The following is a 144,179-nucleotide window of genomic DNA, read 5'->3' as shown; positions in this document are numbered from 1 at the left end:
TTTCAGAGCTCTGAGGCCTGGAGGGGTTCTATCTTCCAGATATGGGATGAAACATTTTCCTCCATCTCAAAGCAAAAGGCAAAGCTGCACTATTTGGCCATAGAAATGCCATCTTTGGCACACTTCTGATAGGCCCACATTAGCTACACTGAAGCCTCTCAAGATGAAAGGGGGCAAAGCTTTTTTTCAGTTTTCAGAAACCCAAAAATATGGCAGTTCTTGAAAAAACAGCCTCCACAAGTAATTTTGTGGAGTTGGTTTTTGTTGGATTAATGCATTAATTTAATCCTTGTGGTAAACACTGGTATTTTGTCACAGGCAAGTGGTCTCCACAAGCAGGTTTCTAGATCTGCGCTTAGTCCTAGGTCCTCAAAGCTACACAGTGCCTTAGCCGCCAAGGGAAGGCAGGCCTGCCTGCAACTGAGGGAGCGAGGGGCTGGGCTCTGCTCAGAACCCCTCTGCTCCCCAGAGTCTCTGTCTGCAACCGGCACGGGCAGCTCCTGCTCTGCTCCCAACACATCTTCACCAGACCGCGCACGATCCCCTCACTTCACACGTCCCCGGCGGGCGTCTCAGCCCTGCTCCGCTGAGCTCGTACTTTCCGGCTGCCGCCGCCACCTCGGCCCGCCGCCGGGCGCCACCCGCCTTTTCAGGCGCCCAGCACCCACTGGCGCCGCTAGGGGGCGCGGTGCCCTGCGGGACGGGGCTTGCTGCCAGGCAGCCCGAGACTCGCACCTCTGATTGGTTGAAGGCGGCAGGTGCGTGAAGGAGGAGGCGCGAACGTGGTTTACCGTTGCCGTAGGGTACCGCGAAGGCTGTCGGGAAGCGCCGGGAGCCGTTGCCCGGCAATGGGGGGACTCGGTTGTGGCCGAGGCGCCTGTGCCGCAGTGCGGGAGCAAAGCGGCCCAAGGGGGTCGCCCAACGAACAAAGTTAAAAGTTTATCAGGAAGTTTCGGTTGGGGCATGGTTAGGGCATCCAGGAACATACCTAACCTTGAATAGGATATGGCACGAAACAATGTGTCTCATGTGTTCTTTTGCAGTTGCAGACTTAGAAGATAGCAAAATAGAACTTCTTACACATGAGCTTAGATACGGACGTATAGTTAGGAGCGGTGAATGAATCATTATTGACCAATCAGGTGTATTTTATTGTTATAAATACTGGGCAGTTTGAAACGGGAGGTGTCCTGGCTGTTGGTAAATGCCTGGCACCCAATTCTGCGGACCTGAAATAAAGATGAATGTCTCAGCTCAGTGTGCTGGTTGGTTTTTGCACACAGGGTGAAGAACCCTTATTTAGGGACAACACGGGGACCTCCCGCCCCAGGACCCCCCTCCCACCCACACCTCAGGCCCCAGGCCTGGCCGCTGCAGAAAGGAGATGGCCAGTGTTGCTGTCGTGAGAGACCCCCACCGATATCCTCAGGGGAGTGCCCCCTGGAACTGTAGGCCTCCTTCTCCTGTACATGTAACCAGGGGGCTCAGCTCCTGCTCTGCTCCCAACACATCTTCACCAGACCGCGCACGATCCCCTCACTTCACACGTCCCCGGCGGGCGTCTCAGCCCTGCTCCGCTGAGCTCGTACTTTCCGGCTGCCGCCGCCACCTCGGCCCGCCGCCGGGCGCCACCCGCCTTTTCAGGCGCCCAGCACCCACTGGCGCCGCTAGGGGGCGCGGTGCCCTGCGGGACGGGGCTTGCTGCCAGGCAGCCCGAGACTCGCACCTCTGATTGGTTGAAGGCGGCAGGTGCGTGAAGGAGGAGGCGCGAACGTGGTTTACCGTTGCCGTAGGGTACCGCGAAGGCTGTCGGGAAGCGCCGGGAGCCGTTGCCCGGCAATGGGGGGACTCGGTTGTGGCCGAGGCGCCTGTGCCGCAGTGCGGGAGCAAAGCGGCCCAAGGGGGTCGCCCAACGAACAAAGTTAAAAGTTTATCAGGAAGTTTCGGTTGGGGCATGGTTAGGGCATCCAGGAACATACCTAACCTTGAATAGGATATGGCACGAAACAATGTGTCTCATGTGTTCTTTTGCAGTTGCAGACTTAGAAGATAGCAAAATAGAACTTCTTACACATGAGCTTAGATACGGACGTATAGTTAGGAGCGGTGAATGAATCATTATTGACCAATCAGGTGTATTTTATTGTTATAAATACTGGGCAGTTTGAAACGGGAGGTGTCCTGGCTGTTGGTAAATGCCTGGCACCCAATTCTGCGGACCTGAAATAAAGATGAATGTCTCAGCTCAGTGTGCTGGTTGGTTTTTGCACACAGGGTGAAGAACCCTTATTTAGGGACAACACGGGGACCTCCCGCCCCAGGACCCCCCTCCCACCCACACCTCAGGCCCCAGGCCTGGCCGCTGCAGAAAGGAGATGGCCAGTGTTGCTGTCGTGAGAGACCCCCACCGATATCCTCAGGGGAGTGCCCCCTGGAACTGTAGGCCTCCTTCTCCTGTACATGTAACCAGGGGGCTCAGCCTCACCTCCCCCAGCAGAGGCAGGTGGGACACCCACACCTTGGTTACAGACACGAACAAGGGGGTGAAGGTGATTACCTTGGTGCTTTCATCTCCTGTGCCTTGCGTATGGAGGCAGCTAGGCTCTCCACCCCCACCCCCAAACCCCCCTGCCCCAGCTCTGTGGTTCTCCAATTTTGTCTAACTTTCAAGAACTACCTGTTGAATATTTTGATTCATATCACCCACCGAAAGAGGTCCTTAACAGGGTAAAATCCTGGGGATTTCTCACTAGTTTATCCTCTTAGACACTTTTGTAATCTCCCATGTGAGGGCAGTGTCATAGTTTTGCCATTACTTTGTGCATCCTGTAATTTATTAAATTAATCCTGTGATAATTCTGTCATATCTGATATATTTCAACATTGCTGAAATCCTGAATCTTTCTATCATTCAGTTTTTAACAGTGCCAGGATTGTGTTATGTCTGTTTGTGACTGTACAAGTTGTGTAACGTGCTCTGTCTTATGCTACCACTATAGGTATTAGTAATTAGGTTAGTGTAACATTTTTAATAAAAAAAAATTAGAAAGTCATTCAAAGCTCAGGAAGGATAGGTTATTTGGCATCTATTTAATATAATGATGATGCTATGTCTTTGGTACAGGAAGTCCAAAGGACTGGGAGGATATCACAGAAGAATAAAAGCAACTTTCCTTCAGTTTTTTTCTGTATCCATGAGTGCTTAGTGGCAGAGATAATATCCAAAAAGGGATGTTCATCTTAGCAAAGTACTGGGTTGGTTATATGCTTACCATTTACATCTGGATAGTGGCTAATGGGAGAACCAGGGAACTTTTTATGCCCTAGTGGAAAATTCAGACACCGGGAGATTTCGAAGACCTTTGCCTGCCTACACATTTTCTTCAAAGCACATTTAGCAGTCCAGTCTGGAGGTCCTTTATGGACATGTTATATATTAAAACTGCCATCATCTACTTTTGAGAATGAAATTAATTTATCTGATTTTGGAGATGCTCAGAGTGATCCCAATGTGTTATGAAGGACTTAACTCTTGTCTTGTCCCTGCTGGGCTTCAAAGGCTACATATTTTTCTGTCTGTTTCTGTTAGCAGTACCCATTTGGATGATTCAGAGAGTGCCTGAGAGATTTTCTCTCTCATGGAAGGGGGGAGAAGGAAATGAAACTCTCTATCCCATTTTTACTGTATATTTAAGTCTTCCAGTGTATGGTGGATTCTTGAAAACATCATTGAATGACAGTGAGGGTCCATTACAGATTCAATTTCTTCTTCATTTGGAGGGTTTCAAGCACCCATTAATGGGAAAGAGACAAAAGTGTGACTGCTCAGCTGAATAGTTAGAGGATTTTCCTATGAATAGTGGGGACCTACAGGGATGAGAATCTGTTGACCAAAATAGGACACAGCTCTTCAGTGCAGTTTCACAAATAGCTTGTAAGTCCGGGTTGGGGCCCAAATGAGTGAGTATCCTGCTTATAACTGCTGTGTCCTATTATTTACCTTATAGACCTGTGGCACCAAGTAGACCAGGCCAGAGGCATGGATGGATATTGTGATTAATCACAGAGGCTAAAATAGAAATTCATAGTAGACATTAATTTAACCTCAACCAAGAAGCGTAATTGTCTCTTTTTATAGTAAGACATAGAAAATGAAGTGTTCCAAAGCTGAATGAAAAGATGTGATGAGCTTGATGTTCAAATGACATTTTTCGGGGGGTTATAGAGCCTTTTTGAACAGAGAGAATGGGCATATATGTGAAAGAAATTTGCAAGACAGGTAACTGAATGTGTTTAAACGCCTTTATGGATGCCATTATTTCTGGAATCCTTAGATTCTAGATCCTTACTGTGTCCCTACTGAAGCTAAAGTCCCTTTAGTATAGAACAATAATAGTTCACTGTGTCAACATTTGAATGAGTGTTTCAAGATTCATCCCATTAGAAATATAATAACTTTCTACCACCTGCTGACATTATAGTGTGGAACACTGAAGAAAAAAATAGATATTTAGGGCGCAAAAAGGTAGTTTAATTTCTGTGGAATTGAAGATCAAAGTTTTGAAATAGAGCATTTAAATTTAGTCACCTAGTTCTAGAACAAGACATCTTGAAGAGAACATAACTTTCAAAAGTGCTGAATCTCACCAGAAGTGTACATATCACCAAAACTAGTCTAGTCTAGACAAGTTAGATAGACACATCCATCTCTTCACCCTGACAGTTTCAAAAATTAATATGAAGGTTAATCTTTGGTAAGAAAATTTACATCACTGAAACTTGCTAAGAACTATGCTGTATTGATTAAGATTCTTGTAGGGAAAAATTTTGCTAGTGTGGGTGCTGAAATATTACTGTTATGAGCTATTGTTCATTTCAATGAGTATTTCCTCTAGTGCTGACATTAAACCAAATGAAGAAAGTTAGCCTATGTACAAAAAAGGCTGGAGATTCAGTTAATTCATATTTGAAATCTTACTTTCTCTCCCCATCATGCTGCCACATCTGAAGGCAATATGTGCTAAATAGAGATTTGCTAAAAAAGGTGTGCTTAAGCTCCTAGAATGGGAACATTTCCCATGTTCCTGTACTGAAATGTCATTTTCCCCAAGAAGTTTCTCTCCTAAATATTTTGCTTTGTGCTCTGTCAAACAGTTTTTTCTGGACAACCTTTGGTATGGGACCAAGGAGAAAAAAAGACTCGCTTGTACTCATTTGTGAGAAACAAGTCTCTGGATGGCAGCAAAGCATAGGAAAATTGCTGCTGTGTCATTGGAAGAGTCTCCTGAAGCTGATTTTGAGCTGATTTAGCACACTAGTAAACATATGTAATTCTTTTGGCCTCAGTGAAGCTGCTCTTATTTCTTCCTCTTTAACCAACATCTGATGCGCATCTCCTAAAGTTTGTCCACAGAAACAAACTTAGAAACAGGTGGAAGTTTTGCTGCTGACTTCTGTGGGATTGCACCATCAGCATTTTGCTTGCACTAGGCTTTTATTCCTTCATCTACACTTTAAAAATATGCTCAAAATTTTATACAGAAAGTGATTTCTTTTTTAGAGAATTAACAAAATATTTATCATTTAATATCTTCCCTTTTTGGATCTTACAGCCGTTTTTCAAGTGTAACTTTTACTTCCCACTTTGGGGCCTGCAGACAACTGCTTCCTAGTCTGCAGCCGAGGGATCCACATAAGCACTGTTGAGGAGCTATTACTTACAATGTGGTAGATGTGCTTCCTTGAGATGTGTCATCTTAACAGATCCCATGATCTGCTCTTCTTCCCTGATATCAGAGTTTGAGAAGGCTGTGGCGGCCTGTGGGGGCAGTTATCCTCTTAACCCGCTTGAAGGGGAAGAAATAATGCTCGCAGGAGCTCAGCTCAGGTATGTTCCCCTGGTGAACACACCTGGCTGGAAAGCAGCAGCAGAGTATTAGAATAACTCACAAAATACCATCACTGGGGAGCTGGTGAGAGATTTCCACTCACAATAATAATTTCTTGGACTTGGGGGCTTGTACTTTCAGTAACAATCTTTTTGAATTAATAATGGTTTTGTGTTGTGGGGTTTTTTTCTGTATACCTATAAGAAATTTCAAGACTACACAAGCTAGCAGACTTTCCTTCTATCAGCCTTCTCATATTGAGAGGATGTTAGGAGATGATTGTGTGCATTGATAAGAAGAAATCAGCTTAATTAGCAAAAGGAAATGTTAGAATACTAAGAAAAAAGTCTTCTTTATGGAGAAGGTGATGAAATTACACCCAGAAAACTGTGGAATTTTTCTTCCCCTATGTTTTTTGATATTTTTGTTGATTTTATTGTTATTAATTATTAATAATAATAATGTTGAATAATAGAATCATAGAATGGTTAGAGTTGGAAGGGACCTTAAAAATCATCAAGTTCCAACCCCCCTGCCATGGGCAGGGACACCTCCACTAGAGCAGGTTGCTCATCCAGCCTGGCCTTAAACACTTCCAGGGATGGGGCATCCACAACTTCCCTGGGCAACCTGTTCCAGTGCTTCACCACCCTCACAGTAAAGAATTTCCTCCTAATATCTAATCTAAATCTCCCCTCTTCCAATTTAAAACCATTACCCCTTGTCCTGTCACTACATTTCCTGACAAAGAGTCCCTCTCTGGAGTCATTCCTATGAATAAAATTAATTAATAAGAATAATAACATATTAGACAAATGCCTGTTTGGAAGGTCTAGATTTTCTTAGCTTTCTTCAGAGCATGTTTTAGTTGGGTGATTTCTCTAGCCCTGTGTTTCTGTTTCTAACTACACAGGAAGTGTATGTTAGAAGATTTTCCTGCCTGTGCATGAGCTCAGATTCTCCAGGTACATGAAGTTTCTGGAGAATTTTAACATAAATCCTGTGCCAGTGCTGAGTGATTGTGAAGTAATACAAATCCCTGCCTGTATAAAGAAATGGCCAGATGTCATCTATCTGGACTTCTGTAAGCCCTTTGATACAGTCGCCCACAACATCCTTCTCTCTAAATTGGAGAGTTATGGGTTTGGTGGCTGGACTCTTCGATGGATAAAGCGTTGGTTGGATGGTCACATCCAGAGGGTAGTGGTCAACGTCCAGATGGAGAATGGTGACAAGTGGTGTCCCTATAGTACTGGTCTGTATCGGGACCAGTACTGTTCAGTATTTTCATCAATGACATAGATAGTGGGATTGAATGAACCCTCAGCAAGTTTGCCCATGACACCAAGCTGAGTGGTGTGGTTGACACATCTGAGGGGCCTGGTCAAGCTTGAGAAGTGGGCCCATGTGAACCTCACGAGGTTCAACAAGGTCAAATGCAAAGTCCTGCAGCTGGGTTGGGGCAACCCTCCTATCAATACTGTCTGGGGGATGAAGGAATTGAGAGCAGCCTTGCAGAGAAGGACGTGGGGGTACCGGTGGGTGAAAAGCTGGACATAAGCCGACAATGTGCACTCACAGCCCAGAAGGCCAAGTGAGTCCTGGGGTAGTTCAAAAGAAGCATGGCCAGCAGGTTGAGGGAGGTGATTCTGCCTCTCTGCTTTTGTGAGACCTCCTGTGAAGGGGGAGCCCTCAGCTCCAAAGTGTCCAGCTTTGGAGCCCTCAGCACAGGAAAGACATGAATCTGTTGGAGTGGGTCCAGAGGAGGGCCACAAAAATGATCAGAGGGCTGGAAGACCTCTCCTATGAAGACAGGTTGAGAGAGCTGGGATTGTTCAACCAGGAGAAGAGAAGACTCCGGAGAAACCTTATTGTGGTCTTTCAGTACTTAAAGGGGGCTTATAAGAAAGACAGGAACAAAATTTTTAGCAGGGACTGTTGTGATAGGACAAGGGGTTATGGTTTTAAATTAAAAGAGGGTAGATTTAGACTAGATATAAGGACGAAATTTTTTACAATGAGAGTGGTGAAACATTGCAACAGGTTGGCCAGAGAGGTGGTAGATGCCCCATCACATGTGACCGGTCAGCAACTGGATTTAATTCCATTCACAACTCTTTGCACCCAGCCATCCAGCCAATTTTTTTGTGCAGCAAGGAGTATGCCCATCCAAGCCAAGAGTAGCCAGTTTCTCCAGGAGAATGCTGTCGGAAATGGTGTCAAAGGCTTTACTAAGGTCCAGGTAAACAACATCCACAGCCTTCCCCTCATCCACTAAGCAGGTCACCTTGTCATAGAAGAGGATCAGGTTAGTCAAGCAGGACCTGCCTTTCATAAAGCCATGCTGACTGGACCTGATCACCTGGTTGTCCTGTATGTGCTGTGTGATGGTACTCAAGATGATCTGCTTCATACCCTTCCTCAGCACCAAGGTCAGACTGACAGGTCTATATAATAACATAGTGCTATGCCTCAAAGCAAGGGTAGAAAAGATGTAAAAACAGTAAAATTGAAAACAGAAAATTGAATGTTTGAGATAATGTGTATTTTTAAATATTCTGACATACAAGGACTTCTAAGAAGTTTTTTGGGGTTTTTTGTGGAGAATTAATTGTGGAGAGCAGAGAACTTGCCATTTTGTCACATTTTGAAAGCCAATTTTTTTCTGATTTTACTCCAAAATGTGAAAAAACACAGACCCAGATGCACCTACCCATAACAAAAAAAAACAAACCCAAGCACAAAAAGACTGCCAACAACACACACCTTGCTCATTTTTCCCCAAACTCACAATCTTTTAGAATTAGAACTATTCCTTTTAAAGGGTCTATGTTTTCTAGGTGGTCAATGCTGTAAGAAAAGCTATATTATATCTGTTGTTTTAATTTTTCAGTTGCCAGTTATTGCAGATATGAGAAAGCACTTTTCAGAAACCAAGACACTCTGCAGTTTTGGACAAACAGTTCATGCTGCTTTGACTGATATGAAAAGATTCGCTATCCTTAGCTTGACTTGTCAAGCTCAATACTTTCAAATTTGCTTAGTAAATTCAGGATGTTTCTGGGTAAGTGTGTGGCAAATCTTCTCTGGAGTCAGTTCTCAAAAAGGTACTTTTAGCAGAGACATCTTTGGTTTTTTCAGAGTTGTGGATCATCAAATATTAATACTACATCGATATTGTGGTTATTGTAGCTGAATGGATAGAAAGCAAAAAAACACTTTCTGTTATTGCACACGAAGGTGTTATGAGGGAAATCTACAGAAGCCAGCTTTAATTTATAGTTGCACAGTGTTACTCTAATCAACAGTTACTAATTAGAGCAATTTTTCTACTTTCTGCAATTGCTAGAGCAACAAAACACCTATTAATACCTCTAAGTCACAGCTGTGTTTTGGACTGGGAAGTTCCTATGGAAATTGACAGTGTTGCAAGTGAACAAAAGCAAGACGCATATATTTCTTTGCCTTGCAAAATAATGTGGTCCTTAGTTAAAGAGAACAAAAGTAGCTGTAATTTTCCAATGTGTGTTGTGACAAAATAAAATGGAAAAAATAGCAATCTTTTCTAGTATCAGTTGAGATAAAAAGGGGGTGTTTCAGTCATCAAAAATTTTTGTCACTTTTATATAATTTCTAAAACCTAAACATTTCAAGATTATGACTTGGTTTAGAGATGCTATAATTTTCTCAATTAGGTGGAAGATTCTCTTGGAAAACAACTGAATTTATTGTTCATCTTCACCATTCTGTATGTAAATACTTTTCAGTAAAAATTTCATTCAGACTAGGACAGATGAAAACAATTGCAGTAATTATAAGCAGGTAACATAATCCAGTAACAACATATGTTAGCAAAATTTTTCTTTTATGAAAAACGTCACACACAAAATTTAAATGCACGGGATTCCTCATAACCATATATTGACAAGATATTTTCTGAAGGCAAAGCTTATTTTCATAGTTGTCCAAGTGTTTCATTAACAGTTACAGTCATTATCACAATATGACATTTTTCTCAGTCGAACAGAAGCACAGTGACTAGCATGGAACGTTTGCACTAAGAGAAAGAAGCATCAGTTTGCTGGCTGAGAGCCCTGCCTGAAAAACCTGAGTTCGGTCCTGTGCAGACTGACCCTGACACAGGCCACCTGAAGGCACTTCCTTCCATCTGGGCAGAGTCATTCAAAGACACTGAAGTCAATCTGCTGTTTCTCCTTCTTCTTGATTCCTGATAAAGGTTGAGGATCTTGAAATGAAACTGAGAATCGTTTACTGGTTCTGTAGGATTACTCTTGATGACAGCACTGTTAAAATAGCAACTCTAGCCTCCTCATGTTATATGGGTCCTCTTGAAGCATATGTAGGTGAATGGTAGAAACAACTCTTCTTATTTTTCAATTACTGGTGAGTAGCAAATTACCAAGAAAAGAAAAGTGAAATGGTTTGTGCTGCTGGGTTCATCTTAGTTCATAAAACAGCTGGATTGAGATGGCTGAAAAGAGAGTACTCTGTCTTCTTTGATATGGTTTTACAGCTAGACTCTAAGTCATAAGAGACCCATTCATACGAGCAAAGTAAATGATCATTTAAAGCATATCATTGGCTTTATATGAAATAATGATGGGATTATTTATGGTTAAATTTTACCTCAAGAAGGTAAGATAAGCTTCCTCACCTGGCAAGCAAATGGCTTTAGAAACTCATCATATCCACTGATTGTAGAGGCATGGAAATATTGTGCAGTTGTTTTTTCAGATGCTGAAATTTACAGGTGGGTTTGCCTGCTTAGTTAGATACAGTATGTAAGTATTTGAAGTATGCAGTGTCATAGTGCACAAATTGTTGAGATTTGGATTGCATGAAATACCTGATGTTATGAAGACCTAAATATTTCATGGTACAGATGCTTCTGAAAAGCAGGATTCTGGGAAAGTAAGTGGTTTGCATGCATGACATTCATAGGAGATTGGTGAAGTGAGACATCTGGAGGTAGAAAAATATTCTTCGCTGCAAGAAAATTCCTCAAACGGGATAGCATACAAAGACCTTGTGTTCAGAAGAATAAAACAATTTTGTGAATCTGAATTTTGCAACACCCTTTGCTGCAATGGGAATTACAGTGACAGAATAAATATTGAAAAGGATAATAACTTTTCTAATGTAGGAAAGTACAAATAATTATTTTTAAACTATAAACTCTCTCATAAGTGTTAGTTATCTAGCTGTCATAAATATTGAACAGAAATTATGCTTAATAGTAGAAATCCAAAATCAGGATCTGTTTTCAGTTATCATCTTTATAAGACTGAAACCTTCTCTTTTTTTATCCTTCTTTAGGAAGAGTGGTAGAGATGTCAGAAAATTTTACTGTACTTAGAAAGTATTTTTAATGCTCCTGATATTCAAAGACGTATTTCTGGCAAGACAATGTTATTCCATATGGATAAGTCTTGGAAGGAATTGATGACAACAGTTAATTATCTACCAAAGGCTCTCCATGCTGATATTGGGCTTGGTAAAAATAATAACATGACATATCAATAGATGCATTAAGTAGTGTAGGCTGTGTTTATCTTTACTAAAATCATACAAGCTTTCAGACTGAGCCAATCAGAGATGATAAATCCACAGAGCATTTTCTTTGTGACAGTTCTTTTTCAAACAGGTAATAGGAGTTGTATTCTGTTCATTGTTTCTTGTGTTTGGTTACTATGCATTTTCCATCATATTTTTCGTTAACTTTGTTTTTAAACTTCACCCATCTCGTGATACAGTTCCTTTTCCTAATGGTATATATTTTTTCCCTCTTCTTTCCAATTGCTACTGCCTACCACAAGCATATTCAGACCTCCTCTCTTCTTTGCCTTGTACCATTCGTATCACTTTTTCTTTCTACATTATGTATTTTTGACATCCTTCCTGTGCTTCCAGTGCACCTTCGGATTATAGTGAGTTGATGTATGGTATCAGGAATGTGAAACTGAGTTTCCCTTGCACTTTACAGAATCACAGAATCACAGAATATTTTTGGTTGGATGGGACCTTTGAGATCATCGAGTCCAACCAACAAAAAAACCCACCACCAACAACAAAAACCAAAAAACACCACACCCAAAAAATCCCAGAACACCAACACCAAAACCAAACCAAACCAAACACCCACAACCACACACCACCCACAAACAGACACAAACCAACAATCTCTCCTTCACTGCCTGCAAGTGCTCCTGCAGGAGAGGAGACAACAGGGTCATCAAGCAGGGCATGGGGGAAGTGGGAAAGAAGGGGACGGCACTCCTGTGAGACCTCTGCCTGGGAGAAGGTCCTCGCATTTCGCCTCATGCAACCTTTTGGGCATTGCCCTCACACTTGGGTCCCCTCTCCCAGGAGGGGATCCCTTGAGCACAAGGGGACTCCTTACCTTCAGCTGTAGCTATGTCAGTAGCTCCTTGAGCCTCCAGAGCTCCTGGTGCCTGCTGTGGTACTGCTGGGCCAGGAGGGCTCTGGGCTCTGGGCTCTGGGAGGAGGAGCCAGAGGCAGGGGTGAGCTCCAGTCACTGCCCCGGCTGTTGCACATGGGCTGAGGAGGGGACATCGGCCTCCCAGCTGAGCTCTGCTGTGGTGCGCTGTACCTCTTGCTTTTCTCCCTCCTATGTGGGTAATGTGTCAGAGCCTCAGCCCCTGGGGACACTGCTCATCTGCCTGACACTCCTTGCTTTTATTGCGCAGCTTTGCTCCATGGAGCATGCAGAGCTCAGGCAGCAGCTCCATCTCCACCTCAGCCATCCACTGGGGCCTCAGCTGCCTGCAGGAATGGGGAGCCATGAGATCCCCAGTTCATGCAGACTGTCCTGCCACCATCTGCCTCCCTTTGCACTAGCACTGGGGCCCACCATTGCCCACTTCCCCAGCCTCCCCTCTCCTAGAACTCAGCAGCATTGGGATCAGCCCAGCTGGCTCCCAGCTCCACCAGCCAGGCATTCGCATCCTGCAGTGCCTTCCTGTCCTCCTCCAGCACCACCAGCCTCACCAGCAAGGCTACTCAGCCTGTACATGTGTGCCCTGCTGTGTCAGAAGGATCTCAGTACAGCCCTGCCATCCACTTTCCTTGAAGAGGAGCTGAACCCAATGAGTAGACTTCGTAGCTTGATGTGCATGGGAAAACCCTAGCAACATCACTGATGACCAATGCACTGCAGAACACATCCACACCAGCACCTTCACTAGACTTCCCAAAAACCACTCATAACACACCCAAACCACTCCTGGGGAAAAACAGCTTTATGAAAATCAAAGGTTCTCCTGGAGATTCAAGACATTCCTATGCCTTCTCCAGGGTATCAAAGCAGAGGGACTTGTGCTTCTGCTCTTCCTTGGAGCTTGCAGTATCTAGCAAAAGCCAGCAGCTGCAATTTGCAGTGCTGCCTTCAGTACAAGTGCTTTCTTTGTCCTCCTTGCTCCTTACTTAGCAGTTAAGTGTGACTGTGGCTGACAGTCCTTTATCTGTGTTGACTCCCAGCCTCAGGTGCTGGAGTTCAACTTGGAAGTGAAGCCAATGCTGGAAGGGCTGACTGGAGAGACTCAGCAACAAGCTTTGGGAGAGGTGGTGGAAGAAGCAGAGCACATCTGTCTGTAGAGGAAGTTTGCTGAGATACAGTGCTGTGACCAGCAGGAGAAGCAACCCCAAGAAGAGGAGGAACAAGACATATAACTTCATGATGTCAGAGCATAGTTTGAACCTGTAGGTAGAGCTTTGATATGGACCTTCCCTACAAGCCCCAGTCTGTAGTGATTTATCACAGTTTTTCACAGAGAGAAACAGCAGCAAAAGAAAATGTTTGCCTCGCAGCTCTTTGTTGGAAACCCTTGGTTTCTATATTCATTTCATCTGCTTCTATAGCAGAGGGAGGCTGAGCAATAAACCCAGCCAGAGCTGAGGGACAGATATGCATCCTTCCTGTGAGATCTCAGCCAGAAGAGCCTGCTTTTGTCAGCTCTTGGAAAGCCTTTTGCAGTGACAGCACACAGTTCAGATGAACAGGAGAGAGGAGGAGCAACGCAGACTTGCACAATGAGCTTGCTCTCACTGTTTCCTTCCTTGTCAGCAACCCATGAGCAGGAAATTGTGCCTCCAGGCCCCGGCAGTGATGACCAAGCCCATGTGAGCAATGAACTCAACAAGGAGCCAGGCTCCAGCTTGGGAGTGCAGTAAATTACATGCCCTGCCTTGTAGTGCTGGTGCCTTCTCATGATTTTCAAAGGAGGAAAGTTGCTTGTGGTTTATCCTCAGTCCCCACCTGCCTGGCCTGCCAGGATCCCTGTGCTGAAGCTGGCCATCGCTGTTCACAGCCTGACTCAGTGGCACCAGGACTGCCCCCAAGCTTCCTTCTCCCCAAACGTGTGTCATGGTTTAACCCCCGCCGGCTGCTAGGGCCACACAGCTGCTCCCACAATTCTCCCCCTTCCCAAAGAAGGGCAGGGAGAAAAGGAGGGGAAAGGGAAAGGAAAAAAACCTCGTGGGCTGAGATAAAGACAGTTTAATAGAAAAATAACAGAAAAGGAAAATAACAGTAACGATAACAATAACAACAACGACACAAGTCGCTCTCACCAGCCAGTGAATTGGTACCTTCATGAGCTGTGATCGCCGATCCTGCCCTCCCCCCACCCCTCCTGGCTAACCCCTGTTTATATACTGAGTAAGACATCTATAGTGTGGAATATTCCATTGGCCATTCCATTGTTCTGTGTGGGAAGCTGGAAGCTTGGAAGCTGGAAGCTGGAAGCCATGGGAAGCCGGAAAGAGTCCTTGAGAAGTATAAACATCACCTAGCAACAACTAAAACAATATGCATTATTGACATTCTTTTCACAGCAATCAGTAGAAAGGAAATTAACTCTTTGTCAGCTGAAACCAGGAAACATCCCCGAGCCTCCATGAGAGAGAATGTGCTGCAGATTTACTCCATCCACAGCATTCAGAAACTTAAAGGTCAATGATGAGGTTGGGAAGAAAGAGCTTTGGCCTTGTCCAAAGCTGTACTAGAAGTCAAATACACTTCAGGAGTCTTGGCTGGATGAATGGAGCTGGTTGTCTCTCTTGGAGCAGCACAAATCTGTTTTCTTCCTGCTCCATTAATAGACTTGGGGAAACTGAAACAGAAAGTTTGCTTTCAGGTCACCATTTATCCCTAATGAGCTGAACTTCACAGCTTTAGGAAATCTCCCCTTTGTGCCGCCAGTTGTAGGAAACCACCTCAGGGTGTCCTCTAAGCACAGAAGCAAGTCACACATACACGTGGTCACAGCAAAACAGACATATTTTCCTGTTTTGCTGTGCCAATCTGGCTCAGGGCTGCCCAGCATCTTCTGTGATTAGCCTCACCTGCATGATTTGCTTGTCCTTATAGCCCCCTTTTCCCCTCTTTGTTATGTTCTTCTTTTGAACATCTTCATCCCCTTCCAAATGAGCAGTCCACCATGCTGACTCATTCCTCAGTGGTCCTGGGTTTGCTGTACCTTTACTTGATACTGCGATGTGGTTGTCTTCATAACACCCATCACTGGTCAGCAGCTTCTTTAAACTAGTACTCTCCCTTTTGGTGTTTCTCATTTCTACCATTTTTCCATGTTCCTGTCTTGTTAGTGTAAGTCAGAGCTGGCTATCTGCATGCAGAGATATATTGGTATGTCACATACACAGACCTTCCCGCACCTTATACTTGCACTCTTCTCCCCGAACCTTGCTCTTCAGCAGAACAATGTCCTTCATGTTGCACCAATGGCTGAGTTATCCTGCACAGAGGTCCGTGGGTGTGGCTATGCCTCCTTGCAGGAGCTCCACACAGCCTATTCATAGGTTGTTACACTGGGGGAAGGAGAAGAATGAGGAATTAAAACATGTAAAACTCTAGTGTTCAGGCTGTAGTAGCTCAGGAGGTAGTGCCAATGCCACCTACAAAGAAGGGTGGAAGCATTTCAGAGAACGTCAGTCCTGAAATGTAAGGGGCAATGGCTTTGAACTATAAAAGGATAGGTTTAGAAATAAGGAAGATTTTTTTTATTATGAGGGTGGAGACACACTGGAACAGGTTGCCAGAGAATTTGTGGATGCCTCATGTCCCTGGACCTCTTTAAAGGTCACTTCCAACCCAAACCATTGTATGGTTCTGTGATTCTATGAACTGGAGAGCCTGCTACATGTTGTAACTTGGTTTTAAATAGTCTTACGAACAAGCAAGGTTGCCCATCTGGTGCATTTGCTTGCAGGCAGAGCATATGTCCTCCTCTGTCCTAACTCTTGCACTTCATCAGCATTTTGAGTTTGGCTGCTGCTTAATATACATAGAAGTAGTGACTAAAACTAAGCAGGGGTTGTAAAAGCAAGTACCTCAGCTTTAAAGGAGGAGATTAAACTGTAGGAATCAGTCAAGGTACAATTTCCTATTTATGACTTTTTGAAATGTTCGCATGGAGAACCAACAGGCTTTCAGCTGCTCCATCAGCCCTTCATTTGGCCTCACCTTGCAACTTACAGGTCATCCAGTTATAACTGCTTAGAACTGAGAAGTGAGCCACATTACAGTGTCTTGCAGAGTAAAAGCCCAAGAAAAAGAAAATAAGAGGATGTCTCTGAACAAGACTCAGTGAAGAAAAGGAAGCAAGTTTCTCAAGCTGGTTTAGAATCAACAATAGTCCTCACTGTGTTCACATCAAAAATATGCAAAGGAAGTAGAACGCAAACCTACAATAGGTTAAAAAGCCTAGGGCTAAGCCAGCAGGAAGCAATTAATGCTTCCCAGTTTTAGTGATGTGACTTTTTGGATTTACTTTACAATGTAAGCTGAGAAAATCAACAGTGATCTTAAGGTCAATGAGTATTGCTTTCGACTTTGGTTTGTGTTTTTATGGCAACTTCCTGTGTGGTTTACCAAACTGGTGATACTGTAATTAACCTACTGGCTAAAACTAGATCAAACTTAATACATTGCATTTATTTTGAGAAATACGCATTACCCATGTCTTTGTGCCAAGGTCTTCCTTTTCTAGGAAAGTTGAATAATAAGGAAGCATGTGATTCCCTGGAAATACATCTCTCTTGTCACTCCTTCACCAAGAGTTGGAAAGGCCCTGCACGGGGTCGTCACTGACAGCTGCTCTTGAGATGTAGCTGCGAAGAGTCTCAGCTTGTGCCAGTGCCACTGAGTGTTTATTGCTGTACAAAGCTGCGCCCAGAGCAAATACAACTTACAGTACACCAGTATCTACAGTTCTTCAGTGCCGAATGCTTGTTCAGTAATCCCTTTACAGAACTGGTCCTATATCACTATCCCTGCACCCTGCTCAGCACTGAATGTCAAGCAAGTGTTGGAGAACACAGCCCAGGGCAGCAGAATGCTCTGCCTATAGAAGAGACTACATTCACTGTCTCCTCGTTACTAGCTCAGCCTGCACTAGAGAGCAAGGAACAGCCCCTGTGATGAAGGCAAAGCAGATAAGATGTTGCTAACGAAGAAAAGACCTTGGACAATCAAAGAAAACAAATGTGTTGTATCAGCCTGCAGACAGCAAAAAGACAGAAGGAACATAACTGGGGAAAACTGAGGCATTCCCTTAAAACTGCAAGGTTGCTGGTTGTTACAAAGTGTTGAAAATAAAAAGTATATGTCCTTTAGGTGAACTTAGCTCATTATAATGTGAAAACCACACCTCCAAATCTTAATCTATATGCCTCCTAGATGAGACCCCTACTCACTGAGTATGCGTAGTAATTTAGAAATGTACTATGCCTTCAATTTGAAACAAGAATACAAGTAGCCAATAGGAGCTTATTGTGAAATCATGAGCTGCCAATGATAAGTATAGTGTGCTAATTAGCCAATTTTTGTAAAATATAAAAGCTTATAAAGTATAAGACAGATTGTGCTAGCTTTGTGGGTGAACCACCCAGCACCCATCTCTGTGCAGAAATGAAATAAACAAGTATCTCGACTCTGTGTGTGGATCAGCTCTTTGCGCACCAGGTAAAGAACCAAGATTTGGGACAGCACCTGCCCATGCACAGCTGCCAGTACACCATTGCAGTCCTGGCTCTGAGCATATAGTGAAAACCTCTAAAAAGGTTTTGCTACAAAGTCTTTTTTAAAGCAGTATGTTTGAGGGGAAGGCGGAGATGGCTTTCCCAGGCTGGGGGTCTGGGGGTGTCACATGGAGCAATAGCAATGAATAGAACAGAACACTATGGAGCACCATGGGGCCTGGCCCACTGCTCATATAGAGCCTCTTTGCCCTGATTTGGGCATGATGGCCTTGCAGGAGCCCTTTCCTGTGTGCAGGCTGCCATGGTACCTGGCCCACTGCTCCTGCAGGCCCCTTTTGCCCTGATCTGATTGCAATGGTGACAAGCCTTCTGGTGCTGTTGGCCTCCTCCATGGCAGGCCCTCTTTGCCCCACCTTGGCTTCCATGGCACTTGGCAAGGCACTCAAAGCAGGGACAAAGAGGCCATGGACGACCCAGGCTGGCTCATGGTGCTCAGCTGTAGGAAAAAGGCACTGAGAGAGCAGAGGGCCAGGCATTGTGGGGCCCAGCTCTGGGCAAAGAGGCCTTGCACGAGGTGAGAAGGGTGAACATGCACCTGCTCTCAGACACAGAGTTTCTTTCTACTCTTCCAGCTCCAGCCTTGGCACTGGCATTCTTCTCCCTGACCTGGAAAGGATCCCTCTTCAGTGATGGGCACTGTCACTTCCCCAGCATCCCTCAGCATCACCACTACCCCCTTGCCATTGGACACTCTCTGCAGGACTTTCCCCATCACAGCTCCTCTCTGCTGCGAGTGAACCCTTCAGAAATGGCAGTGCATTTTCTCCATGCTCTCCTGGGCCCCTCGCCCTCCTCTCACACACCACTCCATGACCCCTTCTGCAGCCAAGCTGGCCACAGAAGATGAGGGGAGAGACAGAAGATGACTACTGGGTTTGGCACCAAGAGCTTCTGCCAGGCTCCAAATCAAGACCCGGGTCCCAATGCCAGGCCCATGGCTGATCCTGCATGCCTCAGGCATGCAGCAGGAACCTGGGGAGAAGCGGAGTGGGGTGAGGCTCTGTGGGTGGGCAGGCAGAAAGCAGTGAGAGCAGGCCAGACCCCACTGCTCGACGGCTGCACTAAATGTCAGAGGTTTGTCCTGGGAGGAGAACTCAGATGCAAGACATGGACACTCTCTGGAGACCACACGATGATGCATGAGAGCAGCCACCTTCAAGGGGTCTCATGGGGTCTTTCCACACTACTCAGCCTCAGGAAAAATTCATATTTGCTGTCATGCAATCTGCTACAGCAGTCTGAGACAAATCAAAGACTTCTTTTTGAAGGGTTTTTCTCCCCCTTTATTTCCACCTGGGTGGTTTTTTTCAGTGTCCGTACCCCTTTGCCCTCTCAGTTTCCTTCTCAGTTTTGTGGCAAAGATCAAGATAACCCTAGTCAACTACCAAATGATGGCAGATTTCAACCTGAATTGCTTTTGTGACTTCTACAACTTTTCCTCTCTCAAATCTAGGTAGTCCGCCAAACATATTTTTTGGCTGCCAAAATTTTAGAAAAAACAACAGAACAATCAAGTAGTCAACCACACCACATCTCCCCTCCATCCTAAATTTGAAAGATTCTCTGGAAAGCTGTTGAACCAAATGAAAAAATGTGGTTTTCTGAATTGCAGTATCTAGAAGTTGTTGCACATTTGGAAAACTTTCCTACATTTCCCACTGACAGTGCTTTCTCTTCCTGGACTCCACAGGGCACCCCTTCACAGGGTTGTGAGAGTAGTGGTCTGAGTTATGCCTACTCAGGTCTTCAGGACCTCCAGGGTTTCAGGGGATCCCATTGCCTTTTTGGGCAACCCAGTGCACAACTTGATGGTCCTCACAGTGATTTCCCCGCCCCTTATCTCCACCCTGAACATCTCTAGATTCAGCTGATGTCACTGGCTCTCACCTTTCAGCCAGGCGCTGCTGGGAAGACTCTGTCCCCATCCTCTTGGTTTCTTCCCCACGGGCACCAGGGCATGCTTTTAGGTGCCCTTAAGCCTTTTCTGCTCCATGCTGAAGCATTTTCCCCTCCTCAAAGGACAAGTGCTCCAGCCCCACCATCTCAGTGGCCTCCCCTGACCTCCTCTGGTTTACTGATGTCTCTCCTGTGCGAGACTCCAAAGAGCACATAGGGCCTAGATGAGGCCTGATGGGTGCTAAGCAGATGGGATCACCCCTGCCTGCGCTGGCTAGGGGAGAAAGATAGGAGAAAGCCCCAAGAACAAGCCAAATGCTGTCTTTGACCCCCCATGGGAGATCATACCAATGAGCAGAGTAGAATAGAATAGAATAGTTCAGTTGGAAAAGACTGACAACGTTGGAAACAACATTGTCCAAGTGTCTCTTAAACACTGACAGGCGTGGGGCATTGACCACGTCCCTAGGAAGCCTTTTTCAGTATTTTTCCAGCCTCTCGGTGAAGTGTTTCCTAATGTCAAGTCTGAACCTCCCCTAGTGCAGTTTTGAACCATCCTGTGGCTGGATCCCAGGATGGTTCCAGCGATCCTGTCGCTGGATCTCAGGGAGAAGAGATCAGCAGCCCCCTCTCCACTTCCCCTCCTCAGGAAGCTGGAGAGAGCAATGAGGTTGACCCTCAGACTCCTTTTCTCCAAACTAGACAAGGCAAACATGTCTAGTTGCTCCTCACAGGACATGCCATCGCTTTCACCAGCTTTGCTGCCTTCCTCTGGACACATTTAAGTACCTTAACATCCTTCTTAAATTGTGGGGCCCAGAACTGCATACAGTATTCAAGGTGAGGCCACACCAATGCTAAATACAGCGGGATAGTCACCTCTTTTGACTGGCTGGTTATGCTGTGTTTGATGCACCCCAGGATGTGGTTTGCCCTTTTGGCTGCCAGGGCACTGCTGGCTCATATTGAGCCTCCTGTTGACCTGCTCCCCTAGATCCCTTTCTGCAGAGCTTCTCTCCAGCTACTCCTCTCTCAATTTATACTTCTGTCCAGTGTTCCTCTGTCCCAGGTGCAGAACCTGGCGTTTGAACTTGTTAAATTTCATCCCGTTAATTATTGCCTAGTGCTCCAATCCAGATCCCTCTGCAAGGCATCTTGTCCCTCAAGAGAGTCAACTGCACCTCCCAGTTTAGTGTCATCAGGAAACTTGCTAATGGTGCATTCAACTCCTGCCTCCAAATCATTGATAAAAATATTGAACAGGACTGGCCCTAGAACTGAGCCCTGAGGAGCACCACTGGTCACTGGTCACCAGCCAGATGTAACCTCTTTCACTACTGCTCTTTGAGCCCTGCTGTTCAGCCAGTTTTTCACCCAGCACATCATGTATCTGCTCATCTCACAGGTGGACAACTTGTCTGGAAGGATGCTGTGAGGGACAGTAGCAAAAACCTTATTGAAGTAAAAAAACCCTACATCCGTTGCCTTCCCTTCATCCCCTCGGTGGGTGACGTTATTGTAGAAGGATATCAAATTAACTAAACAGGACTTTCCCTTCGTGAACCCATGTTGACTGTGCCTGACAATTGCACTGTCATTGAAATGCCTTTCAACAGCACCCAGTATGATCTTTTCCATAATTTTTCCAGGAAATGAAGTTACACTACCAGCTCTGTAGTTTCTTGGCTCTTCCCTTATTCTCCTCTTGTAAATTGGAATAACATAGGCTAGCTTCCAGTCAGCAGAGACCTCGCCGGACTCCCAAGACATTTGGTAGATGATTGAAAGGGGTCCTGCTGTAACATCCACCAGCTCCTTCTGTACTCCCTGATGAGTCCCATCTGGCCCCATGGATTTATGAACATTCAATGGATACATTTGGTCCCTTACAATTTCAGTGTCCACAAATAGAAAGTCACTGTTCCCACAGTCATGGTCCTCCAACTCAGAGAACTGGGCAGTCCAAGGTCTATCAGTATTATTATTATTATCAGTGTTCACCCCATCACCCTGCAGACTCCTACTGGGGGATGCTGGGCCCCATCCAGCCCCACATCTGAGCTGGGGCCCAAGCACTATGTCAGCCCTGGCCCAAGGGGCGGCAGGAACTGAACACAAAAACCCATCTGGTGCTCACTGCGTCCTGTGGTGTCTCCACGGGGAGGTGAGGGATGCAACCACCTTCAGCAAATAGACACCCAGAGCTTGGGGCTGGAGGCATTGGTTTGATGGCTCTACAAGTAGAAGTAAATCCCTGAAAGCAAGCCAAGTGCTGCCTTTGATCTCCCATGGGAGGAATCAGGGGAGCCCATAGGGCTCGCCAGCAGCTCTGGGATGTGGGAAGAGCCTGTGGGACTTTGTCCCGCAGCCCCCAAGGGAGGCACGAGGTGTTATCGAGTGAACCTTATTGTTGCATGTGACTGGAGACATCTTCTACATCCAGAATGACCTGACAGGGCCCTGGGAAGACAAGGCTGAGGTCTTGGTGGCATGAAGCACCAATGCTGAGCACAAAACAAATGATGGGAGGATGGAAGGGGCAGTAGTGTTGTGGTAACTTCAGGCCTGCATGTTGGGGCTGCAGCACTGCCAGGGGGAGGCAGCAGGCAAGCTTGGCCCATTGTGATGTCTCTGCACAATGGACAGTGATGTCACCAAGTGATGGGTTTTGATGTCACCAAGGGATGGACTGTGACAACTTCAAGCAATGGACTGTGATGTCCCAGAATGATGGATTGTGACCACACACTCCTCGCTACTTATCCGTGTGCTGAGTCTCACCCAGCTGTCTTGTGCCTGCACTCCAGCTGAGTGGGTATGTGAGGTTTGGAGTCTAGTGTGATGCTGTTGGTGCTGAAGTCGTGCCCGGGGAGTTGTTGAGTGCAGCTCTCAGTGCTTGACCCCAGAGCCATTGGAGCATTTTCCCTGGCCCTGCCTGGTTCAGGCAGCCGGGGCAACCAGGAGGCGTGCTCACAGCAGCAGAGTTGAGCTGGGAGGGGAAGCCTCACCCTGGGGAGCTGGGAGGGTTTCCTTCTTGAGTGACCTGGGCATTTCTTCCACGCCACCCCAGGGCCAGTCAACAACTGTGGCCTCTCTTCCTTTTCTAGAGCAACACCCAGAGCTGCAGCAGCAGTGAGAGGGAGCAGCTCAATGTCCCCAGCTCCCCTGAGCCCACCTCAGCACATGGAAAGCATGGCCACAGAGCTGGAGAACCGCTGTCCAGTATGCCTGGGCAGCTGGGAGGAGGCCAGTTACGTGGTGCCATGCCTCCACCAGTTCTGTTACACCTGCATCCTGTGGTGGGCTGAGAGCAAGCCCGAGTGCCCCCTCTGCGAAAGGAGGGTGAGGACCACCTTGCACTCGGTGCAGGTGGAGGATGACTTTGAGGAGCATGTCATCCCACTACCTGCAGCACCATCAGTTGTCATCCACCTGACAGAGGGAGCTTCTGGACACCCAGCTGTCTACAGCCTTTATCACCCTGCAGCACCCAGCCTGCAGCTGCAGGCCTACTGGCCTGGGCTCCAGAGGGGGGCTTCCATGCCTACGTCTGGGCATCCCTCTTCTGCATCTACCCTGCCTTCTTCCAGCCCCTGCTGCCCTGGCTGCAGCAGGAGCTAGGGCAGCTCTTTGAGGAGGCCCAGGAACCAGCAGCAGTGAAAAGCCTCGTCAAATCCAGCCTGTGATACTTTGACCTGGGTGAGGAGGCTCTGATCCAGTGGCTGCAGACCTCCCTGGGCAGGCACGTGAGCTTTGTCCACCAGCTGATTGTCACCATCGTGTGCCAGTGCACCAGGGACCCCTGACATCGGATGGGCCTGGGGGACATCCATGCTGCCAGGGAGTGGGTGGACAGCCCTGTGACTGCCCCTGGCCCTGCTGCTTCACAAGGGGGAGTCTCCTGCCTCCATCCCAGCCCTTTGTGGGGGTTCTGGCAGCCATTCCTCTTCCTGCATTCCCACTTGAGTGGAGCAAGAAGTGGCCCAGGAGGACACAGAGGATGCTGTACTAAGGCACTCCACGGGTGACTGGGGCAACGAACACTCACCACCTGGAGGGCCCTGACAAGCCCCAAAGAGGGGGGCCAGCAGCCCCAAGGATCCTTCCTAGTCCCTCAGGAAGCCACCTCATCATCAGTGACACTGGCAGGGCACCTCAGGGGCCAGCTAAACTAGTGCCAGGCCACAGCTGGGGCACACACCAGCCCCTTGTGGTCCTGCCCCTTCCTCCCCTCTCCCCGCCCCCCCCCCATCTGTTTAGCATTTAATAAAAGAAAATGAAAGCATGAAAACTGCAGAAAAAGTCTCAGTATTACTAACAATGTCAGTGGCATTGCTGCTTCCACCTGTGCTGCTTCCCCCCCGCCCTTTTCCTGGTGCCACCACCACTATTTCCTCCCATGTCTGCTGAGCCCTAGAGCCATCAGCCTGATGGGAGAGGGGGTGCAGCAATGCAGCCCCTGGCTAGGAGGGATGGGATTTTGATGTTGACAGGTTCTTCTACATGTAACAGGTACTATTTCATTGTTCCCCCTGCAGGCAAGTGCTGCCCAGCTCCAGGTCTGCATCTCTGCAACTGGTCCTGAGGCAGATGTTTCAGCTGGGAGCCCTCCAGGGCCAGCCTGTGCCCTGTCACTCATCACTGCAGGCCTCTCCTCCTCCTCCCCGCACCCTCTGCCCCTACGTCCCAGGGCTCTGCTCTCCTACCAGCCTGCACTGCCTGGTGCAGCCTCGCTACCAAAGCACCCAAATCCCTCCTGCACAGTCACAACTTGGTGCTGCTCTCTGCATCACCCCAGGGTCATACCCTGCCAAGGCAGGAGCTCCAAGAAGTTCAACACGAGGAAGCGCAAAGTCCCACACCTGTTTTCAGTGAAAGAGAAGTGGTTGAGTGTGCAGAACAGGCAAAAGAGTAAAAAAAGACCCAAATGATGAATGTAATGCAAAGTATTCAAGCCTTTGCTTTGCTGTGCCTTTGCCTGGCTGGTGAATAAAACAGAGAGGGGAGGTAGAGGAGCTGTCCCAGGAGCGCCAGGCTCTGTAAAATTCCACGGTGGGGAGCCAGCAGCAGTGGGCAGCTGGGGAAGACGGCACTCAGGGCAGTTCTCTGCCTCTGGTGGAAGTGATTCCAGGAACGAGTGCATCAAAAAGGAGAGGAGACTAGCTAGTTTCACCTTCCCTGGCTTCTGCACTATTGAATCTGCCCAGCCACCTCTGCTGGGAGAAAGGGCAGGTGTATGGCAGAGGGACCGTGCCACAGGTGCTTGCTGCAAGTTGCACTGGCAGCTGAGAGAGAGCAGAGAGGGACACAAACTCCTTTTGCTGGGAAACAGCTCTAGAGGCACTCGAGTGCAAGCACTGGAAGTGCTGCAGACGTGCTGTCTCGAGGTAGGTACAATCTGTGTGGATGTGGAAAGCATCTCCCAGGCAGCATGCTCCCCCTCCTTGCTGTACGCACACAGCTGTATGTTGGCATTGCTAGCATTTGCTGCTGACCAAGAAAAGGCTCAGAGTGCCTGGGAATCTGAGTCCCAAGGAAAGTAACCAGCCCCTTTGTTTTTGGATTTACTGACCCAGCACTGAGCTGATTTGGCTCCTGGGGACTGGAGAAGCACATGAGCAAATGAACTTCTCTCTCCTGGTGGGAAGCTGGTTTGATGCCTTATTACTGTAACTGCCAAATCCATCAGTCATTGCAGGCTGTCTCCAAGACTTCATCCTCTTTCACCCTCTGCTCAGGAAGCCAGATAGCCAGCCTATTTTGACAATGCTCACAGAAAAGTACTTGGGATTTGTTTATTCTGGACTATGTCTCTGGGCATACTTGTTCCTGTCTTTCTTTAAAGGTAAGCTCATCTGTGTTTGTCCAGTTGTTTGTTTGTTTGTTTTTCTTTAATTTTTTCCTACCCCAACTGTATTTTTAGAAGGACTTGTATCTGTTTGTACCTTAAACTTTGTTAGAGTCCACTGCTGGTCCCAATGAGTTTTGTAATCAGTTTGAATAAGTTTATGGATTTTACAGTGCTGGATGCCTTCTTTTAAGAAAGGAAAAGGTGTGTGGGTTTTTTTTGTTTTTAATGAGTCATTTTCACTTTCAGAAATGAATTGACAAGTTTGTGTTTAAGAAAGGAATATGTTCTTGCTCTCTTTTAAAAATTTAACCTATCCATGGTTTTTTGGTAAATGGGAAGTTATTAGTCCAGGCTGGACAGGATGGCTGTGAGAACCCTGTAGGTGTGAGGGTGAAATGGTGGTGTTCTACAGAGAAAAATGACGAGAACAAAATTCTTAACTGTTTACTTTCTATGCATCATATATATATATTTATAGCTGCATAAATGCATAAATTTACTATTTCTTGTTTGTTTTCCTCTTCTAACTTTTAGTATGTTTAATAAAGAGCCTTCCAGACTGTGATGGGTATAAGTTGGAAACATTAATAAAAATAATAACGGGCTTCTGAAGTCTAGAGTGTCACCTCTGACCAAGCTATCTTCTGAAGTTTCAGCATGCTATGAACAAAAGCAGGAACTGAGTGATTCTTCTAAAACATGGAGGATTGCAAGGCTAACAAAACCTATCTAAATGAGAAGAGAGGTTGAAATAGCCACAGTCCTGGAAGATGTTCAGGATTCTACACAAAATGTGCTTTTATTTCTCCCTAAAAGCTGAAACATACATTCCCGCAGCAAGTGTAAAACTGAGTATTGCAGGTGTGAGGGACCATGTCATGTTACTCATGATTTATGCACAGAGAAGAAGGATTGTCTTTTTAAAGCTGAGAAAGTGTTCAGCATATTTCAGAAGCACAGGGGCATGGGAAACCTATGTATATGCAATGTTGCACTGGACTATTCATGCCACACAGATAATTCCTCATTAGTTTATCGGAATCTGCAAAATATCCATGAATTTCATTACTATAGCTCCACATTTCAGCTGCCTAATGTAGCAATGGTATTGCAGTTGAGTATTAGGTTTCCTCACCTTGCTAAATTAAGAACCTTGATATCTTTGTTTGTAAGACATTTCTGTGCGACTTCAGGAGCTGAACTAACAGGCAGGTGATGTCAGCTAGTTATGATATAACTCACTTCGTGTGCGTCCCATTTTGAGCAGTTGTGTATCATGTAAATACTGCCTTTTAAATACTGAGTAATCACTGATTCATCAAGGGGGATGCTTAGTTTTTCTGATTAGCCCATGAAGACACAAACTGCTTTTATAAATAATTTGGAGGATTTTTTGTTAGGTGCTTTTACCAGCAGTTTACAAGTATGCACTTTTACAGACAACTGCTAAAGCAGAATAAAATTAATCTTTGATTAAGGTGGTCTGTATTTCATCTCTGCTTTTTGGATATTTTTTTTCTTTTTAAAGAAAATGAGGGGGGGAAAAAAGAAAATAAAAGCCCCAGGAATTGTGCAGTCGTGGCAGAAAAGAAAAGAAGTCAAGATGATCTTAGCATATTATTACTAGCAGAGTGTTTCAACAGTAAGCTCCAAATGAACTCTCCCAGGATTCCTCAGTGCACCCACATGGAAGTCACTGCAAGTCCATCATAGCTAACATTACTGTCACATAGTGCTGAGTTGTTTCAACAGAATTCGTAACGATTTCTCAACCACTGAAAAACTCCTGCAGGGCTGTTTGACAGGAAAGTTGTGACAAGGACTAAGTAAAAACCAAAACAAAACATGAGGAATTCGGTCATTTTTTTCGCTCCTTTCCACAACTTTTTGATTCAACTTAAGTCTACGTGCACTACTGCTAGGAGCCCTGGTAGACATGTCATTCGTGTTAGGTCATTGCAGCCTCCTTTCTTAAGAGCCTGGAGTTAGTGATGTGTTCTTGGGACATGGGCCCTAGGGAGAATCAGGAAACTAGTTCTCAGCCTCCCTGGATCCCAGATGAAATCTCTCAGAGATTCAGAGATCCCTTCCAGGCCAGGTGCAATCCTTGAAGGAGCACTCAGAGGCTGGAAGGACCTTGTGAGTCCCAGCAGCTACACAACAACTTCAGGTGGCGGGACTTGAAAACCCTGCTCCAGGGTAGGAAGAGAGGGATCAGACACACTCCTTTCTCTGAACCTGACAGAGACTGAGAGCCAGGGTGCAGGTGACCCTGCAAGGGAGTTCTCCTCCTAAGTAGCCTAGCCTCTCTGAGGAGCATTACCTTCTTCAGCTCAGTGCGCAGGCACCCGCTTGGACATCCAAGGGAATTTAAACATGCACTTTGCTAGCCAACCTGTGCGTTCTAATTACTGTGGTTTTATGTCATTTTTTTTCTAAAGTGAGGTCACTGAAGTGCCACACATGCCGCACAGAGCAGAGTCAGGCCTCTTAGTTTTGTTTTCTCTGTGCAGCCTGGCATCACAATCATACTCTGGCCGTGTGGCTTTGAAAAGCCCCACAAAGGAAAAAGCAAGCTGAGGACAGAGCCCCTCCTCTGTGCTCTGGTGAGAATGCTAAGTGCTCAGCAGTATGGGACAAATCCTATGGCAGGGGATGCTGCAAGCGAGCTAACCAGCTAAAAGATGTAAATTACAAAGCTGTAACTCAGCCTTTGCAGGTTTTCTTTGGCTGACTTACAATACAGAGTTTAATTCCCACACTACACTCATTTCATGCTTTCTCACAGCTTTGCTGATTTAGAGTGATCACATCAGAACACAACTGGTGATCTCTAGGAGAAAATCCTCACAAAGATACTGTTCTTGGTTCACTTCCATGCAAGCAGGTGCTGTTTTTGCAGCAGCAGTAACATTGGTGAAACAGTCTCAAAAGGCCAAATTCTCCTGCCAAGCTACAATTGCTCTAATATGAGCTAGTTAGACTGAAGTGACATGAGATCCTTGTAGCAGAAAGAACAAAGGCTGGTACTTAATTCAGACGTCAGCTGAGTAGGACTGATGGAACCGCAGTGAGCTGTGTTAATCAAACTGGTTAACTCCAAAGAGACATCGTTGAATAGATGTGACAAGTCCTGTACCTTGATAGGGTACAATGTAATGTAACTGATAATTTAGGTAGTTGGTGAAGGAGCACCACCTTTAGATCTCATAAATGTTACTAGACTAGAACTAGGTGTTGAAGTCAGATCGTTTAGAATTTTTCATACTTCTAATTTGAGGCCTGAAAGTCGTGTTCAACTTAGGTCCCCACGTTCTCTATGATGATGCTCTGTATTGTAACACCCCATTGAGTGATACACAATTTCAGCGATAACAGTGCAGCTGATGCAAGTTTAAAATAGAAAAGATACGAGGAAGACCTTTGCTTCTAAGTCTTTTCTTAGAAGAAAGAAGTCTTCTTCTAAGTCTTCTTCTCTTGGCTAAAAAGATGCTGCACGTGGATCTTGCAGAGATGGGAAATTACTACCAGATACGTACCATTACTGTAGTATCTGGTGGCGCAGACATCAGAGTCTGGTCACTCTAGGTGTTGAGCACATACTAAGGCATCGCACATGCATGGAATCAGACAGGATTGAATGTACTTGTCATAGCACATGTCTGTTTATGCATGTCACTCTGCTCTGTGATCAAGAGCATTAGTGCAGAAACGTGTCAACACATTTAAGACAGGCAGGCAGAGTCCTAGGCAAATCTGAGATTATTTCCTGTGAGTTACTGTGTGCTACAGTAACATGCTTGCCTCTTGAGATTGACTTTTCAGTTCAATGAACTTCATGTGCGTCACTAATCTTCTATGCGCTTTCACTGGCACAGCTCTAAGGCTGCTCTGTATTATCATAGGCACAGCTGCCACTGTGGAGCTGGCCCAAACTTGTGAGATGCCAGACTACAGGAAAGCTGGAGGTATTTCCACGTGCATTTGCTGATAGTGATCTCAGCTAAATCTTCCTATATTAACTCCCCTCAAATCTCACTAGAAAAAGTCAGAAGGTCCAAAAAAAGCCCCTGGGGTCTGACGTCACTAGCACCTATTGTTATATGCACCTATTGGGATAGCGCTCTACATGTCGGGAGGGATCCAGAAGCAGACACAGTGCACAAGAAAATAGCATCCATCTGGTGTTTGGGATGATGCTAGATGGTGCCTTGGGAGCCTTCAGCCTTGCTCCAGTGCAGGGGGACTTCTGATGGTATCAGAGCAGAAGTTCCCATTCCAGGCACAGGATACACGTCCTTAAGACAGCTCCCGATTTTTTTTCTCCCCCTCTGGTTTATTCTCCTAAGACATGTGGAGGAGAACAGTGAGAACAGTGAACAGCAACATCCCTGCTCACACCTGTATGATGAAGTAACTCAGAGTCTAAGAATGGGTTACATCAGTCACAAAACAGGAAATATTTCCATCTGAACACAATGGCTGTGATTTTCAAATGAATGTATGTATACCCAAATACCATTCAATTTCACTGTACAATCTGAACAAACGATTAGTGGAGAATTTTATTTATATGTCACAAGCAGGGACGGAGATATAAAGTCTCTCCAGCTCTATGTTGGGATTAAAGTAGATCAAAACCCTTTGCATCATTGCTGACATGGTTGTTCAAGAACACCTACTGCCTAGAGATCCTGCATAATTGAATTAAGGAAGAGAGCAAATCTGCCTGAGATAGGTAGGGCTAGCACTCTCAATCAGTAGCATCCGTGGGAGTGAAAAAGACAGGAGTTTATTGCTGTTTGGGGACATGCCCCTGAGCAAATATGGCTTGAAGAAAGAGTTTTGCTGGTCAAATACTTTCTGCATTGAGCAAAGCAGCTGTTAACAAGGCTGAGAACAAAACTAGATGATGTGTTTGGAAATAATAGTCTTCCCACCTGGGGCGTGCAATTAAGTCAGTAAATTGCAATGGGAAGAGAACTTGTAGTCAGTATGAGTACTTATGCCTGTCAACAGAGAGGTGCAGGTGACTATGTCCTGCCTTGCTATCAATTGGCTTTGCTCAGTCGGAGAAACTGTGGCTACCAGAGTGCTGAAATGGCTGTCTGTCATTCTTATGATCTTCCAGAAACTGATGCCTTCAGTACTTACTGCCTTCCAGAACACTGCAGAGAAAATCACAGTCCTCATTTCTGTCCTTAATGCAACATAGATTTGAACAGGAAAAGGATTTACAGGGAAGGGGTAGGCTTGAGGAGATCTCATTTTGCATTGAGGACTCAAACAGCCTAAAGCCAGTTTGCAGATTGGGCTGACAAGACTGTTCACTGTGTTCCCTGAAGCTCAGCAGTGGCTATATGGAAAAGAATCTCTGGCCACTTAGATCTTCACCATGCCAAGAGAGAAATTTAAGTTATAAATAAGAAAACATGTCTGTGGCAGCTGAGGTGAGAGAGGATCTGATCTATACAGATTCATAGACTGATAGAACAACTTGGCTGGAAAGGACCTCCAGAGGTTGCTCAGTGCAACCCCTCTTCTCAGAGCAGGAACAGCTCTATTAAGTTGCTTCTTGGGCAGTCAAGCTGGGAAGATCACCAAGGATGGTGGTCTCCCCTATGATGAGTACCCTTCAGAGAAAAAAAGGCTCCCCTGATACTCTGGCAATGCCACATGATGCAACTTCTATCTGGTTAGTGCTGTCCCTGTGCACCTCCCAGAAGAGTCTGGCTCTTCATCATAGAGTCTTTCCTCATGGCAGCTGAAGGCAGCCAAAAGAGCTCCCCCTTGTTTTCTCATCCCCAGGCTGATCAAAGGAATCATCATCATCAGACATGCTGTGCTCCAGCAGCCCATTGTCTCAGTGGCCTCCACTCTACTCCAAAGGGTCAGTGTATGTCTTGTGCTGCCCTGGGGAGGCTTTATTAGCACAGAGTGTCATGCAGCGGGTCTAACTGATGTTGAATATAGGCTGGCTGTAGAGGACGGTGCTGCTTAATGTTTTTGTCACCTCTAAGTCAGTAGGTTTGAGGAAAAAACAAAAGTAGGACATCGTATAATGATGTGGAAAATGCTTTCAGTAGCTTGTTCTCCTTTTGAAGAACTTTCTCAACTTGAGTCTGCAAAGTGGCAGAGCAGGTCATGACAGAGTACATTCCCTTGAATATTGTGTCATTTTACAAAAGCCATCAGCAAACTACTATCTAGCTTGAGCAGTTGTAACAGCAGGAAGAGGAGATAAAAAATGAAATAAGCAGTTGTTAGATGGTTTGTAGTTGTCACTGTTTCAAGTGGGCAGTGACTTTGAATTGGATCTATTCTTGTTCAGGCTTCACACACAGTTCATAAAAGATAATTGGACAGGCAATCAAGAGCTCTAAGCAAAAAACCATGCCTTTCTAATAGAGCTAAACAGCTATCCTGCAGCATACTCTCTGCAGCAGTGTATCCTTCAGGGTCTAAGCCTTCTAATGTAGCCTCCAAAGATGTTAGCGTCCCTCATTTCCATTTACTTTATAATTCAAATTTGTTGGATTGGTGTCTCAGCCCAAGCCCATGAGCACTCCTGCCATCATCAGATCTAGTTACCTGTTGCCTGACAATGACAAAGAGAGGGCAGGATGATAGAGAAAGGATAGATTGAATGGGAAAAGGTCTGTGGGTAAGGAAAGGAGACATCTTTCTCCAGAGGAGGCCTCTTCCCTAGTGGGCAAATAATTTTCCCTTTGGGTCAAACTGCTCTAGCAGACTCAGGAAGTCTGTATGCTGGGGAATAGGAGAGGGCAGGCCAGACAGCACAAGGTCACTTTCTGTTTTTCAGGCTAGTTTTAGTCTCTCTCAGAGACCAAGCATCCTGCATCTGCAGGCATTGCTACTATAATGCAAGATGATGGTCATACTCCACCTGGACACACGGGGCACACATCTTGTTTTAATTTTGTTTTGTTTGCACTGATATAATTCAGGAGCATTAGATTCAAGTTACCAAAGCTTTAAATCAGGCTCCGCAGATCAGTCGGGATCAGTGACTCAGCCAGTGCAGGTTTGGCTAGCAGAGTGCACCAAGGAGAGCCACCTATTTCATATCCCCACCAATCGCAACAAAACCAGGACTCAAGTCCTGGAAAAGGCAACATCCAGCATTCTGAAAACAACCAGATAAAGGCTAAACAATGCTCAGTTGTCACTGTTGCCTTGTAACATTCAGAGTCTTGGGAAAAAACAGCTGTAAACTTTATTGTACAGACCATGATTGGCCACTTTATATGCACATAAGCGAATTTGGGCTGAATCCGCCAAAACAAAGCACTTAAAATTTCAAGTGTTCTAGGTCAGATCTCCACAGACTTTGTTTGATTGGTCGCAAGTCTAATTTGCTCAGTCAGTCATTTACCTCATCAAGACAGTATTAGAAACAGCTTTTGTCTTCAATGAGAAATAAATTCAGACTCCCTGCTGAGAATTTTCATGCCTCTTTTTACAGCTGCCTTTGTGTTTGAAGGCCTGGACCACCAAAGCCTCAGACTTCTTTCCCTTAGAAAAAAATCAGTCCATAGCAGCCAATTCTGCTGCCAAAACCTCCTATCCCTTCATACCAGCCAATTCTGCTGCCAAAACCTCCAAACTATTACCAGCCAGCTAGCAGCACAGAATCTTTCTGACAGGCTCTAAGTTTAGCCTGGTCTAGTGAAAGCTCACTAGTGCTGCTTAAAACAGGGATGAGTCTGATCTATAGCTGTTCTCTGTAAGTTTTGCTTCCCAAGAGGCAAACTATTTCAGATTTGGGAAAATGTATCTTCATGTTTCCCAGTTCAGGTACTAAACACTGAAAAGGAGGACAAATAAGCAGATATTCAAGATGCAGTCAAAATTTCCATTCCAATAGCTCACATCCCTTCAACAGGGCTCTAATACCATGTGTCACATCATCTAGCATTTGAGTTTCTAATACTGGAAAGACCCTGCATTCCCAGATCCATGTTCACTTTGGACATTTGTGCCTTGCCTGTGCCTCACAGCCAATGCAGCTCTCACTTTGCTCACAGGCAACATGTTGCTGAGGCTTGAGCGATGTGGGAAGGCAGGAGGAGCAATTACTAGCCTTACCTATTGCATCCTTGGTACCTTTGCTGCTTACCATTGCTATGCAACTACAGCTGGCAAGGCAAAAGTTCATTACTCAGGAAACTAGTGATCTCTGGGATCATAACCATTGCCACTGACCAGCACTGCAGAAGAAGGAAAAAAGAATCACTGCAATATCTTTAGCCACATTGGGTGATTTGTTTCCACAATATTGCCATCTGTAACACTCTTACTCCAACCTAGTCTCTGCATTTCCCAGCGAATTTAAACAATATCACTACTGCTTCAGTAACAACACACTGAGGCAATGGTTTTGAGGAAAGATCCCTACCTCTCCTCTGGACTATGAAAAAAAGGAACAAGTTTTCTCTGCCTAGTAAAGGCATGTCTGTGACTAAGCAATAACACTTGGGGGAACTACATTTGGTTTTTTACCTTTGCTCTCTTCATGTCTTGGGGACAAATGACTTCTCTTTCTCTTCCTGGGAGGTTAATTTATCTTCCTCCTCTTCTAGGGTCCTGCTGACCCTGATGTGGGCTTCTTTGTAATTAGTTTGTGATGTTTTCAGGGTGGGAAGCGGAGCCAGAAGCACTGTGTTGCACAGGAAGCTGAAGATTTGATTGCAGCCTCTATCACTGCAATTATCTGCATTGGGTTTAAGAAAATAAAATTCTTCCTGCCTATCATCTTCTCAGCCCTAGCCAGACATGCCAGTTTCCACTGAACTCATTATTACACCTGTCCGTTCACGTATGGCTTTCCCAGGTCTGAGCTCCCCACATTTGCCTGGCTTGGTGTTGAGTGGGCTTTCAATGGGGAGGTGCAGATTCCCTATGACCCTTTTCAGAGCCATCTGTGAATGCTGTGCAGATTGCCGTGGCTACTTCATTGACATTATTTGGTTAGTGAAGTTCATAGTGCTTTCACCAAGAAGGGCTTTCCCTTGGTTTACTGGTTTTAATGCTGAAACATGTAGAGGGGAAAGAATGTGACAAGCTGGTCTGCAAGCCAGTGGGAGCAGGGAGTCTGGGAGCTAACTCCAGTACACTGATGACCATATCGCTATTATCTCACTGTTGTCATATCATTTTGTTTCTTTCCATTGGCTTCCATTACTGCTCGTCCCCACAAATCCCAGGATTGCTGGCAGGAGTCACCTCCAGACAGCCACAGCTCTCTAACATCTAGCACGGGGAATCCCACTCTTCACCAGTGCTCCAACTCCCTCCTCCCATGCTTCCTTCACATCTAGAATTGTAGGAATTAGAGTTATATTGCATGGAGCTAATGTAAACTAGCATTACAGTAGAAACACAGGGTTTTTCCCTTTCTGCCTGTAGCCAGTTATGTTTCTGACCTGGAGCAATTAAGCAGTTTAGATAACTATCATACATTTGAGAGGTATCCCACTGTTAACATCTTAATGTGTCTTCACCTTACACGCATATTTCAGCCTTTGAAACATCTACACCAAGCCAGCAGGAACAAAAACATAATCCCATCCTTTCATTATATAATGGCCTATATTCTCTTTTTAGCATGTTGACATGTGCCATAAGTCTTTGAGATGAAATATTTCCTTTAATACCCATCTCTGTCAGGAGCTCTTTATCTGCTATAAAAAACCAGAAATGACCAATATCAGGAAGATTAGGCCCTTTTTGCAGAGGAAAACATGGCATTTCTCACATTCCTGTGGGTATCTAATGAGTTTTGTGTGTAAGATGCAGAAAAAATCCTCATAGTGAGAGCCAAAGATTAGAGTCAAAGATTACCCAGAAGGGAAGTAGATTAAAAAGAGGTTTTAGATGAGAGAGGTATTCAAATACACAACATGCAATCACACACAGAGAGACACACACAGGGATGAGGTGGCTGATGTGATTCCATTGTTTATTACGTGAGTACTCTTCCCTGAAGGTGTGACGGCATGCATTTAAAATCAAAGGACATTGAAAGAAATAATGCATTTGCAGCCACAGATAAAAGCAACAATGCTGCACGTAAGAACAAAAGCAGATGGGACACATCTGTGTCCCTGAGGATTAAGTGACATATGGCAGTGACATGCTATACATTCTTAGAAATCTGTGTAATATACAAAATAAGGTGGATGTTTTTTCATAGATACCAAAGCATTAGAACATGCCACATTTGGTAAGTGCTGTTGCCATTCCAATTCTTTGTGCCGAGGAAGCCTTGTAGCTCAGGAAGCAAAAAGCAGAGCAGGAGGATTGACCAGTCAAAACCAGACATGACAGCACAGCTCCTAGTAAAGGAGGCAGCATCTGGTCTTGCTGGGAATAGCATATGGGTAGTCTGGCCACAGCTAGACTTGCATGGCTGCAGTTTTGACAGCCATTCCTACCAGACAACTTTGAACACCTTCCAGCCCCAACAAACAACTCCCCAGATCTGAACCCAAACCAACAGAAGAAACAAGGAGTATTACAGTGGCACAGTGGGGATGATGGGATGACACTCAGGAATGGAAGAGGCAATCTATGCCCAGAGGACCCCACCTGGACAGAGAAGGTGGAAAAGGTTTGTTGTCAGCCTGCAGCTCTATGCCTATGTCTCCTCAAGAGGTCAAGTAAAATTGTAAAGGAACAAATCATTGCAACCAGTGAAACCATATACAGCTTTGTTTTTTTCATTTTTTCCTTCTTTTTCTTTTTCTTTTTCTTTTTCTTTTTCTTTTTCTTTTTCTTTTTCTTTTTCTTTTTCTTTTTCTTTTTCTTTTTCTTTTTCTTTTTCTTTTTCTTTTTCTTTTTCTTTTTCTTTTTCTTTTTCTTTTTCTTTTTCTTTTTCTTTTTCTTTTTCTTTTTCTTTTTCTTTTTCTTCTTCTTCTTCTTTTTCTTTTTCTTCTTCTTTTTCTTTTTCTTTTTCATTTCTTTATTTTTCTCTTTCCTTTTTTTGTTCCTACCCAGAGATTTGGGGTATTTGTTTTATTTTTAGCTTTCCAGCCAGAGCATATATCTGAGTTAAACCTAGATCAGCATCTCTTATACCACCATAAAAACATGCAGGCCAATTGAGGCAGCTCTCCTTGCATCACTGTCAATAGGACATGAGGAGTTCACGCTGAGCTTGAACTTAGGTATGCAGAACTACTGAACTGGAGATGACATCAGCCAGTAGCAGTTCAATCTAATTTAATTGCAGTGTCTCAGAGAATTCAAACCCCTTTATAGATACCATGAAGGCTCACAGTCAGCATGAGACACCATCTGGGAAAGCCTCATCAGAGGTGCCTCTCTCCCCCTAGCTATGAATCCACTCTTTGCCCAAGTTATTGACTTGTTTCTAGGCTTGCTCTGAGGAGTTCTCTGCAAATTTTTTTTTACTATACAATTGTCCCATGTTTGAGTCCTAACCTGTCTGTGACATCACAACATGTCTGCATTTAATAAAGAGGATGGTGTCTTACATGCAGACCATGTGTGTGGAAGGAAAGACTCAGAAGCTCAGACTGTAAGCTAACAGCAAGATGACTTGCTTTATTTCCTGTTGAAATAATTCAAGACAAGCATGTTGTAGTAGAACAAAGGAGATAAAGGACACAGTTGTAGATATGTTTCAGAAACAAGCCCACAAGGAAGCTGCCATCTTCTGTTTTGTTGCTGTAGGTTCTTCCTTCACATGACAGGACTCCCTGATCCGGGACAGAGGATACCATGCTGCACCACCCTACCTGGGGATTTCCCTGGTTGCACAGTAATGCATTTGGAGGAACCCACATTTTCTTTTATCTCCTGTTAGAGCAGGTGGTAGCATTCTGCAATAGAGAAATAGCTCCTACGTGGGTTACCTTGCTGTGAATTCTCACCAATTCCATCCTACAAAGAATGGCGAAATTCAAATATAGCATGTATTCCCAAGAGATTGGTAGCAGTTTATAGCTCATGTTGATCAATCAGTGGACTCTTGCAGACTTCTTTGCACATGCAGAAGCATGGGAGGAGTTTCAGAGAGGTATTTAAGAGTTGACTGTAGTCCATGAATATCATGAAAAGTCCACAGAGCTCTTCAAAAAACCATCAGAGGATTGGTTGCCCAGTACCTCCCAATTGCCTGCAAACTTCAGGATCAGTTTAGGGAACCATTTCAGATTATTCAGAGTAAAGCTTGAGGGCCAATCTAGTCCTTTGTCTAGTAACTCCATGTCTCCTTTGTACTGAGGAGCCCAGAACTGGACCCAGCAGTCCCGATGTGTCTCATCAGTGCTGAGTAGAGCAGAAGGATCACCTTTCTTGACTCCATGGTGAGGCTCTGCCTGATGCAGCTCAAGATTTTGGTGGCCTTTGCTGCAAGGCTGCATTGCTGGCTTATGGTCAACTTGATATCTATAAAGACCCCAGGGCTTTTCTGCCAACCTGGTCTCCAGCCAGTAGGCCCCCAGCATATCCTGTTGCCTGGGGTTGCTTCTCCTCAGGTGCAGGACTTAGCACTTCCTTTCATTGAACTTCATTAGGTTCCTATTAGCCATTTCTTCAGTTTTCCATGGTCGTTCTGAATGGCAGCAAAATCACATGCTGTATCAGTCACTGAAAACCATCTGAACACTTGCTGAGGGTGCACTCTGTTCCATCATTCATAACGATGTTAAAAGCATTGGCACCAGTATCCACACCTGGAGTACTCCACCAGTGGCTGCTTCAGCTGGACTTTGTGCTGCTGACTACAAACCTCTGAGCTTCACAGTTCAGCCACTCTGCAATCCACCTCACCGTTCACTTTTCTAATCTGTAAGGCATAGACAAATATCTATGAGGATGTTCTTGGAGATGGTGTCAAAAGTATTTCTGAACTTGAGCTAAACATCATACATGTGTCTTCCCTCAAATTTTAATGAGATTGTATGATTTCCTACTGCTTCAAATATAATTCAGAAATTAAGGGGACACTGTCTGAGGCAGTGGGATATAAAAGGCTCTCTGTTTGTCGAAATCCTTTATCTAGAAAGCTTCATGACCTTGGCCAGTTACTCGTACTTTCCTGTAACACACATAGACAAGTAAGTCTGGCATTGCTTTTGGGAGACTGACCTGACAACCTTAAATATTGACATCCAGTTTCCAGCCTAGTTTAAAAGATGAAATAGTGCCACTGCTTTTGGTTAGGTTTCTGTGACTGAGGGGTAGGCAGTGGTAAATCTTAGTCTACCACTGCTCCTGAGAGATGCAGACTTCCCCATCACCAGCAAACACTCCATTTAGCACAGAGAGATGTAATGTCACAATGCATTAGCAAAGCATCAGAGAGGAAAAAAGCACAAATCTCTTCGGAGTACGAAACATTAAGTATTTGAAGATAACGATTTAAAGGGGAAGTCTATGAAAATACAAGTCTGACTTGTCACCCACCTCAGTTCCTTCTCCAAAGTAGCGGTAGCATGGAGATGTCAGTGTGATTAGACTGCCCAGGTCTTTGTGGTAACAACAGCTGCCATGGCCATTTGCCAGGAGACCCCAAAGGCTCCACTGCTTCTGGTTCTATGTAATTTTGTAAACAAAACCATGCAGCACCAAATGTGTTGTCACCAATGCCAACTCACCAGGGTAAGAATATATCAGCTAAGGCTATGTTAACAGTTTCAGAGACAAGAGGTCCCAAAATAATAGGATCACATTACAGACGGGAGAATCGAACAAGGGATGGAAAGCCAGGTGCAAAGTTGCAGTACTGGGCTACTTCAGCTCATTAAGTTTAACAGGAAAAGGGGCCTGGCTTCAGCATGGTTGGAACATATACTGCAAAGACAGCAAAGGAGCAAAGACAGCTTCCTGAAGCACACAGCAAAGGGTTATGCTCAGATCTCACCAAGTCAGATCTCCCTTGGGGCAGGGAGGGGGGAAGCTGCTTTAATGCACCACGACAGCAGTGGTACCAGGGCACTGTAGCAGCCCAGCCAACTTCCAGAGACTGGTGAAGGGCACTTTTCCTTTGTAAAAGCTGAGGCAGACAGTTTAAAAGGAAGGTTAAAGGCAAATATTACATAAGTACTCAAGATAAGAGCAATAGAGCAGGCAGTCATTTCTTCCCTAGAACACAGGAGCATGAGGGGGGCGGGGGAATGTGAGTGAAAGGACAGCAAATTTGCTCAAAACACAAAGCGTCTTTCCATAGAACAAAGTATAGTGTTTTTCAGTGGTTTCCTTTCCACATAAGGATCTTACAAGGGAGTCAGGGTCTGCAGAGGCACTGGAAAGCAAGGACTAAGTCTGTAACAGACAGCCTAAATCACTACCTTGCAGGGAAGTTTATTTAAGCAGGTGAAGGAGAGAAACTGTGGCCAGAGCTTGTCTTTGCTGATGGTGAAAACATAGCATCCAATACTGACATGTCAGCAAGGTCTATTGGAGCAGTGCTTACAGAATCTGCTCCTCTGGATCTCTTTGATCATGTAATATATTACACAAGAGCAGAGAGGGCCCATGAAGATTAATTGTTGGTGTAACTTACCAAAATAAACAAAAATACTCTTCCTCCTTGTTTACTAGGCACTGCCATACTGGAAAGCTGCAAAGCTCCCTTAAGTATCAGGAAAACTGAAGACAACACTAATTAAACAGTCTTATAAACTGTCTATAAACTAAATTTATTATTAGCTTTAGAAGGCATGGCTGCGGTGTTGGAGAGCAGCTTATTCCAGGATTGCAAGGTTTGCTGAGCACAGTAAGAGTGTGGGGAATGGGGAACTGGTTTTTATGGGGTTTTTTTGCACTGTTAAAAAGATATTAATCATAACCACTGTGAGAGAAGTCCTGATCTTCGTGTGCAGAGCTCTGTTCAAGAGTTAAAAAAACTTACACATAGAAACAGAGAGCTGCAGTGGATAAAAAATACTTCAGTCCAAAGTAATAATAATTTAGAGTGCAGATTCCCTGCCAGGGACTGGATTTCTACAGTTCAGGGAATATGCATTCATGCTGACAGGACTGGTTTGCCCTCAGAGAACCTGCAGCCCATGACCCTCTGTTAGATGCAGCTCTTAGGTAGAACTCAGGCTGCCACTGACCAGGACACCAACACTGTTTTGGAGGACACAAGTACCTGGGCAGTGCATTCCATCAACGTACTCACCTTCCCGTGGGAAAACACCCTCCCGTGGGAAAACACCCAAGCCATCATTGCTACTGTGCCTCATCCACGGTTGCTGTGGCAAGGAAACCTGGTCACGCAAGTTAGATGAAGGCTCTACACACCCTACCCAAAGCAGGGGAACTGGGGAATCTTTTAATTTAAGCACAGACTGAAATTCTGCTAGTCTTTAACATGCTCATGTGTTTGCATGACAGTTTCTGTGTTGAGGCTGTTCCCAGTGGAATCTGAGTTAAGCATATAATACCAAAAATTCAGTATCATTTTACATACCTGTCAAGTACTCTAGCCTTTGTACCAGCACCTCATTAGATGTTAACAAAGTGTGCTGCCATCGGAAGGAAAAAAGGCAAGGGAAATAACCTGAAACCCAGAAAGACTGCCACAAAAAACTGAAGAGGGTATGAAGAAGGCTTGTTACTGTTTCCCCTGAGCACAGAAAAGGACCTGATACATCAGCTCCAAGAAATAAGAATATCTGTTAATTACACTGGGTAAACACACACTATATGCAAGTAATGCCAGTGCTGGCTACAGCAGCCAGTCTCTAGGAAATAAGAACAAGCAAATAAAAGCAGTCTGACTGCATTCCAGGAAGCTCTCTAGTGGTTTTGCAACTAAATCTCCACTGACCATCAACAGGAGGGGCACCAAGGCAGGGGAATATTTACTCAGAGCCCCAAAGGCTGTTCAGCAGTTTCTGATGGTTAGTAGTTCATTTTTTTTAAGATTAGGTCATCAATCATGTATGCATATATGTGTCACACCCATGTGCAGAGTTTTGGGGATTATTTTGGGAACTGCTTTCAAATTCCAAAGCTAATTAAGAGGGGGTTTTCAAAAAAACATACAAACAATGGGGACAGTGTGACCAGCCCAAATAACAGATGCCTTCTTTTTTTTCTCCTAGTCTCTCAGCAGGGTGAAAGCCAGAGACGCTTGTACAGAGAACTGCTGAGAAACTACAATCGTCTTGAGCGACCAGTAATGAATGACTCCCAACCCCTTGTAGTTGAGCTCCAGCTTTCTTTGCTGCAGATAATTGACGTGGTAAGTTACTTGCTATTCTGTTCTCTATGGCACCCATTCAGCATAACAAATCTGATGTCCTGTGTAGGGACCATACTTTTCCTCTTAATCAGGCTATTAGAGATGAAAGCAGACTATCTTTGGCTAAGCATCCTCCCTAAATGCTGGAGTACATGCTTTGACACTTTGGAGGAGCAAATATCCTCCTAAAAGCACATCCATCTCTGATACAACATGAGCTGCAAGGAGATTAATTATGTAGTTCTAATTTATAGAAGCCATGTGTTACTACAAATTATTAATGATACGTTCTGCTTAGGGTGGGATGCAATAACTGAAGACCATGTGCAGTGTTCAAAACAACCATCACTACACTTACACTTTTTCATTAGACATTATAATGGCATTGGCCTTGTCTCCTGTCATGCCTTTACCATGCACTGCAGTTGAAGGACCTTGCCCTGAGATGAAGTTATAAATATGTAAAAGCAAAACCTGGAGGCACAGCCCTCTAATTCTCTTGAGTGCAACGTGCTTTTTCGGAATTGGAGATTTGACCCATGGAAAATTTTAACATACTAATCCAAATCCCTTTTTTCATCATGAAGAGGATCCTGTGTGATAAACCGTGATATACAGAGGGAATTTCTTTCATCTACATGGAATAAACAAGCCAGAAGAACAATTTTGACTACCTTCACCCTGTTAACACAGCAAACAGCCGAACACATTAGTGCTCCTTTCCTCATCCTACTCTTTCCATAGTCGGTATTATGGGCTGGTTTCCAATACCGTATCACTGTGGGGGGAACAAGAACTAGAGAGAGAGAGAGAGGTGCAAACCTTTGTGCAGTTGCAAACCAATTAGACAGAGGCCTCAGATATTTAAACTTTTTAAAGCTCTCACAATCTTTCTGAAAATGCATAGTGCACCAGGTGCTCTCCCTTGAGCAGGACCCTGAAAATCTAGCCCCCCAGCATCATGCTGTACCAGTGGCAGGTCCAGCCAGTTGTGGTGCACCTGGAGGCAGGCAGCAGCCTGCTCCAGCCCTTCTTTTTGAAATGGTATTTTCTTGCAATAATTTGAAGGCTGTGGGTTGTGAAGGGGACTTTTTAGCCTTAGGGCTGTGGCTGTACATTTTCAAAGTCAGTTAGTCATGACGAGTTACATAAAACCTTTTTTCAGTTGGGTTTCACGTTCATGTGTGAAACCAATCCTTTCAGGAGATCAGTTTTTCTTCAAACATTTTATCTATCTTATGTCAATGTCCATTACAACACATTTAATTCCAGTCTTCCCTTTTGATTGTCCACAATAGGAATTATAGAATTATAGAATGGTCTAGGTTGAAAGGAAGCTCAAAAATCATTGAGTTCCAACTCCCCTGCCATGGGAAGGACCCTTCCATTAGACCAGGTTACTCAAAGCTGCATCAAAGCTGGTCTTGAACACTTTCAGGGATGGGGCATCCATAGCTTCTCTGGGAAACCTGTTCCAGTGTTTCACCATCCTCACAGTAAAGAATTTCATCCTTATACCTAATCTAAATTTGTCTAACCTAATCCTCTTTCAGTCTGAAGCCATTACACTTCATCCTATCACTACACGCCCTTGTAAAAAGTCCTTCTCCAGCTTTCTTGTAGGCCCTCTTTTAGGTACTGGAAAGCTGATGTAAGGTCTCCCTGGAGCCTACTCTTCTCCAGGATGAAAAACTCCACTCTCTCAGCCTGTCTTCACAGGAGAGGTGCTCCAGCCCTCTGATCATCTTCATGTCCCTTCTCTGGACTCGCTCCAACGGATCCATGTTCTTCTTATGTTGGGAGCTTCAGAGCTGGATGCAGTACTCCAGGTGGGGTCTCGCCAGACCTGAGTATAGGGCTAGAATCACCTCCCACAACCTGCTGGCCACACTTATTTTATTACAGCCCAGGATACAGTTGGCTTTCTGGGCTGTGAGTGCACCTTGCTGGCTCATGTTGAGCTTCTCACACAGCAACACACCCAAGTCCTTCTCTGCAGAGCTGCTCACAATCTATTCTGTGCCCAACCTGTATTTCTGCTTGGCATTGCTGGGACCCACATGCAGGACCTTGCAGTTGGACGTTTTGAACTTCATGAGGTTTGCACCTCTCAAGCCTGTCCAGGTCCTTCTGGATGGCATTTCTTCCCTCCAGCATGATGACCTCACCACACAGCTTGATGTCTTGGGCAAACTTGCTGAAAGTGCATTCAATCCTGCTGGTCTATGTCGCCGACAAAGATGTTGCACCAATCCTTGAGGAACACCACTCACCACTGGTCGCCACTTGGACATGGAGCCACTGACTGCAACTTTGTGACTGTGGCCATCCAGCCAATTCTTTATCCACCAAGTGGTCCATCCATCAAATCCATGCCTCTCCAATTTAGAGGCAAGGATGTCGCGTGGGACAGTATCAAATGCTTTGGCCAAGTCCAGGTAGATCATGTCAGTTGCTCTTCCTTTATCTACCAATGCTGTAACCCCTTAGTAGAAGGCCACCAAATTTGTCAGACATGATTTGCCTTCAGTGAAGCCATGTTGGCTGTCACCAATGACTTCTTTATTTTCCACGTGCCTTAGTATAATTTCCAGGAGGATCTTGTCCATGATCTTGACAGGCACAGAGGTGAGACTGGCTTGTAGTTGCCCAGGTCTTCCCTTTTTTCCCCTCTTTAAAAATGAGGGTTATATTTCCCCTTTTCCAATCAGCGGGAACTTCACCGGACTGTCACAACTTCTCAAATATAATGGATAATTGCTTGACAACTTCATCTGCCAGTTTCCTTAGGACCCGCGAATGCATCTCATCAGGTCCCAGGTTCCTCAGATGGTCTTGAACCCGATCTTCTCCTACAGTGGGCAGTACCTCATTCTCCCAGTCCCTGCTTTTGCCTTCTGCGACTTGGGTGGTGTGGTTAGAGCCCTTGCCAATGAAGACTGAGGCAAAAAAGTCATTGAGTACCTCAGCCTTCTTCATATCACAGGTGACCAGGCCTCTGGTTTCCTTCCAGAGAGGGCTCATGTTTTCCCTAGTCTTCCATTTATCAATGACGTACCTGTAGAATCTTTTCTTGTTACCTTTGACATCCCTGGTGAGATTTAACTCTATCTGGTCTTTAGCTTACCTAACCTGGTCCCTGGCTGCTCAGACAATTTCTCTGTATTCATCCCAGGCTACCCGTCCTTGCTTCAACCATCTGTAGGCTACCATTTTTTCTCTGAGTTTGTCCAAGAGCTCCTTGCTCTTCCATGCAGGCCTCCTGGCATTTTTGCTTGACTGCAAAATCTTTTTTTTGGGATGCATCGCTCCTGAGCTTGGAGGAGGTGGTCCTTGAATATTAACCTGCTTTCTTGAGCCCCTCTTCCCTCTAGGGCTTTAGGCCATGGTACTCTGCCAAGCAGATCCCTGAAGAGACTAAAGTCTGCTCTCCTGAAGTCCAGGATAGTGAGCTATTTCCATATGTCCTCCTTGTTGCCTTAAGGATCTTGAACTCTACCATTTCATGGCCACTGTAGCCAAGGCTATCCTTGAGCATGACATTCCCCATCAGTTCCTCCTTGCTGGTGAGAACAAGGTCCAGCATAACATCTCTCCTTTTTGGCTCCTCTATCACTTGGAGAAGGAAGTTACCACAATGTATTGCAGGAACCTCCTGGGTTGCTTATGCCCTGCTGTGTTATCCCTCCAACAGCTGTCAGGGTGGTTGAAGTCCTCCATGAGGACCAAGGCCTGTGAATGTGAGGCTGATCCTATCTGTCTGTAGAGGGCCGTATCCACTCAGTCTTCCTGGTCAGGTGGCCTGTAAAAGATCCCCACTGTAACATCACTTCTACCTGCCCTCCCTTTAATCCTGACCCATCAGCTCTTGTTCAGCTTCTCATCCAAGCAGAGCTCCATGCACTCCAGCTGGTCTTTGACATAGAGGATGACACCCCCTCCTTGTTTTCCCTGGCTGTCCTTCCTTAAAAGCCTGTATCCTGTCCTGGGAGCCATCCCACCATGTTTCTGTGATTCCAGTGAGACTGTAGCCCTGCAGGCATGCACACACCTCTAACTCCTCTTTTTTGTTCCCCATGCTACATGCTTTTGCAAGTTGGGTCCCTGCTGAAGCTGACTTACTGGCTGGAGTGGCTGGAATTTCTTTGTGCTGCACTCCAGGTGCTCTCCTGCTGACTTGTGATCCTTCTCTAAGCTCTGGGCATCTATTATTAGCACTGGTATCATATTCATATGAGTGGGATGCTCTTCTCATTCTCTGAGAGATGGATTCCATCAGGCCACAGTAGACCTTGTTTCTCAAAGCAAGTCCCATGGTCTAAGTAGCAGAATCCCTGACTGTGACACCAGTACTGTAACCATGCCTTGATTCACCAGATTTGACCCTTGTCAACCCCTTCCCCTTGACTGGGAGAGTTGATGAAAAAACTACCGGTGCTCCACAGTCCTTTACCACTGCTCCTAGGGCTCTGTAATCCTTCTTAATGCTCCTCAGACTGCTCCTGGTGGTACCACTGGTGCTCACGTGAAAAAACAGCAGCCGTTAATAGTCTGTGGCCTGTATGAGCCTTAGTAGGCTATTGGTGACATCTCTGACATGACCTCCTGATAAGCAGCACACCTTTCTGGAGAATGTCAGGTCAGCAAATGGGTGCCTCGTAACTTTCAGAAGAGAGTCACCTTCTACTATCACCCAGTGGCTTGGCACAAGACAAGTGACTTTTCTTAAAATCTCACTACCTCTTCTCACATCGATTTCAAAGCATGACAAATGTGGATTAGGTTTTCTGCTCCTACCAACATGTATTTGCCTGCACAGGATCTGTGTGATTTTTAGCTCTCAAAGCCAGATATCATACTGGAAGCCATGAAGAACATGTTCTGTGCTTCTCACAGTTGTGGTAGACAAATGCAAGTGAAGAACTTCTTGTCATTAGGGTTGGGACATTTTCCCAAAATTATATTAATTCAGAACTACAGCCAAGACAGGCCTTTTACATCCAGGAAACAAATGAGCAGAAAGAGAGACAGTTGTAACCCCTGCTTAGCAGCAGGGCTTAATTCAGTTTGCCTTGTCCTCTATATGTAAGGACAGCTTCATTCCCAGCTGTCTCACATGTATGCATTTTCTTAGTGTCACTTTTACTTGGGCCCGGCCACCACTCTTCCCTGGCAGAAGCCGGTCACTCCCTCTGCATCAGCAGGGCATTTGGCTGGTGACCTCTCCCACAGAACACTCTCAGGCCCTGCCGCTCTCAGCCCAAGCAACTGTACAGCACATCCAAGAGTATCTGGAACAAGAATTCACTTCTTATTTTGACTAACAGCCCAGCCAGTTGGTCAGGCTAAAGCAATTATGAAATGAGGCATGACATTTTTCACAGCAGAGGAAATGCAAGCATTTTTGGATCAACAGGAGCCAGCTAGGTAGAAACAATTTGTCATTATGAATGACAGTTTTCATTGCTCCTGTTGGCATTTTCAGGGGACCTTATCTCAGGGCGTCTATATCCTTTATGTGGAAGCATTGGTGAGGTATTTAAAAAAAAATACGGTCTTTATTTTCCGGCTTTCTTTCTGCTAGTGATACTATTTACCATTATCTTTGTGTCACTGCATCAGTACCACTGCAAGAAAAGCCTCACTGCACTGATGGTCCACAGGAAAAACTTGTTTTATTTGCTTTCTAGGCCATGTTTCCTCAAACTGCAAATTTAAATGTACAAAGAGGAAAAGAAACCAAGCAGTTAAGTAGCAGGAGTATGAAGAAGAAAACTGTATCTAGACAAGAAATGTATCACACGTTTATTAAAAAAGCCTCTGAATAAAGAGCTTGATTTTAAGAGTGCTACAAGGCTGCACAATGCTGCAAAGATAATAACAAATGCCTCAAAATCCCATTGCAAAAGCAAACACACCTTTGAGGTTTCCAGTAATTACTGTGTTATTGCCTTTCAGAGGCTGTACACTGCTAAGCATACGCATTAGCCTCATGCAAGGAGTGCCTAGCCACTACGCTGTCCCCACCAATGTTGTCTTCTGCAGAGCCACCCCAAGACTCTGACTGTTTGCCTTGCTGTATATGGCAAAGTCCCATAGTACTTTTCTCCTCTGCGTTCACCCTGCCAGCTGCCACTGACCCAGAAACCACCCCAGCAGCTGACAACTTGTTCAAGTATGTAACACCACATCATTGTTCAGATGCTCATGTGGAAATTGCCTTCTTTTACAGAGGGCATAATGATTAGAAAAATGGACTGTGAATGCCTGGTGTGAAGCCATAAAAATACCGGAAAAAAAACCCCAAAATAAAACCTGAACCACCCATGGCCATTTTTACAGAATCACACATAATCACAGAATGGTAGGGGTTGGTAGAACCTGTAAAGATCACCCAATCCAACCCCTCTGCCAAAACAGGTTCACCTAGAGCAGGTTGCACAGGCTTGCGTCCAGGTGGGATTTGAATGTCTTCAAAGAAGGAGACTCCACAACCTCTCTGGGTGACCTGTTCCAGTGCTGTCACTCTCCAATAAGTTTTTCCTCATATTGAGGTACAGTTCAAGTTTGTGCCTGTTGTTCCTTGTCCTGTTGCTGGATACCACTGAAAAGAGTCTAGCCCCATCTTCTTGATGGCTTAACCTGACAGCTTTTGCACCTCTAGAAGCCAAAAAATACACCATTTTACTGGGTTGGGTTTTTTTGCCTGCAACACCCTCAAAAATGCCATTACTAGAAAATTTAATATGTACTATTTTGATTTGTGTGTAAAATGAATCTACGTCTTAGGGCCAGCAGGATCATCCCAAAACTGATTACATGCTTGCAAACAATCTCACTTAAACTGCAGAATTTTCTTTTGCTGCAGTGTGTCAGAGCTCTTGACATGCTTGGAAAGCAGCAAGAAAAGGTAACAGAAGAATTTAGTGAGGCAACAAATAACAAACATTCATGTTTTCTTCTGCAAACATGCAGGGAAACCAAGGGAAAAGATCTACACATACTTTCCCAGAGCTCTCAGATGTAGTCATTACCGCTATAAGAAGAATACTAGCTTAGCAGCACTGCAGTTTGTATCTTTTCTAGCAGGAGGTTGTCAAACGTTTGGGGTCAAGCTTTAGCTTGCACTAGTTTTTCCCTAAATTAGGGATCGCAGCCCTGAAGGGGTTGAATTTTTTTGATTATGGGTTGGTTTAGGGATTTTTTGTGGAAGTGTTTGGTGAGAGAACAACTTTTACATGCAGGCATCTCTTCAGATAAGAGATGCCCTCATCAACCTGCTCAGTTTCTGGGTGATCTGCTCCTCAATTAGCAGGACGCTCAAAGCCAGTACCCAAGAGCTGGTGGGCAATGAGCATTTTGCTGGAGAATTCTCAATTTGAGTGAGAATTGCCAAAGCTAGAGGCTGCCTGTCAGTAGACTCTGTGCCATAAGAAGGTAGGAGGAAGGCAATGACCATCCCTGTGGTACCTTCAATCTGACACAGCCCTTGTAGTGTCAGTTTCTTTACATAAGCTCTGTCAGATTTGAATACCTTAACCGTTGTTTTTCATGCTTTTAAATGCTTTTGTTTAACAAGCTGCAAGATAGAGGAGGGCCATGTTAAATGCCTACAATTTCTGAAAACAACTCTACTTTCTTATCTGAAGATGTGTTCATTCATTCTGGCAAGTGTTAATGTAGCGCAGACACGGTTTCACCCTTTGTGAGCTGTGGCTGGTGGCAAGAGTTGCCACAGGGCTACGAGGCTGACAGTCTGGCAATGGTCATGCCAGCGGGGCAGAGGAGGGTGGCAGCCAGCCATGCTGGCACTCTGTGCTGCCCCAGGGGCAAGCAAGGCCTTCAGCTTCCTAACCATCCCATCCTCTAGGTCAGAGGCTTTCTAAGGCTAGCTCTGCAGGTTAATTGAACGGCCAGACAGTTCAAGGGTTAAATTTGTAGCTTTAATTCACCTCTCCCTTCCTAAACTAATTTTACAGCAGACAGGTCATCCCCTCCCACCCTTCATCCCAGCACCATCACATGTCCAAATCTCTGTGCAGGGTATTCTGTAGCAAACCCAGATCAACAGACAAGTCATTTAAGGAAACAAATATAAATATGCCACTACACGTAAGTGCCTGTTCACATATTACTCCCAATATAGTATTAGTATTACCTAGATTAAACCATAATCCTGATAGTACATCCTGTACAAATCTTTTATGGATAGATAACTTTAACTATGTAAGCTTGACTGCTCAAGACTGAAACACAGAGTATATGAAAGAGAGAGAAGTAATAAGGAAAGGATTATGAAGCAAGTATTCTGAATTTTATTTAATTACAAAACACCAATAAATGCTAGAGAGAAACTGACTCTTTCAACCCTCCTAGATTAAAGTATCTTTCCTCTCTTAGTAATGCCTTTGCATTATTTGTGAGCTTCCTGCATAGCCTTTGCAAGCTATGTTTACTGTGTTTCTCTTTGCATAGACCTATGCTACCAAAGCATGTATCTTTCCATGAAGTTTTTTCTCCACCAGAAATTTCAGTCTCATCTTGCAAGAGCAAATTCAGTGAGACCAGAACAGTGAGAGTAATGGAAAATGGTGTAACCGAGAAGGAAAAAAGAATAGATGTCATTATAAAAGCTGAAAAATCAGTAATTAGTGATCATGAATCGTAGTAATTAAAATTCCAGGCAGACCAATAGATTCATTAAAGTTAAATCCCAAACTATCTCTTCAGGTCATAAAGCTTACTTAGTGTGACCAATTTTGAACTCTGGTAAGAAAAATTTAATAAATTGTTCTCTTTATTAACATGGAAGTTGAAAAGTGGGGAAGCCAGGGCTAATTGAGCCATGAAATTTTTTTTAGTTGCTTTCTAAATGCCAAACATTATCAAAAAAGTCAGTCTCACTAATGCAATTAATCATGCAACATGTGAGTTTCCTAGCACAATGAAGTTAGGCACTGATTTCCTTCTGGCGTTTTGAGTGGTTGTCATCCAGCTTGGGCATTTCACAATAACTAACCAATTTTTTTTGCCTGCCTGGTGAATAGGCTCTACCATACTGTTTGAAGATGTGGGAAATTAGATCTTGAACCCATGGATAGTCCTTAATCTTAGACAACTGACTTTAACCATCAAGGATTTTTAAGAGACTTCAGTACTTTTACATCAGGTCTCCAACATGCACAGGAGCAAAATTAATTTAAAGTGAGATTTTCCTGTTAATCACGCAGGAAATTAATAGCAGTGGTAGGGAAATAAAGTCATCCTTTGGAAAAGCATGCAGCTGCTTGAAATGGAAAACATTTTCCACATGTCCTTCCGGGAAAAGCATGAGGGTCCCCAGAAACAGAGACTTCTCCTGGTCATGCCCTATTGTTGCCAGGGGGCTGTGGAAGCTAGCATGGGGCAGGTGCACTGTAAATGGTCATGTTTCTAAAGCAACAGTTGCAATTAAGTAGTTAAACCAAAGTTCTTAGGTTGACCTTGAACATAGCATTTTTTAGTTTCTCAGTGTTTGGAAGGGTAGCATTTTAACACTGTGTTCTCTGAAGGTAACTCCTGAGAGATAGTGACATCAGCTCCTCAGTAAAAACCCTCTATTTTTGATCCGTGATTACAGGCTTTAAGAGCTCATTTAAGTTTTGGAATAGGCCAGTGTCCCCTTACTTTGCTCTGCTGTCACAGCAGCGTGTGAATATAAGAAGAAAAAAAAAAAGGCAGCCTTGCGGATAGCCTGAATGTGAATCTCTGATAGGTACTCTTCCCACTGCTTTGCCTGTGATTTCAAATACCAAAAAAGGCAATGAATAATAAATACCTTTGAATAACGATTCATGTCTAGTCCTGTTTATTGAAACACCTGCTGGCCGTGCACAAAACACACAGAGGGCTATTTCAGGATGAGGTATCCACCCTGGAGAATATAGAAACCAACTACGTCTTATGTGTGGATGACTTGGGATTTTAATGGAGGACTGACTGCTTTTGGATGGTAATGTAACATCCTCTCCCCCAGGAATCAAGCAGGTACATCAGTTCATCCAAGCAGTCAGAGAGCAGTGCTGTGCTGGAAAGCCATGTGAGGCCTCTGACACAGCTCCTGGGATTTACATGAGAAAATCTACGAAACAGTGGGACAAAGCTGGTTGCTTCACTTTCCCCAGAAGCCCGTAGCAGTGTGGGGACTGGGAGTCCCTGGAATTTTCAGATCTTTGTTGAAGGACTTGAAGTTAAACAGTCTCAAAACCAGTCTGTAAGTGTGACACAATTCACAGCAGTCCTGATCTTCAGGACCTGCTGAGAAGCTGCATCTTAGAAAAATGAAATTAGTTTCCTAAGGCAGATATCCACAGCCCCAGGCTGTAGTTAAAGGTTATGTCACATGTGCAGGTCAAGAACAAGTCTGCCTTTTTTAACCACAGTAGTAGTGCAAATTGGAAAATGTGGGCAAAAAGTCAGGTAAGACAGAAATGTATAGGCTTGGCAGACTCTCAATCACCAGTTGTGTGAATGACTGGGACAGCTGACTCCTCTAATGCTCTAGCTGGCAGCAGAAACTGGCATTTTTTCCCTTGTTCCTTCCTCCTGCTCTCACCTTTGGGGAATGCACGTGTTCAGTAGTTCCTGCAGCAGGTTTTGCATCCAGTCGTTTGCATTTAACATCCATACCAAGGCACTGGTTGGTCTCTGACATGCGGGAGCCAAGGCCTTCACAAGGAACACCTTTCACAGACTTTGCTGGCCATGACGCTTGAGGCCTGAGGAATACAGCTGACATCCCAGCATTTGCAGGCTGTTCTCACACAGCCCCTGTTTGAACACTGTACCCCTTCCAGTACAGGGTTCTCTTAAACTCTCTGCTCTCACCACAACTGTTTGCTCCTGGAACTGTGGGTTTGCAAGGGGAGGAGTATGACCTGACCAGGAGGGCCAGACCCTCCTACATGTGAAGAAACTACTAAGAAAGCAAGTGTGCAAAGGGGTGCTGTAAGCAGCAGAGAGGGGTGCAGTGATGCTCCCCTAAGAGTACTGTTCTGGGGAGCAGAACAGTGTAGGTGGTTAGAGGGAGTGGGACTAGACAGCCTCATGCTGCTAACCAGTACAAATTGCTCTGCTTGTCCACAGTGAAAGGACACATGCCTCTCCAAGATAGGAGAGGGACCACGAAAGGCATGACCTCAAGGAGAAGTCAGTGGCAACAGATGGGAATGTGGCTCAACCTTAGGTGAAAAACATTTACAAAACATCTCCTCTAACCATTCACAGGAGAAAAGGCCTGAGCAATAAAGTGGGAAGAGCAGGAGGGGGTGTGTGTTCAGCTATAACCGCTTAACTATAACTTCCTTGGATTGACAATACTGGTCTGGCCACATCACCGTCCTGATGGGGAAAGAAAAGTTCAGCAGATGTCGGTGGACGTTTATTCGTTCTCTGTTATTCCAGTGTATTTTTGTATCTCTCCCCAACATTTCCTCTTGGCTCTGGGCTATCCCTGCTGATTCCCGTCTTCATCCTGAGGGTGCTTTGTTAAAGGCTTTGAGATTAAGTACATAAACATCAGGTATGTCTTCAAAGTTAATATTACCATTGCATTATTTATTCCAACATTTTAATGAGACCACTGAAATATAAAGACTGCCTGCTGCAGGTGTAGAAGCATTTGGAAGTCTCATCAATTCCTTTTGAAACTCTTGATCAAAATCCTGTGTGGTGACCAATGCCCCTGCTGATGAAACTTCACAAGTCTTTATGTCTCTTGACCATATCCATGCTCTTATTCAGGCACATAAACTGTGTAAAAAAAAAAAAAAAAATACAGACAGGCTACCAAAGTAGCCACATATGGCATTTGGTGACCTCTGAGAGCTACCTGTTCAATTTGGGATTTTTCTGATCAGTGTCTTGCGAGAAATCAATGGCTGATTCAACTCCCAGTTCTGTGCCTCTGTGAGAGGGCAAGAGAATTAACGATAATTTTCACTCACTTGTTACAAGTGCCTTGCTACAGAGATGAAGTTACCATATGAAAGGCTTTGGTTTTTCATTGTGGCCTATGACGCAAGTAATTACATGCTGAAGGCAGTTACATTTTACCTAGTTATTGGCCTGGCAAGGGGGAATCTACTGACAGTTAGTGATGCAAAAAGCAGACAGACCTTCATAAATTGTAAGCTTTGGATTGAGACCAGGGAGAAGAAAACCAAACTAAAACATTCACATGTCACACCATGTGCACTAGAACAAACCAAGCTAACACTGTCACTCTCTGTGGGTCAAAGGTGGCTATAGGAATAAGCAGATATCCAGGACAGAGGATTAACCGGGGTCAGGCTGGAGATAGAAACAGGAGAAAGTGACCCAGATAAAGACAGGAAGGATTTAGAGGACAACTGTTACACTAGCTAGTGACTAAAGCATTAGCTTTTCCATCATTTTTGAATACCAGAAGCAAACTGATTTGTCTGAGCTGATCATTTGCAGCCCAGGGCAATTGCCATGGGAATGCTGGAAAAGCCACTCTGGATGCTAGTCATGTCTCCAGCCTTACCTGGGATCTTAGCAGGGTTGCTTTGCTGCAGTGAGAGCCGGGAGCTGAGAGGCCACGAAACAGAGGGGAGGTCATTCCCAAGACTGACAGAGTCAAGTGCAACAGAAACCTTGCACAGGAAAAACAGTGTGATGGATTATTCAAGTTTTCTCATGGCAGGAAAGACATCCTCACAACTGAGTTTAAATCCCTCTGCACAAACTAATGACACACAGTTAGGGAACCAACTCCAGCACTTCCAAAGCTCATTAGCTACTACTTAGGCAAAGCAGTACCGGTGACCTCTTGGTACCGGTAAGTAAGGTACCGGAAAGTAAGTGCCTCTGGAGTAAGGCACACGCTGTCATGGTTGTCTGTAAGTTATCTTTGTAACAAACAAATATGGTCCTTCTTGTGCCCAGGTATCTCAAACGTGCACACAGTTTACAGGTCATGATGAAGACAGCAGGAGCTGTGATTCCTTCGCAGCTCTGGAAAGGCAAGGCAAAACTATTTCCTTATAGGATGCAAAGCTACATGGCTCAGTGAACCACCACACCTGCAATGCTGGAAAGCATCGTAAACACCTCTGTACTTAAAAGTCTCTTGCTCTAACAGGCAATGGATTCAGACTCTAGACTCCCACAGCCCTCACCTCCTGGGCAGCCCCAGCAGGCACTCTGCCACTGGCCAGGCTCCTCTGGGTCCTTCTTTAAAGGGTAGTTAGAAAGAGAGATACACCTGTACAAACGCCTGCCCAGTATAAAGTGAGCTTTGCTGCTCCTGCAAACCGGGTGCTTCTGGTGAACTCACATCCTTGTTTGGAGAACTTTCTCTTCCTTCCTGTGATAAGAAGGACCCATCATGTGCCAGATGTTGATCAGTGCTGACTAGGAAAACAACAATTTCTGTGTTTTGCTGTCCATAATGCGAAACACCCTTTGAAAGTTCAGCAGCCTGAAGGCAAACAAGAGAATAGACTGAATGGCCATGAAAACATCCTGAAGTGACATTCTCTTCCCCATATCCTCAAGGTGAGATGTAGCAGCCCAAAAGACTGGTTAGACTGTACTTTTGCTGACTGTTATCAAAAGGCAAGACGAGGAAGACCATTCAGGGCATGATTATGCTATAGATAAAACTGTGTGAACTTTAATACACAAGCTTTCCTTTGACTGCAAAACAAATCTGAGAATCAAGACAAATACAGTGAGAACAATAGCTCTGTGAAAAGGAGGCAAAGCATACCCAAGATTGTTTGTTTGATGCTACCTGAAATACCTGGCTGATGATTCAAAACTGGTTAAAAAGGTCATTAACATCTGACTTTGAACAAGGAGTTCACAGAGGTCTGACAGGGGAGCAGGTAAGAGCAACAGACTGTTTTGTGAAGTACAGAAGTCAGCCCTAAATGTCATCCTTTGCAGTCTGTCAAGTATAAACTTACTATGTCAGTTAAAAGGGAGTTTCCTTGTAAATTTAGGGTCAAACATCAAAGGCTCCTGAAAGGACACATCTGCATATGCGGGAAACCCACAGACCTTCCAGATCTACATTGAACTTTAATGCATCCCTGTGTGGCTCTCAGGTAGCCAACAAGAAGAGGCAGGTCCCCTCCTTCCCTTCCCTATAGGGTGGTAATGCAGATGGGGAAAATCCCTCATTTTCCACAGAAAGGAACTGCGTAACTGTTGCAGCCCTCTAACCTTACCATTCCGGTCATGGTGTTCAGGCTTATTAGTAGTACACTGAAAGACTTTGCAAGGATGACGTTGTCAGCTAACAACTATAAAACAATAGAACAATTATTGATTGACTAACAACACAAAATATCACTAGGATTTAATGAGCAACTCAGATGAGCATCATGCTCACCATCCCTAGGAGACACCAGAGGAGTCACTGGTGGCCAGGAAGACATCAGTCAGATGGGGAAGGGCTGGTGTCTGAGGATTCCTGGGACACAGCCTCCGTGTTGCTAGCTTAGTTTCATTTCCTAGGTCAGTTGACATAGATAACTAATGACTCCATCAATTACCAGATCTGGTGTTTTTTTCACTTTCCGATTTTATACCGTTGCAGGTTGGTGTTTATCACATCGAATCCTTCAACATCTAAAAAACATGTCTCAACAAGATTAGTCCTGTGTGTGATTTTTCTTTTATTATTTTTCTGTGAACTTTCTTACAATTGCTTCAGCAATAGCATCTAAGGGGGCAAAGTGAGTTGTCCTTTCGGAGACTCCCTCTGGAGGCGGGTTGTGGTTTGTGCAAAGAGAGGCACATATTTGCCACTACATTTGTGGCTGCATAGGTCAGTACTGTCTCCAGCTACAGCATCAAAAACAAGCTTCAGGACACACATCTGTCAAGCTGGAGTGCTCTTTGTATAGGTAAGGGTTGGACACAGGTTATGCTCTGAAGGGCAAGAAATACCTTCCCGTACTGTAGAGAAGGTGGGCGTACAGGGAGTTATCCCCACTGAATGCCCTAGCCTCTGCCCTTGGGAAGTGCAGGGCATGCCTGTGGTGGTACTTGGAGATGTGCCAGGCATGCGTGTGGATCTGGGTATCTGCACTACATAACTCTGTAGCCCTGCTTCTCCATCCCTCTGTGGCAGCAGCACTGCATGGTCCTGCACCTACAGGCTAACTGCAACAAGCTGGGCACTCTGTGGCTCCCAAAACCACTTGGAGACCAGCTGGGTGAAGTTCTTTGTTGCAGTTGTGACTCAGAGCTGCTTCTTATGGCTGCTCCATGCAGGTGTCTGAACCTCCTGCTCCTGTGTAGTGTGAGCTCCCTCTCAGACAGCATTTATGTCCTTTAGCCGTGCGCTAGCTTTTCCCCAAGCCAGCCCTTCCTTCCCTTTCAGCCTGAGCTAAGCTACACAACACTGGCTTTCCAAAGGAGAGCATTTCAGCATGGTTTCACCATTGTTTTGCAGTGGCAGCAAATGCAATATGAAATCTTTCCGACTACTGAATGCTGTAGTATGTACTGAAAATCCTATCGTTTTAACCAACTAGCTAGAAGGGAAAATCTCACGCTTTTGGTAAGCAGTCAGATTGTTCCCAGCAAAATAAGAGCAATTTTCTATTATTTTTGGTTTCTGTTGTCGATCAGTTATGATAAATGCAGGAGGTCTCTAGGTTAAAAGGTAGAAAAGATCCATTATTGTCTGGGACGTACAATGCAGTTCAGTGGTTTTGTACTGAGCTCACAATCTATTCCAAAAAGTATGCGTTTATTGATCCTGAGTCTGGGTCCTCCAAAAGAAACTCTTCCATCTGTCATCAAACTGTACTTTGACTCTCCTCTCTTTTTCTCTTCTATTCCTTTTCCTTCCTCCTATTGTTCAAAGGATGAGAAGAATCAGGTGTTGATCACAAATGCTTGGCTGCAGATGGTGAGTAACATGGGTCAATAAAGGAAAAAAAACCCTTTCTAATTGCAAGCTACTGAATGTCATTTCTTAGCTGAAAAGCACAATTGCTGTCTTTTAATTTGTCTATAATGTGAAACAAACAGGCATTTTGAGTCCTTTGAAATTTCTCTAGTGCTCCTTTTAGCATTGAAAATAAAATGCACGAGACTACATTAATCCTTTGGCAGACCTGTTGGCCTTTGGAGGGTGAAAACAACTGCATTGTTAGGCCAGTGGATGTAGGGGTTTAGTAACAAAGAGCCCAAAGTTAGGGTCCCCCATAGCTGAAGGAGACATTCTTCAAGGGGCTGAGGTCCTTTCCAAGGCAAGTGATGGGGACTTGTGAAGGAACTAGACACCCAGTAAGACCGGGCAGCCTACATTCATAGCTTCTGGAAAATCCCCACCTCTGTCTGCATAGGGGACCCAGGGGTGACACTGTAGAAGGCAGGGCACAAAACTCCCCAGCACATGCCCCTGGGCACAGAAGTGATGCAGCCATACCAGACCACATGGGCACTGCTCAGGCTGGGTTGTGGGATGGCCAGGGACAGCAAGCAGTCCCATGTTGCGTTGCTACTGTCAGTGTCCAGGCACGTCAGTGGGAACACTGCCTTTCCTCATGCTTTACAAACGTCATCCATAAACATACCTCCTCTCTTTTCTGCAACCTAGTGCAGCTGGGGAATGATCTCTGCTAGCCATGCAGGATAAGTACAACTTGTCTTCACTGAGGGCTTTTGGGGAAGGAATTTCCTGTTAGGTCTGCTGAGAGATATGGTCTTTCCTTATGACATGTAAACAGAGCTCCTTAATGGCTTGTGCTCAGTCAAGATGAAGCTCTGGAGGGAAAAGCCTCTGGGAAACTTGAATGATTGAACTAAATCTGCTTTGACTTTTAGCAGCCAAACACTGTCTGATGTTAATGATGTCAAGTGAACAGGCTGCTCCTTCCTCAGCTACCTGCTGGGCTATGCAGCAGAAATTAGTTGTTTACTATTGCAAAAACTAACCCAGACCAACCTATAGAACTAGGAGATTGTTAGGAGACAGCCTATGGGTGTCTCTTACAGAGGTGTTTTTCAGTAATAGCATCAATAACTGTTTCCCTTGCTGCTCTCCCACAGAGGAAGTCACAAGATTCAGCACCAAAGCTGTGCCTGTACCTTCCTTGAATTGACTGTTTGTGTTAGGGTGGAGGAGAGGGGATCAGAAATAACCTCTTGGGATGCAAAGTCCATTTGCCTACATCTCAGATCAAGGTAGAGATTAAAATAACCATCCAACAATTGTAACACATTAAATGATATCCACCAAAAAGGGACTCTCAGACTGTGATCCATTTACCACTGGTGATACCCAAGTCATTCAAACCACCCCAGCTCAGAACCAGCGTGCCTCATGGAGGTGCCTACTGCCAGTGTTTCTGCCAGCCCACCAGAAAAGGTTTGGGATGCTTGGCTTCAGGTGTAGAGTTTAGACATTAAATTAAAATACATTTTGCAGCATTCTGTCATCACTCTGTGTATTCCTTCGTATATATGCCAACCTTTCTTAAGAATTAAAGCTGACCGTTATACTATTATCATACTAATGCTATTGCTACTAGCAAAATCCATTTTCTTCCCATAATATTCCAGACAAATTAGAAGAATTTACCAGCTCATATAATCTGATGTATGTATTTGCCAACAGTCCTGGGTTGACGTTTACTTGTCTTGGGATCAGTACGAATACCCAGGAGTGCAGAACTTGCGATTTCCAGCCGACCAGATCTGGGTACCAGACATTCTTCTGTACAACAGGTAAGTGAGATACACAGCAGCCTGTGGGAGCCTAGAACTAGAGCATTAAATGCTGGAAATCGGCCACGCTTCGCTGATATTCTGGGGACTTTCCCATCTGGGGATTCAGGTCTTAAACTTGAAACAGTCAAAAAAAGCAAGTAAGTGCCAGTTAATAAGTTTTTCTAATAGCCAAGCTAAGCCTTCCTTGCTGTAATTCTGCAGATGTTGTCTTTACCTTTTACTAGTGAATGCAGAGAAAACTGTCCATATTCTCCTTATAAATACCATGGCTCTCCTGGAAAATTATCTTGTCTCTGCCATAGTGTTCCTGTCTTGAGTAAACACACAGATTTTCTTCTCACTTTCCTCATCACTCATATTTTATAATTCTCTCCATCATTTGTCTTCCCCTCTGAACACTCTCTTATCTGTTTTTCTTCCTCCAGAGCTGAGTCCAACTCTCTAGCGAGCACCTCTGCAGTGTTGAATGGAGTGGATCTCTCTAGACAGATGTTTTCCAGGACTAGGGGATTTTGTTTTTTCTCTGACTATCTACATTTTTGATATATCACAAGCCTCAGATGTTTTACTTCAGCACTGCTGTCTCACTGGATTTTCACTGATCTGTCTTTCTCTGAGTTTTAAGGGAAATACTTTCTAATCATCCAGACTGAATTTCATTCTCTTGGTTTCCCCTGTTCACCAAAATCCATTTTCCCTGCTAAGACTCCACTACAAGATATCTGAAGAAGGCTCGGAGTGACCTGAATTGTTTTAGAGCTCTTGACTTCAGCTTTTACTCCTCAAAGTGTCTATTCCTTTCCAGTCTCTAAAAAGTAGGCATATAGCCTGGTCTATATTACTGTAGTTTGTTTATAATAACATGATGTGGCAAAGGCTTTCTGAAGTTCAGATATATCACCTGCCTCCTCTTACTCAGTCAGTAAGAAAATTAGATTGATTTTGTGCAGTTGGTCCTTGACAAATCTATGCTAGCTGTTTTCATTCCATTTTCTTTGTAGTTAGGCTGGTGCATCTATAATTTCACCTTTAAAAAAAGAATAATCAGAGTTCTCTTTGATCTTATCTAATTCACTGAGCCCTTTTCTGTTATCCACAAGCTCTCACGGATAATTGTTAATGCTTCAGAGGGTATTTCGGCCAGTCCCTTCAGTTCTCAGGACTAAATTTCTTCAGCCCTGCCAACTGGAATCTGTCTTATCTACATTTCTTTAACCTGTTCCTCCCCTATACTGCCCTGCTGCCCTGCCACTGTGCGAAAATTAATTGTGATGAGAAGAGTGAAGCAGAGAGGGTGCAGCTGTCTACACCCTGTTGTTTCCTTTCTTTCCACAGCAAGTAAAGAATCTCTCTGGTCCTTAGTCTTTTCTTTTTTTTCCTTACATTTATAAAAACCTTGGTGCCTATTAAGGCACCAAGTTATCACTCATTCTGCACTTAGATTTTCCAACATAATTCTCTTCATTTTGTGCTGGAGGCAATACTTACGACAGAGGAATCAGACATGAATAAAGAGCAGGTCACAGGAGGAAGAGAGGGTCTGAATTTTGCACATCTGGTTGTGATACAGGGTGCGTAAGATGGTGTAGTCATGCCACATAAATGTGTACATAGCCAGGACAGGCAAGGCTGTAGTTCATCATCCAGGGCAACTCTCTGTAGTTAATCTCTTCGCCAGAGACCTTCTGGACCAAGCCCCCAGGCCTGCTCAATTCTTGTCCTTGCCCAGCTCATTACTCCCTTATTTTTCTCAGAATTTCTGGAATCCTAAAGAAATGCTATTTTTTGGTTTCTGCTCTTAGAGAATCAATTAATTTTTTTCCTACAAGCCCCAAATTTAAAATAACTCCCCAGTGCCTTCCTCCACTGCTTGAAGCTAACCCTTGGCCCCTTTGCAACCTAAGAGACTACAGAATTGTTGCCTCAGGCCACCATTACTCTTACAACAGAAACCTTGGTAACAGATAACTTGATTTACACTGTGAGCTGCCCGATTCTGACAACAGCCTCCAAAAAACCTCAGCGTCCTTACTGTCCAGCCTTTGGATACAGCTAGTGTGACACTTTTGCTCCTTTCACTTCTGTCTTTGTTCTGAGACATCCAACAGCTCTGTCTCTCACTTCTTTGAGGACATTGCCGCATGCCTCAGTGCAGACCAACAGTGTCTATGAGAAGCTGAGATTCTGATCGAGGGTGGACTCTTTACCCAAGGGTAGGACGTTAATAAAGACATTCTGTGCATTGAATTCAGCAGAAAGATTATTTTTATATTGACAGTTACTACACCTTAACTCAAACATCAGCTTGCTTTTTCTTTATTTTGTTTATATTCTGTTATAGTGCGGATGAAAGATTTGACGCGACATTTCACACAAATGTGCTGGTGAATTACTCTGGATCCTGCCAATATATTCCTCCAGGTAGGGCACAGAGAGCATTTCTTTGTTTTAAGTCAATGTGTAGCTTTCAATAAGTACAAGCTATTTTCCTTCATGAATTAAACCAAGGTGTTTAGAAGCAGTCTGCGGAAATTTTGTAGGCTGTGTAATTAGGGGACAGATGTACTGAAATAATTTAGCTCCATTATTAGTGGTGTATTTCCACTTCACAAATCAATAAATCACTTTCCTGAGCAGTTTGCTGAGAACATTCAGAAGCCCAAATGAGGTGTCGTCTAAAGCAAGTTGGTGTGCACCCTCACATCACATTTCATGTCCAATCTAATTACATCTTTCTTGAGATTGGAGATGCAAGTGACCACAGGAGACCTTGAGAGCTGCACTCCCTCTGCAGTGAAATTGTCCCTGCCAGGCTGAGGCTAAAACACCAGGTGAAAAGGCAAACTGAGACTGGTCTCAGCCAGCCAGATCCGAGTCTCAGCCTGCTTTCCATTGTTATTGCCCAGCAGCCAGGACCTACCAGCAAATACACAGGCTATCCCCACAAGGGCTCACTGTGGCGGACAAGAAATAGATGAACTTTTTGTGTCATAGCTTCTGGTAGGCTGACACCAAGCATGTCCACAGGGCCATTGGGGAACAAGTGGGTCTTCCCTGATGTTTGAGTCCTCTGTTGATACCTAACCCTTCTTCTTAAAGGGTCCCTGTGGTTTCACTGGGACAGACCCATGCATAAGGTTGCTCTCCAGGCAGCAACAAGATACAGGAATAAAACTGGCATGTACCAGAGCAGAGCCTTCTCCATCCTTCCAAGTAGAGAGGTGATGCAGAGGGTGCCTATATGGGCAGGTCAGGTGTGATCTGGCAGATCTCCTGGTAAGCTAAGGAGTCCAATGATGAAGAATTGGTTACCCAAGGAAAAAGTAAAGAGAGAAAAAGTAATAATGTAAATCTGTTGTGTAAAGAAGATGAAATCCTTTGTAACAGAGATTTATGTGCTGGAAAACTCCTCTGCAAAATTTTAGAAGGGAAAAGTTGATAATCTGCCTACTGACTGGCAAAAAGGGCTCACAGAAGCCACTAAATTAATTAAGACGCTGGAAGACATGGAAGAGTGGAAAAGATGATGTTTCCAAAGCTTCATGAAAATTTTATTTCCCATGACTCTAAGAGCCTGCTGTACTCACTGCTGCTTTCCATTAGACAAAAAGGTACGTGGAGGAGGAGAGAGAAAGGACAAAAAGGGGACAGCTGTCTGCTATTAAGGAAAGGAGCCAAACCAAGACTCAGGAGAAACTTGGAGAACATCCTCTATGTAGTCCATCAAAAAACGGCCACAATGTTGGGAGTCAGACCTCCCACAATGTAAAAGGATGAATGAAGTGAACCGAGCCACCCCAGAGCAGCACTGTTTGTTCAGGGACATGGTCTTGCACACATGATTATGGCACAGTCCCCTCAGCCTTTGCAGCAGCGGGCAAAGGCAGTATTCAAGGATCTCTGTTTTGGGGGTTTTATCTTCAAAAGGCACAAAAGAACTTACTGCAGAACACAAAAATGCTCAGTTAGGTGACTCGGAGCTGGGACATTACCCGGTGTTTCAGGCAGCACACAGAAACAACTGCTGTAAACAGACAGGGTAAGTGCAGCATTGGAGATAATTTTCAAAAGAAGCTGAAGCTGTCTGTCTTTCCTTCCCACAGCGCCTCTGAACTGGCCAGCACACAGTGAAGTGGTGAGATAAGGTGAAGGCTGCAAAGCCACAGCCCCATAGTGGTGAGGGTTCGCAGGAATGACCTCTCTGCTTTGCCACCGACTGCCAGTGATGCAAGCTGTGCAGATCATCTTCCCAACACTCCAAGCCCTCCATGCTGTCAGCTGGCTGGGGAAGTCCCACAGCCACAGCTTTGGCCCCCAGAAGAACGTTTGGAGCACCCAAATTTTTTGTAATTCTTTTCTCAGATGAATAACAAAAAAGGGAAATAATTAGTTTGCAAAAATATACAAGTACTAATCTCCTAAACTGCTTAAAATATCACATGAATTAGTGATAGTGGACTAGACACATTCAGAGTAAAATTCCAGTCCCAGGTTAACACACAGAAGATAAAGGCCAGGACTGAGTAAGGTTCAGCATAACAGTGTAATTTCAAGGGACTGTGAGCCTAATGAAGGGCCTGACAAAGAATTCCTTTCAAAGAGCTTGTCACAGTACTTCCATCTACACTGCATGGATACTTATGTACTCTATGCTCTTGTCAGGCCCTGCAGCACTGCCTGTCATCTGCTGGGACTAGCCAGCAGCAGGAGGAAGGCTGGGCTGTTCCTGGGTGGACAGAGTGTTCTGGTGCAATCTACCTCAAGGATGCAGTGAAAGCTCAAGGGATCTTCACTGATGCTCCAGGAAGGGACTTTGTTCCACTCATGGTAGAATTTTCCACCTACACTAGTTGTTTGGTTAACCCATGAGAACATCAAACAGACTTTTGGAGAAGAAAGTTGCCCATAATCAGACAGATAAGGGCAGAGATTAATTGCACCCTGCAAATTCTTAACTGTACCTGATTTCTGTTCACAGGCATTTTGAAGAGCACATGTTACATTGATGTCCGCTGGTTCCCCTTTGATGTGCAGAAGTGTGATTTGAAGTTTGGCTCCTGGACTCATAGTGGCTGGTTGATTGACCTGCAGATGCTAGAGGCTGATATTTCCAACTACATCTCAAATGGAGAATGGGATTTAGTGGGTAAATAGGCTGCCCTAAAAATTTTCAGTTGTCTAGTTTTCAAAGGCAAACTCCAAATATATAGAAAAAATCAATCCTACTGAGACATAAAATACAGATATCAAAAGTTTTTATGTAAAAGGCAGCAAAAAAAACAACAACAAAAAAAGAAACCCAATAAAAAAAAAACAACAAACCAAACCCAAAACCAAAAACCACAGATCAGAGATAACTTTTCAGCTGCATTCATTGAACTGTATCTGAAACAACTGTGTTCTGAAGCAATTGCCTGCAACTAAGTGCATATATGAAATCTACTGAGCAATTTGTCAGTACTAAACATGAGTGTATCTTATGTATGTGCATGGAAGACTACTGTCACATATAATCTAACATGTCAGCCAAAAGTTGATTGTTGTAAAAAACACTATTTCAGCAAAACTGGAATGAGCTTTTAAAGAGATGAAGCTCAATCACCCAGAAAACCATCAAAGTGTTGACCAGTTCATCATAACTGCAAATAACTGCAGATCAGTATGTCTCTTCCCCTTGATGCTTTGGAATATACCTGTATTTTTAAAAGAGCTCCTAGTGAGTTATTTGGAACTCATTTATTCAGCTGCAAGCGGGAAACAAAGCCATGAAAATTGAGAGAGCTTAGACCACCCTGAGGAGAGCTTGCAGAAGGAACATTTCATCTTCTAGTTTGGAAATGTAGACCAGGAAATAACTGTCACTGAAAAACTGCATGCAGTAGTTTTACATTCAGGGCATCTGGGAAATAATACAATAAGAAACATCGGTATTCAGTTTAATGAGAAGGTGAAGGACACTGCAGGGAAGTCCTTCTAAAGTCTGTCCATTTCAGAGTGCCCCTGACTTTCCAATGTTCCTTTGTAGCAGTCATTTCTGTTGAAAAAGTTTGCATATCTGATTAAGGGACTATTACTCTGAATTATAGCATACAGCTATATCAGATAACTATGTCTCTTAACCTTCTGCTATGACAGACTTTAAGCTTAATTTGACACCCATTTTGAAAAGTAATGCACACCCTGTTTGTTTCTCCTGACAAAACAAAGCAAATTCGTGTAAGAGAATGACAGAAAAATAAGAACTGGTAGCACTTGTCACACCGAAAATGTGCTGCATGTGTTAGTGAACAAGAAATCAGCTGGTTTTCACCCTTTCCTGGATCCAGTAAAGGACAATACATGTTTTACTGGCCACTGCTTGCAAATCTTCCCTTGTTAAGGTTGGGATATTCAGAACTGTTTTGATCTGGCTCAAGTCAGTTTTCTTGGCTAAGTCAGGTTCTAATGACTAAGAAGGCATGAAAATAAACCCTAGGAAACACACAAGGTGGACTAGAAACAGCAGGCATCTTACACTATTGCCTCAGATATTGCTGAAGACACTGGTACACTGAGTTACACTGGCTCATTTAACCCTGTAGTGATGTATTTCAGCTTTCAAACAACATTGAACTGAAGCATATTGTCCTTTGTCCCCTTCAATCTATTCATCCATGGGTACATCATTGGCCACAAGCGGTACAAAATGAATTTTGCCTGGTAACTGATTAGTGAGTGTCTTTTCTCTCTTATCAATTGCCACAGGACACTTCAAAGCACTCTTCAACACACAATGTGGGGCAGAGGTACCACACATTGGCTTATATACAATCAGGTCCTGGCCCATTGCAAGATGATTCCCAGAAATCCTGCACGTCTCCCCACTGCTCTGATTTCTCTGTCTATAGGTGTCCCAGGAAAGAGAAATGAGCTGTACTATGAATGCTGTAAAGAACCATATCCAGATGTGACATACACCATCACCATGCGCCGACGCACCCTCTACTATGGCTTGAACCTACTCATTCCCTGCGTACTCATATCTGGCTTGGCATTGCTTGTTTTCCTTTTGCCAGCTGATTCAGGGGAGAAGATTTCTTTAGGTATGTGCTAAAGAATTAATTTATTTCATAAGCACTTCCTAAAAATGAAAATGAAATACCTCGTGGTGAATAAAGATTTCCCTGGAGGAGTAATAGATGCATTTTTTTGGTTGCAGAAACCAGGGTTACAGCTTTCTGCATGCCATTCACACATTGTGCGCTAAACACTTCAAAATCTTTTGGATTTTACCCTGGGATGAGGCAGAATTTGGTGGCACAGGCAGCAGTGATAGTATACTGTCATCCCTATTTTTCTGTTCTTTAGTATGTGGTAGTGCTTTTCACAGCTGGATTAACTGTTTTTTGTATAGTACATACTAAGACAAATAGAGTGAAGTGTTTTATGAGCAGCAGCAGCTGGGCACTGGATTTTCATCTTCCATGTTCATGCTCCCAAAGCAGCAACCCATGAGTACATCATGAATGCAAAGCAGTGGCTGCCAAGGAGGGGCTAAATGAGATTTACTATTTTGTGTGTCGATAAAGCCATGAGGGATGCTTCCAAGAGAAGACAGAGGAAAGCTGGAAATATACAAGAGAGGCACAGGCAAGAACTTAAGATTTAACTGTGCCCACTTCCAATCAGGACAGAGACCTTTAAATCATATGAAGTGTCCTCAGTTTTAGTAGAGCAATCAGTGACCTGAGCAGCCTGTCTTACAAGAAGTAAAACAGAAGCTGTGGGGGATACAATTACTGTCAACGAAAGACAGGCTAAAGACAAGTTATTACTTATTAGAGTTATTAGAGCTGAAGTACAATATTGAAACAAACAAACAAAAAAAAAGATAATACTCATGCATTGACAGTGGGATTTCTGAATACCAAGGCAGTTATGTTTAGCAACAGTCTTTCCAGATACAGAAAACCCAAAAACCTTCTTTTAAAACAGGCTGCAGTTCTTTGGAGGGTGTTACATAACATGCAATAGCCAAAAAAACTAAACTCATGCCTATGCAAGTCTGCCCTACCTTTAATAATCATCTGGGCCTTTTTTTTTGAACTATGTAGTTCTGCAAGCTTCATTTCATTCAACAGGAAAGATTTCTCCATTACTTTAAGAGGAGCAAGGATTTGGGTCTAAGAGAGAAAAGTGAAAAGACAGCAGATAAAGATGCATCCAGAAATGCTTTCACTTTGTGGATGTTCTCATCTGCACTGACAGACATGAAGTCATGGGTTTAGCTTAGCCACAGATCAGGACAAGGTTATATTTAACAGCAAAGACATCAGAGGAGCAGCTGCAGAGTTAATGTTCCTCATCTTTCCCCTCCCGTTCATTCCCTGTAGGTATCACTGTTCTGCTTTCTCTGACTGTATTCATGCTGCTTGTGGCTGAGATCATGCCTGCAACTTCTGACTCAGTCCCACTTATAGGTAAGTTGATTTTCTCTGATCTGTGTGCAATGTCTGATGCTTTCCAAGAGTTGTTAAAAGACTATTTCAGGACAGACTCTTTTTGTTGGAAGAGTTTTGCATTTCAGCAGTGTTAGAAGTAAATCTCTGTGCTTTACATGTATGAAAAGATCCTACATGATGGATAGAAAGCTTCAGAAATATCAGATAACCTGGTAACTGAAAGGATTGAGGGAACACAGAATCAGAAAAAACAAAACCAAACCAAACCAACCAACTAACCAACCAAACAAACAAAAAAAACCCCACCAAAACAAAACAAAACAAACAAACAAACAAAACCCCCAAAAACGTGGAGGTTTGGGTAGGCAAAGCACAAAGGCAACACCATCAATGCACAGGAACAGGTAGGATACTGGATACTCAGCCTTGGCTCTGGATTTCTTGAATTTGTCCATAGAGTACTTTCAATAGCACATTGGATGAAGCTGTTTGCACAGAGAACTTTTGAAGGTCTCAGTGCTGCTGGCTGGAGAAAGTTCATCTATTCTTCTGCATCACCCATCCTCCCTCGCTTCACTGTCTGCCCACTTGTCCTCCTCTTCTTTCCTCTCTACACCACTCAAGATACTACAGCTAAATTCAAATGTATCATTGGAGTTTTTTTTTAACATATTCTGAAAGCTATGGGACAAATTATCATCTTGGGAATGTGGGCCAAACAGTCATTGTTGCTTTCTCTCTTTCCATAGTTTCATCCCTTTACTTTGATCTCATGGAGCCTCAGTTTCTCAACTATGAACTGGAGAAAAGGTTACTCACTGACCTCATAGCAGAACAGAGAAAATAAATCTGTTTTGGTTTACAAAATAAAGAAGTATGAAAATCACAGGAAAACTCACAACCTGTTTAGTTCTCATCTCCTGAGCTAAAGTCTATATTTGCATACAATTCATGACTAAAGTACACGTTGCAGACAGTAGAAATAAACAAAAAAATCAACAATGTGTCTAGCTGCTGATAGAAGGTGCACTTCACCACTGAATAATTAAAGCCTCACAAAAATTACATCATGAATAGGACAAAAGAGCATTTACTCAGGCGACCTCATTGTCTTACTTGAAGGATCAAAACCTCACACCTAACTCTGGGGAAGGACAATGACTATGCAACAATAAGGGTAACAATGCCCACAGGCAAGAATCTTAGAAAGCTTCCAAATAACTTGAACTTCTTACAGAAAGTCACCAGGACTTGCCTCTGAGTCACAAAGGAGCTTCCAAAAAACTAACAAAACCTCTCTCTAAACATATAACTAGGACTCCACAGAGGCAGCTGCAATTTTAAGATAAACTTTGTATGCAGGGAGGAGACAAAAGGCATCTTGGACAAGTCTTGACATAATTTTTCTTTGTGCAATACATAACAAAAGCTGTTTGTAATTAGTGAAGTGATGCACTTGCCTATGCCCAGTCCACTACCTTTACACAGACCACTATCTACTGGTACATTCACTTATCACAGGAAGTGAGATTTGTTCCAAAACAAAAGCTCTGAATAGTTATGTACTATTAGAAATTTTTGGTGCTGTAATAACATACTGTTTTCTGCTTATCACAGCATAGAATCATAGAATGGCTAGAGTTGGAAGGGTCCTTAAAGATCATCAAGTTCCAACCTCCTTGCCATGGGCAGGGACACCTCCCAACTAGACCAGGATACTCAAAGCCCCATCACATATCAGAAAAGCATGAGGGGCAGTTGTGTTGCGGAACCCTGTTGCCTTCTCTGGGTGAATATCGGCTCCACTATTAGACCTCTTGCCTCTTTTTACTGTTTTTGCATCACAAAGGAAAGGAGATGATAAAGAGAGTCTCTACTCATGAGTATGCTTTGTTGAGAGCATGTATTGTTGCCAATTTTTTTCCTTATGCTCAAATAATTAGGGCGTATCAAATGTTTTAGACAAGTAGGTCAAACACAGTCTGTTTCTTTCATCTGTTCATTTGACAAATACTGTAAAAGAATAATCCTTGCACATGGATACTTTGTAACCTGGAGACTGGCTTCAGATATCCAGTTGACCAAAGTCTAAACCAAACCTGTGGCTACTGTATCTGATACTATCCTGTTACAGCCCAAAAGCAAACTGAACATTGATACAGTGGCATCCACCCAGGATGCATGCTCTGAAGCTCTACCGTCCCCGTGCAATGTCCCGTCCCCTCTTGTTTTGTAGGGTCTTAAGGTAGATCAGGTTGGAAAGGACTTCAGGAAGTGGAAGACTATGTGAAAAGCCTTTCTAAAGATGGTGTAAATGCCATCTACTGTTCTCCCTTTGTCTGCAAATATTATCATTTTATTACAGAGGTCAATCATGTTGGTCAGACATGATTTATCCTTGTTAAATGCAGGCTGGTGGTTCCCAGTCCCCACCCTCTCCCTCAAGTGTCCAGAAAAGTTCTTCAAGAACTTGCTCTTTGATTTACCTGGGGACCGATGATGGGTGCAAGATCTGTCTATCCAGTTGTTAGTGATCTTACCCCATCCCTGTGGCCATGAAGCAATACCCTTAGGACTCCTGGTGACACATGTCTGGTCCCATGGACTTGGACAGGTTCAGATCTCACCATCAATCCCTGACTCCATCCTCATCCACTCTTGTCTGTTTTCCCCATCCTTGAACTATGTCTCTAAGCAAAGAATGATACGAGACCTTCATGGCAAAAACTGAGGCTAAGTACACACTGTATAGGCCTTTTCTCTGTCCACTGTCACAGAATCATCTGCCCCAGTCTGCAGCAAATCCATGTTTTCCTTATTCAGCTTTTTAGTTTATGTAGTCGTAGAAACTCTTCTTACTCCCCTTGACTGCCTTGGCAGTCTCAACTCCTGAGCATTAACATTCCTAAAATGAATCCTAATGCCCAGGTAATTCTTCCAAATTTTTCTTTTGGAGCCTGTCCCTGCTTTCTGCACTCCCCCCCACCATCACTTCTGCACTGGAGGATCAACATGAGTTCACACACTTATCTCTTTATGTGTTTACTTATTTCTCTGAGTAATAGAAAGGCCTTTTCTTGCATTTGGGGGCTGCTGTACTTTAAGCCCTTGCAGTTTCGTTGTGCTACTTTATCTTTCAGAGCTTCTTACAGTAGGATCTCAGCTGCTTGTTCCCTGAAGTCCAAGGTGTATACTTTGCTGTTTTCATTCCTCACTTCCTTCACAGTCTTGAACTCTACCATTTCATAAATTATTATGAAATAATACAATACAGCCCAGGCTGATACTGATTATCATGTTCCCAAACAGCTCATGCTTGCTAGTGAAGAGCTGAGCCATCTGTGCACAACCTCTGGTTAGCCTGTCCTGTACATGTATCAAGAAGTTATCGCTGACATCCTTTAGAAATCTTCTTGACTACTTGTATTACACTGTGTTGCCTTTTCAGCAGACTTCAGGGAGGTCCAAGTCCCCTATGACAACCAGGATATGTGATACAGAGGCTTCCCTGAGTCACTTTAAGGCCCCATTCCCATATCCACTTTTTTTTTGGATGGTCTATAATGCATTCCCCCTACAGCATCACTCTTGTTGGCCTCTTCACTGAATCTGACCCACAAATTCTCCAGCAGGTCTCATCCATCCCATAGAGAAGCCCTTCATATCCAAGTGGCTTCTTCACATAAAGGGCAACCCATGTTGTCTTCGCTGTCTGTTGCCCCTGAAGAGCTTGTGCTTATACCTCAGAACATTTCAGTAGTGGGAGATATCCCAGCATATCTTAGTTGTCCCAGCAATGTTATTGTTTCATGACCACAACCAAAGTTGCAGTTGTTTCTATGCTTCACCTTGTTTCACCATTCCTGATTTCTTTTTTGTTCTGTCCACCCAGCACCATTTTCTTCCACCCTTATCCAGCATTTTTTCATTAATTTGGGTTCTAATCTCCCACAGTGTTCCTAGGTTAAAGCTCTGCTCTTAACTCCTTGGTCCACTCTGACTAGGCAGGGAAAAACTGCTCACCCATTTGGCTTCTGCACCCAAACAACCCTTGTTCAGCCAGTGCTCAAGGCTGGATTGTGTGATTTTACATGATCTTGAGCTCTGAAAACTTTATACTTATTCTAACAAGGTAGCACAGCATAAAATCTCCACAGTTATCTTATAGGTGTTCCCACTTGGGATATTTTAGCTGCTGAACTTGATACACAATGTCATGATTACAGTTCTTCAGCATACCAGTGATCTCTGGTCCAGTTGAACATTCTCATAAATGAGTGTGAGAAAAAGGATGACACTTGGACAGCTTGTTCAATTTTTTGAGAGTCAGGACAGGTAGCCCCAGCCCCTAAAAGAATAAACAAATAGCATGTAAGAAGGATGCAAGTAATTTGATGTTGAAGTAGAAAGATTCATTCCTCATCTGCAAAAAAACCACTGTTGCTTGTCTTAAAGCATGTGGGAGCAGAGATGCTGTGAAAAAGCGACCCCACACACTTTAAAAATTGCATTATATTCATATGGTCTGTGTTTTTTAAAACAAACATGCATCCAGACCTATCTGGACTTGGGTGAACACTCCCAGCCTTTGGCAGTACAAAAACCACTTGTGCCTAACATGCTGTACTTCCTACATTTCTCTGCCTTTTGACTTCAACTTTAACTACTTAACAGTAATAACACTGAAAATTCTTACAGCTGCTATTTGGAGTGTCTTTGTTGAGGCAGAATAAGAAAGCTGGTTTAATATGACACCAAGAAAAGAACTAGCTTCTGATGTCTGGTATATTTGCAAAGAAATGTGGAAATCATATCCTAATTCTTCTTAGGTTAGATCACCCTCCCTTCAATTCAACTCATATTTACAATAAATGAAGCACTTCTCAGCCTAAATAATAACAAGGAGGCAAGAAGTTTGATTTTTTCCTACTTATCTGCAAAGTGGCTTCCCACTTCCTGGTATGTCCTCTGAATTCTCTGTTTATTCATAAAGCTGCCCAGAACAAAGACTGTCTTACTCCACATGTGGAACTTCGACACGTGATGGGTTCCCTTTCCTATGTAGTCTACTGACTGCTGTGTTAATGCAAATTAAAACCAAGCCAACTTATTTTCTGTAAAGAGCAAGTGACAAAGCTAGGCACAGAAAAGAGCAGCAGGCTGCTCAACACCTTTGAATACAGTGAACCACTATGAGCAATTCCATTTCCATGCCAATAAATGTTCCAGTTAGACAAGCTGGGTCAATACACTTGCCCCACGTTCTCAATCAGCTTTCTTGGGGCTTGTATTCACATCAGTAACTAGATACTCCTTGCCCAGAAGCATGTCTGGTCTTGTCCTTCTCCAGAAGAGCATCCCTTTTTGGGAGGAAGAAGCCCAGTTTTCAACAACACGAAGCAAGGAAACTCAGTCTTTCAGAAGTTGAACCTTGCCTTTCTGCAAACCCATTTGAGATGCCAAAGCAAGGCATCTTTCCAGGTTGGAAAGTACCTCAAGGATCATCTTGTCCAACCTTTGTTGGCAAAAGCATGGTCTAGACAAGATGGCACAGCACCTCATCCAGCTGAATCTTAAAAGTGTCCAGTCTTGGGGAATCCACCTCTTCCCCAAGGAGATTATTCCAATGACTGATTGTTCACATTGTAAAAAATTTTCCTTTTTTTTCTCCAATCAGGGTTCTCCTCAGGAGTAACTTGTACCCATTTCCCCTCATCTTTTCCACATTATTCCTTTTAAAAAGGCAGTCTCTATCTTTGTAGCCATGCTTTAAGTACTAGAACGTGGTTGTAAGGTCTCTCCTAAGCCTTCTTTTCTCAAGGTTGAACAAAACCAGTTCTCTCAGACTTTCCTCATATGTCAGGCTCCAAATCCTTGATCTCCTTTGTGCCCTTCTCTGGACCCTCTCCAGCCTGTCCACATCTTTTTTGCATAGCGGGGACCAAAATGGAACACAGTGTTCCAGATGTGGCCTGACAAGTGCTGAGTGGAGTGGGATAATGACTTCTTTATCTCCACTGGTAATGCCCATTTTAATGGAAACCAGCATCTTGTTGGCTTTCTTTTCTGCTGCAGCACACTATTAACTCATCTTCAGCTTGTTGTCTACCAAGATCCCCAGGTGCATTTCCATAGAGCTGCTGCCCAGATGGGTAGATCTGAGCCTGTGCTGCACTCCTGGATTATTTTTAACTAAGTGCAAGACCTTGCACTAGTTCTTGTTGAACTTCATAGGATTTTTGTTAGCCCCCTCTTGCAGCCTCTCTGGGTCTTCCTGGAGGGCAGCTCTTCTTTCTAAAATGTCCACTTCCCCACTCAGAGTATAATCATCAAAGGAGAAGGAAAGGACATGTGGGAACCAGAGCAAAAACTCTTTTGTATCTGTTTAAAACATTAACTGTCCATAGTAAAACAAACTAGCTCAGCCATTTAGCTCAAAAAACCAAAGTCCCATGACATCTACAAGCACAATAGTTTGTCAAGAATCCAAACCAAGTTGACTATATGAACAAGGTTTGTTTCACTACAGGGTCCTGGAGTGCAGTCCTGGAACTTAAAATCTCTGAAGCATAGCTCCTAGAAGACTTTCAGACCATGACTGTACAGCAGCAGATGTGTCCTTGTCCTAAACTTACCTTTCCTAGTATAGCTTAATCATGCCTCATGGGAAGTGTGCACTCGTGATTTGACTTATAATTTCTTTCTTTAAAACTACTTTTATCAAGGTTCTATGTAAGTAGACAGCTGGAGTTCATTACTTGAGGAAAGGATATTATTACAGAAATGGAGAGAACTTCAGATCTGTTACACCTGAAATTATTGGTCTGAGAGCACTAATTACTGGGTAAAATCGTAAAGCCTGTGTGATACAGCTCGGATATATGGCAACAACTGTTGTTTCTGCTTTTAAAAACCTATGCAATTATGCACAGATTTGTCTCACTATAAATGCCAGTAATTTCATGAGGACTTCATGCACCTTCCTGCCCCTAACACATAACCTCCTTACAGCCAGTGTAGGTGCACTATATAAGAACGAATATCCATATCCTACTGTGTTGATTTCCTGGATCAATGACCCAATTGAAATTAAACAAATACTATTATTTCAATTACACCTTTTGTAAAAGCTCAGGTCCTGCCCTTTAAAACTAAAGGCTTAGGTACTTCATCTAAGAACTACATTTGAGGCATTTTGATCCAAACTGGAAGGGTTTGGTTTTTTTATTTCTATAAAGACAATGTTATCTATGTAAGTAGACCCAGATAATCAGATCCAGTTTTGGTAATGGCTTTATGACTATCTCTGAAGAAAGGATGAGTTCCTTCCTTAGGCGATAGACATATGCATGAATTCTTTTTTTTTTTTTTTTAATGAGCACTGTGCCTCCTTTTTACAGTCTCTGTATCCCTGACCTGTTTCATTAAACTGTGTTTTCAATTGAGAGCAACCTTTTAATTAAGGCTAGGAACTCATGCACTAAGAAGGCACTAAAGGAACAAGTTCCCCTAAGTCAAGAGAGATTCCTAACTGTAATTCTTCATCTTCCTGACTAACCTTTGACTAGAACCCTCTTAAAATTACAGAGTTGATCTTGCAGTGGCCGAAATCTCATTCATCTTGCACTGCTTTAGGACTGTCTTCAAAAATCAATGTCTCAGTATAAGCTGCTAGTTTGGACTCATAGACTTAAAAAATTCAGCTCCTGTAATGTCTAGTTACTATCAAAATCAGCCAGTTTTTCAGAAAGACAGATCAATCCACAGCCCATGTTAAAGCTGGACGTGGCCAAAAAGCCTTTGATCTGGAAAACTGAGAGCAACACAGTTACGGACATAACCATCTTCCTGACTCTTCTTTCTCCCTGCATGCATTATCACCTCCAGAGGGGCAAAAAGTTCAGGGCCACATGATGCTAAAAAGTTTGCAGCTGTCCCCACTTTTTCCGCTCCCTCTGTGATCCTGGCAGCTCCCAGCAACAGATGCTTTGTTTTTAAGAAATCACCATTAATCTTCCAGCCCTACTAATCAGCAGGTTCACCTTCATTCCACTCTGCGGTGAGACACCGGCTGTTAGATCCCTCTTCCACCCACCTTGTATTCACCTCTGGTTTGCTGTGCTGCAGTCACACCACTGTGAGAATGGGGTGAGGGCGTACAGAGACAGACCCTAGAAGGTTTACTTTGAACCTACTTACCAGCTCTTTACTGTTGTGTTTGTCCAAAGCCTCTGCAGTCACTGAGTTCAGGCCCCAGGTGGCACAGAAAATACAGTCACATAGAAAAAGAGCTAGGAGCACCAGCAGCAGGACGCCTTCAGCTTAAGACCAAAGCTGCAATAAGCTCTGAGTTGGCTCAGTGCTCTGAGGAAGTAGCACTTTCAAAGTACTTTGTCAAAGCAAGCATGTTTCTGCCCAGAAGCCAAGCCTTGAAATGAAATGTTCAGAACTCTCAAGCCAGTCAGATGGTTTGTTTCTTCCATAAACACCTTTTACACCCAGAAATTCAAGCCATCTCCTCACCCAGGAGAAGTGGTTATTTATTTCTGCGATTTTTGTTTTTGTTTTTCCATGGCCAAATAACTCCAAAGTGTTGAAAATCATTATTTCCTTCTAGCTCTCTCCAAAATAACACCACTGGTTTTGGATCAAGGGTCTGTATTTTTGCTCTAAAAGGCATGTCATAGCAGAAAGTAGGACCACCAGAAATCTTGCACATGTAGAGAGTGTTTGAAACAGAACACAGGGCCCATGAATATGAGGATCTTTCACTTCCGAAGATTAACATCCATGTAATACTTGACACCTTGGACGGACATACCAAATAGTGCACAACAAAAATTAAGTTATCTTCACCTCCATATAACAAAAGTGCATTTCTCTCTGCTGTCTTTTGCTGAACTCCTCTGCTTGCTTCTTTAAAAACAGCTACACTCGGTTGCTGCTTAAGGCTCTACTATTACATCTTTCCTGTTGCGTCTGTTCTTTGCCATTCTTTATCATGCTGTTATTTCAGAAAAAGTGAACATTTTATTCTGTGAATAGCTATGTTTGCAACAGATGTTTGTGGTGATTTCTTGCAGTTAGTCATACAGCAAACAAGGCTGTAAATTACTATGACAAGGAGTCGTAGTAATGTGGTGCTTTGCCACCTCAAGAAGTTACAGATTGTTTTGAGTTGTGAGCATAAGGCATTAGTGGTTTAGACTAGTGAGAGAAAATGAGATTAGTCTCCTGTTACATTTTTGTCATCTGCCTGCATGTTCTCAGCTGCTGCCATTCACTTTGTCTCATTTTGATTTTGTGGAGTGCTCTCTCATGGTCTTGCCCAGTACCTTACTGGTGCCAGGACCCTGCTTAGGCTCTGCAACAGCAGAGCCCTCTGCAACAGGATCTGCCCAGCACCAGCCCTGGTCCCTGTCACAAGAGAAGAGAGGAAGGTTGGTTACAAGCACCTCTGTCAGTGCCTGAGATTTCTGCATCCTCCACAGGCTTCTGTTAATTAACCTGGACGATTTCCAGAAGGAGGAGCAGTATCTCATTCTGTGCCTTCTCTGGTACAGTTCTCCCACTTTCTGAGAGTTTACTAGAAGCAGGAAGCACTTGGCACTGAGTTACTGAAATGACCTGACTTAGAGCAGCTCTAAACCAGTCCATCATTTCACATGCAAAAGTTTGTTGCAAGTAAGGAATACAACCAGGAACACCAGTGGCAGCTATCCAACTTGATCACTGTGAATACCTAAATGCAACACTCTCTTCCTTCCTGACTATTTCACGGGAACAGCAAGACTGTAACATGTAACAATGGAGATGCTCTGCCTTATCTGTGATTAACTATGTTAACAAATTTGGATAATATACTGCTTTCTCAGTCAGTGCTCAGCGATAAAAACTGACAATGCAAAGTATCCATCTGGAATCATTTTGCTTCTTTTAAGGTTCTTCTTTTATTTACCCTGCTTCTACTAAGTCCTTAAAGTTGGTCCATTTCCACTGAGGGAGCAGATCTTCCAAAACCTGACAATAACCCTAAGGTGGTTCTCTAAAAACAGAAAAAGGCACAGAAGTTCCAAAAATACTGCTGGAAGCCCTTCAAGTTATGAATTGCAAGTCGTTGCCATCCTTCTTGTATTTGTGATGTCAGATGATATCTGCAAGAACAAATAGTTGTTACCTCTGATTGTTTTTAAAAAGAAGTTCTGGCTATCTGTGGTTGTATTAGATCCAATTTGATATGACAATAGCATCTGATAATCTTCTGACAGTGCTGAGAGAGAGGCTGACAACTCTGAGATGTTAGAACAGCTGTACAGGTAGTGTGGTACATCATGCCTCCTTTAACAAAGAACAGGTGGAAAATCAATTGTAGAAGCGCAAATATTTCAGACTACTTGAAACAGATCAACGGAGCATCCAAACAGCTTTTCAATTCACACGCACCTGCTGAAGAAAGGAACGTACAGGTTTGAAAACCCATGAAGAGCTATGAGCACTGCAGACATCAGTATCCCTGGGGAATGTTGCTGTGTAAATCAGGGATATTGAGGGGCTTCAAACATAGGTGTTCTGGTCCCTTTTCCTGTCCTGTGGCAGCTGTTCAGGGCAGAGAGTGTGAATGACCTAGTTCCCCTCCAGAAGGCGTCAGTTGCTTCGCAGCTGTGCCTCAGAGCAGCTGACATACAGCAATGAGTCCCTTGCTCTTTCAAAGGCACTTCAGTCTGGGACTGCTATTCCTGGCTCTGCCCATGGTGAAGTAGCTTGGTAAAGCCTCCATGCTGACACATCCATAACAAGGATGATCAAGCAACTAGGAGATCTTAAGTAGTATACAGAGAGAAGCTTAGTGAGAGTTGCTGAGCAATTCCCTTTTGCAGTTTAAATGAAAAGGGCTGAGCTTCTTTGTAAAATCAGATTCGCATTTGCCCCTGCCAACAGACACGTGTGGGGTAGGGCTTTATGGGAGCGACATCTTCAATACCCTAACTGCATAAGTGCTGTAGGCTTTAGGCTGGACCCTAAAATACTGATGAAAAAAGTCTGGCAATGGGGCTCTGGCTGCTGCTTGGGAGACCAAAGCTCTGTTCTTACTTCACTGCTTGTCTGCTGTGCCACGTCTCACAGCAGAGCATCCTGTTTCTGTGCTCAGCAACATCAGTGGAGGCCTGGGAATGAAGTTCACTAATTCAGGATTATGATGTGGGTCTAGGGTACGGTGGGTGAAGACTGTAGTCCTGTGGCTCCAAGGAAAGTGTTATCTATGCACATTGTAGCTTGCTCCTTTCAGCAGCTAGGCTCCTCTGCTCACGGGGCTTCTGGAGAAGGTCAAGTCATTGTTATGTCAGAGGGGTGCTAGAGGTGAAAAGGGACAGCAGCCCTCATAGCTTGCATCAAGTAAAGAGTTTGGTCTCGCTGGTGTCAGGGATAAAGACTGCCAGGAACAGAGGTGCCAAGTCAGCAGACTGGAGGAAGATTAAGCCGTACTTTTAGAGAGGTGCATGAGACACAGCACAGGAGTCTTCTGCACCAATTCTTCTGACTCCTTCAGAAGTTCTGTTGTTGTGAAAGAGAGTATGTAAGATTAAGCCTTTGAAGGAAAGCTCAGAAAATGCTGAGTCAGCACCATTTTGCCTCATGCACATACCCATTCAGTTCTTGGGCTTTTCCTTGCCTTACAGGCGAATCGTCACTGAACTCAGGCCCAGACAGTTCTTGGCCATCCCTAGATGTGACTCTGACCCAATGCAGGGTCTGAATTATAAGCACAGAGTCAAGTTTTCAATCAAAGAGTTCCATGGGCAGAAGATCTAGCAATTCCTTTGTGAACAATGGCTATTAGGTCGACTTTGACTTGCCATAAGAAAGGAGGCAATAGCCTTCATCGTATCTCCAACTAGAGCTGTGAAAGGCTAAAGTGACAGGGGTGCCAGTGGTTGCTACTTCCTTCCTCCCCTCTCACTGCTGGTTCCTGTGGGCTGACAAAAATCCAGGTCTAGAGTAGGTGTAGGCTGCTACGGGGCCTCGGGATTTTTGTGGCTTTTTTGGCTGCATAAGTCTACCTGCCAGTTCTCATTTCACAGATATCTTGTGGCACCTGGTTTCCTGACACTGATAATAGGGCTGACGTACCATCCTCCATTTCCTCAGTCCTTATTTACCAACTAAAAACTACACTGTACCTTGAAGCCCTGCCCCAAAAATGCAGGTGATGTGCACCCAGCCATCTTCCTTGCCTATCACCAGGCTAAAAGATAAAACATCTTCCAATCTGTTCCTGAGAGAACTGTTTTCCCAATTTACTCGAAGGTCACCATAGCAGTTTCCTGAGCACTGTTCCTGGCCCTAAAGCACAAAAAATTGACAGTATTAATTCCTCTGCTAATCATTGTGTGGGATGTTGAGTCAGATAATACCAACTTGTTTCCAGGTTCAGTCAGGTGACTAATTTTCCAAGGATTTTTGAAAATCCTAGCCAAAGACATTTTAAACGTACCACTTCAGGCCTTTGAAGTCTGTTGTCATCATAATCTGTAGAAATTACGGGTTATTTATAGGCTTATGGTAGCACTTAAGCCAATGATATCAACACTGCTATATTTCTGTTACATGGGGCATACTGGAATCTTTTGAATACCTCCAGGGATAGTGCCTCAACCACTTCCTTGGGCAGCCCATTCCAATGCTTAATAACTCTTTCAGTTTAAAAATTTTTCCTAATATCCAATGTGAACCTCTCCTGGCGCAACTTGAGGCCATGTCCTATCGCCTGTGACTTAGGAGAAGAGACCAACCCCCGCCTCCCTACAGCCTCCTTTCAGGTAGTTGTATAGAGCAATAAGGTCTCCCCTCAGCCTCCTTTTCCCTAGGCTGAACAGCCACACCTCCCTCAGCCTCTCCTCATAAGACTTATTCTCCAGACCTGTCACCAGCTTTGTTGCCATTCAGCTCATCCACCTTCCCTTCGTTGCCCTTCAGATCACCCAGCTTCCCTGAAACCCAAGTTCCTGGTTTGCTCTGCTTCTGCCTGGCTATTGGCTCTTTTCTCTCATGAGAAAGTGCAACAGAGTCCTACGAATTTACCTTACCCTCGGGTCTATTCTTCTAATCCAGCTGCGTAATTCATTTTGACACAGAAAGTTATGCCTAGCTCTTGAAGCACTTGCAGCATTGATTTCAAGAAGGCCTGAGAACTTCATTATTATGAGCAAGCTTTTTGCTGCTCAGGCAGTGGGAATCGGTATTAAGAAACAGAGCTGGAACAGAACTTGCCTTGGATCTTGTATCAAATTTTTTACTTTTCTAACAAGCTGCAGGAGGGACAGCTGGAGAACTGCTGTAGTCTGGGGCAGTGTCACGTGCTCTTCCACATCACACCATCACATCAGCCAACGGTAATTCTTCCTGGTATTTTGCCACAGCAGCCTTCAAACGTTATTAGCCCTGTGGGTAATTTCACTTTACACTTGAGTGCATAAAACTCACTCCTGGCATAAGGAAGCTGTACTGCCACTTAGGAGATACAGTTTTGAGTCTCAGTTCTGAATTTCAAGATCTTTTTTTCTTTCCTGAATGGCAGGCCTAAAATTAGTGCTCAGCAAAGCTGTAGCATGCTTTTGTAGGAAACAAAAGACGTGGTCTTGAGGGCTGAGGAAAGTTCTGAAAATTTTGTCTAACCCCTTGCGAGCAGAGGTGGGGTGAAGGAGGGGGTCTGGTGACACGTTCAGGGGGAGGGGTGTCCAGTGACACCATGAGGACACCATTTCCTTCCAGTACCTCTGCTGGTACTGTGGGGCAGCCTAGGACTGGGGATGCTGGTGTTCAGTGGGTCTGGTCAGCTTAGCTTCTTACTGTCCTGACAACAGGCAGGGAGCAGGTCCTTAGCAGGGAGTCCTACATTCCTCTCTAGGAATAAAAACCAAGCAGTTTATGCCTTTCACTGGAGAGAGGTAGCTGAGCAGATACCCTGAAAACATCAAAGACCTGAAATGCTTCAGTGTGGAATAACAGAGAAGAAGATGTTTGGGTGTAGAGCAGCACTTCGTCAATGTATATCTTAAGGCATGGCCAAGGAATATCATTTGCATTTTGTTTTCCTTTTTCCCCTCCTGACTAAGTCCTCTTTTCACCTGCAGCTCAATACTTTGCTAGCATCATGGTCATCGTTGGTCTGTCTGTGGTGGTAACAGTTCTGGTTCTGCAGTTTCACCATCATGACCCGCAAGCAGGAAAGATGCCCAAATGGGTAAGCAGTTTTTATGGTAAATATTCAGAAGCCTACTGAAAGAACAACATAATCTAGAAGCTATGGCAAAATAGTTATAGGTGAGGGGCAGAAAGTGTTTATCAATCTGAAGAGTCAGATACAGATGAGTCAGTTTGACACTCATGATTGCTGTTGGAGGGAAAGAACAAACATACTAAATTTAGTTTTCCATTATAAACAGTGTCTGTTACTGGGTTTTCCATTTGTTACTGGGTTTTCCATTTAAGCCTAAAATGGGGTGGTTGAGTTGTGGCAGAGTAATCTTGCTCAGCACCTGCTTTGCAAGTACAAACCCTGTGGGAAACACCTTTGATTTCTTATCCAGCAGACACCAGTACTGATAACAAGTGACATTTCAAAACACTAAACAAACACTGGTCTCTGCTGGGCAGTTTTTCTGCGTTGTTGCCTTACAGAAGTTCTCACTGCATTTCATGACAGAGCTGTAACTTCCCAAAACAAAGACAGGAGCTGAAGCCAATTTACTGCTGTCTTGCAGCTGTTCCAATTATTAGCTGGGGCCCTGAATTGCAGGAAGATCAGAAACCGCTAGCTATGCTTCTCACATCACTGCTACCATGCCTCCAGAAACAGCAGAAAGGCAAAGCTGTTGAGTTCAATCTGACTGTACTGCGGAGACCCTGGACTTCCCTGGCTTTGAAACTTGCTTTCTGATGAAGACACAGCCACTTGCCTGTGTGGAAAATCAATTTAGTCTGCTGCCATATGATGAACTCTTAGTGCATGTAGACCCTCTTTTCTCTAAACATTCTGTTAGCCTAGTGAGGTCAAGAACTAATGTCAGCTGGCTTCAAATATGAATGTGTTTCCTTAAAACTTTCAAGTTAAAAGAAAATGGTGGGGTTTTCTCTCTCCATTTCATAAGAATAGATTTGAGGCTAAGCAAGGTAGGCTTTGTATTAACAAAATGAAAAGGAATAAAACCAGAAGCAGATACAAATAGTCACAGTCAGCTATTTGTCATGGTAGACAGTTATCGTGACATTATGTTGAATGTCACATGGTTACCAATTTCAGCCTGACTACAGAAGAGCTTTCTAATTTAGCCTCTGTAAAAATAAACTGCAGCATCAATGCAAATTAAAAATAAATAAATAAGGTCCAGTAGCAATTAATCATGCTTACAATTATTTCTGAAAGTGATGTATCATTTAAAGTCATCTTACTTTCAAGATAGCGGGGCATGCAAATTCTCGATGAACCTGCATGTAAGCAGGCCCTGAGGGCAAAAATCTAGGTAACCATGCTTCAGATGTCTACATGGGCAGCATATGCAGGAGGATAACAGCCCTCATGGGCAATTTTATTGTTTCATCTGCTTTTCGAAGAGCCTAAACACAATTGCTCATGTTAAATCTGCTCACAGGCCCTGCAAGTTAGCTCTTGTTGTCTTGGCTGGAAACACAGCGTGCAATAAATTCTCACTCTTGAGCGTCCTTGTTCAGTGGCCTGACAGCTGAACAGGCAGTCACTAAAAAAATGCCATCAGGAAGCAAAGACCATGGAAAACATTACTGCGAAGCACAAATGATAAACTGTGAAAGCTGCAGACCAGGCAAGCTGACAGGACCGTGAGATTTTAAGAGAAAAAGGGCAAATGACAAGTGCATAGGGAAGAGGCTGACCCCGTGAAAGTGGACAATAGTCCTCTGCAATGCATGGGCAAGGCTCAGTCATTAGGATTCATGGCAAAGTCTACTTTTTCCACCCTCTGTCCACCTACATCTGCTGTTTCTTACAGAGACCCCCTGAAAGGTTTTTGCTCAGTTAAACCCAGGAATCTAAGATAGCCATCTGCAGAAAGAAGGAGATTGCTTACCTGAAATTTGTTCTCTGCAGTTTCAGTCCCAGCAGGTACCCTTACCATTCACTTACTCCCTCCACTCTCCTCATCCTGACAGAGCCAGACATTAGTTTATTGCAAAGCTCTAACCCTTATTAATTGGATATTGTTACAGGAATGTTCTCACTTCCTGCTTAAATGAAATTAGCTGCTTGAATAAGTTGCAGGAGAAGACATTGGGCTTGTGTGGGAGCAGCTCCAGACCTAGAAGATTTAACTGACCTCATTGCCTGAACACCCACTTTATAGACTATTTACAGTTGAACAGCTTCTTCTCCCTGCCCGTCTCTCAAGGCCTCTGTGCTTGGCCTTTGGACAAGAAGAGGGAGGTTGATGTGCACGCTAATATCTAACCTCTGTGTAGGTGCTCACTTCTTTCCTTACTCCACTGCTGAGAATCCTTTCTATTAGTCCTTGATGACTTACAAAAGCCAACTATTTCCAAGAGAGATGTTTGAATCTGAGGTGTTTAGTCAGGGCATTTGTTGGCTACTCAGTTGAGCAGTAAGAGCTGCTGGCTACTTGACACTTTTGATAATGTCTGCTGTGCTAGCATGGAAAAGAGCACTAAAGAAGACTCAGCTAAGGAGCAGTTTGGCAGTGGATAACATCAGGCATGGTATACAGCTCCATCGATCTGCTTCTGCTGATGACCAACAATGTTGCATAGGCGAGAGGTATGGAGAGAGCAAGCACAGAGAGAAGAAAGATGTTTGTGGGAAAAGGCAAGAACACTACAGCTCCTTGCTGTGCCTAAATCAAGTTTGTTAGGTTTCAGACTTTTCTTATGCTTCAAACCTGGACACTCAGTTTTGCTCAGGTGTGATGCCCTTTATCTGGGGAGCTCTAATTGGAGATTGTTCCCTCTGGACCAGGCCAGGCAGGTGATTGTGCTGGAAGCTAGCAGTACGCTGCTTTATGGCTAGAGCAGGACCTTAGTGGAAAGGGTCACAGCAGGATCAGGCTGTTGACTTCTGGGAGCAGCTGTATTTCCTTCAGACAAACCCAGATATGATGATACAAGTGAGAACATAGATTCATACCATCATGCCTGGGCTGTTTTCCAAAAACTCCTGTGCTGCAACTGTGTCCTGAATTAATTGGTACAAAAGAACAGATTGATGCCTGGCTGTGTTTTCAAGAAAATAGGGCATCAGGAAGTTCAAGCAAATTAAAAGCCATGTTTCTGCTTCCTGTGTATTTATTTTTTCTGTGGAAATGTAATTTTTTAAAGGAGTAAACACTTTGCCTTGAAAGAGAAAGTATCATTCCTGTAGAATAAGGCTTTTTCACTTCAAGTCTCCTTCCAGAGCTAAAGCAGACATATTAACATTTTCTATTAGGAAATGGCTTGATATTTTGAAATTTCACAGTACTGGTGAATTAATTTCTCTCTCCCCTTTGCCACTGCTACTGTTGAAATATTGCTAGCTATTAAGACCATTATTTTATTCCATGATGTACCATATTGTGTCCATAAACAGTCAGATGACATTTTAATTATTTAAGTTCAATTAATTGCAGGATCAATTTTTAGGCTGTTATGTTATAGTTTTCTATTTGTCTGTGGTGACCATGGAGAAAATAATGAAATATTTAAAGATCCCAATGAAAGCCAAATAATATGAATCACAAGAAAATAGTCTTACAGGATGAAGGATAAAAGGTTCATTCATGGGAGAGAAGTCGAGAGAAGCCATCACAGAAAATGGCACAGGGCTGTGACCCAGAAGACCTCACACTGCAGAATTTAAAAATTGCATGACAATCTCCCACTGGTTATTGTTGTTGGCTTTTACCATTATTCACATCTGTGGTAATTAATGCCATCTCCTTTCTGAAATTATACTTAGCATTACTGCAGCAGCTTAAAGTGCTAGCTGTAATTTGCTCATCACTGCATCTGCATTGTGCAAACACAGGAGACAACTCATCCTGCATCTAAAACAACGTTGGAGGCAAAGTGTGGAGTCCAACACGGCCGAAGTGACTGGAGTAGGATCACACAGGGAGTCTTGGGCCAAGACCCAAGAGTAAAACTAGAGGTCATGTCTGTTCTCTTCAGGACATCAGATTATTTGACTTGCCACCAGAATGGCAAAGTCATTAAAGAGGTTGGACGAACTCTCACAAGCACATTGCAAATGTCTTTTTTGTATACGTAATACCTGAAGGACTTTACAATTTTGAGATTTTACTGATTTAGTTTGCTGCCCTTTACACCAGATGTGTTTTCACAGCCTTTTTACTGCCTTTCACAGCAAACACTGTTAACAATAAGAATCATAGCATGCTCAGATTTCAGCCAGACCCTCTGAAGAGCAATTTTTTGGGAAATAAATCTGTATGCACTCTCTGCAGTTAGGTCAGTTAATGACCCTGACAAGAAACATATGGGGCACAATCTGCCATGTGCAGGTTAGAGCACTTTCATGATGTGCCAGAGCAGTTGTACACCAGAGCAGAGGGAAATGACAGCAGTTAATATTAGCATTCAGATTTTGAACTGCCTGATTTAATTGATTTACTATTATTCTTTTGAAAAAAGGCCTGCTGTTTTATGTGGCTGAACTCTTCAAAGGAATATTAGAATGGCATTCAAATAATACAAAAAAAAACCCCAAACCAAACAAGGCCATTTATTTAGATGTAAACAATAGAGATTGGGGTGGGGAATGTGCTAAAAAATGCTGTTAGTCTGTTGTATAGTTTTTCTTCAGCAGAAACGAAGCACTGACACCCCAGCCACACCCCCCAAATATTTAAGTGTAGCTCTTTCCATACTGTCTGAGAAATGGATGAAAACCATGCAGCCAATTTTGCACCCTGTGTTCATTTACAGAGATCTGGGATTGTTTGCTAACGATAGAACTTCAAGAATCATTTTGTAAAGTAAGAGTTTACATCTCTTCCACTTTATAAGCTCAGTGGGCATTAAACACCCCTATGTTCAAGACATATCCAAAAAAAGGTCATTCTTGGAAAGAAGTCAGATGTCAAAAAAAGAATATTTGAAAGCAGATAGCTGGAGAACACAGAAAGCAGTCAGCTTTTCTAAAGCACCGTACAGACTGAGTATAATAGTCATGAAATGTTTCAAAAAACTTTTAAAATGCAGAAAAGTTCCCTTTATTTCTATTATCATCACTCTCTTTCAGGTCCGTGTCATCCTGCTGAATTGGTTTGCTTGGTTTTTACGAATGAAGAAACCAGGAGAAAATATAAAACCCCTCTCTTGCAAGTATAGCTATCCTAAGCAACTTGTGAGCGTAAACAGCATGGAGATAAACGTCCTACCTGGGCACCAGTCCAGCAACGGCAACACAATCAATAGCTACCACACAATGGATAATCCATGCTACCCCCAAAAGAATGATCTGAGTAGCAAGAGCGGAAAGATTACTTGCCCCTTACCAGAAGATATCGAGCTTGTTCAAAAGAAAGCTTTAACGGATACTCTTCCAGTAATTGTGAAGATCCTGGAGGAAGTTCAGTTCATAGCAATGCGCTTCAGGAAACAAGATGAGGGTGAAGAGATCTGCAGTGAGTGGAAGTTTGCAGCTGCTGTCATAGATAGATTATGCCTGGTTGCATTTACCCTTTTTGCAATCATTTGCACATTTACAATACTCATGTCTGCTCCAAATTTTATAGAAGCTGTTTCAAAGGATTTTGCATAAGGATTTCAAAGATAAGCAATATAATTTCAAAGTGAATATTGCCAGTAATTTTCCTAGATAATTAACTCAAATAGAGAAGTGTACTTATGTGTGCTAAAATACACAGAAGGGGATGAAAATAATTTCAGGAGGTAATTATTCCTGATGTTAGTGATTGTAGTTACTGAATAGTAAGCATATTATCTGTTACTTATTTCATAGACTAGTGCCATGTGTAATTATGTCATTATCTGTGACAAATGAGAGGCAAAAATTCAAATCTACATTATATTTATTACAACTTGTCACACTGGTCAATATATTACTGTGAATTTGCGAACTTTTCGATATTGTTAGTAGTTTAATGGATGATTGGTCACTATTAACTTTGCAGCATTTTTTTGTTTTCAGTATACTTGCATTTTATCATTTTTGTTTAGTGTGGCTGTGACATTCATTTCTGAGGTTTGACAGACATATATATCCTCACAGTCCTATGATGCTGTATATTGTATTTAAGAAAATAAACTATCATCATGTTCGCTCTTACTAGTGCAGTGACTGGAATGTTTTCACAGTAAAGGACAACTGTGATTCAATTTTTGCCTGAAAATCTCAATTTTTGAATGTAATGTCCAGTGACAGGATAAAAAGATAAAAGCTAATGTTAAAGCACACAGTCACAGTAACTTATCATCCTAGTGCAAAGCATGTTTCCTTACATGAAATGCAGAGCTGTTGCATAAGAGTTTTTTTAATTGGATGCACACATCTTAGGATCAGAGGAGGATGGAAACTATCAGTAAAAAGCAGTGTAAAATGAATTTCAATAACATTTTTGTTTTAAAAAAGCTAGTTCAAATAAAAAATTCAATTTATAGATTACAACCTTACACCGCTAGATTGCCACAGATGGGTTGCCTTTTATAGAATTGTCCTAAAACTCAAATTGTATTAGTAGTATGCAGTTTACAAATCCCTACGCTAGATTGAAACTGCTTGCTGCTTCATTTTTTAGATGAAAAAGGAAGGCAGATCCTTTTGATACCCAGTTCTCACTTGGTTTTTTGGAAGGTAATAACATTGTTACCACAAAATTTTTAGAATGACAGTGTAAAAGGGCACAGAAAAATGTTAACTGTACATACAGAACATTGCAGCATAAAGTGCAAAAACATTTAAGATTTTCCTCAGAAATACACTATACGTGGAAAGATTGATGCATCATCTGTACATAAGGATTCACAGCTCTTCATGGCATCACTACTTAGTGTCACAGACTATCTGTCGAGGTATTATATAATTCTGAAAGACAGAAAAATTACCAAATCAATTACAAAGCGTACATGGCAACAAGATACTAGCCCATAATATCCTTTACAAAATTCAGGCACTTAAACAAACTTTACATAAAGAGTTATGGTGTTATCCCTTCCTCTCACCCCTTGCCCAGTGATACGGGATTGTGATAGTAAAAGTCCTTGTGCTCTTTCCCAGAAGGCATGGTAGAGTTCTGGTCTGGAGGTATTCAGAGTAAGAAGATGATTATCTGCCCTGATTTTGTCATCAACATAAAGAATTGTAGGTATCATCAAAAAGAATCATAGAATGGTTTGGGTTCGAAGGGACCTTGAAAAACATCTGGTTTTAAATCCCTGCTCTGGGCAGGGACACCTTCCATTACATCAGGTTGTTCAAAGCCCCATCCAGCCTGTCCTTGAACACTTCCAGTGATGGAGCATCCACAGGTTCTTTGGGCAACTTTTTCCAGTGTCTCACCACCCTCAAAATAAAGAATTTCTTCCTAATATCTAATCTCAATCTACCCTTTTTCAGTTTAAAATCATTAACCCTCATTCTGTTGCTACATTCCCCTGATAGAGACAGACATCCAACTCACTGCAACCTCCTTTCAGATAGTTTTAGAGAGCAGTAAGGTCTTCCCTCAGCCTCCTTTGCTCCAGGCTAAACAACCCCCATTCCTTCAGCTGCTTCTTATAAGACTTGTGCTCTAGACCCTTGCCCTTCTCTGAACACTCTCCAGCAGCTCAATGTCTTTCTTGTAGTGAGAGCCCCAAAACTGAACACAGTGCGGCCTCACCAGTGATGAGTACAAAGGGATGATCACTTCCCTAGTCCTGCTGGCCACACTATTTCTGATACAAGACTGGATGCTGTTGGCCGTCTTGGCCACCTGGGCACACTGCTGGCTCATACTCAGTCATTTGTTGATGAAAGCCCCCCCAAGGTAATTTTCCCTGGACAGCTTTCTAGCCACTCTTACCCAACCCTGCGGTGCTGCGTAGGGTTGTTGTGACCCAGGTGCAGGACCCAGCACTTGGCCTTGTAGAACCTCAAGACCAGGCCTCAGACCATCCATCCAGCCTGTGCAGATCCCTCTGTAGAACCTTCCTACTCTCAAGGAAATTAACACTCCTGCCCAAGTTGGTGGCCTGATCACCTGATTGTCCTGCTTGTGCCATGTCATGGCACTGAAGGTCATCTGCTCCATAACCTGGCTGGGCATTGAGGTCAGAATGAGAAGCCTGTAGCTCCCTGCATCCTCCTTCCAGCCCTTCTTGTGTATGGGCGTCACATTTGCTAGTCTCCAGTCAACTAGGATCTCCAGGGTTAGTGAGGACTGCTGATTAATGATGGAAAGTGGCTTGGTGAGCACATCCACCACTTCCCTCAGTATCCTTGTAGGGATCCTGTCCAGCCCCACAGATCTGTGTGTGTGTAAGTGCTGCAGCAGGTCACTCACCACTTCCCCTTAAACTGTGGGGACTTCATTCTACTCCCCATCCCTGTCTTCTAGCTCAGGCCGGCTACACAGGGAGCAGCTGGTTCTACTACTAAAGACTAAGAAAAAGAAGGCATTAAGTACTTCAGCCTCTTCCTCATCCTTCGTTCCCCCTGCTGTGTAATAAAGTATGGAGATTATCCTTAGTCGTCCCTTTATTGCTAATGTGTTTACAGAAATATTTTTTATTGTCCTTAACGGCAGAAGCCAGATTAAGTTCTAGTTGGCATTTGGACCTTTTAATTTTCTCCCTACATAACCTCACAGCATGTTTGTAGTGCTGATGAATAACCTGCCCTTTCTTCCAAAGACCATAAACTCCCCTTTTTTCCCTGAGTTGCAACCATCTCCCTCTGTTCAGCCAGAGTGGTCCTTTTCCCTGACGGCTCATTTTTTGGCACATGGGGAGGGTCTATCCTGCACCATTAAGACTTACTTCTTGAAGAATGTCCAGCCTTCCTGGACTCCTTTGCCCTTCAGGACTGCTTCCCAAGGGACTCTGTCAACCAGGCTCCTGAATAGACTGAAGTCTGCCTTCCAGAAGTCCAAGGCAGCACTTCTGCTGACCTTCCTCCTTGGCTTCTTCAAGAATCAGAAACTCTATCATTTCATTATTGCTATGCCCAAGATGGCCTCCAACTGTCACATCCTCTCCAAGCCCTTTCCTGGCCAACAAGCTCAGTGGGAAGCCTTCCCTAGTCAGCTCCCTCACCAGCTGTGTCAGGAAGCTATCCTCAACACACTTCAGGTACCTCCTAGACTGTTCTCTCTCAGCTGTGTTGTATTTCCAGCAGACAACTGGTAGATTGAAGTTCCCCATGAGGACAAGGGCTAGCAATCGCAAGACTTCTCCCAGTTGCTTATAGAACATGTTATCTGCCTCTTCATCTTGGTTGGGTGGTCTATAACAGACTCCCGCTACAATATCAGCCTTGTTGGCCATCCCCCTGGTTCTTACCCATAAACACTCAACCCTATTGCAATCATCATTAAGTTCTAGACATACATAACACTCCCCAACATACAGAGCTACCCCCCTGCCTCTCCTTCCTTGCCTATCCCCTCTGAAGAGTTTATAGCTGTTCATTGGAGCTCTACAGTCATGGGAGTCATCCCACCATATCTCCGTGATGGCAAATACATCATAGTTTTCCTGCACAATGGCTTCCATCTCGTCTTGGTCATTGCCCATGCCGCATGCTTTTGTGTATAAGCACTTCAACTGGGCTATTGGTCTCGTCACCCTTTTGCTGGGAGAAGCCCTAATTCCTACCTGACCCAGGAGCAGCCTTAGTTTCTAAGCCACCAATAACCCCCACACATCTGCTGCTCCATCCTCTACCTTCATGGAGTCAGCAGACTGAGGGATCTCACTAGCATACCGTCCCATAAACATTGGCATGCCACGCCCACGTTAGCCTCTAGAAAGCCTGCTTTCATCCCCTTCTCCCTTCAAATCTAGTTTAAAGCCCTTTCAATGAGCGCTGCCAACTCCTGCGCCAAGAACTTTTCCCCTCTGAGCTCCCTTGCCAGGGACACGGCTTTTCTCCCGTTGACCAACAGTCACAAAGTAGTTCTAGCTTTTTGTAGGTCAGTGTACATGTGTTTTCTACCAAATATTAGTAGAGTTTTCGTGGTAAGATGACAGGGGGTTTTCTCTCATACAGACTTTGTAGTTCCTCTAAGTTGAGACAAGTTTTTCCAGATGGCACAACTGAAGTCTGTCGGATAGATGTGACAAGTGAAATGGGGGATTTGGCCACTCACTGAACCAGCTGTTCAGGGTTTAGTGTTCATCATTGGAATCATCTTGCCATACTATTTACCACTTTTAAAGGACAGAGAGCAAATAATTACACACTCCCAGGAGTACAACATATTAACTCTCTTATATTAAGAACTCCCTCAGGTGCTCCTAAATTTCTCCTTGGCATCAGGAGGAAATCTCACTCAGAGCTCTCTATTATCTTGAGCTCAGAGCTAAGCTTATGGCAGGTACCTTACATGGAAGTACTACTCTGCTGCATATTGAACATCTTAAGAACAGGGGTAGTCTACTCAATATTTAGCAGTGGTTCATTTTGCTCACAAGGCACTGCAACCGTCAAGGCAGTGACAAACTCCCTTGGCTGTGATTAGAGGTTATTCGTTACCAAGCTCAACACCAATATCACCAATTATCTGTAAACCTAAGGAGTAAAGGCGAAAGTTTCCTGATAGGAAAATCCATTTAGAAATTACACATCTCTAAAAATGATGAGCTGTAGTTAAATCTGTTTTCACATTCAGCCATCACTTCTAGACCTTTTCTGAGTTTATGAAGTAATCTCAGAAGTAAGGCTAATGAATAGTAGTGGTGGTTATGATTTTTTTTTATTACTGGGAAGGGAATACTTCTCTTTGCAACATACACAGAATGCTCTGACTCCAGAGGTCCGTTCTCTCTTCTCTTACACTTGCTGGGCCCAACAAAGAGTAGCTTCTGGAAAACAGAAAAGGTGGGAAGAGCTCAGCTAGAGAAAGGGGTTGAACCTAAGTTATTCACATTTTTCATGCACTTCCCTTTTATAAGAACAACTTTCTCAAATGCAATGAGGCTTTTCTGATCAAGGAAATTGATGAAATCTTGAAAGGAGGTGCTTAACAAACTGAATTTACTATGCATTGAATGTCTCTTCTGATGCTTTTCTGAGTTGTGATGTGTTGCTGACTACGTATTCCTCATTGTGCCTGCAAAAGCAGCAGGTCAACAAGAAATCAATTCCATGGTTTATCCCACCCACCTATTTTCATGATTCCGTCTAGCCAGATATGCAGTTTACAGTACTGATCAGTGTGGGGCACTTTGAAAGGAACGGTCATCAATATAATTTGTCTCAGTAGTATCCTTGTAATCATCATTCTTAATGCTGATTACTGCTTAGAGGTCTTACTTCTTGGAGTATTTGAATTGTTACTCCCAAATGTTTACACTGTGTTGGAGTTGTTCATACTTAGCAAAAGAACACCTAAAAAAAAAAAAGTCTATTTTGATCAATGGTACATGTTTTATATCCACAAGTAAAAACACCTTTCTGAACATGCTCAAAAGTGAAAATGAGAATTCATTGCTCCATGATGCTTTATCACAGAATCTTCTTGGTTGGAAGGGACCTTTGAGATCATTGAGTCCAACCAACAAAAACAAACAAACAAACAAAAAAAAGCACCACCAAAACAAAACAAACACCCACCCACAACCACACACCACACCCACCCACAAACAGACACAAACCAACAATCTCAGGCACTAGAGCATGCCCTGAAGTGCCACGTCTACACGTTCCTTAAATACCTCCAAGGATGGCAACTCCACCACCTCCTTGGGCAGGCTGTTCAAGTGCCTGACCACTCTCTCAGTAAAGTAATTTTTCCTAATATCTAATCTAACCCTCTCCTGCTGCAACTTTACACCATTTCCTCTGGTCCTGTCATTATTCGCTTGGGAGAAGAGGCCAACACCCACCTCTCTACAACCTCCTTTCAGGTAGTTGTAGAGGGCAATGAGGTCCCCCCTCAGCCTCCTCTTCTCCAAACTAAACATGCCCAGTTCCCTCAGCCTCTCCTCATATGACTTGTTCTCTAGACCCCTCACCAGCTTGGTGGCTCTCCTCTGGACACGCTCCAGCAGCTCAATGACCTTCCTGTAGCGAGGGGCCCAGAACTGAACACAGTACTCAAGGTGAGGCCTCACCAGTGCCGAGTACAGAGGCACGATGACTTCCCTACTCCTGCTGGCCACGCTATTCCTGATACAGGCCAGGATAACGTTGGTCTTCTTGGCCACCTGGGCACACTGCTGGCTGTCCACCAACGCCCCCAGGTCCTTTTCTGTCGGGCAGCTTTCCAGCCACTCTTCCCCAAGCCTGTAGCATTGCCTGGGGTTGTTGTGACCGAAATGCAGGACCCGGCACTTGGCCTTATTAAACCTCATCCCATTGGCCTTGGCCCATTGATCCAACCTGTCCAGGTCCCTCTGTAGAGCCTTCCAACCCTCCAGCAGATCAACACTCCCACCTAGTTTGGTGTCATCTGCAAACTTACTGAGGGTGCACTCAATCCCCTTATCCAGATCATCAATAAAGATATTAAACAAGACCGGCCCCAAAACTGAGCCCTGAGGGACACCACTGGTGACTGGCCGCCAACTGGATTTCACCCCATTAATTACAGCTCTCTGGGCACGGCCATCCAGCCAGTTTTTTACCCAGTGAAGAGTACACTTGTCTATGCCATGATTTGGCAGTTCTCCAGGAGAACACTGTGGGGGACGGTGTCAAAGGCCTTACCAAAGTCCAGGTAGACAACATCCACAGCCTTCCCCACATTGAGAAGGTGGGTCATGTGGTCATAGAAAGAGATCAAGTTGGTTAAGCAGGATCTCCCTTTCATAAACCCAGGCTGGCTGGCCCTGATCCCTCGGCTGCCCTGCACTTGCCGTGAGAGCTCACTCAAGATGATCCTCTCCATGATCTTTCCTGGTACCGAGGTCAGGCTGACAGGCCTATAGTTTCCTGGATCATCCTTCTGGCCCTTCTTGTAGATGGGCATCACATTGGCCACCCTCCAGTCATTTGGTACCTCTCCTGTTGACCAGGATTGTTGATAGATAATGGAGAGAGGCTTGGTGAGCTCTCCCGCTAGCTCCCTGAGTACCCTTGGGTGAATCCCATCTGGCCCCATGGACTTATGCGTGTCCAGGTGCATAAACAAATCATTAACTACTTCTTCCTGGATTATGGGGGGGTTGTTCTGCTCTCCATCCTTATCTTCCAGCCCAGGAGGCTGTACACCCTGGGGGTAGCTGGTCTGACTATTGAAGACAGAGGCAAAGAAGGCATTAAGTATCTCAGCCTTCTCCTCGTCCTTGGTCACAATGTTTCCCTCTGCATCCAGTAAGGGATGGAGATTCTCCCTGACTCTCTTTTTGTTGACGTATTCATAAAAACTTTTTTTTTTGTACCTTATATTAATGGCCAGGTTGAGTTCCAGCTGGGCTTTTGCCTTCCTAATTTTTTCTCTGTATAACCTAACAAGATCTCTGTACTCCTCCTGAGTTGCCTGTCCCTTCTTCCAAAGGTGGTAAACCCTCTTTTTTTTCCCTAAGTCCCATCAAAAGCTCTTTGTTCAACCAGGCCGGCCGCTTTCCCCGCCCTTTAATTTTGCGCCTCATGGGGACAGCCTGCTCCTGGGCCTTTAGGATTTCCTTCTTGAAGAGCGTCCAGCCTTCCTGGACCCCTTTGCCCCGCAGGATTATCTCCCAAGGGACCCTCCCAACCAGGGTTCTGAACAGGCTAAAGTCCACCCTCCGGAAGTCCAAGGTGGAGGTTTTGCTAACCCCCTTCCTTACCTCACTAAGAATTGAAAACTTGACCATTTCATGATTGCTAAGACCAGGACGGCCTCTGACCTCCACATCTCCCACTAGTCCTTCTTTGTTTGTGAAAAGTAGGTCTAGCGAGGCGCCTCCCCTGGTTGGCTCTCCTACCAGTTGTGTCAGGAAGTTATCTTCCATACACTCAAGGGATCTCCTAGACTGCCTGCTCTCTGCTGTGTTTTATTTCCAGCAGATATCCGGTAGGTTGAAGTCCCCAACCAGAACAAGGGCTGGTGATTGTGAGACTTCAGCCAGCCGCTTATAGAACACTTCTTCAACCTGCTCATCCTGGTTGGGTGGTCTATAGCAGACTCAGACTTACAGAACAGCTTCCATGGGATAACCATGAAATATGATCAGAATTTTCTTGTTGTTTTTCTTTTTTTTCCTTTTTAGCATTCAAAGTACAGAAAATTTTCATGAGTGCTAGAAACTTTTATTTTTTATTTGCTATATATTTTTTTAATATTTTGTTAGATAAAACTGGCATCACCACAAGTATACTTCTGTTAGAAGTGAGTTTATTAAAGAGTGAACAAAATTTCACTCTTTTTAGCCAAGTATCTTTACGGTATAGAACAGCAGCACTAAGAAGAATAGAAGTGACACTGTCATATCAGTAATATTGGACAAAATGATCCTAGCAGGCAATTGAACAATTTTCTGGACCTGCTCATTGTCCTCTGGTCGATGAGCAACTCCTGTTGCTCATGGCTGCAACTCAGTTATTGTTATAATTAAAGTAGTTACCACTTTATACTAGAAAATAGAAAATAGCAATCCTTCAGAGCACTTTTCACCAGAAGCCTCATCTCTTTTCTTCTTTTTCCTTTGTTCGTAGGAAACACTCCGTGGAATATCTGGGATTTTGCTCTTATTTACATGGGTCTCTCCAAAATTTAGTTCTGATATTCTGCACCAAACCTCTATATGCTCTCAGCTATTTAGTAAAAGAATATCTACACAGAAAAAAAAAAAAAAATTCCTAAATTTCATTCCCAGGAATTAATACACAATATGTTTTTTAATTTTGTACAGCATGTATTCCACTGAATTGTAGATTATGAATAATATTTAAATTAAAGACAAATGCTTAAAATTACATTAAAGTGTTTATTTTACTTTATGCTGATCATTCTAAAGACAATTTTCACTGTTTCCTACATAAAGAAACTTAATCTTCTCAGTGTCATTCTAAATTTTGCCATTCAACTCCTTATGTATTTTTTGAATTAAACTTTAAACATAAGGAAATGTGTTTAAATTTTAATGTTTTTATTTACTTATCTTAGTACTAGATGTTAGTAAGTTAGTACTAGGTGTTTCAACCCCAGAGAAATGAAGTTTATTAAACATTGTGTTCTTTATTGTTCCTATTTTCTAGCGGGAGTGATCTCCTTTATTTTGCTATATTTTATTGCTGTAGAAGTCTAGTTTTTAGAATTAACAGAGAGCTAGCATGCAAGTAAATTGATTTGGTTCACAAACTGCTTCTTAAAGTTGAAGCTGATACCATCTTCACAAAGGGAGTGGTATGGATTTTGTTGCCTGATGGATTTAGAATAGAAATTTAAAGAATTAGAAATATTGTAGAAACTGGCAAATAAATAATAAAAATATGATTTACTGATCAGGTTATTTAGAATAATTCAGGGATTATTAACATACATGTATTTCTAAACTCATGAGTTGTCATGATTGAAGACACAGAAGCAGTTAGAAAAAAAACCAATCAAAATTAGTCTCATATTCTTGGCTGTCTACAGTCAACCTGAAGAGCTTTCAAATGATATAAATAGTTATAGGAAGAACGTATATCTCATTATTTATTCCAATGAATGGAAGCAAAGATAAAAAGAGATCAAATGACTTACCCAGGGGATCTGTGGCACAATCAAGAACTGTACAAAATCACTACAGTTCTACCCGAAAACCTTAAGCATAAAGTAGCATTTTTTCCTTCTTGTTTATTCATCCATTAGTTTTCAATGAAAGGCTTAAAATTCCTTATCCTCAGTATTTCTAAGCATATAATACTATTTTAGTTCAGCTGCTATAAATGTCCTTCTTAAGTAGATTTTAGAGGATTACTGGGATACCCCCTGGAAAAAATAAATAAGACTGAATAAATATAATATTGAGAACTTGGATATGAACAGCTTCTTCGTATTGCTTTAAAGTGTTCTTTTGTGAAATCAGAACGTATAAAAGCATTAGCTGAGTAAAATTTATTGATTTGTACAAAACCATGGAGAATATATATGGTATATAACATACAGTGTATAAATAATAATAAGTGCTTCATTTAAACATGTCTTGATAGGAAATGGGTTGAAGAGAACATCCAAGAATACTGTGTTAAGTAAGAGAGGCCAGATCTAATGAGTAGTACAGCCATTCCTCCTTATTATTTCTGCTTAACAAACTGTGATTGTTAAATCAAATTTATCCCTTAAGCTACAAGGTATAATTCATTTAACATAATTAGTTTAAAAATGGGCTTATGAGAAGCATACAAACCTGAAACACTAAATTAGCATTCCCATGCATTCTGAGGATTTCTGGATCAACAGTCAGAGGAAGGTTTCAATATATTCTTTAAGATATTGGAAAGAGCCATCTAAATGAACAAAACACAGACCTGTTGCAGAAATATATTTATACATATCACATACATATTAAAATATTCTTTTGTGACTAAAAGAGGTAAAAATTAAGTATCAAGCTATGCATATAACACACCATTAATATAACCAAGGATTGCCTTTAAAATCTCTGAAGATACACATAATTCACCATAAGAAAATGTCTGTAGGAAGACACTTAAGACACTTGCACACGGATGGCAAACTTTTTCATAGGCAGTGACAGATCCATATCAGCTTTTGACATCCTCAAATTAACATAAGCAGTATTTAAAAGAAAATAAATTAAAAAATCTCACATTCATGTAGCAGCTCCACTCTACATAGTGAAGTCCTGTCAGTCACTGGTTGAACGTGGTGTTATATATCACATCAGTATTTTCTGGGCCTCTGATGTTTTAAGGGTATCACAGCTCTCTATATTTGGCCATCAAAGAATGGATGCATCAAATGAACGTAATCTTTACAGTTGTGCTAAATTCAACAGAACCTATAAGGATTGAAAAACATTTGTACTATACAATAATCACTTTAGTATCCATACAGCCTAACGATCTGTAAGTTTTTTCCTGATTTTCAGGTCAGGTTCACTCTATTCTGAAATGTTGCTCTATAAAACCATCAATGAAGTATCATACCTGCTGCATACTCTTTTGAGTTTTCTATAGCAGGTAGTCTCAGAATGCAGTCCGAAATGGAGGGTTTTGTTCCCATATCCCACCATAGCCGTCATTCTGGAATACCTGCCTTGACTATGGAGAACAATATGAAGTTTACCACTCTGTCACGTGTACCAACTGTTCTGCAGATAACACAGAGGTACCATAAAAGATTTAGAAATGCCAGGATCTGTGTCAAGTTTTAATACTAAAAATTAAAACCTACAGTGCAACTGAGCCAAATGAACCACTTGCTGTTGCTGAAAGGGAGGGGGCTTGTTTAGTCCTCTTCTACTCTCTGACATGAAGAAAGAATTAAGTAAAACAATTAGGTCAGTTCAGCTATTTGCAGCTAATATTTTATAAAGTAATGCTGAAAGAATCTACAAGCAGGATTCATGATAGAAGTTTACTAAATAATGCCAAGCTTCAGACAAGCAAACTTCGTTGCAACTCTGTCTACTTATCAGAAAGCTTTGCATGTGAAAATGGAGGGACACCACCAACATCATTTACCATAGAAAATAACAGTTTTCTCCATAAATAACTATAAAGAGTCGAACTGAATTTTAGTGTATTGCTTAGATGCATAAAGTGAGCTTGATGCTAGTTGAATACTATTGTTTCTGTAAATCACATAAAACACAATAATACACAATCATTCACATTCATTGAGCACAAACATAATACCCAAGACTGAATGAATTTGTCTAGTCAGATTTTTCAGCCAAGTGAAAAATTTTGATCCTTTCTTTGAATTATACTTGCCTAATTCTGTATATTGGTCATCATCTCTCAATGTGTCTGCAAAAAAAGACTGTACAAAGACATCTCTGATCCTAGCTATGAGTACCTTGCCCTCCAGAGGTAATTTCAAATACAATATTGACAGATTTCTACTAAACACTAAAATGCCAAAGAAATAATACTTTATATTTCAAAATCTCCTGTTTTCTAGAATTCAGGACAGATTAGGGTTTCTTGTCAGTTACATAAACATGGAAGTGCTTTCATATCATAATCAGTTCTTTTCAGTTGTTAAAGTATAAACCAGTACTCATAGTACTAGGAAATTTCTATGCCAAGCTATAAAAATGTAAATATTGAATTTTCAACATCATATATAAGCAGTAGCATACCTGGTTTGACTATGGTTACTGCTGCAGCTGCATATATACACTGTATGTCTTTTCTTTGCCCATGTGGATGAACAACTAATTTTGGCCATTTTTTGCACAAAATCCCAATTACCTATGTAAACAGAATCAATGAGTGTGCAAAACAAGCACTTATTCTCACATTTTTCACTTGCAACCTCAAACTCCGATCCATTATATGATCATGAACATTCTTGACCTATTCTTGTCTTAATTTCCAATAGCGACTTTTAAAAAAAAGGTTTTTAAATTCTATACAGAAATACTAGTTTCTTAGTAAGACATAAATAAAATTTAGTAGGCATGCAAACCTTCTAAGACAAGTATTACATCATCAGTCTTTGATTACATATACGTACAAGAACACATTCTATCAAAGATATCAAAAAAGGTTTTCATCTAGCTTGCCAAATTAAAAGCAGGAATATTTTCAAGTGAAAAAAGAAATGAAAAATGTGTTCTGACTGTGGCATGGTAAGCAGATAATAAAGAAGTTAATCTGAGAAGTTTAATAAAGTTAATAAAGGAGTGAACATGAGAAGGCTAAAAGAATGTTATATTTCCTACATTTCATAGGACTGATCTGTTTTCAAAACCAGTGCTGGTAGTAGAATGAAAACCAAACCAAGAAAATTTTATATGCTTGGTGGTGAAGAATATAGATATGCTTTGCAGTTTGTCTTTAAGAGCTTCACAGAAGGTAATTCTGTGTTAACTTGTGGTTTTGTTTTTTCACGCATTTTTTTTTTTCTGGCATTAGTGGCTTTTCTATATATCAGGGTCTGGAAATTAGCAAAAAGAACAGATGATAAAGTTGATAGTCTCATGGATGTAGCATCTCATTGAAATCCTTGGATAATGTCTAGGAACAAAAGCTATCCTTTTTCTCTAGACTAGTTTAGAAGCCAGGACTACAAAATTCCAAAGTACCATGGTCGTCTAGTTGTGTTTCAAAAGGGACATATTAAAAGGAAACAAACAAACAAATAAAGCTAACATTTAAGATTTGAACCGAGGAGACAATTTATTCTGCACAAATAATATCATTAGAAGAATCAAATATTCATGCATACAGCATCTCTAATCTAGTAAAAAGATTGTCAAAGACATCATAATGTTGATATCAGAATAAAATCAGTCATCTGTAGGGAAGCATTTACTATTTGATGGTGAATGAACACATCTTTTGCAACTCATATTGGGCTACAGTTTGCAAACAAAAAAGGATTTTTCTTTGAAGGATGCTTGAGAGTACTTGTTTTTATTTCAGTTTCAGCCTTGCAAAAGAATTCAGAACAATATGCCCAGTTTTGTTTTGTATTTCTTAGTGTATAGGGAAGGTAACTAATATAAAATATGTAGGACTGGACAATAATAGAACTTTAAGTGTCATACTCAGGTATCTATCTGATAAAGTATTTGCTTTATGGAAAAAAACCAATTTCAATATAATGGAAACACAGGCAAATTACAAGTCTTTTGATAAATACAAGATTATATAAAAGGTATAAAACCCAACAAAGTAGATTTGGAGAAAGTACTTTCATATTTCAAGAGAAATCCAGAAAATCCATTTGAATGAAAGGTCAATCTTATCAGATAAATGTGTGCATTGCCCTAAATCTTTGCAGCTATTTTTGGCTGTTATAATAAATTCCTTCATGTCACATCCCACCCTTCTACTACCATAAATCGCCAAATTTGTTTCCTGTATTTGATACAATTCAAAGTAAAATCTATTAATCACAGCTAGTCAGGATCACAGCTCGTCAAGATTTTTTCACCTCTAAAATGTAATTAATTTAAATTATAGTTAATTAAAAATATAATTATTCTAGAACATACAAAAATTGAGGGGAGTATCCAGAACTGTGATACTTCACTTTTGTACCTTTTGAAAGCAAGGACATCATCAGCTGGTTGTTGTCTATCACACTCGTTGTACAAGATCACAGCCAAGATCAAAGAGGACAACAGTATGGACTATGACTTGAAACTGTGAGCTATAAAAGCTCCTTTCATTTAAGAAAGAAAAGACATTACATTTTGTGTTAGGAGATTAAAAGTGGCATTTTGCTTTTCATCTTGGAGAAGGGATGGACGGATTATAATCTGAAGAAATACTATCTCTTAATGTGAGAAATTTCACTTTTTTATATACTTATTTTTGGACAGGAGACTTCAAGAAGGGTACCTATAAGACAGCAAAGAATCTTGAACGGTCCTGTGTATGAGGACTATATGTCTACATTGCCTGGAGCTTTAAGTTAGAAAGTTCTTCATTTACTTGAGGATGAAGAGGTTTAAAAAAGAAAACCCAAACTTTCAGTGATATTAAGAATATTTTAAAGCTGCTCAATCTTTGCTCATGAATTATCACTTTGGCATGAGCAGTGATCGCAGCCTCCAAACATCACTTACTACATACTTCATGCAATGGGTGCTTAACTTTAGCGAGTAGATGGAATTCAGCTCATCTAATTTTAGCCTTAGAGTAAGGTGCCTTCTGTTAGCCTGCTATCTTGAATCCTCTGCAGTTGATGGAGTGAGAAGGACAACACACTAAGGTCATCGTGTGATCATAAACCAGGAAGAATATCTAAATTAGATGCAATAAACATGTAAAACAGATGGAATAATGTTGTGTCTACAAAGTACCTGTCTTTCCCCTTCCCCTCTGTCTCTCTCCTCTTACAAAGGGTCCTAGAGGCAGAGCTGAAAGACTCAAGCACTAACTTTATGCCACTGTTAAGTGAAATAATCCTGCCTATCAGTAACTAACACTCACTCTACACTTAGTCTGCCATGACAAATCATGTTTAGAAGACAAAAATGTCTCTGGCTTCTGCAAGTGCTTTTCAGCTTCAGCTGGCAGCTAGTTGGCATGTAGATCCTCAGTCACGTTGTGTAACACGCAGCCTGCAGAACCCTTCTGTTCTGAGAAATTGCAGAATCGGACAGCCATGGACACTACAACACAAGTGCTGTACCTGCTGAGTGAAGGCATTCCATGGCATCTCCCCAACTTGACAATAAAGGTTTCAGTAAAGTACCACCATTATTAAATTAATCACCAGATGTGATTAAATTCACAACAGATGCAAGCTTCCTCTCCTTCTACATTTAATGTAGAGTGTAGTAAGCTCTGTGAGTTTGTTTTCATGAAATTCTAAAAAACATGTAATGGCCAAAGCATATATCATACCTCGTCCCCTAAGGCAGAAAGGGTATCTGATGATCTCTTTGTGTGCTTTGGCTGAAAACGCTAATGTTCAGAAAAATTCCTCAGAATTGCAATTCCATTTAGTCTTGAAAAAGCTGAACCCAAGTGCAGCACTAGCAAAATTGCTTAAATGGGCCATTGAACTCTGGAAGCCCTCAATCTGTACCTGAATGCTGGTCAGCTATATTTGGGTTCTGAGATAATTTTTCATGATTCTTAATAATCTACATAATCTATATAATAAATTTTCTGAAATAAGCCCTTTAAGATTTTTTTCCTAGGTGGAGTGAATGCAAATGATCATGTAAGCATTCATCAAATCTGACAGCTGCAACTGTCTCAGGAAAATATTTTTTAAAATGTAGAAAGAAAAGGAATTTTTTTTCCAGCTTCTAAAGCCTTCAGTACACAATGAGATAAGCAATGGGAAATGTTTTGAAAAAAGGATTTAAGCTGAAACCAAGAGCTTTTTAGTGTCTATTTTGTCTCTTCGAACACATATTTTACTTTGGCAAGCTTTCAGTACATGACTTCAGCTAAGCAATGAACCTGCAAAAAGGACTTCATGTAGCCATCAGGCAAGCACTCACAGAAAAGATAGCTACATTTTTTCAAGAAAATGTGTTTTCCAGGATGAAGGTTTCTAATTTATTCCTCAAAAAAAAAAAAAAAAAAGCAAACAAAAAAGCTATTTCACACCAGTGATCAGGCTTGTTGCTCTTTTCTAAAACTTTTCTAATGATGCTGCTTTTAATTGAGGCATATTGATAGACCGGGATAGCACACAGGACTCAAAATGTGGGACCACCTCTGATTTATACAGTACCACGGTGTAGATCTATACTCCTCTCACTGACTTTTCCATTGGCTTTTTGGGTCTTTCCTGACTGTTGCTCTTGCATCATCACAGAACTATGCATCACAACATCCTGATCACATTGCTTTATAGGCAGAGTGAAGAATTTTTTCACACACATCTTATTGTAAGTTTATCTGTACTGATCTACATCTGGCACTTTATTACCCATTTCACTGCACAAGATTCTTCAGGATTTCTTCAGTTTCCTTTTGTTTTCACTTCTCTGAATATCTTCAGTAATGTCACCTCACTGACCATCACGTTTTACAAAGCAGTTACAAATGTAATGAATACCACTGGCCCCAGTAAAGCAATTCGTAGGATTTTATTAACTACTTGCATTGCTATGAATACTGACTATTTATTTCTGTCCTTGGACTCTGGTTTTAACCAAGTACAGGCATTTATTCTCATTCAATGGTGGGTTACTTGTTTTACCAGTACATGGTTGGAGACTTTGCTCAATTTTTTGAATGCCAAGAGTGTTATCATCCAACCGCTCTGCACCTGTTGACTCTTTCAAAGATCTCCAGTGGACTTATGGGGCCTGAAATCCCTTTACATAAGAGAATTTCCTGACACCATGAGCCTTCCCCAGCAGACTGTACTTACTTACCCATTTTTCCCACTAATTTTATTCCTTAGAATAGTTTCTTCAAATTCTCTGTGTCAACAAAGACTGATTTGTAGCTCCCCAGAATGCCCCTTGAATCCTTTTTAAAAATTACAGTCACACAGGAAAGTGCTGATAGGAAGGCAATTTAAAACAGGTCTATTAGCACACAAGTGAGTAGTACACTTTTTTCATCCTTGCATTCGTCTAAAATTTTGACAATACTAGTGTGTCCTTGTTACTTGCAACCCACAAATATATCAATGTGTTCTATCCACATGACTTCTGACAATACTAAAATCTGAGACAGATCAGAGAGGTTTTGGGTGGGTTGATCCACTCACAGTTGATCCACCAGAAGTACAAAAAAGAAAAGTGCAATTTACGTTTTCTGTCATAAGTATTTTGTTCTTTGACCATATGCCTGACTGGAGATTTCCACTTCTAGCTTCTTATTTATTTGGCAAAGGTTCTATTTATAGTTTTTTATATCTTTGCAAGTTCCTCTGTAGTACTTTGAATTGTATACTATAAGGGAAAACTAGAAATGCACAATTTTGATCTGGCACCAAATTTGTGAAAACATATTGCCATACAGCATGAATATTACATACTTGGCTTTGTTAAACTTTTAAAAGCTCTTATAGAATTAACATCCATGAAATGGTGAGTTGACAGTCTTGCAGAAATATTCAGTTTCTCAGTTTTATTGCATCCTATATCATCTTTTCTACAACAGACCTTTGGCCTTATCCCAGTGAAATCAAATACAGTCTGCAATAGAGAGTAAATTTTACAAATGTTCATACTAAGTACAATTTCATATTCAGGCACTTTTAAAATAGTAGAATCAATGTTTTTTTGGCCATTTTGAAAAACGCTGGCCACATTTTTCGGTTTGAGTGTTCAAATCAGGTTTCTCAGGCTCATATTTGACCTAAAATGAAAGTGACTCGATTTTCTGAAGAGCTAAGCACCACAAAATATGTAAGCCTGTCATTTTCATAGAATCATAGAATCATAGAATCATAGAATGGTTAGAGTTGGAAGCGACCTTAAAGATCACCTAGCTCCAAGCCCCCTGCCATGGGCAGGGACACCTCCCACTAGACCAGGTTGCTCAAAGCCCCATCCAGCCTGGTCTTAAACACTTCCAGGGATGGGGCATCCACAACTTCCCTGGGCAACCTGTTCCAGTGCCTCACCACCCTCACAGTAGAGAATTTCCTCCTAATATCTAATCTAAATCTCCCCTCTTGCAATTTAAAACCATTACCCCTTGTCCTGTCACTACACTTCCTGACAAAGAGTCCCTCTCCGGCTCTCCTGTAGGCTCCCTTCAGATATTGGAAGGCTGCTATGAGGTGTCCCCGGACTCCTCTCTTCTCCAGGCTGAACAACCCCAGCTCTCTCAGCCTGTCTTCATAGGAGAGGTGCTCCATCCCTCTGATCATCTTTGTGGCCCTCCGCTAGACCTGTTCCAACAGGTCCATGTCCTTCCTGTGTTGAGGACTCCAAAGCTGGACACAGTATTCCAGGTGGGGTCTCATGAGCGCAGAGTAGAGAGGTAGAATCACCTCCCGTGACCTGCTGGCCGCAATTCTCTTGATGCAGCCCAGGATGTGCTTGGCTTTCTGGGCTGCCAGCGCACACTGCTGGCTCATGTTGAGCTTCTCATCCACCAGCACTCCCAAGTCCTTCTCTTCAGGGCTGCTCTCCAGCCATTCTCCGCCCAACCTGTATTTGTGCCTGGGATTGCCACGTCCCAGGTGCAGGACTCTGCACTTGGCCTGGTTGAACTTCATGCAATTTGCACGAGCCCACCACTCAAGCCTGTCCAGGTCCCTCTGGATGGCATCCCTTCCCTCCAGCATGTCGACCGCGCCACCAAGCTTGGTGTCATCAGCAAACTTGCTGAGGGTGCACTCTATTCCACTATCGATGTCTCCGACAAAGATGTTAAATAGCACTGGTCCCAGTACTGACCCCTGAGGAACACCACTCGTCACTGGCCACCACTTGGACATTGAGCCATTGACCACAACCCTTTGAGTGCGGCCATCCAGCCAGTTCCTTATCCACCATTTTGGCTGTAGTTGTTTAACAACCAGAAACCATTATTAGGCATTTAATTGTTGTATATTAATTTAGGTATATTGTTCAAAAAGTATTACTGTTCTTACAAATTTAAAGAAGTAAACAGCATACATGAACTGGGTAGATGTATATATCTAGACTTGCATTATGTAGATAAGTTAACAGTAAAATCTCATGAACTCTTACACGACCAAGATTTTCTGCACAGGCAATGTAGAATTAAGTATTTTAACATAATAAAGATATGTTTATAAGGGACTGGTATTTCAAAGAGGCCTACAGGAATTCTTTTCCAAAATAAGCATTAAGGATTTTCCTAAATTTCACTAAAATATTTAGATACTGGATATTGGTACCTGAAAATACCTGCATGACAGGTTGTGCAATGAAAAAGTGTAATTGATACCACTCTGAATACCCTTGCTTTTCCTCAAACTGCTGAAAAGCTCCTATTGGGTCAGAACCTATGCTCAAGAAAAGTACTAGCACAGCTGAGGCAGACATGTTTTCATATAGAGGTCCAAGTCCAGCCAAGGGATTCTCTATGAATTGTTTTCCAAGATTCTCTATTACAAATTCAGCAACTGCAGAGGCCACCAGAGGAAATATAAATATAGAAAAGCTGAGGAAAAAAACCAGCACAATAGTAGCAAATCCACTGCTTCTTGTACAATACCTGACAAAATCAGATGCATCCTATTTTTTCACCATGATAGAATTAATAAAGATTCAAGAATAAAAAGAAAAATCAGTCATCTACTGTACTAATCTGAAATGTTATCATATCTAGAACCAACTATCTCAGTGTATCCACAAGGAGAAGAAAAAGCTCAGTGGAAGCTAGTAATTCTAATAATTTTATCTTTTCACTATAAAGGCTTCAAGAAATTGAGGTCAGATTCTAGAAGCTGGAACTGTTCCTTAACACAGAGTTGAATTATAAAAGAGCAGTCTTTCCAAGTAGTTTCCCTGGAGCCACAATTCCCACTGCATTCACTAGATAAGACTGGTGGTATCTCAACATGCAAAAAGCCAAATTATTCCTCTGTGCACATGTGCAACTCATATGTTCCCCCATATACCTAAGTACGCTTTCCTGGGCTGTGGCTAGCAAATGGCAAATAGCTTGAAATCATGCATGCCTTAGAGGATACCATATCTTGGAAAAATAATAATTGTGTCCCTACATATCAATATTTTTACTCTAAATTCTAGAAAACTATCTATCTCCCCTATTTAAAAATACCACTGTGAACCTCAAATATCAAATCTCTGGCAATCGTCTTTGATCTGAGCCTAATGCTCAGTACCTTAACCCAAGCCAGTAAACCCCTGGAGGCAAAACTCTGCTACACATTTCCAGCTTCTCTCGGTGGCAGTGTTTCAAGGCACAGCGTTAAGCTAGACAGGAGTTTGTTTTACTCAGAAAGGCCTCCATAAACATCGGTGTATGTCGCACAGAGTGTCTGACTGAGAAGTATTACCAAATGCTGTTCCACATTAACATTCTTTTCTAGTCTTAATAGTTATACTAAATAGCTGAAAGAAGAACAGATTAGTTTTAGATGAGCCCATTAAATTAATGTTAATTATAGTAGAATCCTGGAGTCATTCACTAGACTGTCTGGAACCATTATTCTTACTTGATTTCATATGTCAGGCTATGGTTTAAACTAAACATCTCACAGATCCTCACAACTTCACACTAGTGACTCACTTTTTCTCTAGAAGAGCAGTGTGTTAGATGCCAAATTCATGTAATACGATCACTAGGGAGGCAAGATGACAAGAAAATTAACTTGGTTTAATATGGAGGCAGCTCCAAGTTTACATACACTTATTTTTATTCTGATGGCAATAAATCACTACCCCACCAGAGAGAAACAAAGTGAACTATTGGGGAAAACAGGAGCAGAAGAACCTGGTCTCTTGTACAGACTTCTTGTGTGACCTTGGGGAAAGTTAATTTTGCCAAATGTTGATTGATATTGGCTTAAATTCATCCACATCACAGTAAAAATGACCTGATTTTAAAGGGGGATGAATATCAATCAGGCATGGCTATAGATAGTGTGGGGAACTTGCAGAATTTCTGTTGGTAAAGACTGCTAATATCAGCTTAAGCAAATGGCTATAGTGAGAAATCTAGGCATCTCCAGCCTTACTTTGGAACAGATGTGCACTCAAGGTCCAAGATCATTCTGTAAGATTTATTTAAGTATCTTGACCTTAAAAAGTAAGTTAGATCTATATATGTGTGCTTTGGAAATTAGGGCATTTTTATCTGTCACCTAAAGTAAGGCTCAATGGAGAATTTGCACTTGGAGTAAAGCATGAACACTTTTATGATTTTAATGATTTTTATTAATTTCTAATGATATATTTACAAGTAGAATGAATGCTCTCGTGAGGTATAGAACAAAGAAGTTTGATCTACATTTCAAGGTAAATTCAAAAGATCCATACTAATCCCAGCTTTTGAGAAACATTTTTATCTTTTTTCTAAAATATTCTGCTTTGTAAGTGTGGAATTTTTATTACAATTTAATAGGATACTATTTTAGGGCGTTTTAAGTATGGGTAATGCAAAATGCTATTTTGTTAAAAGATATATTAAACTAACCTGCTTAAAATACTTCAAAGAAAACTGGTACGTGAGATCTGCCTCTGGCAGACTTGCAATTACAAAGTACATGACAGATCCTTGAGTGGTGACAGCACATTTCTCATGAGCGGTACTTATTGTCTGTTACATTGCTTCTGCCTCTTGCAACCTGATGTAACCTAGAAGAAGTACATTTTTCACAGCATTTTTGAGATGTTTCTGAAACTAGGAACTGAACACTGGGGACAATGAAGAAAACTTTCTCCTCTCAAGGCTCCAGTGGTTACAGGGACAGCTCCTCTGGACATAACTCTCTGGTAGTATGTAAATATTATCTCACGTTGAAGGAGATCTGACTCCACGTCAAATGCTGTCTTGCTCTTCTGTTCACCACAGGCAGAAGCTCAACACCAATGCATATTTCAGTCTTGGATACTGTGCACTTTTTTTTACAGAATAACAATATAAAATGAAAAACAAGAAGACTTTGTAGCATTTTGTGGCTTCAAAGCTGTACAAGTTAATCCCAAGAAATGGGAGCAGTTAGTATTTATTCTACAGATACTATCCCAGCAGATCACAAAAAATGAGTCTGACTTTCTGATCCAAAATTGTGACAGGAAAGTATATAATATATTCAGAATTTTCTAAAGGTAATCAGTTGATGATGCTACTCAAGCAAAGCAACTTTGCAGTTCTGTTTTCTGAGTGGTGTGAAGATCTCAAAGTTTTTTGTTTTTTTTAACTGCAGAGGGGCAGCATAAATTCTCAAAACATCAATTAAATTATGCCAAACTATACCAGTTGAGGAATGCCTTCTGCAGAGAAATCTGTGCAAAGCTGTCTGCATATATGGGTGAGTTTCTGAGAAAGGGAAAGGTACTTAACTCCTTAGGGTTCCTTTAGTCGTACGAAGGCAACGCACAAGCTGTCTATCTTTCTTGGTTGAAATAGTGCAGACCTAAGTCTATTGGGAGGGCAGCATAAGAGTTCTATAGCAAACAGGAAGCTGTATATCATAATTATCACCAAAATGTCACTTTTGCTCTTATTTTGCCAAAAGACCCATTTGACCAATAAGATAAAGCTCACAATGAACAAACATGGCAAGAATAGAACTTACTGAGCCTAATAAAGCCACATTGCCATTAATACAAATAAAAAAATAACATGAAACTGCAATTCAGATATACTCAAAGTGGCTACATGGCAAGTTTTCTTTTTTGAACAGGCTTTAGAAATTTTACAGCTTTTCTCTGTTCTGAGGAGGAGCTGTGTTGCTGCTTATCATAAGCTATTGTAGCCACTGACAAATACTAGTTTTAATAACAACTTTATCAGCATAATATTTTAAACCTTAAAGTGAAGATTTGAAAACATTAATAAAATACCCTGTAAGGAAGCACTGTGTGCAATTCATGTCAATTTTCAAATGGAATTTTATTCTAATTAGTGGTGTTAACAGGTCACATTTTCAAAAGCTGGATGATACTTCCTCTGTAGAAATAATCCTACCCGGGAGAAACATGAAACCAAAAATCATCAAACCGATCATATATTCTTATTTCTGACCAGGAGCTACAAGCCTGTCTCCTGCATTTAATTCCTGCAGTGGGTTGATGTTTTCTTCATTGTCCAGGGTGTTTCCCTGAGAAACAGAAAACTTTCAAAAAATTTTATCTTCAATGGCCTTGATTTTTTACATTTTGTGTCAGCATTGGTGTATACAATGGTTTGAGTTCTTTGATCTTCAAGCTCCTTCTGGTTCCTACAGATGCACAACATCACTAGCGAAGATTTGAATTTCTTTTGGTTGCTCTTTCACTTTTAATCATTGCTTTCCTTTTCTCCAGTTTAGGGCTCCAACAACTTTTACTTTCCTACAAAAACTAAATCAGATTCTTTCCTGTTTATGGATCTTTTAAGTCTCACAAAGGGGTCACAGCAGGCAGTCTCTCACCACCATTGCTTGCTACTTCATCCTAGTGCTGTTTCAGAGCCCCAAGCTCAGCCCAATTTGATAGAGCTGTCATCCCTTGACAGCTGCAAAAGCATTGCAGCTATGCCATATTAGCAAATCTGTAGATGGGGCAGAAGCCATACTCCTGACACCAGAACTCATAAACTTTCACCCCTTGCCATAATGACAGTGTCTGTTTTCCAAACCAGTAAGTACAGACTGTACCTGCTGTACATTCAGTATGCATTTAGGTTCAGGCTCTTGCAGCTGCAGGGTCTTGGAGAAGACCTATTCAACTAACTTCTTATCTTCATCTCTGATGCTGCACAGTCTGCTGACCTCCTCCTGCAGCTTCTTTATTTGGCAACACCAAGGGAAGATCTCATGCAGTGCAGAAAACCTTCTTCCACTGCCCCAGCCTCAGCAAGAGGGCTCAAGCTCTTGTGGAAGGCAGCATCCACCCTACAGCGCTCCAACGGGGTCAACAGCTCAGATGCTAAAGTGACAGTTACTCAAACAGCTGTTGGGGACCATGTTCTCTGGTGCAGCATCACCATCGCTGAGGACATGAGTGCTTTTCTAAGCCAGCTTGCTGATCCCCATTTTCTGCAGGTTGTTGGCTGCCTCTCAACTGTTCCTCTGTTAGCTGGCCTCCCTTATGCATCATTTGTAAAAACTACATCATCTAAACAATAGCCTGGCAAGCAGCGACTCTGTGAACTACATCCCTCATATGCATATGAAACTTGTGTCAATCGTACTAAAAATGACACAGCATTAACAATAAAATTAAAACCAATTAAAATTCCACTAAAAAAATAGAAATGCACAGCATGAAGAATCTTCAATAGCAATAGCATAGGAACAGCCAATATGCAACATTTCTCAGCATTAGACATTAAGAAGAGATTTATAGACAGACGTTAGGTATAAATGTGTTGTAAAATCTTCATATAGAATGGACTTCAAACAGTAATCCTCATGATGGAAACTGCTTTACAGTAGACTTTCATTTTCTGAGTAAAATAAATTGAATGTCTTTTTATTAAATTCGTTGACGTTACTGAAAAATGTGTAAGTTTTCAGGGGCAAGGAACTGGCTTTGGGCTCTCCCTGCATGCCTGGAGGCAGCTTCCTGTACTGAGAAATATATCAGCTACTTCTCTGACAAACAGACTTTCAAACAGAAGATAAACATCTGCTTATTGCTTAATTTCCAGAATTTTTAAAAGGTCCAGTGATTACAGTGTTATATGTTCTTCAGTCTATTTAGAAGGGGAAAATTACATTTTGACAGAGACCACAGCTGGGCAAAACTCTAATTTTACTAATACAGACATTTCATAATGTGACAAAGAATAATTTCCCTGCTAAATGTAAAGACCTGTGTCTCATTAGCTTATGAACACATGCAGCTTCACTCGCTTCTGTTTTCCATTGTTTCAATTATATCATATATTTTAAAATAATTGGTTTAATGATATGCTCAGCTTAAGAAAGTCGTAAAATATAATTGGCTTACACAAAATATATTCTGGGATTCCAAACCATTTGGCTACAAATCAACATTCAAAGTTAGACATATTTATGTGGGATGTATTTGTATGCCCAGTAAAATACAGATAAAGTGAGCTCATTTCCTTACTGGCTATTTCAGACAGCATAGGATAGAAATACTGCTGGTCTTCATTGTTGATGAGAAGGTTGTGGAATAATCTTTGGCATTTGTGACAATGTAGCCTGCATTTAGTCTCTTCCTACCACAGAATCACAGTGGAGAACATCCATGTAAAGAATATATGGAGTACTTTGATGGTTAAAATCAGAAAGTGTCATTCTATGGTCTCACAATCTTTAAAATTTTTAAAAGCAGGGAAATAATTTTTCAGGTCCTTTCATGAAGCCTTATTGTCAGTGAAGAGTGTTCAGTAATCCAACACCATCAGAATATGAATAAAAAAGAAGCAGAATAAAGTAAAAAGTGAGCTATTGTGCAAAATTATGCAGTGCATGCAAATATCTATGGCAGAAAACACAGGAAGAATGATGCTAAAGGCAGAAGAAATGAGAGAGATTGTGAAATGATAAAACATTAGGTCTATGAAAAAATTCAAATTCAGAAATGAAGTGCTTAGTCCTCCTTTACTATTTCTCCATCACTTGGAATTGAATTTAGAACTGAGATGAAATGGCACAGAAATCATAACTGGACAGGGTGGCCTGTTAAAAGTGAAAACAAGAAAAAACAAAAGGGAATGTTCATCAATGTTTGTGTTGTTAACATTATTAATTTCAATATTACAGTGTGCCTATGTTTTCAACTTTCATGACCAATGTTTTCAATTTACCTCCTAAGAAAAGCTATTTAAAATGTTTGTGATGTTTATAAAAATAGATTCTGTGTGCAAACTTAAGCAAGGAGGAAAAAACTGCAACCTTATATTTGTTTATATAGAGTGGACATCTACAAATTTTTTTTAATTTGTTTAATCCTGGCCAGAGACAGATGATTCAAAGGAGCAGTAAATTCCCTTAAGTTATATATTGAACCCATTTGTATATTGCCTTAAGAAAAATGTCATGCTTAATTTCTGCAACCCTTCTTTTAATGCCATGAACCACCCATGTTACTTAAAGCAATAAAACTGATCCATCCAGCAGCATCCACAGTTTGTTGCTTTACTGCTTGAGCAAATTCTGCCAAGAAAATCTTCAGGATATCCTATGTGCAAAGCAGAAGCAGAAGAATAAAACACAATCAGCAATCAATGCAGGAAATTCACTTTTACTTTGATCATCAAATACCTGCAGTCCCGTTCTGTTATCATTTAACGGAATTTCAGCTGAAAAGTTTAACATAACAGAAAACACACAAATTAAAGCCACCCACCCCCATGCCTTAGGACTTCCTCAACAAAGAAAAAAAGGAAGGTAATTGTGGTGGGTGACTCCCTTCTGCGGGGAACAGAAGGCCCCATTTGCAGACCAGATCCATGCCACAGAGAAGTCAGCTGCCTCCCTGGGGCCAGGATTAAAGATATACAGAAAAATCTTCCTACCCTGGTCCGGCCCTCAGATTACTATTCGTTACTAGTATTTCAATTAGGCGGCGACGAGGTAGCTACCAGTAGTCCAAGGACAATGAAGAGAGACTTTAGGGCCCTTGGACGGCTGGTTAAGGGATCGGGAGCACAAGCTGTGTTCTCCTCTATCCCACCACTTGCAGGAATTGATGAGGGGATAAACAGGAAATGCCAGCAGATTAACTCCTGGCTCCGAGGCTGGTGTAACCGGCAGGACTTTGGTTTCTTTGATCATGGGATGATCTACAGGACACCAGGCCTGCTGGCAACAGGTGGGGCAAGCCTTACCCAGACGGGAAGAAGAATACTAGGGCAAGAATTAGCAGGGCTCATTGAAAGGGCTTTAAACTAGGTTTGAAGGGGCATGGGGATGAATCCAGAATTACTAAAGAGGAGCCTGGGAGCAGATTACCAGTGCTGGTGGGTAAAAGCACTAGCAAGGTCTTGCGGCCTGTTGTCTCAGTAGAGGTGGGGGGTGGTAACGCATGTGGTGATAACATCAGGAATAGTGATAGGTTGGCAACCACAGAAGGATCTGAGCATGGTCAGGGGGGTATTGGGGCTCGGACCCCCATAAAAGTGGCAGGAAAATTAGCCCAGCTAAAGTGCATCTACAAAATGCACACAGTATGGGCAACAAACAGGAGGAGCTGGAGGCCATTGTACAGCAGGAAAACTATGATGTAATTGCCATCACAGAAACACGGTGGGAAGACTTACACAACTGGAGTGCTGCAATCGATAGCTACCAACTCTTCAGAAGGGATAGACAAGGAAGGAGAGGTGGTGGGGTGGCCCTCTATGTTAGAGACAGATTTGAATGCCTAGAATTTAATAATGGGAATGACAGTATAGAGTCTTTATGGGTTAGAATCAAGGGGAAGGCCAACAAAGCAGACATAATGGTGGGAGTTTATTACAGACCCCCAAACCAGGACGTAGAAGTCGATGAAATATTCTATCAGCAACTGGCAGAGCTCTCGCAATCACTTGCCCTTGTTCTTGTGGGGGACTTCAACTTCCCAGATAATCTGCTGGAAATATAACACAGCAGAGAGGGAACAGTCCCGGAGGTTCCTAGAGTGTATGTAAGACAACTTCTTAACACAGCTGGTGAGTGAGTCAACCAGGGAAAGCGCCCTACTGGACCTGCTGCTTGTTAACAGGGAAGGTCTTGTGGGGGATGTAAAGGTTGAAGGTCGTCTTGGGCAGAGTGATCATGAAATCATAGAGTTTTCAATTCTTGCAGAAGCAAAGGGGAGCCAGCAGAACTGCCACCTTGGACTTCTGAAAGGCAGACTTTGGCCTGTTTAGGAGCATGGTTGAGAGTGTCCCTTGGGAGACAGTCCTGAAGGGCATAGGTGCCCAGGAAGGCTGGTCATACTTCAAGGAGGCACTCTCAAAAGCGCAGGAAAAGGCCATCCCCAGGTCCCATAAAACAAACCGACAGTGAAGAAGACTGGCCTGGCTAAATAGAGGGTTTTGGATGGACCTCAGGGAGAAAAGGAAAGTCTACGATCTCTGGAAAAGGGGGTTGGTTACTTGTGAGCAATATCAAGGGGTAGTGAAGAGATGCAGGGGAAAAATTAGAAGGGCAAAAGCCCAAGCAGAACTTAACTTGGCTACCACACTTAAAGATAGCAAGAAGAGTTTTTTCAGTATATCAATAAAAAAAGGAAGGCTAGGGAAAATGTAGGCCCACTGAAGAATGAGGTGGGTGCCTTGGTGTTGGAAGACACAGAGAAGGCGGAGTTGATGAATGCCTTCTTTGCTTCCGTCTTCACTGCCAAGGCTGCCCCTCATGAATCCCAGCCCCTGGAGACAAGGGGGAAGGTCTGGAGAGAGGAAGACTTTCCCTCTGTTGGGGAGGACTGGGTCAGAGACCACTTGGCCAAACTAGATACCCGTAAGTCCATGGGTGCTGATGGGATGTACCCAGGAGCGCTGAGAGAACTGGCAGATGTTATTGCTGAGCCACTCTCCATCATTTTTGAGAGGTCTTGGAGAACAGAAGTGCCTGAGGACTGGAGGAAGGCAAATATCACACCAGTCTACAAAAAGGGCAAGAAGGAGGACCCAGGGAACTACAGGCCAATTAGTCTCACCTCTGTCCCTGGGAAAATAATGGAGCGACTCGTTCTGGATGTCATCTCCAAACACATTGACGATCAAGAAGTTATTGGAAGTGGTCAACATGGGTTTACCAAGGGTAAATCATGCTTGACCAATCTGATAGCCTTCTATGACATTATAACTGCATGGCTGGATGAGGGGAGAGCAGCAGAGGTCATCTACCTTGACTTCAGCAAGGCTTTTGACACTGTCTCCCATAACTTCCTCATTAGAAAATTAAGGAAGTGTGGGCTAGATGAGGGGGCAGTGAGGTGGGTTGAGTCCTGGCTGTGTGACAGAACTCAGAGGGTTGTAATTAATGGAGCAGAGTCAAATTGGAGGCCTGTAACCAGCGGTGTCCCACAGGGGTCAATACTCGGCCCAGTCCTGTTCAACATATTCATCAATGACCTGGACGAGGCGACGGAGTGTATCCTCAGCAAGTTCACTGATGATACCAAACTGGGAGGGCTCGCCAACACTCCAGAGGGCCGTGCCACCATCCAGCGTGACCTGGACAGGCTGGAGAGCTGGGCAGAGAAGAACCTAATGAGGTTCAACAAGGGCAAGCGTAGGGTCCTGCACCTGGGGAGGAAGAACCCCAGGCACCAATACAGGTTAGGGGTGGATCTTCTGGAAAGCACTACTGAGGAGAAGGATCTGAGAGTCCTGGTGGATAGCAAACTTTCCATGAGCCAACAATGTGCCTTGTTGCCAAGAGGGCCAATGGAATTCTGGGCTGCATAGGGAAGAGTGTGGCCAGTAGGTCAAGGGAGGTCATTCTCCCCCTCTACTCTGCACTGCTGAGGCCACAACTGGAATACTGTGTCCAGTTCTGGGCTCCCCGGTTCAAGAGAGACAGGGAACTGCTGGAGAGAGTCCAACACATGGCAACTAAGATGATTAAGGGATCGGAGCACCTTCCTTACGAGGAAAGGCTCAAAGAGCTGGGGCTCTTTAGCCTGGAGAAGAGAAGGCTGAGGGGAGACCTTATCTATGTTTACAGGTACCTAAAGGGTGGGTTGAAGGATGATGGAGCTGGATTCTTTTCAGTGGTTCCCAGTGATAGAACGAGGGGCAACAGGCACAAGCTGGAACATAGGAAGTTCCATTCAAATATGAGGAAAAACTTCTTTCTGGTGAGGGTGCCAGAGCACTGGAACAGGCTGCCCAGGGAGGTTGTGGAGTCCCCTTCTCTGGAGATTTTCAAGACCCACCTTGATGCAGTCCTGAGTAATGTGCCCTAGTCAATCCTGCTTTAGCAGGGGAGTTGGACTAGATGATCTTTAGAGGTCCCTTCCAACTCTGACAATTCTGTGATTCCATAAACACAAGACCCTATTAAATAAACTTAAGTGTTAATTTAAGAATAATATTAGTTGAATTCAGGAATTAACTGGAAGATGCCTGCATTAAGTCTTCTAATTCATAGCCAAATATCTACATATGAAAGACAGTGGGTTGCAGGTAACAAATTAATGTCAGCGTCAAGAGGGAAAGAGCCTTGGGAAAGGGCATTTGGGTACTTTTCACTCCGTCTTCTCAGAGATGAAAAGTTGTCTGTCTCCCCATAATCTAGGCAAAGCAGGTAGATGTAAGAGCAGCCACAAGACAAGGCAAATACATGATGAGGTCTGCACTGACCCAATGGAGAGGTATAGGTCAATTCCTTAGCCTTCCTCCTTATGTCAAAAACTCTTTCACACTGTTTCCTAGCACAGAATCTCCTTGGCTGAAAGATGCAAAAAATCAGGAAGAAAAAAAGAAGAGTGGAAAGAAGGTTGAAAAAAAAAAAAAAAAGATGCGAAAGATGAAGGGAAACAGACAATTTAAATATACTGTAATATGACGTAGTACTTTCGAGATTATTTTGTCCCCTCCATTGTAAAATGTAAGTTGCTACCGGCCTGAAAAAATTGGTTCAGCTTATGCTCTGAAGGTGTTAGAAGGCACAGCATAACAAAACATTGTAATAAAACATGGAGTTGCAGGATTATGTCAAAACATATGGCCAGCACGGCTTCCGCAAGGGCAAATTATGCCTTAACGAATGTAGCTGCCTTCTTTGATGGAGTGACTGCATCAGTGGACAAGGGAAGAGCTACAAATGATGTCTACCTGGACTTCTGTAGAATTCTGTAGAATGTTCTTTGACATGGTTCCACACAACATTCTTGCAGTTAAATTGGCGAGATATGGGTTTGATGTATGGACTGTTAGATGGATAAGGAATTGGCTGGATTGTCACATCGAAAGAGTTAGTCAACAGCTCAATGTCCACGTGGAAAACATTAACAAGTGGTGTCCCCTAAGGATCCATAACAGGACAAACACTATTTCATTTCTTCATCAATGACATGGACAGTGGGATTAAGTGCACCCTCAGCAAGTTTGTGGATGACACCAAGATGAGTGGTGCAGTTGATAGGCTTGAGGGAAGGGGTGCTACCCAGAGGGACCTTGACAGGCCTGAGGAGTAGGCATATGTGAACATCATGAAGCTGAACAAGGCCAAGTGCAAGGTCCTGTACCTGTGTCAGGGCACTCCCCACTATCAATAGAGACTGTGAAATGAATGGATTGAGAGCAGCCCTGCGGACAAGGACTTGGGGGTACTCGTGAATGAAAAACTGTACATGAGCCGGCAATGTACGCTTGCAGCCCAGAAAGCCAATCATATCCTGGGCTGCCTAAAAAGAAGCATGGCCAACAGGCCTAGGGAACTGACTGTCCCCCTCTACTCCACTCTCATGAGACCCTGCCTGTAGTTTTGCATCCATCTCTTGGACCCCTAGCACAAGAAAGACAGGAACTTGTTTGAGCAGGTGCAGAGGAGGGCCACAAAAATTGTCAGAGGGCTGGAAGACTTCTCCTATAAAGAAAAGCTGAGAGAGTTGGGATTGGGAGCCAGGAGAAGAGAAGGCTCTGGAGAGACCTTATTGTGGCCTTCCAGTACTTAAAGATGGCTTATAAGAAAGTCTGAGAAAGAGGTTTTTAGCAGGACCTATGGGGATAGGACAAAGAGCAATGGTTCTTAACTAAAGAGGGTAGATTTAGATTGCATATAAGGAAGAATTTTTTTTATTATGAGGGTCATGAGAGCATAGGCAATGCAAACTGCTACCTCCATCCTAAGAATATTTCAAGCGAAGGCTGGAAGGACTCATGTATCACAGGCAACTTAATAAAAAATCAGTGTGGTTGAGTGTACTTGCATGTTTCTATTCAAAGTTAAAATTGCATAAGGGCTCTCCTAATTTTTCAGAACAATCTACTGTTTGCTCTCAATGTTTTTACAACATGCTAAAATCATAACTTCCTGAATTAATGCCCACAACGAATAGCTGCACAAGCAAAAAGGCAACTGTCCACTAATTTGCATGCAGAACAAGACAGAAAAGAGAGGCAAACCCCCTTGTTAATTATCCACTTCAGCTCTCTGTTTGGAAACAAGATTACCCTGTCTTAAAAATGAATGTCAAGCTTTCCTCCACATCATAATGAATTGAAGCTCTCTTTCTGGAGGAAAATTCTGAAAAGGAGGGTTCCTATAATTTAGCTTCAGCCTTACCACCAGTGCTTTATTCACGATGTGCACAGCTCCATCTTTCTGTCCTTGAAATGGATACGGCATTATTTTATCAGCCTTCACAGGCATATTATACATCCAGGGGAGGGGAGAATTTACTATGCTTCAGAGAGATTCTGGATGGGTGAGATTCACCCCAAGGAGACAAATTATAGACTGTCCATTGGAGATTTCTTCAGTCAATTGCAGGAAAGTGGCATTTTTAAAACACGCCACCCTCTGCCCTCTTCTTCCCTGTAATCAAACAATTGCAAATTCTTTAGTGGCTTTGCCCCTTAGCAATCATTTCTGCCATCTTCAGTATACAACAGATGGCAAAAAAACCGGACTGTAACTTTAACTCATAAAATTGGTTTGTGGCACAGGCAGAGAAAGAGACACCAAGTAAGAAGCTAGGAAAAATAAATAAATGCTGGATAAAAATATTAACATGACCATTTGAAGGGGAAGGCTAAATTTAGAAACTGTCATTAAATTTAGAAACATTTTAATGTATACCATTAAACAATGCTGCTGCCTCTGTCCCTGGGCTGGCAGAGGTCAGAAGGTTAACATTTGTACTTCACACTGTTCCAATGAAAGTGCTTCAGGGAACAGGGATAGCTGGTCTTCCTCAAACAGAAGTGATACTCAAAGCCATTATAAAAAATGCAAGTCTCAGAGTACCTGAGATGACATCCTTACATACACTCAGACAAGGAATGAAATCTCTGAATTTTGGAGAATAAATGCAAAGAAAAAACAAAATTTATGTTATATTTAGAAAGAGTAAAAAATAATAACCCCAGAACTATATGGAAGTGTGGAATCCAAATAACCTTACTAGATTCACCACATGCATAATCTAGGAACTGAGTTTACCTTTATTTCTTTCCAAAAAATTTTATTCCTATGATAGATACTTCCAAAATCTGTCAAAGCAGGTAATAACCCAATTTATGCATGCTTAAATCATCCACAGAAATAGCAATTCTTTTGTTTCCTGTTGCACCTAGGAAATAAAGAAAAAAGGAATGAATTAATAGAGAGACATATAATTGCTTATAGTTTCCATTTATAAAACTGAAATTACAGATTTGGAGTAACACTTTAAATTTTTTGTCTGAAAACTGTTTGCTTATAACAAAAACCAAAAGCTTTATTATTGTCGTTGTTTATCTTTGTGGGACTTCTAAAGTTTCCACTAGTCAACAGAGTGTAGTTTTAGATCAAGGAATACCAACCTGTCATGACGCAGACATCCAGGTAACAGTTTTATTCACACTCTCATGCTATGAATCTCAAGAGCAAAACCTACCAGGTCAAGAGAAAAAAAAAATCAGGAAGAAACTGGCATGAAAGCTGGGTGTTTCTGAAAGAAAGCGTAAATTAAGGACAGGTAGAAGAAAAAAGTCAGGTTTTCATGGCACTTCATCTAAAAGTTGAAAGTGCTGGTAAGTACTTGAATCAGGCGAGTAATTTAGATCCATCACTCTTAATTGTAGATAAATTCAAGATGGACACAAATTTTCTCAGTATTTGTTACATTCTCTAGTTTAAAGTCCTACTAAATCACGGCAAAACATTTCGCTATCCCAGACATCTTAACTGTTTCCTAGAATGTATCAATGCCAAACAAACCAAACTGCAAAAAGAGCTTCAGCTTTCAGAAAAGTCCACAACGGCTGGAAGGAAATATTAAAATCATTCAAATAAATATGTAGTGTTTCTTCATTGCTATGTTTCAATATTTTGCCATCAGGTTTGGCAGAGGAGGAAGAATACATGGGGCAAGAGGATTTGACAAATTTTGGAGAGCAGAGCTGACCAGTGAAAGATTTTGAGTAGTTTCTTGAAGGAAGTAAACTGCTGTATACTTCTCCTTCTTTCTAGCTGTTCTTCTTGAATTCTCCACAATCTACTGTTTATTTTCTACCAACATATTTTTTATGGGAAGGTATTTGCTGTTTGGATGATGGAGTGAGTATACTTTGTGAAGAAAGGAATGTTTGCATTGCAAACAAAAACATTGATATTAAAAGCCAGTTTACAGCTCAGTAGGAGAGTCTGTAGATTTTCAGTTTCATTGGCAGATGTGAATGAAGTATTGACAGTGTTTGTTTCTACCACTGCTAGTAGGTTGGCTGACAGGCAATATACTACAAGTATGAGTCTGAAATAAGCTTTTAATGTCAGACTATACAGACATAATTGAACACTGCCTTACAAATCATACTGGTAACAGTTTTTCTAACTTTTTGATATAGCAGGTTCTGTGTTAAAATAAATTTGAATATGAGATATTTCAATTTTGTGCTCAGCTGGAAGACTAAAAGAACCCTATCTGCTTAATTACAGAGCTGAGTTTCATTTGCAATGTTACAGTTTAATAGTAATTTGACCTTGAAGCTGATTTTCAAAGTCACCATGCTCCATAATATGTTATTAGAATCACAGAACCACGGAATCATAAAATAATTTAGGCCAGAAGGGACCCCCAGAGATCTTGTATTTCAACCTCCTGCTCAAAGCAGGACTAATCAAATTAGGTTTCTTGTCCAGTAGAGCACTTGTCCAGTAGAGTGTCAACCACCTCCAAGGATGGAGGCTCAACAACCTCTGTGAGCAAACTATTCCAGTTCTTGCTCACTCACATGGTAAAATAAAAGTAAAATAAATATTATATCCCCTGAGTCTTCACTTCCTCAGGCTAAACAAACCCTGTTCTCTCAGCCTTTGTTAATATGCCAAGTGTTTCAGCCCCCTGATTATCTTGGTGGCCTTCCACTGGTTCTAACTCTAGTATGTGAAAATTTGCAGCAGAAAGTATTTAAAAATGTTGCCATACAAACAAAGAAATAATTAGGAAATAATTATATGAAATATTTTTTTTCTTTTCCAATTTGGATTCAATAATATCTTGTATTCTTAACAATGTCTGAGCAGAGAAATTTAGATAAATTTGCACATAGCTTGTTTATCTTGAATTTGTTTTACAGCCCTTTTGGAACTACAGACATGAGAAAGAACTACAAAATTATCAGTAACAACTATAGCATATTTCTAGCTGTGTATAGTTACATGCATCTACTTTATGCTTCATTATGTAATAGTGTAAACAGTTCAATGAAATACTTCAAAGGAAGCGAAACAGATGTCAACCCTTCCTTCTGCTTTCCAGTTCACCTTGCAACAAGCTGTTCCGCTACTCCTTTCCACTTCCAGAAAAACATAGCAGCATGAACCAAAGTACCCAGGATATTTAACATTGCACCTGCAATGCCTGTTGCTTTGGAACAATGAATTGCCATATAAACTCAGCAACCTTTTTCTACCAAAACCATATATTCCAGAGGAAATAAAGCAGAGAAAGATCTATAGAATAATTTGCTCCAGGTGTATTCTCTTCTTAAAACTAAATTGAGTTTGGTTGTTATTTCTGCTTTACCACATTTTCTTCTTGACATATACTAAAATCACATCTGGCCACATGATGTGCAGGCCTGTATCTTGAACAGACAGTCATATTAACATAGAGCAAGATGCATGAACAAAACACTGCTTTGCATGTGCCAACATTGGATTTCCTCTGCCACGATGTTGCACTTCTCTGGGTCTTGTAAATAGCTGTAAACTCCTGATTACTACTCTTCGACATACTTTTCTTATTCTGTCCTCCCTGATTCTACTATCCAGAAATCCAGACAACTATCTTCTCTTCAGCTTTTAAGATCACTAAGTAATGTTTTAACGATCAATGCCAGATAATTTTGAAGGGCTCTGCTGCTAAATAAATACTCTTTGCTATGCTTTTTAGTCTCACAGCCAGTTCCCACCAAACACAGATGTATTCGTATATGACTTAACATATAAACACCCCTGGAATTAACATCAGATGGAACTCACTGTGCCAAGCAGAAATCTGGCTACTAGAAACCAGCCCGCTGGACTACAGGGAGTGAAGAAGGCTTACTTTTACACATATATTCCTAAGAAGTCTCAGGCAGCATAAGGAATGCACAGCTAGCACCCGGCTCCCCTGAGTATAAAGTCACTTCCCTTCAGCAGAATAAAGATTTCTGTGCAGGATTCACTGGTGGCTCTTAAACCTGCAGCGCCACCATGACTTGTTTATTCGTATATTTCCCTATTACCATCATTGCTGAGACTAGTACTGTCAGGATCTACCACTAAGATAGGTGGGGTGAAGACGAGGCTGGGACTCCTAAATACAAGTGTGGAACAGAAGATGAACACTCTGCACTGTTTGGCAGCAGCTGTTTCAGTGCTCAAAGATACCAACACACATTAGCAGACCTTCCTACAGCTATGAGATACTGTGAGCAGGGCTTTGAAACAAAAGAAAGTAGTATGTCCTGGGAAAGAGATATATTGCAGGGGGCATAAGGATCAAGAAAAATATAACGTGTTTTACTGATGGGTAGAACCACCATTTTCACATTATTGCAGCTGTCTAGCAACAAAAGGATATGCAAGTATAGAATGAATTAAGGACAACTATAAAGTGATTGCACGGTAGGTGAATGTTCTCAGAAAAACACCCCCACATGATAAGCACAGCAGTGTCCTGATATGCTGCTGCTCTGTATTTGGGTTAATCACTCAACACATGAAATATGAAGTTAAAATTGTCAAGATAAACTGTGCCTTTATAAATTGAAAGCTGTATAGGTGAAAGTGAATACAAAACTTACAGCCAATAAAGAATCAGGCTTAAAAACTAACATAGGACCTCTAGTGACTATAGGTATGCAAGACATGGTATTTCAGTAAGAAAATAATGCTCTTCTTGTTATTTCTGCATTCAGAATTATTACTTGACCTCCCAGAGTTCTGCTCCACTGAGTCACTAGGTTCCCTTACTTTTGCATCAGGGTTTTCCTCAAACAGTTGTCTCACATATATATCAAAATCATCCCAGTAGCATTTAGTTTAAGTTCCACTCACTGATCATGCAAAAATCAGGCAGATAATGGTATGTAATTTTGAGTGTCCCAGGGAGGAATGAATACTGGTTAAAAAGTATTTTGTACAATATTTTTCTGCAAAGTACCATTTGAAAAAGATCCAGCTGTCATTAATGAGGTGAACTACTTCCTATTAACTACAAGGCAAGCACATTAAGTAAATCATCAAAGCCCAGGGCTAATGAAAGTAAAAGAAAATATAAATCACTTAAGAGTTCTCCTGAATATTTTCAGTAAAATTGCACCAGTTGGCATAGAGATTTTCTCTGCAAGGTAGACTTGGTTTCCCTGATGCCATGGAGGGGATTACACAGAACCAAGAAACTGCCTGGAGTGATGTTTTAATACCTACACAAATCAACAGTTTGGAATTGATGGATATCCTTACTTGTGCTATAATCCTCCTTGTTATAACTGAAATACAGTAATTAGAGTTACAGCCTACTCTCAAATGGTAAAATCAACAGGGAAGGGTTTCTCTGAAAAGAAAACATAAACACAGCAGGCAAAGGAAGCAGCTATTCCACTGTAGATTTCAAAGAAGTGGAAGCTTCTGTTGGGTCCTCCTCCCCAACATACTGAGATGGTTTTGCCTCTGCTGACATTAAAGGACACCAGGAAACCATCACCAGGTGTCCTGTGTAACAATTTCCTTTGCAAGAACATTTAGGGAGGTGCAAGAACTAAAGTTTCAAGCATCTTTGACTAATTTATCCTGGCACTAGAAGAGTGGAAGGCGCTATTCAAGTCAGTTGTTTCCAACCCTGAGAGTACTTACTGTGAAGGTAGGCCTGGTGAGAGCAAAATCTGAAATCAGGTCTGACCTAAGAAGACAAAACTAATACCTCCCATGTGAAAGCTTTTTGAAATTTTGATGTGTCTGAAACTAAGCTCAAAATATATAAAGTTAGGTCCTCAGAAAATGAGAAATTACTGGTATTTCTGTTAAATGTGATTTGGCCACCAGTTTTAGAAAGGAAATCGGCAAGCTAGCAACAGAATCTGAATCTCCACAGGCACAGACAAGAGGCTTAATCATGTTTCTGCATCACTGTTTTTTATACCTACATGGCTTTCAAGTACTAAACTGAATTAGGTATAATCCTTCCAAGCAACTGTTTTGCTTAAAAAATAAACCTGATGCTTTTATGAACACTGCAGACCTTGAAGCAGATTAAGTCAACAAAGGATTTTGTGAAGTAGTGCATAATCATGATTCCATGTAAAATTGATGAAATGCACAAGCAAATGTGGTCAAAATTAAGTCATTCAGTCATTGTTTTCTTTTCACAGTTTAAATTAGTCCTCTCAATCTGATTTACATGTTTTTGTACTGCAAGAGGAGTTTTTTGTATGTGTGTTTTTAAAATGGAAAAAAATCAAGTGCAATTGTGACATTTCTGTCACTTCAGACAACATGCTAATGAGTTGCAGACAGCAGTAAAATGCTTAGTCTTGTGGGGCAGCCAACACAGGTATGACTATGAAGGTCCAAATTGCTTATATATGAGTTCAACTTTGTGGACAACTCTGTCAAGCACAGACAGATGCAGTCAATTTGTTACGATGATGAGACTCAAAGCAGACACACATCAAGAGAAGCCTCCTTCCTATCATGCTAGAAAAGACCTTGGCCCTCTATCAGTTCCTGAATGAGGCTGGAAGAGGGAAAAGGACAGGTGTTTCTTCCCTTAATAACACAGAGATGACACAAACAGTAACAGTAAGAGCTGTGAATGGCATGTACTTATTAACATCCAATCAATAGAAAAGATAAAATGTCATCTTGCCCCCTACTGCCCTTTCTTCTAAATAAAAAGATATTGTGTTCAAAAGAAAGGAGTAGGAGCTGACAAATGTACCTAAGCAATTTTTAGAAAATTGCAATATGAACAGTTTGAACCATATCTCTTCTAATAGGCAGCAAAACAACACTTCCCTGACAAAGACCTCTTGCTGAATTTCAAAATTCTGATCCAAAGTAATAAAACTGGTGCTGAAAAAATATTGAAAAATATCTAACCTTCCTAATAGTATTTATTTTTCACAAAAATGTTTTTTTATTTGAAGTTGCTAAAATATTCAAAAAGATATCAAAATCCAAACTAGAAAAAATAAAGACCAAAAGGACTGGATGCATTTTCTCAAAGTTATCGCGTACAGAAAACAGTGCCAGCCAAGGTGGTGTGAGACAAAAATGTAACTCTCTTCCTATCAAACAAGTTAAGCTAAACTATGATGCTCTTTACACTGAACTTAGAGTAACATGTGTACCAGTGTTTTACTATGGTAACATTTATAGCATGATTATGCAATAAGAAACAAAGTATTCCATTAAAAAAATGCCTGAACAATAGTGTGTCACCTACAAGGAAGATTTTTAAGTTACATTCTCTTAAATCCTCTTCTAAAATCATGTCTTCAGTCAGATCTGAGTTTTTTCTCTTTAGTGATCTAGAGAAATAGAACAAAGATGACTTATTTTTACTTAATTCTTTAGACTTACTTAAATTATTATTTATGAATATTTAAAAATAATACTTGTGTATTTATTTGGTTTTGATTTGACAGGCTGAGAGAGCTGGGGTTGTTCAGCCTGGAGAAGAGAAGGCTCTGGGGAGAACTCATAGCAGCCTTCCAATATCTGAAGGGAGCCTACAGGAGAGCCGGAGAGGGACTCTTTGTCAGGAAGTGTAGTGACAGGACAAGCAGTAATGGTTTTAAATTGGAAGAGGGGAGATTTAGATTAGATATTAGGAGGAAATTCTTTACTGTGAGGGTGGTGAAGCACTGGAACAGGTTGCCCAGGGAAGTTGTGGATGCCCCATCCCTAGAAGTGTTTAAGGCCAGGCTGGATGAGCAACCTGCTCTAGTGGAGGTGTCCCTGCCCATGGCAGGGAGGTTGGAACTAGGTGATCTTTAAGGTCCCTTCTGACTCTAACCATTCTATGATTCTATGATTTGATCTGATTCTATTCACATTCTCACATAATAATGCTGTAAACAGCTAGAAACCCACTTATTTTTTTACAAATTCCCATTTTTGACTGGCTGGTGTTTATCTGTTATTTATTTTCTAATAGTACTGAACGAGGAAAAAATTTAGCTAACCATGTCACCAAAACAAATCAATGCTACCTAACAGAGTTCTGAGAGATCCACTAAGGTAAATACTATTCATATTTCCCCTGGCATCTAAATGGCCTCTTCTTTCGGATTGCGGAAAATTGCAGCTTTAAAAAAGTGGCTGATTCAAAACATTTTTAGAGATTTTCATAAGTTTATGGTAATCTGCAGTGTATGGAGAAACTTACTTGACTATTGTTAATACAAATTTAGCTGCTGTCATTCCAAAGTCATAGTGATCTTGCTGAGAGAGCAGTTCATTGCAGAGTTTGCAGATTTGTGTCATTTTCCTTGTGATTTTCTGTATTCAAATTCTTTGGAATACAGTATCACCTGGGGAGGGGGAGAGGGAAAGCATATATAATTCTGTTTATATTTGAAGGATTTGGAAGATACAGACTTTGTGGTTTTCACAGAATTTACCCTGAAGGGAACAAAATCTCACATGAGACAGATGTACATTCAAATAGTAGACATTTCGCAGTTATTCATCCTGCTGGCACTTTTAACCATTATATATTCTCATATGTATAACTCATACAGTCAAAAAAGAAAACATATTTATTATTTTCTGCAAAAATGTTGATTAATAGTTAAACTTGCAAGTCATGATAAAAAGTCACATGTACATTTCAGGTTAAAAATCCTGGGTATCTCAATTGTCAAGAGTAGAAGTAAATGTTTCAAAGTGCAGCTGTAGAAGACAGCCTATTAAGAGTACAATTAAAAGTCTACATAGGAAAAAATTTTAGACGTCTGGATTTGTGCATCTAAATGACATTTAGTGCATTTTTTTTGTCCACAGCAAAATCCATTATCTAAAGAATTAAACAAGTTTATTTTAATAGTTTCAACTTTCAAGAAAATAGTTAAAAAAGATACCTAGGCATATTTGTAAATTCATTGACAGCAATACCAGATTTATAAAATTATACATGGGGACTAGTTTCAAAATTCATTGATAATAAACACCAGTATTAACCCATCTTGTTTCCTTTCTTTTTCCCATAGAGTGGCTCCCTAATACACTGGCACGGAACATGTAGGATGAAGACAGATTACAGTGAAGTATCCAGTAATCTTTGAAATGTGAAGCTGCATCCACTAAGCCTGGCCTTTGTCTAAACCAGAGCAAATGAACATCCTGTAGTGAGGGAACTGCCGGGTAACAGCATCCTTAACCAGATGCAAGCTGTCTGGCAGCCACAAAGACACTTCTCGTGCACTGCTGGCCAAAGTCACACACACTGGGGCATCATCACCCATGTAAGTTCACTGTGTGTGCATGTAACATGATCTATATGTGAACAATTCCCATGAGCATTTGCACTGCACAATTTTGTGTTATGTAGACAGGCTTTAGCTTAATATCACAGGGGTGTTTAGGGGTGCAAGTAAGATTAGGGAATAATTTGTCAGACTCTGGAAAATGGCTTTTAAAGTAGGAAAATATAAGACTGCATAACCTATGAACAAAGCAAACATTAACTAAAACTGATGACAGAAAGTTACTCTGCTTGCCATAAAACCCGACTGATTTCATTTCAGCACCAAGAAAGATGCTATGACAGGTGCAATTCTGGATCTGTCTATCTTTTTTTTCCAGTCCAGGCATTCTTGACTGCAGTGTGTGAAGAAGTAATAGCATGACTTCTACTTTTAAATGATATGTCAAAATAAGGAAAAAGATGACTCTTCCATTCCTTGAGGGAACGACTGTTCAAGGACTAAATGCTGCTAAAACAGCCAAATACTTGTTTCTTGAACAGATTGCTTCCTGTCTCCAGATGAGAAAAGGGCATGAACTTGAAGTCATACCTTGCCTCACTTGTGTACAAGTGAGTAACACTTCTAACTTAATGTTAGATTTTTCAACTGCTTTACAGTAGGATCTCTTTCAGTCTCAGAAAAAGAAAGCAGAAGAAACCTGGCAGATATGACAGATCTTGTTCCTCTCCCAGCAAGTCCAAAACAAAAGTTTGGTTTCTACAAAATTCCAACAATCTAGCAGCCATGCATGGCCAGGATGGATATCTTGTGGCATAAGATAGTATATTGCCATACAATTGAAGTCTGAGCTTTAAATTTGGAGAGCCAGCCACAGCAATTGCACTTGAGAACTGTTACCAAACATGGGGTAGCAGGGAAGAGAGTTCTACAGGTAGGTATTTTATTGCCACTGGTAATATATAAAACTGCTTCTATGCAGACCAAGTTATTCCACTGAGAAAAGCCCAATACTTCCAACGTTACAGAATCCTACTATTAAAGAATAGACTAACTTTCCCAAAGAGTGGCACACTTGTGTAACCTATGGACAGGTGTGTGTATTCGAAGTTTACACAGTACTGCCATTTTCTGGGAAAGACTAGAGCAAAAAAATCCACAACGCTCACGTAGGTCCTAATCTGTCAGTTAAGGGATGCCTAACAAGATGAGTTTGCAATCCCTATTTCATTCATTCTGTGTTGTTCAAGAAGTTAAGAACGGCAATGATATGGTCATCACTGCGAATTTCTTCAGCAAAAAGGGAACTAAAGTGTTGAGTTGGTTCAGCAGTTGTATATGTCAAACCACAGGACTGGCATGCACAGGGATTCACACAGGTACAGAGCATATGTATATCTGAGAATAGTTCTATACTCAAAAATATCTTCAGCCCATGAGTTTAAATGCCCATATGTACAAGCTCGACATTTCTTACTATACAGGGGCTAGTTTTTACAAACGCAGTTTGACTAGTTTGGTCTGAATGAAATCTTAAACTTAAGCTGAAGGTATTTATAAATTGTTCATCTAATATGATAATGATGCAGATATTAAAGACTGGATGGATTACAAACCTCTATGTAAAATTACGACATTTTACATTATTTAATTAAAGGTAGAGCTAGCAAAAGTTAGCAGCTGCAAGCTCACAATCTTTGATTACCTTACATGGTTAATCCCACTTTGTTCATGCTGCAAGTCAACCTCATGTTAATTGGAATAAACTATTAAACTAAATGTGTACAAGAGCTTACAAACTAGAAAGACAAACTATCTACACCTGCATCTAGAAAAATCCATCACTGCATTAACTGAAAAATAACAAAGTTTATAAATAAATCCATACATTATCTGGGGTTATAAACAAACTAGGACATGTCCCCTGGTAATGATAAGCATATGTATACTGGGATAAACCCATTGTAATGGCATGATTATATAGACCCAAGTCCCAGTAGTGATTTGGCTGTATTTGCCTTTCAAAACCATCAGAAGAGTTCACCTACAGAAATGAAAAAGCCTCTTATCTTGCACAGGTTTCTACAAGAAACACTGGACCTTTTCTGTCAAAAGCCCAGTAAAAATGCCTCTGGCATGCTTGTCAATAGTTATTAGTGCTGTTAAAATCACAGAGTCACCGAATGGTAGGGGTTGGAAGACACCTCTGGAGACCATCTAGTCCAAACTCCCCTGCCAAAGCAGTCTGACCTTGAGCACATTGCACAGGAATGCATCCAGGGGGAGTCTGAATATCTCCAGAGAAGGAGACTGCACAACATAAGTTTATTATGTTGCAAGCAATGCACATCCTTAAATTCAATTGCTGGTATGCTTATAACATTTGTGTAAGTTCTCAAAGGATCAAAGATTAAGTTCACAATTCAAAAGAAAAGGTTGCACAGGAAAAGAATTCAGGTGTGACCTGAGATGGGTGCTCATGAACAAACCATTCCCTTCTTGTTCTGGTTTGATAATTAACAACACCACTGTTTGTCAAGCATGCAGAAATGTGCATTGCTCCTTCCGCTTCAATAAGCCAGACTTCTACATTTCCTGAGGCTCCTAGTCCTTTGCCTAAGACAACTCAAAAACTAATTTCCAAGTTAGTTATCAAGAGGCATATTTCTACCAACTTAATTTAATACCTTATGAATCTCGTGTCTTGTTTATTCACCAACAATAAAGAGTATTAACAACAAAGCCGATTATAATGGACTTCACTAATAAAATTGCTATTTCAAGAGGGTCATACTGGTTTAAAGACAGAATGCATTCTAAGACTTTGTCTGTAACTTTCCTTTGTGATATAATAAAGACAGCTTTTATTTTGTTAGTTGTAACAAATTAATATACTAAAAAGGAAACAATTATTTTATGTATTTATTTATTAACCTCAGGTGACACCATTTCTAAAATATCATTCATGAAAACTGTTTTCCTACAGTTTGTAGAGCAATTACCAATCTTGCAAGTGAATTTGGGCTGCTTGGGGATCAGGAGTTTCTTTCAAAATTTCCAGGAGTTAATTATTCTGTTATAAATAAGATCTGTTTGGTAAATTACAATAATAATAAACTTCAGATAAAAAGTATAGTAAGATAGAACATTCTCATACTATCTTAAAATACCACATTTGGAGGAAAATTCAAAATTTATTTGTATTAAGTAGTATATTTACAAAGTACTTACAAACTGTAAATAGTGTGTAATACTGAATCACAGCAAGAGGTGCGATGCACTGTATTTTCCATCTACTACTGTCAATCAAGAGGTCACATACACTCTCTGGTGTAGTTTTTCACTAACCTGGAGAAGATGGCGTTCTTGCATTCCATAAGATCTTCCGCCAACTGCTGCTTGGGAACTCCCAAGTAGTGCAGAAGACACTGAGAGGAAATCAAGTAACCAACTGCTTAACCAACTTGATCTCTTTCTATGACCATGTGACCCGCCTTCTCAATGCGGGGAAGGCTGTGGATGTTGTCTACCTGGACTTTGGTAAGGCCTTTGACACCGTCCCCCACAGCGTTCTCCTGGAGAAGCTGGCAAATCATGGCATAAACAAGTGTACTCTTCACTGGGTAAAAAACTGGCTGGATGGCCGTGCCCAGAGAGCTGTAATTAATGGGGTGAAATCCAGTTGGCGTCAGTCACCAGTGGTGCCCCTCAGGGCTCAGTTTTGGGGCCAGTCTTCTTTAATATCTTTATTGATGATCTGGATAAGGGGATTGAGTGCACCCTCAGTAAGTTTACAGACGACACCAAACTAGGTGGGAGTGTTGATCTGCTTGAGGGTCGGAAAGCTCTACAGAGGGACCTGGACAGGTTGGATCAATGGGCCAAGGCCAATGAGATGAGGTTTAATAAGGCCAAGTGCTGGGTCCTGCATTTCGGTCACAACAACCCTAGGCAACATTACAGGCCTGGGAGAGTGGCTGGAAAGCTGCCCAGCCAGAAAAGGACCTGGGGGTATTGGTGGACAGCCAGCTGAACATGAGCCGGCAGTGTGCCCAGGTGGCCAAGAAGACCAACGTTATCCTGGCCTGTATCAGGAATAGCGTGGCCAGCAGGAGTAGGGAAGTGATTGTGCCTCTGTACTCGGCACTGGTGAGGCCTCACCTCGAGTACTGTGTTCAGTTCTGGGCCCCTCACTACAGGAAGGACATTGAGCTGCTGGAGCGTGTCCAGAGGAGAGCCACCAAGCTGGTGAGGGGTCTAGAGAACAAGTCATAGGAGGAGAGGCTGAGGGAGCTAGGCATGTTTAGTTTGGAGAAGAGGAGGCTGAGGGGGGACCTCATTGCCCTCTACAACTACCTGAAAGGAGGGTGTAGAGAGGTGGGGGTTGGCCTCTTCTCCCAAGGGAATAATGACAGGACCAGAGGAAATGGTCTGAAGTTGCGGCAGGGGAGGTTTAGATTAGGTATTAGGAAGAATTACTTTACTGGGGACGTGCACACTGGCACGTAGGCTTTGGAGGAAGCTCCCCCGGTGTTGGAGGTACTCATCCAACCACGCCCTGGGGGCTGCAGCAAGCAGCAGAGGGAGTCGGAGGCCTTGGTCCTGTGGTCTGAGCCACTGGGGACAATGGAAGTACAGCTGGTGAGGGGGCACTGCCAGCCCCTGCCACAGCTGGCAGGAGCTCACTGGGGACACAGGTCTGTGCAGTGCCTGGCCAAGATGGGGACTGTGCTCTTACATAGTGCAGAGGCAGAAGCCCTGTCCTGGAGTTGACCGTGGCTGTCCCACCCACGTAGCAGGGCTCAAAACACATCCCTTCTCTCTGTTGACTTGCGTGAGGGTGACACACTGTTTAAGATGCAGCATCACTTTCTGCTGCGGTCGTGACAGCCCTAAGCTCCACACCTCCTTCGTGGCTTCACCTGTCACAGGCAGCTGGGGAGACAGCTTCCCCCAATGCCTGTGTGGGGTGGTGAGGAGGGAAGTGAGTCCTTTCCCTCATTTGGAGGGGAAACGGGTGGTGAACCCCAGGAGATAGCCTTGGAGCACGTGCTCCAGAGGGACTCCAGGACTGGGAATCTCCTCTTCATATCTATCCTGTTCCCCAGTTCTACACTTCTTTCCTCATCACAGTGTTCATCCCCCCTCTTTCCTGCTCTTCACCCCTCTTTTTTGTCTCTGTTCCACTCCCTGGTTTTCTCATTCTGCCCCTCTACTCTGGTTGCATCCTGATTTTTTTTTCTCTCCCTCTGCCAGGCCCTCTGACTTTGTCTATCCTTTTGTTCAGCTCCTCATCCCTATTCTTCTGTCCCCACCCGTCTTCCTCAATCCCCTTCTCCACTCCTTGTCCCTATTTCATTCCCTCTATTCCAGTTTTTGCCTCACCAGCCCTTTTCCTCTCCTGGTCGCTCCCTTCCGCTCTCGGTCCCAGTGTCCTCACTCCTCCCATATTCCCCACTCCTCTGTCCCTCCCCTCATCCGCAGCTCATGCCCTCTCACTCTAGCCTGCTCCCAGCCGGGCAGTCCTTCCCCGGGGCAGCGCTCCTCCCTCGCTCCGTTCCTCCCCGCCCGCCCCGGCCTGCCCCTTTTCCCGGGTTGAGGTCACCGCCCGCCCGGCCGCGCTCGCCCCGCCGCCGCTACCACCGCCTCACGCATGCGCACGGCTCCACCGCCATCAACCCGCACGCGAAGCTAAGCGCATGCGCACTGCTCCTCTGGCGCTCCGTCCGCGGGCCCGTGGGCAGAGCCGTGCGCATGCCGGCATCTTGCCCTCCGCCCCACGGGCAAACCCAGGCGCATGCGCACTGCTCCCCCTTGCAGCCAGCGCTGCTACGGGAGGGCTTATGCGCATGCGCTGGGCTGCGGCCGCAGTGCAACGGCCAGCATATGCGCACTGCCCCTCCAGCCCTCAGTCTCCGGTACGGCGATAACGTGCACCCGAGCGGGGGGCTTGGTTACTGGCCGCGCTCTTTCGGGGCTACCCAGCAGCGCAGCCTGCCGCCCCGCACGGGTGCCCGCTGCCGTTGGGCGTTTGGACTGCTTCCCCGTGCCTCGGTTACAAAAAAAATGGCTGGCTGTCGCCGCCGCTGACTGGCTGGCAGCACAGCCTTGCTGCGGATCGGTGTCACCGGGGAGCGAGTGTAGCCCGCAGCGGCTCTGCGGCGCCGGGGCACCACGACTGCCGCTCTGCGGCCACCAGCCTCCCGGGGCCGGGCCGGGCCGCCGCAGTCCTGCGTGACGTCCGGGGCGCCCAGCCGGCGGAAGTGGCGCGTGGCGGAAGTGGCGCATGGCGGACGGGGGTGTCTGCGCAGCCCCGGGAGGCCTCGGGAGGCCTGGACTGCCGCTCCGGCGCCGCCCGCCAGCCAGTGCTGGGGCAGCGAGGCGGCGCCGGGGCGGGTTGAGGCGTGGGCAGCCGCGCTTAGAGGCTGCTGGGTGTCGGTCAGGCGGGCGCCGACCTAAGGGTGGCCGCTGGCGGCGTCGGCGTGTCTTCTGCCAGCGGGGACCGTCGCCGCCAGGAGCGGGGTGAGTGGCAGAACCTCCCCCAGAACATGTCCCGGCAGCACTGAGCCAGCCCTTCAGTAAGCTTGCTCTCAGTTTAGAAAGATTCACACACCTGCTTTCGGGTACTCGGCGGTCCTTGAATGCACCCACAAGGGCCCACTTGCACCCAGAAAAACCCAGACCAGCCCCAGGCCTCCAAACACCCAAAGCTCTGCTTGAGGCCCGCAGAGATTCAGTTGTAGGGTCCTGAGTCCCGGCCTGACTAGCCCCAAAGACTTCCAAGGTTGCCTAAGGGCCCCAAAATATTCCCAGTGCTGCTTCAACCACCCCCATAACCCGTGTCAGCAGCTCTACACCCCCCCTCGCTGCCTCACACCCTTCCTAAATGCCCCCAAATACCCCTATCCCTGTGCCAACAGCCCACAACACCCTAAACACTGCTCCAGGGTGCTGCCATTTACCCTTGCTTCCTACCAGAGTATCCCCAGTATTCTCCAATCCTGTAACAGTACAGTCCCAAAACCTGTCTCAAGGCCCCTAAATACCACCGAACACTCCTCAGAGAAATGCAGGTGTCATGAATACCTGCAAACCCTACCTAACTACCCCCCAAAGTCCCCCAAACCTTCCTCACAGCCCCAAAAAATCCTGAAGCCTGTTTCTAAGCACCTGCAAAGCCTCCACCAAAGATCTCCAGACCTTAATTTCCCATGAAGACCCCACAAACCTCTCTTCTAGGCCACAACACATCTGCAGGTTCTTCGCAAGAACCACCAAACAACCTCAGACTTGTCCTAGGGGCCCTGGACCCTGCCTCCAGGTCCCCAAGGACTTCCCTAAAACACTCTTGCTCTTCAGGCAGCAAAACATCTCAAATCAAGTCAAAGTGCCCACAAAGACTCACCTAAAATAGCCCAAGTAGCCCCAAACACCCTAAACCTTGCTTCCAAGCTTCTCAGATCTCTCCCAGGCCATGCCAAAGGGTCCAAACACTGTCCTGAAGCTCCTGCCAAATCCCAAATATCCCCATATTCTTGCTGGCTCCAAGAGACCCTGTACCCTGCTCAATTTTCCTGAAAGAATTCAAAATTTGCCCCAGGCCCCCAAGCAAACCTTGCCCTACTTCAAGACACTCAGAAACCTGCCCAAAACCCTACCACAGGACCCCAAACGCTGCCACAAAATCTCCTAGCAATGCTGAAAGGCCCACACCTTCCCCAATGACTCTAAAGCCTCCAAACCTGCCTCGTGGTCCAAAACCCCCGAAGTGTGTCCCAGGAACCCAAAAATACCTTCAGTTAACTCCCCCCCTCCCCTCAAACCCTGACCAGTAGTCCCCAAAGATCTCCAAATCTGCACTAGGGCTTCCAAGCACCCCAAAGTCTGCTTTAGGTCCTCTGGAGATGTTTTCCAGCCCTCAAATCCTGTGCCAAGTTCTCCCAAAGCCTGCCCAAGGACTCTAAAGCCTACCAGAGACTGCCCCAGCCCCTTTGGCTGCCCTGGACCTCTTGCCTGTGCCTTCCCCTGAAGTATCCGAGGTGAGCCCTGGGGCGAGGCAAAGACTGCTGTAGGGCCTGACCAGCATGAGCACTCCAGAGCCTCTTGGCTGTAACACCGGCTATTTGGGCAGGGCATGGCTTCATGAACCACCCTGAGGGGGACACGCAGCAGCATCAGTCTTCCTGCCAGGCTTTGCAGCCTGGAAGGGCGATGTGTTTGAGAACTGGGCATTCCTGCCAAACCCCAAAAGAGTTGGCCCTCTTTTCATTTTGGATTAGCTGATTTTAAGTAATTGGAGGTTTTGGCTTTTACAGATGAGATCTCAGTCTTCTCTTAGTAGTCTCCAATAGATGGGAATTGCTGAGAGCAGCCTGGCAAAGCTTTGTGTGTACAAGGAGACAGGTTGCAAGCAGTGATTAAAAGCCACAGTTTCTTGCAGAGCCATGGAAACTTTCCACAACAAAAGAGCTTAGTTCAGTCCCCTGCACTAGAGCAGGCAGTGCAGAGTTCCTGTGTGGGCAGTGAAGGGGCAGTAGGGTAGATGTTCAGTCTTTCATTTAAAGCACAGCAAAGAGCAGCAGAGTCTGAAGGAGTGGATTTGTGCCACTCATAACTCAGCTTAATCTTGAAGTCCCCATATCTTATTGATGATTTCAGCATTTTCATGTGGTCTTTCTGCTAAAAGACCTTGTGCAGCAGCTGCCTTCCCTGGACTTCAAGGGGGATGGTGCGGGAGGACTGTTTTCAACACTAAGGTGTGCTGCTTTTACACAAAACAGGGTCACAATGGCCATAAAGTTTTACAGTTACCTGGCAGGTTCTGTGGAACTTTTCCATAAATTTTATATGTGATCACACCTCTCTGCAGGGGAGACCACTAGGGCAGAGCGCACTGGGCCATAGCAGGGATCCCTGTTTCTGCAGCCAGTTGTGCCACAACTGCCAGCAGCTGTACCAAAACTTCTCCTCTTCTTTTCTGCCTTCTCTGCTCCCCTCACCTCCCCACAGTAGTACAAAATGGACAGCTATTTTGGCCATGTTTTCTCATTTTAGGTTTGGAGTTTTTAAAAATTTCTTTAAAAATGAAGGCATTCACCAGTGGACACAGCTTCACAGATAAAGCAGTTCAAATAGCTGTACTTGCCTCCAGCCACTGGAGGTAGCTGTCCTCCTGCTTTCTGGCGGGGGACAGCAATGTCCTCGACTTAATAACAGCCTTTGGGAAGCTCTCCCTGGCCCACACAACTACCACAAGGTCTTGAAATTACTGTGGAGTGATGGAGTGATAGATTAGGCAAGGATGTTTATGCTGTAACTGTTTGATTTTTGGATGTGTAACTTTCTCAATTTTATTTTCGTCTTCCTCCTCCAAGCAAGGTATAATGACACTCATTTTGGGGGAGGCTGGAGGATGAGCTCCCTCAGCTGCATAGCATCCCCCATCCCTGCCACATCCGGAGGATCAATGGGATTGTGCAGGGGGTGCACAGTCTGTGTTCGTGGTGCAAATGGAAGACACCAAGTCAAAACAGGTAGGAAGTGCTACCTGCCCTTGCTGTGAGCAGCAAGGACCCTGGGGCTGAAAGTGCAGGGCAGGGAGGGGGAAGAGAAGCAGTGGGCACACAAGGGCTACCCATCCAAACAGAGGGGCTGCTACTTTGGCCACAGGAGCTGCCTGCACCCTGACAGCACCAGGGAGCCCAGGAAAACCTGGGGAATGTCAGCAGAAGAACAGCTTTGTTTGCCTCCCCAGATCCTTTGCAGGCTTGCTGGTGGGACAAGTCAGGGAGCCAAAGTTGCCAAAGACTTCAGGACACTGTCCTGTAAGCTCCTGTGCCCCTGCGAGGCCACCACCTCAGGGAGGAAGGTCTGTTTGGGGAGCCAGGCCCCTTTGCCCCCTGCCCTAGCTGAAGACTCTGCCCTGCTGTGGGTAGACAGGCCACCCCTCCCTGGGTGACACTGGGAGGTCAATGCCTGCCTCACTCATGGGGTCCGGCTGACTTAAGCAGCCCCACCATGAGTGATTTTAGCTTGTCAGTGCTGACACCAAGCACTGCCTGTTGGCAACCCTTCCTCTGTCCTTTCACATGTCCCCCTTGCATACCACATGCTCCCAGAAACAACAGCCCCTGAGCGGGACCTCCACTTTTCCCCTCACAACTTACTTGGCCAGGGGAAAGCAGGCTAAGGTGAAGCTGCATGATGAGCACAGTGGTACCTCTTACGGCTTCTTTTCCTCTGTGTTTCCTCAGTGTCAGAGGAGACCCAGTGAAGGCTGCCAGGTGTCCCAAACTTTTCTGAGACCATGTCCTGCAGTGGCCTCTAAAGAGAAGAGGCATGGAGACCTATGAAGCAAAGCTTGGACTCAACCAACCAACCCAACCCAGAATTGGTACATGACTACGTGTGAGTTTATCTATCAGTTGGGGAACTGAAGATCTATTCCTTAACAATGCAGTTCTTGCTAATGATTCATTCTTACACAATATTCATCATTCTCTCTTTATTTCCCACCCTGTGGGTCTGTAGCTCTGTGCTCAATAAGCTGTGAGTATCATGGAGCCAATGCCATCTCTTTAAGCATGGCTAGGTACGATCCTGAGTGACTTTTTAGTCACAGAGGGGAAGCTGATGAGGCTCTTTGAGGAGAGAGGTCAGGACTTCAATGAGCTTGTCTTATCTTTTCTGATTTTCCTTCATGGTGCCTGATGTCTCTACGTCATTGCCTCTCTCCCAAAATGGGGTGGAGGGCTCCTCTGTTCCTCACACTATTTATCTTAGTTTTGGTTTTTCTACTGTGTATTCAGGATGTGTCTTATTTGCAGCTCCTTCTGCTTATCTTCTGACAACAATTTAACTACTTGAAAATCTTTCTTCTGCACCTGCACCCATCTTTGCCCCTTTGCTGATTACATGGTTCACATACTTAGCCACAAAATGTGTCTGGCTATGCCATCAGATTGTGTGATGAAATTTGTGGTACTGTTTATGTTACAGTAGTTGAGTATGCTTATACATGCACTTGAGAAAAGGTAGAATTCATTATATCCTGATTAGCACATTTATAATTCATGGGTAACTCAAACTTTTGCTTTACTTACACAACTCCCTGACTGTGTTACAGATCCCTGCATGGTGAGATGCCATGGAGGGTGTGAGACGCAAGGACTCTGGCAGGATGCAACTGGACCCCAAAGTGCCAAGACCTTGACCCATCTAAAGATGCCCTAGAAATTTTCATACATGATGGTGAGGCAGGTGCAACCAAACACCCTCCATAGGACATGTCAGCTGCTGGAACTGCTTGGCATCGTTTGCAAGCTGCAAAGAGAGATGATAGAAGTCAGGGGCCCATGGTGCTTGAGTTACTAGAGGGGACTAGTGGTACGGACTCATAGTCAGTCAACCACACACTTCTTTTCTGCAACTGAGTCCCATGCAGGAAAGTGGAATCACAGATGTGTTGCTGATAGGGCATCTTCAGTCCAGCGTCCTCAAAGCAAGGCCGTGCCCAGCAATAATAGATCTGGACACCATGCCTTTGCCAGTGCCAAAGCATTTTTTCCTTGAAACAGCCTGGCTACAGGAAGAAAAGGAATAAGAAAGAAGAAAAAAAAAGGAAGATAAAAGAGGGGTACGGTGCAGGGTATTAGCGGTAGTGGTGGTGGTGGTAGTAGTAGTACTAATAGTAGTAGTAGTAGTAAGGTTAAAATGAAGCTTTGGTGATTGGAAGTTGTTCTGCCTAGATTTCTCATTACAAGCAAGTATGCCAAAGAAAGCAAGGGGGCTTTTAGCTCAAAAGAGCAGCTTTTAAGCAGGGAGAGGCTGGGTTTGTTTGGGGTTGTTTTGGTGTTGGTTTTTCTTGGGGAGGGGGAAGGAGGACAGAAGTTAGAGCGGGTGTCTTTTTAAAGAGAAAAGGCAGAATGGACAGGATGAAGCAGAGCCAAGTTTCTACAGTTTCTTCCTCCAGCCATGCTGTGTTATTCCCAGGGGGATACACTTCATTAAATCACTCTTCTATTAAAGGAATGCGATGTAGCAAACTAAGTAATGACAGTACTACCCATCATATCTTAATAAAGCCTGGAGTTCCTGAAGTTGAACACAGAGGATGTACATGAGGGAAACGTATCCAGGCAGAGAGTACTATAATAGATATTTCAGCTAGTTAATACTTTTCCTACCACCCTTCTGGGCTTCTTTTCCACAAAACATCCCAAGAAATCTAGTTTTGTTCCCATTTTGTAGCACATGTGGCTCTGGGATATACGTTCTTTCACCCTATACCACCATTTGACAAGGAACTGCTTCGTGTTCAGACTGCATCATACCTCACCCCTAGGCTCATGTGAACTTGACCTTCCTCTGCCAGCCCCATGCAGTCCACAGGGGAGGCTGCAGAAGGAGGGTAGATAGAGCCAGCTGTTCTGAGGGCTGCAGGAAGCTTGTAGGGGTATCTCACTGCGCAGAGTTGCTCCAGAGACAGGCAGTGACAGCGTCGTGCAGAAAGCCTTTGGACTGAGCTGCTCTAGAGGCTTCAAGGCTGGCTGCTGTGCAAGAGGAAGAACCTTTCTTGCAACAGAAGTGTGGTCTTGGCCCCAACTGACTGCAGGATGGCAGGAATGTGTATCCCTGCCTGCGTCAGAGTGCTTCTCTAGAATCCACAACTGTGAAGGGAGCAGTTGACTGACTTTTATGTCCCTCTCTTTTGGCTTTACAAAAGCAGAAGACCTCTAGTGAGACCAGACCCCAGCCAGGACCACTCCAACTTTGTAGAAGGCTTTCTGCAGTACCAGTTTTCCAGTGACACCTACAGACCTATCATAGAGGTCTCTGCTGGGGTTGCTGGGGTCACCGAAGGCTTGTTAAGGCAGCCAGACCATTTCTTCAGCAGGGAGAGGCCATGGGTCCACCCCTCAGCATACCATGCCCATAGTTTAACATCAAAATCCCTCTGGCCTGCTAAGATTTCAGCTTCATGCTTTCTGTAGGCTTTCCAGGGAGAGGCACATCTAACTCTGAGCTGTGACAGACAGAAGAGTTATGCAGCCTTGTGAGGAGTAAGTATATAGCAGTAAGCTGACTTCAGCTATGGTGGTAATTAAGACGAGCACAGAAATTCGACACTCTTTTGTTCTAAACACAAAATGTGAAATTGGCTGAGCCAGCAGAAACAGCTGATGGTGCAAGGCAGGTATTTGTGCGAGCTACCTGGCCTCACGGTTAGCAGTGCCATAATGCCTCTATGGCACACTGCCAGGGTATGACAAACTGTATGCTCCAGTACTCATTAGGAATTCTGAATTAGCCTCACACACCTCTATGCCTGATGCCTTAGTAGAGAGAAAAATCTCCCCTTTCAAATCTCTTTTATATGCTTGGATAAAGGTGAGACCTGTCTCATCTGATGCAAGGCAGACTTTCTGGCCAGGACAATGGCAGATTTTGGAGACATTTCCTAGCAGTATTTCCTCAGTTTTTAACCTAAAGCTGTTTAACCTACAGCTAATTTCACATTGTCATTTTAAGGATTTAAGATACCACTTCACGTCATTATTTTGAGTACAACTTAATGCACATCTGGCAAATACAGAGACCTTTTGTTTGTGCTACAGAGCAGATCTGATGCACCCTTGCATCTATAAAATACTTTTTAAAATTTAATATAGTGAGAAACAATTAATCTTTTCTTAAATCACCCTTTATTAAAAAAACACAAGCATTTGTAAATATATAAAATTATGAAGTACCAAGTGCTTCTTGCTTCCCAGCACAGTAGGACTCAGGAGTGACAGGTAAATTTGGTGTTAATCTGTTCGGTGTATTAGGTCAAGGGCTGCAGAACTGACCAGATGGTTTTGCAAAAGACAGCTAATCTCCTTCCTCTGACAGGTCCAAATTGAGCTTGTTTCACTGCAGTTTCAGACTTCCTTCCTGCTCCTTTTGACAAACATCAGTGCTTACTGGTGAGAGCAGGGCTGGAGCTGTAGGAACTAGCAGGCTTACTAGAAGGTTGCAGCTAGGTGTTTCACAAAGGGTAAGATTTCCAGTTGCTAGTGGGGAAGAGAATTCAGGC

At 43.0% G+C, this 144,179-nt stretch overlaps 1 protein-coding gene across 1 annotated transcript; it reads left to right on the top strand.

The window, feature by feature from the left end:
- The first annotated feature begins 25,649 nt into the window (after nucleotides 1-25,649).
- Nucleotides 25,650-87,982, top strand: LOC141477177 (neuronal acetylcholine receptor subunit alpha-7-like). The gene is made up of 10 exons (XM_074166265.1): nucleotides 25,650-25,728; nucleotides 41,838-41,977; nucleotides 57,864-57,908; nucleotides 59,622-59,731; nucleotides 62,076-62,155; nucleotides 64,713-64,880; nucleotides 66,622-66,816; nucleotides 68,107-68,193; nucleotides 82,308-82,417; nucleotides 87,461-87,982. Exons 1-10 carry the CDS (start codon nucleotides 25,650-25,652, stop codon nucleotides 87,980-87,982), a joined length of 1,536 nt encoding a protein of 511 aa, XP_074022366.1.
- The last annotated feature ends 56,197 nt before the right edge of the window (nucleotides 87,983-144,179 follow it).

The sequence above is a fragment of the Numenius arquata genome, chromosome Z (assembly GCF_964106895.1).
Source record: "Numenius arquata chromosome Z, bNumArq3.hap1.1, whole genome shotgun sequence".
Classification (NCBI taxonomy): domain Eukaryota; kingdom Metazoa; phylum Chordata; class Aves; order Charadriiformes; family Scolopacidae; genus Numenius; species Numenius arquata.
Note: the sequence above shows the minus strand (reverse complement) of the source record. Positions and strands in the feature narration are given on the sequence as shown.

What these genes read in the sequence shown, in the direction of transcription:
- LOC141477177 (XM_074166265.1), top strand. Translation starts at nt 25,650, where the DNA reads ATGCTCACAGAAAAGTACTTGGGATTTGTTTATTCTGGACTATGTCTC. An exon ending in GTTCCTGTCTTTCTTTAAAG is followed by an intron (nt 25,729 to 41,837) that starts GTAAGCTCATCT and finishes TTTTTCTCCTAG; the next exon opens with TCTCTCAGCAGGGTGAAAGC. An exon ending in TGGAGAATGGGATTTAGTGG is followed by an intron (nt 64,881 to 66,621) that starts GTAAATAGGCTG and finishes CTCTGTCTATAG; the next exon opens with GTGTCCCAGGAAAGAGAAAT.